We start from the raw sequence: 144,179 nt of genomic DNA, 5'->3' as shown, positions 1-144,179 counted from the left end.
TAGGGGCCAAAGGCAGTAGTGAAAAGGTGAGCTTTCAACATAGATTTAAAAACAGGTAGAGACAGAGCTAGACGTAGGGTTCAGGAAGACGGTTCCAGGCATAAGGTGCTGCAAGATAAAAGGAACAAATTTTCCCACCTATTTGTAGGCTCAATGTGGCTTACATAGTGCTGGAGAGCAGTTTGCAGACTCCAGAGTTAATACAAGGTGATGTTGTGGTAGGATAGGTTCATGTGGTAGGACCACATAACGGAATCATACAACGGAGAGTTGTGTAATGACCTTTACGAACTTTAGTGTTGCTGTGTCGCAGAGATCAGGCATTTATGTTGGGTCGGTAGGGTATGCCTTTTTAAACAGGTGGGTTTTAAGTGTTTTTCTGAAGTGTAAGTGGTCATATGTAGTTTTCAAGTCTTTTGGTAATGCATTCCACAGTTGTGCGCTGATTTCTAATGTTTTCAGTAAAGTATGGATAATAGTTTCTTGTAGGTTTTTGGTCCAAGGTGGCAAGTGATTGAGGCTATGCAGTAGGCTCAAGGGTTTGGAATAGCTGAGTGCTATAGGAGACCTAGAGGCATATTTTCAAAGCACTTTGGGAGGCTAAGTTCCATAGGTTTCTATGGAACTTTGGGAGGCTAAGTGCTTTGAAAATGAGCCTCCTAATAACCTAGCCACTGATACAAATCTGATGCCCCTGGTTCCTTTTCTCCTCTTTTTTTCTTTCTTTTCTCTCTTTCCCAAAGATCTTTTGTTCCTTGTCTTCTTATGAGACTAAAAATTCCAGCAATAACTTAAAAAGAATCAAGAGAGACCTCCACTACACTTTTTATCAATGTGCAAATATATGTCATACAAGTCCCAATTCTGTATGAGTCTCTCTTCTCAACCACACATACACTGAGGGTGAGAAAGAAAAACAAATCAAAAGATTATCTCACACAGGTACAGTACCTTAGGACAGTCACTTTCTCTTCATGTAATGTAAACATTTAAAATATATCTTCCAGCTTCCCAGCTGACAGTGTATTATGCAAATTAGTTCCACTTTCCTCTCTGGCTGGAGCCAGTGAACATGCAGATCAATTACAGCTTCACAAGTACAGTTCACCCCAGCCATCACTTCTCTCAGGCAGCTGAGTTCAATTATCTTTTTTACCCCTCTCTCTCTCACACACACACACACTAAAAGAGGGATAAAGGCAACATGGGAGTTTAACTATTTTACAGTCCTTAAGACACAAGGCTGGCTCTTTCTTCAACAGCTACCATACCCTGGATAGGATCACACACTCTTCAGCATTTAACAGCTCTGGTTCCTACCCTCCTTCCCCAGCTGTTAGAACAAAAATCAATCACTAAAATCAAAACTACCAGGGAACCCCCTCCTGGTCTCAGTTCCTGCTCTGCAGCAGCAGTAGCACAAGTCAATTAGAACAGATCCAAGGTTCTTTGAAATGGCTCTCTGAAACCTATCAAGCATTGTCCATCTACCACTCTAAGATCTTTTCTCAGAATAACAGATTTCTTTACTAAAAGGGCTAATTATACCATCCAGCTGCATTCCTTGTCTCTACTGGCATTTTTCTGTAGTTCATGCCTGCCTGCTTTTGCTGCATTCTCTTTCAGGTACTACATGCAAACAAATCTCTAGTACCTTATGAAGTTCCAGATCTTCCAATTATCAGTAACAACTTCTGATATCTCTCAGACTTCCTCTCTGTATTCTGTATGGTAGAACGTTTCTCCTAGGACTTCTCAAAGTGTCCTTCTCCATCCAGGCTCTGGGTTGGACTTCCTTTCAACCCTCCCCCTCTTTCCTTTCTTCTCCTAACACCAAGGGAGTTTATATGCCCCACAGGTAAATTAGCATCTCTCCTACCCCCTCCCTGGGATTGGACCATTTTTTTCATGGAGCTAAGAAGTATCTTTAATAAAAATCTGGTAGCCTACCTCAAGAGCTCTCATCCCTTTCTCCCATCCCTCTTCCTTTAAAGGGACCTATCTAGGTGGAGTAGGGATTTCTTCTATCAGGTCCAAATGCTATTCCCCAATCACCTTGGTCCACTTAACATACAGAGGGCAATTTAAACATCAGCACAGCTTCTTCACCCTCTTATTAAAACCGTCTAACCTTATGGCTCTGTTCCCTGTTGTAAAAGCCCCAGCCACAATATAACTAGTGTATTATAGTGTTATTATTAACATTTGTATAGCGCTACCAGACGCACGCAGCGCTGAACACCTGACATAGACAGTCCCTGCTCAATAGAGCTTACAATCTAAAAATAATACAGACAGACAAGACAATTAAGGGCGAGGGAAGTACTGGGTGATAAGGAACAAGGGGAGGCAATTGAGTAGTAGCTAGGAGCCCAAAGCAGTAGTGAAAAGGTGGGTTTTCAGCATAGATTTGAAAACAGGTAGAGATGGAGCTAGACGTACAGGCTCAGGAACCTGATTATACCATACCTGTGGCATATCCTATTCAGCTCACAGAATATAGGGTACTTTATGCTGAAATGAAGAAAGGCACATTTGGGCAAGAATCTTTCTGAATAAAAAAAACACCTATGACCCTGTTGGAACCAACTATATGGCAACCCTGCTGATGTAAGCAAAAAGGAATGTGGACAGTCATGATAAGGACCTTTGGTCATATCAATCCAGCCTGCCTTGAGTCAAGAATTTGGGGGAAAAAACTCCAATGTAATGCTATAAGACTTTCCTGTGTGGGGGAGGGAAGGGTTTTGTCATAACAATAGGGCACAGGCCAATCACCTCCTGCAATGTTATCAAATCATCAAAGACATTGCTGATATCAAAATGATATAAAAGGGTGCTTGCTGTGGCAAAAAAATAACATACCTTCCATTGATACCCAGCCTACCTTTTGACCTCATCTGGTCATCATCAGAACACTTAGAGCATCAGATCTCCAGCAACAACTGAAGGTCAAGAGCAAGCACCACCTAGAAAAGGCAAACACCTGCTGTTCCAGTTGTTCTCGAGAAGGAAGAGACTTTTGTCGAGATCTGTAATAACTATCCTATCAGGGGACAAAAGGAGCAGTTGTCATAGGTGTTTGATTCCAATTGATACATAGTAACATAGTAGATGACGGCAGAAAAAGACCTGCACGGTCCATCCAGTCTGCCCAAGAAGATAAATTCATATGTGCTACTTTTTTTTATTTGTACTGTCCTCTTCAGTGCACAGACCGTATAAGTCTGGCCAGCCCTATCCCCGCCTCCTAACCACCAACCCCGCCTCCCAACCACCGGCTCTGGCACAGACCGTATAAGTCTGCCCAGCACTATCCCCGCCGCCCAACCACCAGCCCCGGCACAGACCGTATTAGTCTGCCCAGCACTAGTCCCGCCTCCCAACCACCAGCCCCAGCAAAGACCGTATATGTCTGCCCACACTAGCCCCGCCTCCCAACCACCAGCTCTGCCACCCATTCTAGGCTAAGCTCCTGAGGATCCCTTTCTTCTGCACAGGATTCCTTTATGTTTATCCCACGCATTGATGCCTGACTAGTGCTCATTCTAGCATTTAAAAACGTTTATTTTAATCTTTTGTTCTATTACATTCTTGTCTATATTCTAATCATTGTAAATAAATTCTTTAGTTATCGCTTATAAGTTACATATGTCCTCGTAGTTTTATCATTGTATATCCAGAGGGAGAGAGGACCCAGGTTAGCTAAATAAGAGTCATGCTTGTCTTTCCAGAGTGCTTACAACATTTTTATTTGCACATCCTTGTCCTATGCTAACCAGCAGGGGTCTGTGTTATTACTGGTATCTCCCCCACACTGAGATATTTGAGTTAATTAATAGGCTTCTAGCCAATAGTTTAGAAACCAGTGTCCTTGGCTGATAAGAAACAAAAACTGCTTTCTTTCTCTTCTGGTAGTTCTGTACACAGTCAAACTATAAAAGCAAAATGTTACTGGCTGAACATCTTTACCCATGTTATTTTTGATCATTTTATGTTTCTATATCATTGTCACCCCACATGACATTTCTGAAAATATCAGTAATGATTGAAGCACTACAGAATGCCAATGTAGCCACATTATTATCCTGTAATATTGCCATGCTGAGCTGCTTGGAGTCCTAGTTAGAAAGAGACCTGACTGTACCAGGGGAGATAGAGAGATCCACTTTAAGCAATCAAAATTTCAAACAGTGGGTCAAATATATTTCTAAACCACAAGCCCAACACTCAAAAAATAGATAAGGGGACAAATTCTCAATGCAACTCCACATACAAATTGAAAAAAATGGAGATTCAATATAATTATTCATACGGAACTGTTATTTTCATAGTTTAAATCCAGCTTGCTTAAAACATAAATCACTCTTGTATAGGACACATCACCAAAATGGTCCATATTTCAGAAATCTGCATCAGGGCATAGGTCCTCACTGTGTCTCAGCTTTACTCGTTAGTGAAATGCAGGGCATAGTTATGAGAGGTAATGGTATTGAATCCAGTGGGAAACTATGATCATATTGTGATCACGTTTGAGCTAATATCTGGAGTGTAGCCACAAAGGAAATCTACTGTAGCAGCATTTAATTTTTGTAAAGGCAACTATGATAAAATGAGGGAAATGTTAAGAAAGAAACTAAAAAGATCAGCTGCAAAGGTTAGGACTTTAAATCAGGCATGGATGTTGTTTAATATTACCATCTTGGAAGCCCAGACCAGATACATTCCATGTATTTACAAAGGTGGAAAGAAGAGAAAATTACAGCCAGCATGGTTAAAAGGTGACGTGAAAGAGGCTATTAGAGCCAAAAGAACACCCTTCAAAGAATGGAAAAAGAATCTGAATGAAGAAGGTAAGAAGCAACATAAGCACTGGCAAGCTAGATGGCAAGCATTGATAAAGAAAGCTAAAAGAGAATGTGAAGAGAAACTTGCTACAGAATCAAAAACTCATAGTAACAACTTTTTCAGCTACACCAGAAGCAGAAAGTCTGCGAGGAAATCTATGAGAAAGGGGCACTCAAGGAGGACAAGGCCATAGCAGAGATACTGAACGAATTCCTTGCTTCAGTCTTTATGGAAGAAGATGTAAGAGATCTACCTATACCAGAAATGGTTTTCAAGGGTGATGATGCGGAGGAACTGAACAAAATATAGGTGAATCTGGATGACGTACTGAGCCAAATCAACAAATTGAGTAGTAAATCACCTCGACCGGATGGCATGCATCCAAGGGTACTGAAAAAAACTCAAATATGAAATTGCTGATCTGCTGTTAGTATTCTGTAACCTGTCATTAAAATTGTTTATAGTACCTGAAGATTGGAGGGTGGCCAATGCAACACTGATTTTGAAAAGGGTTGTTACTATCTTCTTCAGTCACTGATTTCTGTATTCACTCATCCCACCCTGTTATCTTAGAGGACTTCAACCTTCACTTGGACACACCTGGTGCTCCTTTCTCTCAAGAGCTCCTAGACCTATTTTCAGACTTACAGCTTACTCAATTTGTCAATGGTCCATCACATTTCCAAGATTCTGCCTCTACTATGGTCTGACCACTCTAATCCTTTTTAGCTGTCAAGTTCAATCTAAAATTTCTATAACTTCAGCTAAGGGTATGCCCTACCGTGATCTGCAAACTTTCAAGTCAACCTCACTACTGTCAAATTCTAACTTAAATTACAAATCTTTTACTGGCCTCTCCTTGGCTGATCAAATTCAGATATGTAATAATGAGCTATGTACGGCACTTGACACTGTTGCTCTACTGCAACTCTGTACGATTCCAACATAAACAACAACTTTGCAGGCAGAGAGGAAATGGCATCATTATCCCTCATCTACCACTCTATTTATAGGAGTGAAGCACACTCCTATAAACTTGATATTTTAACGACAAAAAGGAATTATTGTTCCAATTTGATTCAAAAGGCACCAAACATCTCAGTTCTTTATAAGACATTGAAATCACTGACTACTTTCAAATCTACAGAGGCGAAGCAAACACAAATTCCCTTAGCGTAGACTTTGGCAACTCATTTTCTAAATAAAGTCTGAACTTTGCAAGTCAGTCTCCCTTCTGTTCTCTCTTTGAAACTTCTGTTCCTGGCTCCAGATGATGCAGTTGTCTAGGTTAATAGTCATAAGTCATTTTAATTTGCCCTCTAAAGTTGAATGTAACCATCTTATTGCTACTATGAAAACAACTACAGCACCTATAGATCCAATTCTATCTACTCTGCTGAAGCGTTCATTAGATTATTTGATCATGTTTATCCATACTATGACCATTAGAAGTCTGTCCTTAGGGCTAGTACCAGGTTTTTGGAAACATCCTACTATTCGACCAAAGATTAATGCCTCTAGTGCAACCCATGACCTCAATAATTAACAGCCGATTGCCAATCTCCCATTAACATCAAAAATTATAGAAGCAGTAGTTCATACACAATTTCTTGCTTTTGTTTCTAAAACCTCAGATCTTCATCATAATCAAACCACATTTAGGTAACATCATAGTACTGAAACTTCTTTGCTGGGCATTACCACTTTTCTTTACTGTGCACTTGATCAACGCAAATCAGTTCTCCTGTCATTGGACCTTTGAGCAGCCTTTGATCTAGATAACCATTCAATTCTACTTCATCACCTTCATCCATAGGTATTATTGACATCATTTTAGACTGGTTTATTTCTTTTCTCACAGATCAAACATATGCTGTGATTTTTAACGGGTCTACATCCACACCTTTCAAACCTGGAGTAGGTGTTCCACAAGGCTCCCTTCTCTCACCAACACTATTTAACATTTTCCTAGCCCCACTCCTCACATTGGCTCAAACTCTTGGATCGACGATGTATGTTTATGCAGACGATATCCAGATACTCTATCCTTTAGACACTTGTACTTCCGCCAATCTTTCTAAATTGAACCACAAGTTTACTGCAATTACAGATTGGTTGCATGATCATAATCTTGTAATAAATCTTTCAAAATCCAAAGTTGTCCTTTTTTCAAGAGAAGCAAATACATCTTTACCTATACCTATTCTTCTCTCTGGGATACTAGTACCTCAAGTAGATACAGTTCATATTCTTTGAGTCTTACTAGACTCTGAACTTTCCTTCCATCCTTAGATCTCTCAAGTTGTCCAAAACTGTTTCTATAAACTTTGTTTAATTCATTCTATACAATCTTTAAATTGCCTCCAGCACTCAACATTCTAGTTCATTCAGTGATCATAACGCAATTAGATTACTATAATTCCCTGTATCAAGGACTTAGGGTCAAAGAAATATGATGCCTCCAGATCATCCAAAATACTGCAGTCGGATTGATAGTTAAGATCAGGGAGTTAGATCACATTACATTTTATCTCAAAGATGAGCATTGGCTACCTATAACTCATCATATTACTTAAAAAATTGTTACTTTTATTCAAAACTCTATCTTCCAATGCACTATCATACCTTTCCCGGTTCCTAATTCCTTACTGTCCAGCCAGGATGTTAAGTTCCACTCTCCAGAATCAATTATTCCCAGTTACCATACTAGTCCATAAACACATTAGGGATTCTATCTTTTCAGTACAAGGAATGCTGTCCCTCCTTCTTTGAGATTTCAGTCCACCGTATCAAACTTTAAAACTGAACTTAAAAAATGTACCTATTTGAAAATGCCTGCCAATAATACCATTATTTTAAAGTGACAGAACAGAGTCAGCTTGACTGTTGCGGAGCTATCCCACTTTTTACCCCATCCCCTTTACTATGACGATTGTAGTTCTACCCCTACTATCCTCATTGTGACATGTCCATTGTTTATATGTTTTGTCTTTTTATTTTCTTCTTTTTTCTCACACTATATTAGATTGTAAACCACTCTGATGGCTCCCATAGAGTGGGGTAGTAAATATTAAATAAACTTGGATCCAGGAAATTACAGACCGGTAAGCCTAAAATCAGTGCCAGGTAATATAGTGGAAACTATTTTGAAGAATAAAATTATGTAACACATAGCTAAACGTGGTTTAATGGGAAAGAGTCAGCAGGGATTCAACCAAGGGAAGTTTTGCCTTCCCAAATAGCTTAATTTCTTTGAAGGCATGAATAAACATGTCATTAAAGGTGAGCATGTTGATGCAGTCTATCTAGATTTTCAGAAAGCTTTTGACAAAGTTCCTCATGACAGACTCCTTGGGATATGAGGCAGTATTCTGTTGTGGATTAGGAACTGTAGGTTATTGATAGGCAGAATTTAAAAAAAGAAAAGAAAAAGCAAACTTTATCAACTAGTCTCTATACCCTTTTCCCCCTAGTTTTAAAACTTTAACTTTGTACCACAGCATTAACAGATAGCCTCTAGCAGGCACAACAAGACTTAGTTCAGTCTTCAATTATAGCTATTCTAATTAGGATAAGAAGACGAGTATTTTCATTAGAGTTTTAATTACATTTTCATTAGTTTTAATTACATGTAATTAGTTTCTGGGAAGCAAAAATTAAATAAATTGCACATTATACCATATAATCTTAAGGCTCTTTATATTCATCTAATATCACTAGTATCTGAAGAAGTTTTAAACAAACAATTCTATTTCTCCCCTCAGCCGTTTCTTCTCCAAACTGAAGAGCCCTAGCCACTTCAGCCTTTCCTCATAAGGAAGTCATCCTATCCCCTTTATCATTTTTGTTGCCCTTCTCTGTACCTTTTCTAATTCCACTATATCTTTTTTGAGATGCGGTGACCAGAATTGAACACAATATTTGAGGTGTGGTTGCACCATGGAGCGATACAAAGGCATTATAGAGTCCTCATTTTTGTTTTCCATTCCTTTCCTAATAGTAACTAACATTCTATTTACTTTCTTAGCCTCTGCAGACACTGAGTAGAGAATTTCAACATATCATCAACGACGCCAAGATCCCTTTCTTGGTTGGTGACTCCTAACGTGGAACCTTGCATTACGTAGCTATAGTTAAGGTTCCTCTTTCCCACATGCATCACTTTGCACTTGCTCACATTAAACGTCATCTGCCATTTAGACACCCAGTCTCGTAAGGTCCTCTTGTAATTTTTCACAATTCTCCAGTGATTTAACGACTTTGAATAACTTTGTGTCATCAGCAAATTTAATTACCTCACTAGTTACTCCCATCTCTAGGTCATTTATAAATATGATAAAAAGCAGCGGTCCCAGCACAGACCCCTGGGGAACCCCACTATCTACCCTTCTCCATTGAGAATACTGACCATTTAACTTTATTCTCTGTTTTCTTTTTAACCAGTTTTTAATCCACAATAGAACACTACCTCCTATCCCATGACTCTCCAATTTCTTCTGGAGTCTTTCATGAGGTATTTTGTCAAACGCATTCTGAAAATCCAGATACACAATATCAACCGGCTCCCCTTTATCCACATGTTTGTTCACCCCTTCAAAGAAATGTATTAAATTGGTGAGGCAAGATTTCCCTTCACTAAATCCATGCTGACTTTAGAGGCATATTTTCAAAGCACTTTGGGAGGCTAAGTTCCATAGGTTTCTATGGAACTTTGGGAGGCTAAGTGCTTTGAAAATGAGCTTGTTTGTCTCATTAATCCATGCTTTTGAATATGCTCTGTAATTTTGTTCTTAATAATAGTCTCTACCATTTTGCCCGGCACCGACGTCAGACTCACCGGTCTATAATTTCCCAGATCTCCTCTGGAACCTTTTTAAAAAATCGGCGTTACATTGGCCACCCTCCAATCTTCCGGTACCATGCTCGATTTTAAGGATAAATTACATATTTTTTAATAATAGCTCCGCAAGCTCATTTTTCAGTTCTATCAGTACTCTGGGATGAATACCAGTGCCGGGAAAAATAGTGGAAACAATTATAAAGAATAAAATTACAGAACACATAGACAAACATGATTTAATGGGACAGATTCTGCATGGATTCAGCCTCACCAATTTGCTTCATTTATTTTTTTTTTTAATTTATTTATTGAAAATTTTCATAACTTTACAAGCATTATACTTGCTACAAGAAATACAGATACAAGTGATACATACCATTCAAGTGGAAACATAATTAACTAAAGAAAAGCATTATTATTTCACCATATCTTCCTTTGGCCACAATTAAAGGAGGAAGGAGTCCAAATAGTTCAGGGGAACATAAAAAAAAGAAAAACATAAGGAAAGGCCTAGCCCTAAATACCACCATTCACAGTACTTTATGTTGGTTTTATCATTTGACAAGCTTTTTCATATTTATAAATTCTCTCAATTGTGTTGGTACAAAAAACACATACTTTATATTTAGATATTTTATAACGCACTTGCAAGGATAAGCAAGTAAGAAAGTTGCCACTAAAGACCTGGTTTCCTCTCTCATTTCCAGAAACTGTTTTCTTCTTTCTTGAGTGATTTTAGTCACGTCGGGAAATATCCACAATTTCTGTCCACAAAATTGTTGCTGTGTATTTTTAAAATAAAGTTTTAATATAGCGTCAAAATCTTGCTCAAATATGAAGGATACAAGGAGGGTAGCTCTAGTTGTCACCTCGGACAAAGAGTCCTCCAATATCTGTGAAATATTCAATTCCTCAGCTTCCTCCAAAACACCTTCTCGATCTTTCTTTGTAGGTAAAAAATAAATCTTATTTAATCGGCGGAATATTTTGAGCTGAAAATTTTAAATTCTCCACAAGAAACTTTTTGAACAAATCATATGGTAACATTCCTATTGGTTTGGGGAAATTAAGAATTCGCATGTTCAATCGCCTATTATAGTTTTCTATTTGTTCAATCCTTTGACGCATAGACATATTATCTTTCATCACTGCAGTGAATTTTTCATTAATTTTCACAGCTTCTTCCTGAGAGTGTTTTTCCTGATCTTTTAAGTCATGCTTCAGCTTATCCATAGATTGAGATAGCTGACCTACAGTATTTGCAAATTTTTTGGTCTCTTGAGTAGAATTTATTATTAAGTCTTGCTTCAGCTTATCCATAGATTGAGATAGCTGGCCTACAGTATTTGCAAGTTTTTTGGTCTCTTGAGTAGAATTTATTATTAAGTCTTGCATTTTTTGCATTGACTGCCAAAGCATGTCAAGCGTTACCACTCTTGGCGGGGTCTCCCGCGTCGATTTACCTTCAACAGCCGACTCCAACTCCAGGAGGGGGCCCTCTCCGCTGGCTACACTGCCTCCGACTTCCGGAGCTTGTAGTTCAGCAACCCCTTCCCGAATCGCGGCTGGGCAGAGTGGAGTACCAACAGTTGGGGGAGACGAAGAGATCTCATCTTCCAGCGACGTCTGAGCCCCTGCAGTGGCATCAAGCGGGTTTCCTCCTCCTGAAACACCTGGTGGACGCCGAATTTCAAATCCTTCCAGAGTTCGCTGCATCGGAGAGGACGTAAGAGCCTGAGAAGGTAAGGCTCTCACCGTTCCTTTTCGCTTATGGGGCATTTTTTTTTTGAGGAAAATCAAGTTTAGCCGCGAATTTACTCTGAGCAAGTTTGCAGCATTCAGCGTGTCGGCGCCATCTTGACTCCTGCCTTAAATGATATTTTCTTCATTTATTTGAAGGCATGAATAAACGTGGATAAAGGTGAGCCAGTTGATGTAGTGTATCTAGATTTTCAGAAAGCTTTTGACAAAGTTCTTCATGAGAGACTCCTGAGAAAATTAAAAAGTCATGGGATAGGAGGCAATATCCTTCTGTGGATTAAGAATTGGTTATTAGACAGAAAACAGAGGGTAGGGTTAAATGGCTATTTTTCTCAATGGAGGAGGGTGAATAGTGGAGTACCACAGGGATCTGTACTGGGGCCGAAGCTATTTAATATATTTATAAATGATATGGAAATCGGAATGACGAGCGAGGTGATTAAATTTGCGGATGACACAAAACTATTGAAAGTTGTCAAAATGCATGCAGATTGTGAAGAATTGCAGGAAGACCTTAGAAAACTGGAAGACTGGGCATCCAAATGGAAGATGGAATTTAATGTAGACAAATGCAAGGTGATGCATATTGGGAAGAAAAATCAGAATCATAATTATCTAATTCTAGGGTCCAATTTAGGAGCCAGCACTCAAGAAAAAGACCTACTTGTCATTGTAGACAATACGCAGAAATCTACTGCTCAGTGTGCGACAATGACCAAAAAAGCAAACATGATGCTAGGAATTATTAGGAGAGGGATGCAAAAATACTACAATGCCTTTGTATCTCTACATAGTGCAACCTCACCTCGAGTATTGTGTTCAATTCTGGTCACCTTATCTCAAAAAAGATATAGCGGAATTAGAAAAGGCTCAAAGAAGAGAGACCAGAATTATAGAGCAGTGGCGTAGCCAAGGGTGGGCCTGGATGGGCCCAGGCCCACCCAGTAGCAGCACACCTATGATGTGGCTGTCAGGGATCCCTAAGCCTCACCAGCCAAAAACTCCCAACAACTGTCCCTCCTGCATACCTTGTAAATAGCAGATCTTCGCCTGCAGCAAGCAGCGGCTGATACATACTATTCGCACCAGCCCCACAGCCTTCCCTCTGATGTATTCCCGCCTATGCGGAAACAGGAAGTTGCATCAGAGGGAAGGCTATGGAGCCAACATGAGCAGTGTGTATTAGTTGCTGCATGCGAGGGAGGGAGGGAGGATGTTTGAGAGACCAAATGGCATGCAGGCGAGAGAGGGAGAGACCAAATCACTTGTGGGCCAGGGCAAAGTTATTCTGCCCACCCATCCTGGGCCCAGGCCCACCCAAAATTGGGTGTCTGGCTACGCCCCTGTTATAGAGAGGATAGAATTGCTCCCATATGAGGAAAGGCTAAAGAGGTTAGGGCTCTTCAGCTTAGAAAAAAAGATGGCTGAAGGGGGATATGATTGAGATCTAAAAAAAAAATCCAAAGTGGAGTGGAATAGGTGGAGGTGAATTGGTTTTTCTCTAATTCAAAAATTACAAAGACCAGGGGACACTCAATGGAATTGCATGGGAATACTTTTAAAACAAATAGGAAAAAATATTTTTTTCACTCAAAAAATAATTAAGCTCTGGAACTCGTTGCTAGAGGATGTGGTAATTGCAGTTAGTGTATTCCTGGAGGAAAAGTCCATAGCCTGTTGTTGAGATGGACATGGGGAAGCCACTGCTTGCCCTGGGATTGGTAGCGTGGAATGGTGCTACTAACTGTGTTTCTGCCAGGTACTTTTGACCTGGATTGGCCACTGCTAGAAGTAGGATACTGGACTGGATGGACCATTGGTCTGACCCAGTTTGGCTGGGCTGTTCATATGTTCTTATGTAAACCCACAAGATAAATATAGCACAGACCACATTTTAGCGCTGCTTAGTAAAAGGGCCCCTTTATGTTTGCTTCCCTAATGTAGGTTATCAGAAGATATGTCATGGTCATGGGGGGAGGGGAGGGGATGTTTGATATAATAATATCCTATCAACCTCTAATCCTAACCTGAGAATTGGTTGTGTGATGATGTTTATTACTAACATACTGATATCTTAATGTGTGGTTAAAAGACAATTCTAATCATAAACATGTTAACCATTCTGCAATACTACCTATGCCATTTTTTTTGTGCATATGTGCACATGATCTTCCCTATAGGGATTTAGACTTCTGACTTTTTATTCTAGACAGAACCCCATGAGGTATTTTCCCCTCTGCTTTTCTTTTGTTTTGGATTTTTAATTTGATACCATATGCAAGTGATTGCTGGTTATTTGATATATGCTAAAGTAGACAAATAAAACTATAGTTCAAAATCCAAATTTGAATTCAATTGACTCAATAAAAATTGAGATTTGTGGAAACAAGATGCTATGTGAAAGATTTTAGCCATTACTGTTATATGTGTGAACTTACGTACTTGCCTACCCATAGATGATATGGTACAGGATATAAAAACTTTCCTTTCTGCAAATATTTATTATGCATACTTAACTCAGATACAGGTACAGCTCATATACACATACCTATCTAGCATACCTGTTTTTCTTGGGCATCTCAAAACAAGCTCTCTTTATTTACACATATATATGTCTTTACCTATATCTCACTTTACCTTTCTATCTGAGAACTTCTCTTCACCGTTAGGTCACAAATATGTTCATCACCACCTGTATCTCAGAAAGTGTAACTTTGATTTTACACCACACATACACCTGATAATGTACTTCCTATATTGGTACCAATCCTTAGCGCTATCTTTACACTGTGATTGTTATTTCTTCTGACACTAGTATAACCTGAAAATGTCGTACACATTCTATTACATATCTTATGCTAGGCTTATGCTGAACATACAGTGCATGTGATCCCTGAGGTAGGCGGTTTTCCGCCGAAATATGGCCCCATGTTCGGTCCTTTACGTGTGAGGTGCTCTTATCAATAAATATGTTTACATCTGTTATCGGCTGTTGGAGGTCTTTTTGGTTCACCCCTACTCCTTTACATTATGCTCTTGTTTGCATATCTGATGTATTTACATGTCATTTGATCACATATAACATTGGGGCCCTTTTATAAAGGCACGGGAGGATTAATGCATGGGTAACGTGCGCCCAATCGGCACTACCACCAGGATAGCGTGTGTGCCTGGCAGTAATTCCGATTTTGGCATGCGCCAAATCCTGCGGTAGAAAATTGTTTTCTATTTTCTACTGCAGGGGGCGTTCCCAGTGGTAACCAGCAATGAGCCCAAGTTGACACGCGCTGCATGGTTACTGCATGGGTAATGCGTGAGCCCTACCACTAGGTCAAAGGGTGGCATTAAGAGCTCAGGTTGTAAATAGGCACGTGCTAGTTTTAATATTAGCACAGGCCCATTTTCCGGCACATTAAAAAATTGGCTTTTTCCCTGCCATGGTAAAATATTACCCAGTGCGCCTAAAAGATGCGCCCACACTACCGCAGGCCACTTTTTACTGTGGTTTTGTAAAAGGACCCCATAGTAACATAGTAAGTGACGACAGATAGAGACCTGAATGGTTCATCCAGTCTGCCCAACAGTCACACTCTATGTCAATTCATGATTAAATCAACAATGAACGTGATATTATATACTTGATCACGTGTTCATCTTTGGTATTTTTGGGACATAGAGCTAGATGGAGTTCTACAGTTTGTCCTTATGTTCCACCTAGGTCATGATGCTGAGAAGAGTTGTCTCTGTACTGTGGTGCTTTCAGAAACTGTTCTGATTGGGGTGGATGGCGTGGGTTTTATCAAGAAAGTCTGTCAGTTGAGTTTGGACTTCCGATCCAGCAATTTTAGCTAAGAAAGGAAGATTTGCGATCAGGCAGAATTTATTATGGTCAATGAGTGGTTGGGCTAGATCTTTAACTTAAACAGCCGTATATATGCAGACTGGCTGCATGTATAAATGGTAAGTTTTGAAAGAAACATATGCTAGGGTAAAGGATCACGGATTTGATATACTGCCTTCCTATGATACAACCGAAGCAGTTTACATATATGCTGCTACTTTTTCTGGCCCTAGTAGGCTCACATTTTAAGTCTTGTACCTGGGGGAAATGGAAGTCTAAATGACTTACTTAGGGTAGCAAGGAGCTGCAGTGGGAATCAAATCCAGTTTCTCAAGTTCTTAACCCATTGCACTATTAGGCTACTCCTCCACCCCAGGATCCAGAATGCAGAGATTTCAAGGGGGTTATGTTTTGAGCAAGGCTAGGTTAGACTGAAAATTTGTACCTATATTCTCTCATGCATATTTCACACAAATTATTCATCATCTTTTACATAGTAACATAGTAGATGATGGCAGAGAAAGACCTGTACGGTCCATCCAGTCTGCCCAACAAGATAAACTCATATGTGCTACTTTATATGATTACTTGACCTTGATTTGTCCCTGCCATTTTCAGGGCACAGGCCATAGAAGTCTGCCTAGCACTAGCCACGTCTATGCAGCGGCTATTTATTAACGCTTTCTCACATACATGTAACCACATACATGCAACCACAGATTAATCTTGTGATATCAACTACTTTTCATCAATTGAAGGTATTGAGTAGATTGAAGGGAATGGTTCCTGCAAGTAATTTCCATACAATTTTGCAGAGTCTGGTGCTATCTTGATTAGATTATTGTAATTCTCTTTATTTGGGCTTAAATGTAGCCAAGGTGCAGGCTCTGCAAGTTATTCAGAATGCGGTAGCTCATTTGATTATAGGACTGTAGCATATTTCTCCTACATTGAAATGTTTACATTGGTTGCCTGTAAAGTTTCATGTGTTGTATAAATTTTAACTTTGGTGCATCAATGTGTATATAGTGAGATTCCACAATATTTCTTGAATTGTATGTACATGTATGAGCCACTGCATGATTTTCGGTCCATGTCAATGAAACATCTGAATTAATATGTTGCTTTGCAGAAACAAGGAACCGTGCTTTTTCAATAGCTGGGGGAATATGTGGAACACCTTGCCAGGTTAATTAAGGCTTTGTGCCGATTACAAACAATTTAAGAAATTGCTGAAAACTTTATTTTGTTCAAGCTTTTATGGATTAAGCTTATCTGTGACAGATTTTCTGTGTTTTGCTTTGTATTGTTTTATATTGAGTACAATGATTTTATGTGATTGTTTTGTTTGTTATAATTTTATTATGAATATTTTGTATTGTAACTCGCTTTGAATTTAAAATGGGATATAAATTTTTGAAAATAAATAAATAAATGTAAGGTACACAGAGCTCTCTGTCAAGATCACTTTTTCCTCTAACTCAATTCTAGGACCATTATGAGTGCCACACTTTGCCACTTGCCTGTATGTTACTTCTAGTTAGGTTTCTAAGTGCAGGATTAAGGCATAGGCCAACTAAGGCGCGTGCCAAGGGCCAGATGTTTAGGAGGGACCCTTCCAGATTGTTTGTTTGAGTACCAAAAAGTGGTTTACAGGCAACTTGAGAGAGGATATAAATAAAAACATCCACAAGAATCAAATGTGTTAATTCAGTGGCTGGATGGTGGATTTTACCCATCCCCAATTTTGGTTTCACACTGTTCTTCTCATACTTGCCCACTTCACTGAGACAAACATTTTCTAGCAATCTTCAAGTTCATGATCTGACAAAATTCTGTTTAAACATAGAAAAAGATGGCAAACAAGAACTATTTGATCCACACATTAGCTAAAGTTTTCATACTGCCCATGTTTCTCAGAAGAAAAACATGTTCTGTGATCCTAGTTTGGTTAATATCAGCCTTCTAAAAATAATAACAATAGAGATAACTGAGTCTGAATAATAAATAGCATTGTCAGAAAGGGGTGGATGAGGTGGCAGTAGCAGGCTGTGGAAGACAACAGAGTACCATGCTGTGGCTGTCACCATAGGGATGGACTGGATTTCCTGCACAGCCATGGAAATAGTTACATCAAGGGAGAACAATCTTCATAAGGCCTGATCTCTGGCTGCAGCATCAAAACCCCCACCTCACCCCCTCACTGACCTCATTCAGAGCTATTTAACTCTATGACATATACATATGCACACACACACACATATACTTGTATGTTTTGCAGGGAAAAAAAAGCACAGTGTCATGACTGGCTCACTTTAATAGTAAATACTCATAGTATATCTCAGCTCTTCCACCCATAAACCCATCTGGTATGCTCCTAAGGTCTGATAGCAAGTTGGATGCTCATACACAACTGAAACCAGGTGCTCTTTAACCACCTGTTAAACTTTGTGGGTGGTTTCCTGCCCCATCATTCTGGTTTAGCAGTGCAACTTCCTCAGCCCAACTTCTTGCTGGAAAAAAAATACAGCATAAAACTGTCTAGGCCGCGCTGCTAATGGTTGTTCTGGTTCTGCCTCTCAGAAACAGAAAGGATATGTTAGAAGGGGCAGGACTAGCCGAACCACCAGCAGTACAGCTAGACAGCAGGTCCACACCCAGTCAAATATGATGCACATCATCCATGCATATCACCTTTAAAGCCCAACAAAAACGCTGAAGTAAAATTATGTGAATCTACCATATCAAAAGCTGAAATATCCAATGAAACAAAATAATAACAAATCCTGCTATGCTAACTGCTTTTACTGCATTCCCTGGCAACAAATTCCAGAGCCTGACTATATGCTGGGTGAAGAAATATTTTCTCCAGTTTGTTATAAAATTTTCCTCTTAATCTGTTTGTATGCAGCAGATATTTATCAATGCCTTCTCATATACAGGTAAGGTATAAGGTGCTCACCATTTCAACTTGTTTTTTCCTCTAACTCAGTTCTAAGGCCATTATGAGTGTCACACATGGAGGCTCATTTTCAAAATACATATACTTACATAACCTTGTATGTCTATATGCTTTGAAAATGAGCACATTTGTCACTTAAGCCTGTTAGTTACTTAAGTTCCAGTTAGAACTCTTAGGGCAGTATTAAGGCATAGGCCTACTGAGAAAACACAACAAACGGGGCTGCTACAGATCTTTACACAGAAACTATATGCTAGCAGAATAGCACCTTGGTCACATGCAGAAAACACAGAGAGACGCTCAGCAAATATGAAACAATGGACCACAAATCTGTAATAAAGATATGAAGGCACAAAACTGAACTGGAAACCTCAGAATATACAGCAATACTAGAGAAATAGAAACTCAAATGCACCATATCAGAGATATGCATTTCGAAAAGCTGACACATTCCAACTTATAAATTTTTTAAACACAAAACCTTTTTCTACCTTTGTTGTCTGAGTATTTTATTTGTCCACTTGCCTTGGTCCTAGTGTCCTTTCTCTTTTCTGTTTTTTCCTGTCTTTGCAAGGATTAGCTCTCATTTGACATTTCTTCTCTCTCCATGTCCACCATCCATCTTCCCTCTGTATCCCTATCCATCCTGTCCAGCATCTCCCCTCAGGTTTCCCTATCCTCACCCTATGTTTAGCATCTGTCCTTTGTTTTCCTAGCCTCTCCCTATATTCAGCATCCCCACCTCTATCCCTATTTTGTCCTATCCAGCATATCTCCTTTGTGTTCCTATCCCCTATGTCCAGTATCACCCCTCTTTTTTTTTTGCTCTACTCTTGTCTTCATTTTTTCTCTACATTCATCTTTGACATTGATCTTTCATGCTCAGCGTTCTTCCATCAATTTTCCTGTCTTTCCGTTCACTCAAATTTCATCACTCTCTCACCATCCAATCTTCACGCTCCCTCTTTTTACTGCTTCTATTTATAGCTTTCCATCTCCATATCCTTGTCAACCACTAAGCAGCTTATAGATACAAAAAAAAAAAAACAACACATTTTTAAATGTCTGTATACAAATGCTAGAAGCTTAGCAAATAAGATGGGAGAGTTAGAGTACATAACACTAAGAGGGAAAGTTATCAATGTGGTCGACTGTTAAGACAGGTTATTTTACCGTTATCCTGAGTTATTAGTAACTAGGTCTCATTGCATAAAATTGGATCTGTGTTAAAGTAACACAAATTGTGGTTAAGTAACCCATCTTAATGGTAGCCCACATTAATAAACTTTCCCTCTCAATGAAGAGGTAGATATAATATACATTTTAGGGTCCTGGTGGAAAGAAGATAACTAATGGGACACTGTGTTACCAGGGTACAAATTATAGCAATGAGAAGGTGGATTAAATTATAGTTTATTTAAAAAGTTCTAGACCGCTCTAGCTGCCAGGACAGAACAGAGCAGTGTACAAACTAAAAATACACTTAGGAAAATGAAAAGAACTCCAAACTGAATGTCAGGAAAGATAGCTAATCACAAAGTAAAGCATACAGGGAAAGAGACTTAAAACAAAAAAGAATAAAAATAATGATACTCCCAATACTCCGTCTCTGATCAGCCTGCCTCCCCCAAAATCTGTCTAAATAGCCAGGCCTTAGATTAGCTTTAAAGAGATATGAGATTATTCCAGATGTAGGGGGCAAGGAAAAAAAATGCAATGTCTAGTCGATGCTAAGTGTGCAAGCTTAGGGCTCAGCAACACCAAGTGATGGTCATTTAATGAACGGAGGACCATTAAAGATAAATAGGGGATAGTAAGACGAGAGAGATTATCTGGGGGGGGGGGGGGCAGTGGCACTATATGTTAACGAGCAGGAAACAGATAGCAAGGTGGAATCCTTATGGATACATTTTGCATGTGTGAAGGAAGAATCCTTATACATATATATTGCATGTGTGAAAGGAAAGGGAATACTGGTACTGGTAGGGCTATATTACCATCCACCAGACCAGATAGAACAGTCAGAAATTAGGGAAGGTTGTAAATTTGGCAGCACTATAATAATAGGTGATTTCAGTTAAAATTACCTAATAAGAGAAGGAACAGAAAAATTAACCAAAATCTCTATAATAAACACTGTTCAAGTCATATATCAGTGAACACACACACACACATACATATATATAATGAAGAAAAAAGACCTCAGTCAAAAACATCACCATATCCTCTGACTCAAGCAGTACCAGGCCGGTGTCCAGTAAGCCTGACATCATTGTTCGACAAAACAGTAGGAACTATTATAAAGAGCAAAAGTACTGAACACAAAGGCAAACATGGTTTAATGGGACAGAGTCAACATAGATTCAGCTAAGGGAAGTCTTGTTTTTACAATTTGTTACATTTTTTGAAAGCATGAATAAGCATGTGGATAAAGGTGAGCCAGTTAATGTAGTGTATCTACATGCTTTTGACAAAGTTCATCATGAGAGACTCCTGAGAAAATTAAAAAGTCATGGGATAGGAGGCAATGTTCTGTTGTGAACTGGTAAATAGCCAAATAGTAGGGTTAAATAGCCAATTCTCTCACTAGAGGAAGGTGAATAGTAGAGTGCCTCAAGAATCTTACTGGGTCTGGTGCATAAGTACATAAGTATTGCCACACTGGGACAGACCAAAGGTCCATCAAGCCCAGCATCCTGTTTCCAACAGTGACCAATCCAAGTCACAAATACCTGGCAAGATCCCAAAAAAGTTCAATACATTTTATGCTGCTTATCCCGAAAAATAAGCAGTGGATTTTCCCCAAGTTCATTTAATAATGGTCTATGGACTTTTCCTTTAGGAAGCCGTCCAAACCTTTTTTAAACCCCGCTAAGCTAACTGCCTTTACCACATTCTGTGGCAACAAATTCCAGAGTTAAGAAAAATTTTCTCTGATTCATTTTAAATTAAATACTTTGTAGCTTAATTGCATTCCCCCTAGTTGTAGTGTTTTTGGAAAGAGTAAACAAACGATACACATCTACCCATTCCACTCCACTCATTATATCCTCTATCATATCTCCCCTCAGCCGTCTTTTTTCCAAGCTGAAGAGCCCTAGCTGCTTCAACCTTTCCTCATAGGGAAGTCATCCCAATCCCTTTATCATTTTCGTAGCCCTTCTCTGTACCTTTTCTAATTCCACTATATTTTTTTCTGCAATGCGGCAACCAGAATTGAACACAGTATTCGAGGTGCAGTCGCACCATGGACCGATACAAATGCATTAAAACATCCTCATTTTTGTTTTCCATTCCTTTCCTAATAATACCTAACATTCTATTTGCTTTCTTAGCTGCCGTAGCACACTGAGCAGAGGATTTCAAAGTATCATCAACGATGACGCCTAGATCCCATTCTTGGTCAGTGACTCCTAATGTGGAACCTTGCATTGCGTAGCTATAATTCGGGTTCCTCTTTCCCACGTGCATCACTTTGCACTTGCTCACATTAAACGTTATCTGCAATTTAGAAACCCAATCTCGTAAGGTCCTCTTGTAATTTTTCACAATTCTCTCGCGATTTAACAACTTTGAATAACTTTGTGTCATCAGCAAATTAAATTACCTCTAGTTACTCCCATCTCTTGGTCATTTATAAATATGTTAAAAAGCAGCGGTCCAAGCACAGAACCAGGGGGAACCCCACTATCTACCCTTCTCCATTTAGAATACTGACCATTTAACCCTACCCTCTGTTTTCTATCTTTTAACCAGTTTTTAATCCACAACAGGACACCACCTCCTATCCCATGACTCTCCAATTTCCTCTGGAGTCTTTCATGAGGTACTTTGTCAAATGCCTTTTGAAAATCCAGATACACAATATCGACTGGCTCATCTTTATCCACGTTTGTTCACCCCTTCAAAGAAATGAAATAGATTGGTGAGGCAAGGTTTTCCTTCACTAAATCTATGTTGGCTTTGTCTCATTAATCCATGCTTTTGAATATGCTCTGTAATTTTGTTCTGTATAATAGTCTCTACTATTTTTCCTGGCACCAACGTCAGGCTCACGGGTCTATAATTCCCCGGATCTCCTCTGGAAACATTTTTAAAAATCGGCGTTACGTTGGCCACCCTCCAATCTTCCAGTACCATGCTCGATTTTAAAGATAAATACATATTACTAACAATAGTTCTGCAAGTTCATTTTTTCAATTCTATTAGTACTCTGGGATGAATACCATCCGATCCAGGAGGTTTGCTAATCTTCAATTTGTCAAATTGTCCCATTACATCATCCAGGTTTATAGAGATTTCATTCAGTTTCTCCGACTCGTCAGCTCTGAATACCATTTCTGGCACCGGTATCGCTCCCAAATCTTCCTAAGTGAAGACCGAAGCAAAAAATTCATTTAAATCTATCCGCTATGGCTTTGTCTTCCCTGATTGCCCCTTTTACCCCTCGGTCATCTAGCGGTCCAACAGATTCTTTTGCCGGCTTCTTGCTTTTAATAAACCTAAAAATCAATTTGCTATGTGTTTTTGCCTCCAACACAATCTTTTCTTCAAAGTCCCTCTTTGCCTTCCTTATCAGCGCTTTGCAGTTGACTTGACAATCCTTATGCTGTTTCTTATTATTTTCAGTCGGTTCCATCTTCCATTTTCTGAAGGATTTTCTTTTAGCTCTAATAGCTTCCTTCACCTAACTTTTTAACCATGCCGGCTGTCGTTTGGTCTTCCTTCCTCCTTTTTTAATACACAGAATATATTTGGCCTGGGCTTTCAGGATGGTATTTTTGAACAGCATCCATGCCTGATGTAAATGATTGACCTTCGCAGCTGCTCCTCTAAGTTTTTTTTCACCGTTCTTCTCATTTTATGATAGTCTCCTTTTTGAAAGTTAAATGTTAACATATTGGATTTCCTGTGTGTACTTTCTCCAAAGTCATTATCAAATCTGATCATATTATGATCACTGTTATCAAGCAGCCCCAGCACCATTACCTCCTGTACCAGATCATGAGCTCCACTAAGGAATAGGTCTAGAATTTTTCCTTCTCTCATCGGCTCCTGTACCAGCTGCTCCATAAAACAGTCCTTGATTTCGTCAAGGAATTTTACCTCCCTAGTGTGCCATGATGTTACATTTACCCAGTCAATATTGGGGTAATTGAAATCATACTATATATATCTGGAATAGGTAGAACCAATAATCAACAAACTCCAAAAAATTCTACCTTATATACAACTTGTTTTGGGGGGAAAATATAGCAGGCCGATCATGAAAAAAAAGTGGAGAAAAAAAAGACTTCAGAAAATTTGGATACTCCTCGTTCTTAAAGGACACACCTTTGGTATAATGAGGGAGCCGTAGCAATCGTATGTCTTCACAAAAAAAACTCCACTATATAAACCCTTCATAAAAGCACTGTCATATGCCACCACAAATACTTGTAATGGAGACTCAAAATTCACATTTATCAAAACTTGGAAAGAGTACTTAACTCAAAAGCTGATGTCTTCAATATCATAGTCCGGTCCAGCCTCATGTATCGTACTCTTACAATTCATCAAATCCCGACAGGGAAGCCCTGTTTCGCTAATATATAGCTGCTTCAGGGGAATTCATACTTTTAATCCAAGCATATATCATCACCCTCTGTCTCCGAATCTCCCTGGGACTAAAATGGCGGACGGGTTCTTTCTTCAAGCAAAACGAATATATACTCAGCATCTGACGTCACTTCCTGATCATTCAATCAATCCAAATAGAGGTAAAAGAAAAGCTTTCCGTTCAGTCGCTACATTTAAACCTCTAGGTATGACAGTCCTTAACTCAAATATGCAGCGTTGCTCTCTTTGTCTCAAAATCCGTCTAATGCCTCCTCTTCGTTCTGTTACTCTCATTTGCTCCAACACAATACATTTTAATTCTGAAAACTGATGTTGATTCTGTATACAATGTGCCACCATAGGCTCATAGGTTTTCCCCGCCTGGATACAATGTCTGTGTTCTATCAAATGTGTTTTCAAACTTTTAGATGTCTGTCCCACGTAGCATAACGCACATGGGCACATTATAATATATATTATATTCATTCATTGTGGTGGACTGGGTGTGAGCTGGCAGCAGAAGAAGAGAGATCCCTCTGGAAGATACTGGCTAACCTTATGGACTTGTGGTGGACTGGGTGTCCAAAGGAGACAAAGGAGAGCAGGATAGTAGGAGGCAACCCCAATAGCAATGCCCTTTGTATGGTCTTAAATGAAGGCTCAGTGCAGATATGCAAGGGGACAGAATTCCATAAGGATGGTGTGAAGAAATAGTGTTTTGGGTCTGTAAAATGTATTTCGTGCCTTGATTATGGCCTGAAGTGTATTTTTCCTATTTGGCCAGCAGCTGGTGTTTCTTTGCTGTAAAGCTGTTACAGGGAACTGAATGTTATTTTCTTTAACACAAGCAGGAAGCAAGCAGCAGTATACTTTTAAATCTTGTTGACTGGGCTCTGATTGGCCCAGGAACTCATTTCCTTTAGAGTGTACTGATTTTGCCTCCAGTCTTAGGCATGGAGAAAAGAGAGCAGGATCTCTTTGCTGAGGCTCAGTAAACAGTTATATATCCTGATCTTCCCAGGTACTTTTCAGAAAGTAAGCACATGTTTAGTTAGTGTTATTATTGATCCATATTTCAGCTACCTATTATTGTTTGCTGATTGCACTTCTTTTGGTTCATTGTTCAATTTTTAAAGACAATAAAAATTCCTCTTCAGTTTATTGCCTCTGCCTGTCTGGACTGATAAAGAATCCTGGTGGTTTGTGTGTTGGGTCTGTGAGTGCTTTCTGGGAACTGTGGGACCACTGGGAGTATGGCTCCAGTAACCTAGAAATCACTGGGGATAATTTGAGAGCGGGAGACTCACCCAGAGGCAGTTGTGACCCAGTCAGTGGGAGGAGGTTGCTAGTGTAGAGCACAAGCAGCAGGTGCAGGTGGACCTGAGCTGTGCTGGTGATAGACCCTTTAAGTGGCCGTGGGGTAACCCCAGGCGGGTAGCTAGGCGTTTCGTGACAGATGGTGTGGCAAAAAAGGTATGGTGTCTGGTTGATTCTAGTTGTGCCGATTATGGTCCAGATAGAACCAAATAGTGGTCATTTATAGAACGAAGGTGGACTGATGAGTAGGGAAGTGAGGGAAAATAAATATTGGGGAAGACCAATCCTATGAGCCTTAAATGTTAATGTGAATCATTTAAAAACTATCCGTTAATCAATGGGAAGCAAAATGATATTTCTGCAGTAAGGGGGAGACATGATCCTATCATTGACCATGTCATAATAGCACCATTCTGAAAAGATTGAAGTTTCTTAATGCTGGAGCAGGAACAAACCAGGTAGATTATATTACAGTAATCCAGCCTCATAATAATGAAAGGATCAGAGACTGGAATATTTCCTGGTTGAAATATCGCCAGATTAAGCAAAGTTGTCTGACAATAAAAAAAAGTTTTATATATATATTTGATTTTTGCAGTATGTGAGGTGTGAATCAAGAATAACTCCCACATACTGGAATGAGACTACAGATTGATGTGCCAAAAAAGGGTCAAGGGAATACTTGGGACAGAGAGACCACCTGTAAACCAAAAGGTTATGGTTTTGTCCTTGTTAAAGTATGAATCTGTGTTTGAAAAGCCAACCAGAGAAGAGTTTTAAATAAGGCTGCATGTTAATCATGATTAATAAATACCGTGTTAATCGTGATTAAAAATATTAATTGTGGCTAATAAAATTAATCTATATCACAAAAAACGTTCTTCCTTTAAAATATTTAATTTCTTTTATTACAATACATATATCACATAAAACCACTTATACTGTGTAAGTTCCGGAACTTGCCCAGTCACACCCTTCACTTCGCCACCCATTCACATAAACCTTGTGTGGGCACATTTCTATATATCCACAATCTGTGTACATGCTCCCCAATTGTTGTTTCCTCAATTTCAAATCTTCCACTTGTGTCTTAGATATTGTCCTTAAAGGTTCAAATTATAGTCCTTATAAATCTTAAAAATCTTCTAAATCACATCAAGCAGGAGCACAATGTTCACAACAAAGTCTCTCCAGCACTCTTCTTGGAGTAGTGTTAGTTCAGCAGAGTGAATCAGTGCAGGAACAATGTTTTGAAATTGTATTTCCGATACATGGTTGATAGTTTTTTGGGTTCAAAGATGCATATATTTCCTAACACATCAAGGGAATCACAGACTGGGAGGTGTGAAGTCTTGGCTTTTAAGCCAGGAATCATTGCCCTAGATGGGACCTTCCTAGCACGATTCCCTTGTAAGTGTTTTATTTCTTTATTACTTATTTGTTTGAACCTAAGAAATTATAAGAGTTTGTGGAAACAGATGAAGAATGCTCTGCAGCAACTTCCTTCAGTTACCACTGTACCGGCTGCAATAACCGATTAACCTTCCTCCCTCAGAAAATGTGAAGTGTAAGATTAACCATTTTGAGTTTTTCTTATTTTCTTTAAGATTGTTTTCCTGATCTTGGATCTTCCAGTTGTGGACAATTATGTAAATATGTATTGTTGAGAGAAAATATTTTCCTTTTTATATTAATTTCTGTATTTCCTTACATTTATGTGATAAATGTGAATGTAATTAAGTAAAATGATAAAAAAAAATAAATAAAAATAAAGGTTCAAATTATAGTCCTTATAAATCATAAAAATCTTCTAAATCACATCAAGCAGGAGCACAATGTTCACAACAAAGTCTCTCCAGCACTCTTCTTGGAGTAGTGTTAGTTCAGCAGAGTGAATCAGTGCAGTGTGTCAAGGGCTTCCTGGAATTTACATAGTTTCCAGACTTTGAGCACCTTCTAACTCTTCACACCTTCTCTCTTTTGTTCCTTCAGTGCCTTACCTTTCATTCCTCACGCAGCCGCAATTAGCTTCTTCTTCCCTTCATCTCATTTCAGTTTTCCTTTGATTGGATATTTGCCTGATGAGCCAATAAGGAACACCACTATTGGGGAGCGTGCTGAATAACAGCACGTGCTCCCGAGGAAAACCCTTTGCTTGCTGCTGCTAATGCCTGCCTGCCCACCACCGGTAAGTACTGTAGGCCTGGTCTGGCAATCCCTAAGATCCCCCCCCCCCCCGAGGTCCACCATCCACTCCAGCCCCCTCCCACTTCAGTCTGGCATTTTCCCCCTGTCATGACTCTTGGAGCTTGGTAAATAGAAGCCCCAATATCATGGAGCATAACCCTGGCGCAGCAATCACCTGAAGTCTCTATTATTTTATAAAGTCTCTTTTATTGAATAAATCACAGATAATTTACTCAGAGATAGATGTTCAGGATACAGAGACTTCTTAATCTGGAGGCTGTGGGAGGTGGAGATCTGAAGAGAGGTAGTTGTATTGCAGAGGGAGGAGAAGATAGTTGAACAGGTAGAAATAGTCCAAAGCTGGGTGACTGCAATGTGCAATATCTCATTTGGAAGAAGATATTTACAGGGTAAAAAATCCAGGTTCGTTACAGGGAGTTTGATCAGGACAGAGCTGTCTGGAGCATGATGGTGTTGGCTCCATGTCCCTGGCTGTAATGGAGGAAGAAGCCCCTCGTGGCTGAAAGGACAAAGAAGTGTTGGGGCTTCACACAGGGAGGAGCAGATAGAGACCAATGGGGACAGAGCCTGCTATCGGATAGCAAGGGGTAGTCCTAGAGATAGGAGGGAAAGGTCATACCTGGCTGACCTCTGTGGACAGAATAGTAAGACTGAGCAGGAAGACAAAAGAGCCAAGCTTGGCAGAGGGAGAGAGAGAAGGTCTGAGCAGCCTCACAACCAGTGATAGCAGTTCTTACACAGCCAAACAAGTGTGGTTGCACTGCCTGTGAACTACATTACCCACAGTGCATTGCTCATGTATTTTTCCAGTGGGGAAACTGCAGCAATGATAGTCCTTGGGACTGAGAATAACAGTAAGGCATTACACACATTTAGGATCACGTTATAAACTAGTGCGAGGCTGTCGGAGGACAGAACACTCCCCGCCTGGTATCGGTAGATACCACTATCCTTATTATCACACTTTATCAAATTAATCGCATGCAAGGTCCATTATTGACATTCAGGCTGTCCATCGGCTGTCACGATCCCAGACTTCAAACAAACAGTCGCGAACTCTGGAACAACGTGAGTTCTTGACCTATTGTCGTCGAACGGCAGCAGGAGGCAAACCTCCCGAGCAGGACTGGACTAACAAGCTTGGTTTGGCTGGAACCAGTTGCTAGGACGGGCTTCGCTTTGCAGGAACAGGATTCAAGATGCTGGAACCAGGTTCAGGATGCTCGAACAAGCTGGACGGGAAAAGGATTCAGGATGCTGGAACAAACTTGGCAGGAACGGGAGCTGAAAGCAAACAAAGCAGAGACGAGCAGGCAGGGGACTAGAGCTGAAGACAACCAGGATAGACACAAGCAGGATACAAAGCTAGCCCTCACAGACAAACAACAGGACTAAGGCTGAAGCTAAGGCAGAGAGGGACTAGAACAAACAAGGCTAACTAGGCAGGACACAAATCTGACCTACACAGACAAACAACAGAACTATGGCTGAAGGTTGAACCCAGCACACAAACAGACTGAGAAGAGCAGAGGCAGAAGTGCCCATAGGCACACAGACTATGAACGAGGTAGAAGTGCTACGCTTCCTTATAAACAGGACAGAGGCAGGAAATACACAGAACCCAAAGTGAGGCTTGACACACACAGGAGAGAAACACGCAGACAGTAGCCAGCACAGCAGCTGACCCTCAGGACAAGGTGTGGACCAGAGGGGGATCACGACCACAGTTGTGGTACTGGCTGTAGGGTCATCTTCTTCATCACACAGGAGCTGAAACGAGAGACAGACAACAACAACACTAGACAACACAAAAGAGAGAGAGAGTCTGAGTCCTTGGTCTTCATGGGAGGATGGCGACTCTCTGTGCTTGTGCTTCTTCGGGTGGTCCAGGAAGCGAAATCTTGGCGGTGGGTCATACGGGCCATTCACTGTAGACAGGATGCTCGTTGGGTGCGCTGGTGCAGCTGGGTGGAGACCCAAAGGGTGAATTCCCAGTTTAGGCCAAGGCGGCGTTGAAACGAGGGTGTGTCCTCACCCAAGTCTAGATCTTTCAGGTCTCTGGCATGGTCTACTGAAGGGAATGACTCATCTTTACTGAACTCTTTGTTCATCATGCTCAGGAACTCTTTATCTTTTATGGAGAAGGCTGGTTCGTCTCCATCTTTGGTGTTCTGGAACACTGAGCTTCCCAGGTGTTCTCCTAGATCTGCTGGAGAGACTGTTTTGTAGAGCGTTGGGACAATGTTCTGTTCCTTCTGGGCGGGAGCTTCTTTGGTGGTTAAGTGGTTGGTACATGGCTCGAACAAGGAAGAGCACCCGCTGTCTAGGACATTGATGTGAAGTACCTTGACATTTGACTTTCTTGTTCGCTTGAGGCAGGCATCGCCTGCCGTTGTCCCACCCAAGTTGAGTGGGTGTGCATAGGGAGCACTGCATGGGCTCTTGCCTGATTCATGGATACCCAGGGGTTCTGGTGCATCTCTGTCTGGCAAAGGCGAGATCTCAGCGTCTGGCTTCAAGTATGCAAGCTGGTCGGTGGTGGGCCTCAGGTAAGGGTGATTCCGGGCAGCCTGTAGCGTGGGACTCTCACCCTTGTCATTTGGTATCTGGTCACGTTCAAACTTTGTGAGTGACTGTGGCATGGTGTCGCCATTCGTAGCCTCTATCGCGTAACCGCTTGCTGCTTGCCTTGCTGTCTGTACGGCCTTTGCACAAGTTTTGATGCTGTCTTGGGCGTAGTTTTGGTGGATGTCGAACAGGTCATGGTGCTCTGATCTTGCAAGAGGCCTGTTGCTCTGCTCATTTATGACAACGTATGTTTTGGCTGCTTCGTCACGTCGTCCTTTAAGGTGCACTTCGGTCAAGCATGTCTTGGTGCGGCATCTACCTTCGCAGTTTCCTTCACACACCTTCGTGCATCTCGGAGTGGCTTGGAATGTTGGTGCCTTCTCCTCCTCCGTCTCCCCACCATGATTCGATGCGGGGTTAGAACTCGTTCGGCATCATCTGGGTGTACGGCATAGACGCTCTGGTCGTTGCCATGTTCTGTACCCTTGATAGGTACTCTGCCATTTTTGGCAGGATGATCTGAATTCAATTCTTCTAAACATGTGGCTGTTTCCTTTCTCAGCCCGTGCAGCATCGTGTGCTTCTCTTGCTTAGGAGTAAGCTTCATACTTGCTATGGCATCCTCGGAATCGGATTTCTCCGTCCTGTGCCGCTCAGGGCGGTCATTGGACTGGGTAAGCTCTGCGCTCCCCAGATCTTTGCTGGTCAGACACTCTGCTGGCTCATCTCTTGCTGTGGCTTTAAGTCGAGCAGCTGACGTCACTGCCAGTTGGTTGGCTTGCGCCTTTCCGACACTTGATGCGGAGTGTGGCTGTCCAACTCCCTCTAGTTTAGACCAAGGGAGTTCAGCCGATATTCTGCTTGAGAGCGACTGCTCCGGTCTCTCTTGCTTCTGGCCCTGTGCGAGGGCTTAGACTTTGCGATGAGCGTTCTAGCTCATTTCCCTTTCGCTTCAGCCCTATGTGAGGGCTCAGACTCTGCGGTGAGCGTTCTTGCTCGTGTCTCTCCTGCCCCCAGTCTGCGTGAAGGCTCGGACTCTGCGGTGAGCGTTCCTGCTCATGTCCCCTTTGCTTCTGCCCTGTGCGAGGACTCAGACTCTGCGGTGAGCGTTCTTGCTCGTTTCCCTTTTGCTTCCACCCTGTACGAGGGCTCAGACTCTGCGGTGAGCGTTCTTGCTCATGTCTCTTCTGCCCCCAGTCTGCGTGAAGGCTCGGACTCTGCGGTGAGCGTTCCTGCTCGTGTCCCCTTTGCTTCTGCCCTCTGCGAGGGCTCAGACTCTGCGGTGAGCGTTCTTGCTCGTGTCTCTCCTGCCCCCAGTCTGCGTGAAGGCTCGGACTCTGTGGTGAGCGTTCTTGCTCATTCCCCCTTTGCTTCTGCCCTGTGTGAGGGCTCAGACTCTGCGGTGAGTGTTCTTGCTCGTTCCTCCTTTGCTTCCGCCCTGCGCGAGGGCTCAGATTCTGTGATGAGCGTTCTAGCTTGTTTCCCTTTTTCTTCCAATCTGTACGAGGTCTCAGACTCTGCGGTGAGCGTTCTTGCTCATGTCTCTTCTGCCCCCAGTCTGCGTGAAGGCTCGACTCTGCGGTGAGCGTTCCTTCGCGTGTCCCCTTTGCTTCTGCCCTGCGCGAGGGCTCAGACTTTGCGGTGAGCGTTCTTGCTCGGTTCCCTTTTGCTTCCATCCTATGTGAGGGCTCAGACTCTGCGGTGAGCATTCTTGCTCGTGTCTCTCCTGCCTCCAGTCTGTGTGAAGGCTCAGACTCTGTTGCTGAGATGGAGCGTCTCTGTTAGCGCATCTTTCTGGAGCGAGTGCTAGTGGTAGTGCATCCGTGTGTATGCTTGCGTGTGAGTCAGTGTCGTACAAGCTTGCCTCTGTAGTGTGCTCTGCTTAGGCTCATTCATCTTGGGTGCGTTAAACTCTGACGAAAGTAGATCAGGTTCCTCGTATATGAGGGTTCTTCTGACTCAAATTGCTTTAATGCGCTAGTAGGTGATGGGGTGTGTGCCATCGCATGAGCTTTGGTTCTTAGCGCAGGATCGTCAGAGACAAGGCGGTTAAGTCGTTTTCTGTCATTCTGATCTGCAGCAGCTTCGAGAGCCTTGGCCTCTAGTGAAGCTAGTTTTTTTCTCTGGCTGGAGCACTTCTGTGATAATGTCTCGCCCAGCTTTTTCAACGCACAGTCTCAGCCTCCATCTCCGCCCTTATGCGCGCTTCTCCAACCTCCATCTTGGCCTTTCTGCGGGCTTCCTCAGCATCCAGCGCAACCAGTTTTAGCCTCAGGGCGGCTTCTTGTGCAATGTAAGGATACTGAGCCTTGGCCACCCGTGCCATAACCCGCGCCTGAAGGGCCGCCGACCTGGCTGTCGATTGGCTGGAACGGCTTAGTTTCTCGCTGTCCTTTTCTTGCTTTGCTTGATAAAGTTCCAGAAGTTTCTGGGTTACCTGGCAAGTTCTTCTGCTCTTGAACAATGCGATGCCCTCTGGCCATTTCTGTGCGCCTGGTGCAGGGGACACTTCATCTGGTCTTGTCTGTAAGGCGTTAAGTTCTGCCATCCTGCCCTGATTTGCTTATCTGTCTTTATTAAGTGAAAAGTCAACTCTTGTGTGCAGGGGTGCTGGGGATGTAAGGATTACCCAGCACAAAGCAGTTTGTCTTTCAAGCTGTTGGATTCAACTGGATCAGGTTTCACTGTTATGTTACTGGGCAAAGGAGGAGGGAGGGGGGACTGGAGAGAGTAGCTCTGAGTCAGGGCTGTGGCTTCAAGCAGCAACAGATTGCCTCCCGCCCTTCTTGCCCAAAGACCTTCAGGGCTCAGATTTCTGAGGCTGGAGGGAGAGGGGAGGGGGACCTTCCAAGTGTCCTCAGTAATCACATAGGTGTGATATTCAAACAAAGAGCTAGCTGCACATTCTTTTCAAAGCTTTGGTTTTGAAAACTCTGCAAATCTTTTCTGCCTTTTCACAACTTAGCCTTTCTGATAGATGGGACAGACCGACACTGCTTCTTCACAACTAAGCTCTTCTGATACATGCTTTTAAACTTTAAACAGTCCAATGTTGCTTTCTTTAGCTGCAAGTTCACTTAAATGCATTTCAATTAACATAGGCAGTGCTAGCAGAGTCACTGATTTCTTTAAACACAGTGCAGATGGCTGTTTTAATTCTGGTTTTTTACTTTGCTTACTGGTGAGCCAGATGAGAAGGGGTCCCTTCTGTGCAGGAGAGGGTATTTAAATTAATCACTATCAAGAATGCAGGCAGACACTTGAATTCAGTTTAAACCTCCACAATTTTCTGCTTCTTTCACAAGCTCCACTTATCTAGTAAATGCATTTTAACTTTAACAGATCATCCAACATTGCTTTCCTTATGGCTTCACTAGAATGCAGATCAATTAACATCCAGACAATGCGGTTACTGATTTTCCTTTTCTTTTCCACACACTTGACCCTTCTGTTCTCTTAAAGGCACAGTTGTCCTGCTCCAAACTTTCCTCACAGCTATTCAGTTATAATTCTGGATTTTTTACTGTCATGACTCTTGGAGCTTGGTAAATAGAAGCCCCAATATCATGGAGCATAACCCTGGCGCAGCAATCACCTGAAGTCTCTATTATTTTATAAAGTCTCTTTTATTGAATAAATCACAGATAATTTACTCACAGATAGATGTTCAGGATACAGAGACTTCTTAATCTGGAGGCTGTGGGAGGTGGAGATCTGAAGAGAGGTAGTTGTATTGCAGGGGGAGGAGAAGATAGTTGAACAGGTAGAAATAGTCCAAAGCTGGGTGACTGCAATGTGCAATATCTCATTTGGAAGAAGATATTTACAGGGTAAAAAATCCAGGTTCGTTACAGGGAGTTTGATCAGGACAGAGCTGTCTGGAGCGTGATGGTGTTGGCTCCATGTCCCTGGCTGTAATGGAGGAAGAAGCCCCTCGTGGCTGAAAGGACAAAGAAGTGTTGGGGCTTCACACAGGGAGGAGCAGATAGAGACCAATGGGGACAGAGCCTGCTATCGGATAGGAAGGGGTAGTCCTGGAGATAGGAGGGAAAGGTCACACCTGGCTGACCTCTGTGGACAGAATAGTAAGACTGAGCAGGAAGACAAAAGAGCCAGCTTGGCAGAGGGAGAGAGAGAAGGTCTGAGCAGCCTCACAACCAGTGATAGCAGTTCTTACACAGCCAAACAAGTGTGGTTGCACTGCCTGTGAACTACATTACCCACAGTGCATTGCTCATGTATTTTTCCAGTGGGAAAACTGCAGCAATGATAGTCCTTGGGACTGAGAATAACAGTAAAGGCATTACACACATTTTAGGATCACGTTATAAACTAGTGCGAGGCTGTCGGAGGACAGAACACCCCCTCCACAAGGTGTGGCATCTTCCTGGGTCTCTTCTATCTCCACAGACTGCTTCCAGCCTGCATGCTTGATCTGTGACTCACAGATCTGGCATGCATTCAGGTAGTCTGGGGGGAGGGTGGGGAGGACAGGAGGGAAGAGAGAAGTAGTCAAGGAGGTTTAATGACAGGAGACAACATGATCCTATCTGGCCCATTATCTGGGCTGAAGCCAGTGGGCGGAGCTTGCCACCATATTGTTTTGTCCAAAACAATAGCTAACGCTACTGAAATCAATAGCAAACTTGTGAGGTTTAAATTTTTATTAAACCTCCTTGGTTTTGCATGCTTCTGTTAGGAGGGATCGAGGAGGGTTTGGGGAGTTTTAGAGGTCTGTGAAGGGGGTGGAGGATTATGTTCAAAATGTTTTTGTTGGTGTTTCAGAGTTTGCTTTGTTATTTACAGTGCTGTATTGTGGATCTCAGTGCTGCGCTATATGCCTTTATTTTTGATAATGATGACAAAAATATTTCCACATAAAAACAACGGCAAATGCTTATGGCTGCACAAGTCAGCTGAGATTTAAAAAAAAAAAAAAAAAGAGAATTCTTGGCAGCAGCACTACTCCCCCTCGCTGGATATAAAATGTCTGTCCCACTTGCCAGGTTTGGGTTACCGCCATTGTCCCTTCTCCGAGGACAAGCAGGCTGCTTGTTCTCACTGATGGGTGACGTCCACGGCAGCCCCTCCAATCGGAAACTTCACTAGCAAAGTCCTTTGCTAGCCCTCGCGCGGCCGTCTTCCCGCCCGAAACCGGCTCGAGCCGGCCAGTCTTCTTTTGTCCGCACTCGGTACGGTCGTGTTTTCGCCGTGTCGAGCCCCGGAAAGTCGACCTCGCGCGTCCAATTTATTTTGAGCGTGTTTTTTTCCTTCGGGAAAGTTTTCTCTTAGTCGGGAAGTGCTCCGGAAACCCCCCGCCGGGTTTCGTGTAAATCCTCCCCGTACTTCCAGCTTTTTGCCCCGGTAAGTTTTCTTTCGTCGTCGGGGTAGGCCTCTTTTTGGCCTCGGTCGAGATTTTTCTCCCTCTAAATTTTGGTGCTTCAAATTTCGCCATTTCGGCTTTTGATTTCGCCGGCGTGATTTTTCCGCCCATGACATCGAAGCCTTCCAGCGGCTTCAAGAAGTGCACCCAGTGCGCCCGGGTTATCTCGCTCACTGATCGACACTCGTCGTGTCTTCAGTGTCTGGGGGCCGAGCACCGCCCTCAGAACTGCAGTCTGTGTTCCCTGCTTCAAAGGCGGACTCAGGTAGCGAGACTAGCCCAGTGGAACGTGTTGTTCTCGGGCTCTTCGTCGGCATCGGCACCGGGATCTTCGAGTGCATCGACGTCGTCAGCGTCCAGACCATCTTCCTCGGCCGCCCCTGCATCGAGTGCATCGAGGCATCGGGCCTCTGCATCGGCGCCGAGACATCGGATAGCTGCATCGACGTCGGTGGTACCAGGACCTCGTCTGCTGATGTCGTCGGACGGTGGTGCATCGGGTGGAGTGCAGGTGAGGGCTGTCCATTCCCCTGCTGTGGCGTGAGCCCTCGGGTGGGTCTCCGCCTACCCTGAGGGCTCCTGCGGTACAGCCCCCCCGAGATCGACCTTCTTCAGTCTCGGCCCCGAGGAAGCGACGATGGATTCGACGTCCTCCTCGTCGGTGCCGGGGAGCTCCGGTGACATGCTTCGGAAGAAATCGAAGAAGCATCGACACCGGTCTCCTCCCCGTGTCGGCACCGAGAGCTCTGGGTCGCCGAGGGATTCGGCACCCAGCAGGCATCGGCACCGAGAGGACCGCTCACCCTCTGTTCAAGAGGTGTCGATGCGCTCCGCTCTGGACAGCCGGAACAGCCTCCACGCCCGGAACAGGGTACTGACGTCGACGCCTGCATCGACCTCTCAGCCTTTCTCTGCAGCCACTCTAAACGAGAGCCTCCGGGCCGGTCTCCCAGAGATTCTGGGAGAGCTGTTGCGCCCTACCCCTCCGGTACCGGCGGTGCTTGCGCCTCCGGTACCGTCGAGCGTGGCGCCGGCTGGCCCATCGCCCAGGTTGAGGTCCCCGACGTCGGTACCATCCGCGTGCGGTGCCGACCGCGGCCACCTCCCAGGAAGGCTCCCCGACCACGTCGGCGGAGGGAGCTTCGCCGATGCGGGCCAGGGAGTCTACCTCTCGACGCCCCCATCGTGGACGGGGTTCCACGGAGTCGAGCAGGGCGAGGTTGCAGACACAGGTCCGGGAAACTCGTGTCTGACACCGAGGGTGAGGCCTCGTGGGAGGAAGAGGAAGATCCCAGATATTCTCTGACGAGGAGTCTGAGGGTCTTCCGTCTGATCCCACTCCCTCTCCTGAGAGACAGCTTTCTCCTCCCGAGAGTCTGTCTTTCGCTTCCTTTGTCCGGGAGATGTCTACGGCCATCCCCTTCCCGGTGGTTGTGGAGGACGAGCCCAGGGCTGAAATGTTTGAGCTCCTGGACTATCCTTCTCCACCTAAGGAGGCGTCCACTGTTCCCTTGCACCATGTCCTGAAGAAGACATTGCTTGCGAACTGGACCAAGCCAGTAACTAATCCCCACATTCCCAAGAAGATCGAGTCCCAGTACCGGATCCATGGGGACCCAGAGCTGATGCGCACTCAGTTGCCTCATGACTCTGGAGTTGTGGATTTGGCCCTAAAGAAGGCTAAGAGTTCTAGGGAACATGCTTCGGCGCCCCCGGGCAAGGACGCTAGAACCTTAGACTCCTTTGGGAGGAAGGCCTACCATTCCTCTATGCTCGTGTCCAAGATCCAGTCCTACCAGCTCTACACGAGCATACACATGCGGAACAATGTGCGGCAGTTGGCGGGCTTGGTTGATGCTCTTCCCCCTGAGCAAGCCAAGCCTTTTCAGGAGGTGGTCAGCAGCTGAAGGCGTGCAGAAAATTCCTGGGCCAGAGGAGTTTATGACACTTTTTGATGTTGCGTCCAGGGCCGCTGCTCAAGGTGTGGTGATGCGCAGGCTCTCATGGCTGCGTGCCGCCGACCTGGAGAATAGAATCCAGCAGCGGATTGCGGACATCGCCTTGCCGTGCGGATAACATTTTTGGCGAAAAAGTCGAACAGGTGGTAGAGTCTCTCCACCAGCGGGACACCGCATTCGACAAGTTCGCACCGCCGGCAGCCTTCAGCTTCTACCTCTACAGGTAGACGATTTTTCGGGGGAAGGAAGACTGTTCCCTATACTTCTGGCAAGCGTAGGTACAATCCTCCTTCCCGACAGCCTGCGGCCCAGGCTAAGCCCCAGCGCGCTCGCTCTCGTCAGCAGCGTGCGACTCAGCAAGGCCCCCGCGGCTCCCCAGCAAAAGCAAGGGGCGAGCTTTTGACTGGCTCCAGCAGAGCATAGCCGACATCCAAGTGTCAGTGCCGGGCGACCTGCCTGTCGGAGGGAGGTTGAAAGCTTTTCACCAAAGGTGGCCTCTCATAACCTCCGATCAGTGTGTTCTCCAAATAGTCCGGCAAGGATACACCCTCAATTTGGCCTCAAAACCTCCAAATTGTCCTCCGGAGCTCAGTCCTACAGCTTCCAGCACAAGCAGGTACTTGCAGAGGAACTCTCCGCCCTTCTCAGCGCCAATGCGGTCGAGCCCGTGCCATCCGGGCAAGAAGGGCTGGGATTCTATTCCAGGTACTTCCTTGTGGAAAAGAAAACAGGGGGGATGCGTCCCATCCTAGACCTAAGGGCCCTGAACAAATATCTCGTAAAAGAAAAGTTCAGGATGCTTTCCCTGGGCACCCTTCTCCCCATGATTCAGAAAAACGATTGCTATGCTCTCTGGACTTGAAGGATGCCTACACACACATCCCGATACTGCCAGCTCAACAGACAGTGATCATCCGATTTCAGCTGGGCACACTGCCACTTCCAGGACTGTGTGCTAACCTTGGGCTCGCCTCCAGCGCCGAAGGGTGTTCACAAAGTGCCTAGCGTTGGTAGCAAGCGGCGCTTCGCAGGCTGGGGGTGCACGTGTTCCCATATCTCGACGATTGGCTGGTGAAGAACACATCCGAGGCAGGAGCCCTGCAGTCCATGCAGATGACTATTCGCCTCCTGGAGCTACTGGGGTTTGTGATAAATTACCCAAAGTCCCATCTTCTCCCAGTGCAGAAACTCGAATTCATCGGAGCCCTGCTGGATTCTCGGACGGCTCGCGCCTATCTCCCAGAGGCGAGGGCCAACAACTTGTTGTCCCTCGTCTCGCGGGTGCGAGCGTCCCAGCAGATCACAGCTCGGCAGATGTTGAGATTGTTGGGCCACATGGCCTCCACAGTTCATGTGACTCCCATGGCCCGCCTTCACATGAGATCTGCTCAATGGACCCTAGCCTCCCAGTGGTATCAGGCCGCTGGGGGACTAGAGGACGTGATCCACCTGTCCACGAGTTTTCTCGAATCCCTGTATTGGTGGACGATTTGCTCCAATTTGACTCTGGGACGTCCCTTCCAAATTCCTCAGCCACAAAAAGTGCTGACCACGGATGCGTCTCTCCTGGGATGGGGAGCTCATGTCGATGGGCTTCACACCCAAGGAAGGTGGTCCCTCCAAGAAAGCGATCTACAGATCAATCTTCTGGAGTTGCGAGCGATCTGGAACGCTCTGAAGGCTTTCAGAGATCGGCTGTTCCACCAAATTATCCAAATTCAGACAGACAATCAGGTTGCCATGTACTATGTCAACAAGCAGGGGGGCACCGGATCTCTCCCCCTGTGTCAGGAAGCCGTCAGCATGTGGCTCTGGGCTCGCCGTCAAGGCATGGTGCTCCAAGCCACATATCTGGCAGGCGTAAACAACAGTCTGGCCGACAGGTTGAGCAGGATTATGCAACCTCACGAGTGGTCGCTCAATTCCAGTGTGGTGCGACAGATCTTCCAGGCGTGGGGCACCCCCCTGGTGGATCTCTTCGCATCTCAAGTAAACCACAAGGTCCCTCAGTTCTGTTCCAGACTTCAGGCCCACGGCAGACTGGCGTCGGATGCCTTCCTCCTGGATTGGGGGGAGGGACTGCTGTATGCTTATCCTCCCATCCCTCTGGTGGGGAAGACTTTGTTGAAACTCAAGCAAGACCGAGGCACCATGATTCTGATCGCTCCTTTTTGGCCGCGTCAGATCTGGTTCCCTCTTCTTCTGGAGTTATCCTCCGAAGAACCGTGGAGATTGGAGTGTTTTCCGACCCTCATCACGCAGGACGAAGGGGCCCTTCTGCATCCCAACCTCCAGTCTCTGGCTCTCACGGCCTGGATGTTGAGGGCGTAGATTTTGCCTCTTTGGGTCTGCCAGAGGGTGTCTCCCGTATCTTGCTTGCTTCCAGAAAAGACTCCACCAAGAGAAGTTACTTCTTTCATTGGAGGAGGTTTGCCGTCTGGTGTGACAGCAAGGCCCTAGATCCTCGCTCTTGTCCTACACAGACCCTGCTTGAATACCTTCTGCACTTGTCTGAGTCTGGTCTTAAGACTAACTCCGTAAGGGTTCACCTTAGTGCAATCAGTGCATACCATTACCAAGTGGAAGGTAAGCCGATCTCAGGACAGCCTTTAGTTGTTCGCTTCATGAGAGGTTTGCTTTGTCAAAGCCCCCTGTCAAGCCTCCTACAGTGTCATGGGATCTCAATGTCGTTCTCACCCAGCTGATGAAACCTCCTTTCGAGCCACTGAATTCCTGCCATCCGAAATACTTGACCTGGAAGGTCATTTTCTTGGTGGCAGTTACTTCGGCTCGTAGGGTCAGTGAGCTTCAGGCCCTGGTAGCCCAGGCCCCTTACACCAAATTTCATCACAACAGAGTAGTCCTCCGCACTCACCCTAAGTTTCTGCCAAAGGTCGTGTCGGAGTTCCATCTGAACCAGTCAATTGTCTTGCCAACATTTTTTCCCCGTCCTCATTCCTGCCCTGCTGAACGTCAGCTGCACACTTTGGACTGCAAGAGAGCATTGGCCTTCTACCTGGAGCGGACACAGCCCCACAGACAGTCCGCCCAATTGTTTGTTTCTTTTGATCCCAATAGGAGGGGAGTGGCTGTAGGGAAACGCACCATATCCAATTGGCTAGCAGATTGCATTTCCTTCACAACGCCCAGGCGGGGCTGGCTCTTGAGGGTCATGTCACGGCTCATAATGTTAGAGCCATGGCTGCGTCGGTAGCCCACTTGAAGTCAGCCTCCATTGAAGAAATTTGCAAAGCTGCGACGTGGTCATCTGTCCACCATTCACATCTCATTACTGCCTGCAGCAGGATACCCGACGTGACAGTCGGTTCGGGCAGTCAGTTCTTCAGAACCTGTTTGGGCTTTAGGATCCAACTCCACCCCCCGAGGGCCCTGTTTGTTCTGTTCCAGGCTACACTCTCAGTTAGTTGTAAATTTTTTAGGTCAATCTCAGTTAGTCCTCGCCGTTGCGAGGCCCAATTGACCAATGTTGTTGTTTTGAGTGAGCCTGGGGGCTAGGGATACCCCATCAGTGAGAACAAGCAGCCTGCTTGTCCTCGGAGAAAGCGAATGCTACATACCTGTAGAAGTATGCTCCGAGGACAGCAGGCTGATTGTTCTCACCAACCCGCCCGCCTCCCCTTTGGAGTTGTGTCTTCCCTTGAAGGTATTGTCTTGCTACATACTGGACTGGCCGGCTCAAGCCGGTTTCGGGCGGGAAGACGGCCGCGCATGCGCGGTGCGCGCGGGCGCGCGAGGGCTAGCAAAGGACTTGCTAGTGAAGTTTCCGATTGGAGGGGCTGCCGTGGACGTCACCCATCAGTGAGAACAATCAGCCTGCTGTCCCTCGGAGAATACCTTCTACAGGTATGTAGCATTCGCTTTTGAGCTCTGCTGTTCTCCAAGTTGTAGAATTACGAGCACAGTTATGCACTATGGAATGGGTTAAAAGGCCAGAGATTGATAAACCTGTGTGACTTTCGAGTCTATCAAGAGATTGATGAGCCTGCATGATCTCTGGTATTTATGATACTCTTATGGGCAAGGCAGGCTTGGAAAAGAAACTAGTATAAACAGAAGAATGCTGTCTAGCATCTTAAGGGAACCAGATAATAATCTGTGAGAAGGATGATTTGCAGAAAAAGCCATGTAATCCATTGTCTGAAACAAACGATATAAGCTGCTGAATCAGAACAATATTTCAGAGATGTAGACAATGAACATCTTTTTATGTAACTGTACTGATCTCTCATGAGAAACTATAATTGTATCTGTACTTGGTAAGTAATAAAATTGACTCTCTCATATGCACGTAGCCTTAGTTCTTTTATACTCCCAATTGTGGATGGCTGGTATATGCTAATCTAGGAAGGGTACAAGGGGCCTAAAAACATTTGTGACTGACGTCGATAGAGGGGATAGGGTCCTGGTTCAGTCCAGAGATTTCCAGGCACCTTAAGGAGAAGAAACAGTATCCTGGTTTAGTCCGAAGATTTCGGGTAGATTCATGAAAGAAACAAGGGTGTTGGTTCAGCTGCAGGATTCCCGACACCACAGACGGTCCTGGTAAGGATGAAGATTGGTAAGTGACATCTTTAAATTTTTTAAATTATGTTAGGTCCTATGTCACTATTGTCTGACTAGGTGTTTTAAATAGCAGAAACCTCTGGTAGGTCCTAGGGTCTGATCAGCCTTTGGTCTGAGTAAAATACCGAGTTTAGAAAACACGTCCTAGTAGGTCCTCAGTCTCGATTGTTAGAATAGGTGTTACTAGGTTTTTAAATAATGGCTACGCCCTTGAACAGGTAATTAAATATTTCTTTTAGAGAAAAAAGAACTTACTAAAGTAATAAAAAATGGCATAAGTGGGACCATCAGCAATCTAATTTTTGCTGGCTACTAAATGGCTCATTTGAGGGTTCCCCATTGCAAAAATTAATTGCTTACAATGAGAAACAGAATAAGGGAAAATACCGACTGAAACATTTACAAACTATTAATAAATGAATTTTGGTGGGTGAAAAACAATTAGCATCCCAAAATTTACCAGACGACACTAAATTTCCACCACTGCCCACAAATCCATTATACCCTCCTCCATATGAGCAGGACTTACAGCATACTGTGTCCAGGGAATCGTCCCAAACTAAATTACATCCTTGTGGCACGGTTGTCGGATATCAGAAGCTCTATCCTGATTTAATTGATACGATGGAGGATACCAAGAAAATTCCCATAAATCAATGAAAATGTTACCAAAATGGGTTTTCATGGGCTCCTTGAAAGTGCTGCTCTGCTGTTGCTGTCGCTATGCCTGCCCCCAACTGTTCTGATCTGCTGGTAAAGTACAAGCCACCTTGGACTGAGTCATGTCCCTGCCGATCTCCCTGTGTAGCGTCCGTTGCAAGTTCTACATGCCAGAGCCCCTTCCAAAGCCACTCTTCTGTTTTCCTCCTTCCTGTCACTATTTTCATTTCTCTTTTCCTTTTTTTTAATCAAATTACTTTTGTAGGAGGCATCAAAGTTGCAAGGGGGGGGGAACTATTGCTGCCTGTTACCCCCCCCCCCCCCCCCAACGTTACTTTGTGATATAACTTGCTTTACTTTCGACAGCTTTCCTATGTTTTACTACCTTTACTTTTGATCACTTTAGTTTTGCCTTATAAAGTTAATTTTTTTATGTTACTGGGAGTGATAAATGTGTTTTGTTTTGGACAAACCAAGATGGCAGATGCTGTGGGAACCGGCTTCAACCTTTTGGCATCATGCCGTCTCCTTTCATTAAACCTCCTTGGATGCAGCCTGTGTGACTGTATCTCTCTTCCCTCCTGTCCTCCACCTCCCTCCCCAGACTGTGTGCTGCCTGCCTGCCTGATCTGTCATAGATCAGGCAGCACACAGTCTGGGGAGGGAGGTGGAGGACAGGAGGGAAGAGAGATGAAGTCACAGAGGCTGTGAGTGACTACATCTGTCTCCCCCCCCCCCCCCCCCCCCCTGTGTACTGCCTGCTTGCATGCCTGATCTGCAGTCACAGATCAGATATGCAGGCACCACACAGTCAGGGAAGGGTGGAGGACAGGAGGAAACAGAGATCCCCTCAAGGGAAGGGGGAAGAGGGCAGGAGCGGACAGAGATGTCACACAGGTTGAATGGGGGGGAGGGGGAAGCGCAGGAGAAAACAGAGATCCCTCAAGGGAAGGGGGAGGAGGGCACAGAGATGTAGTCACACAAGTTGAATGCATGAATGTGGCTTTTTTTTGGCTGTTTTGTTCTTTATGTTTATTTTATTAATAAATACAATAGTGTTAGCTGAAGTTTTCCCTGCATGCTTTATTTTTTTAATCACTGATCAAACATTTTATTTGAAATGCAAGCCCTAGCTTTAAGCAATCTTGAAGAGGGTCAATGGAAGGATTAAAGGGATCAGTAGGAAAAATCAGAAGCCTATCATCAGCACAGAAATGGAACAAGACACCAGTAGACTGGATCAAAGTTGCACAGGGACTAATGAACAGGTTAAAAGGAGAGGTGATAGCACACTTGTTAGCCTGTGTACAGCTTTACCAGATCTCCTGGGTTTGCTTAGTGTATGTTTCTAGTGTATGACTGGTTAGCTGGGCCTAGCTTTCTTGTTAGCTGGTGTTCAGTTTCCTAGTCTTCTTGTGTTTAGCCTGCTGGGTTTTCCCATGTGTGTTTTCTTTTGCTTCTGGAGCTTCAGCCCTTGTTCAGTCTGTTGCCAGTACTCCTTGATACTGAAGCTCCAGCCATAGTCTTGCTCCTTGACCTGACCATTGCTTTGAACCTGCCTTCTGCCGGAACCCGACATTCCCTGCCTGTCCGCCTTGCTTTCGCCTAGGTGCCTGGGGGGCACTTCTGTATCCTGATCCCTGCTGTTCCTGCATGCAAGTTCCAGTTCCGGTTTTTCCTGTAAGTCCTGCCGGCTGCCCGAACCTGAGGGCTCAACCCTCGGGGAAGGTGGCTAAGCGTAGGTGAAGCCTAGGTCCAGTGTGTACCTGTCCAGCGGGTTCGGTCCCGTGGGTTCCAGTCCAGTGGGTTCCGCTCCAGTGTGTTCCAGTCTAACGGGCTTCACTCCTGTATGTTCCAGTCCAGTGGGTCCACTCCAGTGTGTTCCAGTCCAGCGGGCTCCACTCCAGTGCGCACCAGTCCGGTGCGTTGCAGTTCCGGGTATTCCTGTGTAGAACTCCAGTTCGGGGTTCCGGTCCAGTCTTGTCTCGTCTCTACCTTGAAGGTGATCTTGCCTGCCACTGCCGCTCCACGGTATTGGCCCAAGGACTCATGAACCCAGTGCTCCCGAGGAAGAAGCCTGACAGTATGCCAAGGTCCTCGAGAACGCGACAGACATAAAACAAATGTAACAACCATCATAAATGAGTTACAAATACATAGTTATACAGTGTTACTACACACAAATAAACCTTGCTTTTCTCAGGATGTGGTAACAGCAGTTAGCGTATATGGGTTTAAAAAGATTGGATAAATTCCTGGAGGAAAAGTCCATAGTCTGCTATTGAGAGAGACATGGGAAGCAACTGCTTGCCCTGGGATTTGTAGTATGAAATGTTTCCGCGATTTGAGTTTCTGCCAGGTATTTGTGACCTGGCTTGACCACTGTTTGGAAAGCAGGATACTGAGCTAGATGGACCATTGGTTTGACCCAGTATGGCTACTTTTTATGTAACTTCAACATCTGCCGGGCTCTGATCTGTCGAGCTGCTCAGACTCAAGTGGCGAGGGCAACAAGTGTGTCTGCCTGCACCACAGCAAGAAAAAACCGAGCTGGTTGAGTGTGTAGCAGGCTCCAATGAACTCCAATCGCTGGACAGAGATGCAGAGGAGAGGATGAACATGCCCTCTTCTCATCGTGGAAAAAAGAAAAAGAGAACTGCTGGTCCAGCGGGCGGGCATTCGCACATGAATGGTGGAGTGCGTCTTGCACTCAAAAGACCTTTTTTTAAGCATGTTACAAGCTCTGGACTGGCAATGCGGGCCCATGGTACCCATATGTGAGAATTATAGGCCTGCTTGTCCTCGGAGAATGTTCTTTTTACTATATTGTGTAATACTACAAGCAATTGTTGCACATTTTGATTTTTTCAAAACATAGTTTTGAGATTTTTGGTGCATAATTCCGAAGGGCATAAAACATTGCTGGATCAATTGTGGGAAGTCTGTGTTAGCAAAAGGGTAGCAAGTAGAAATGTGTGTTCATTAGCACTCATTTGGGGCTTCTTTTACAAAGCGGTGCTAAAATTTAGAGTGCACTAAATGTGAAGAAGCCCATGAGAATTAAATGAGTTTCTTCGTGCGCTGCTGATCGGTAGTGCCACTTTGTAAAAGGAGCCCTTAGTTTGTTAGTGCACTTTAAAAACCATAATGTGCACATAATTGATTCAATGTACATTAGCCCACAAATTATTTTCATGCAGTAAAATGTTCAAATGTGCAATAAAATACATTAACATAAAACTGATATGAAGCAAAAAATGTAAAAAAAAAATTGGGACAAATTCCAAAACTGATTGTCCTATGCATATCACTAGTAGAAAGATTGATTAAACTTGGTGATACATTGAGCAATCGACTAGACATTTGGCACCAGCAGTGCAGAACTCCCCAAAACCTAAATTGATGCCAAGAGATTCATAGTGGCTTGGTTCTGTCCAGCAATGCCACAGGGTTATAAGTGGTTGGATCTCTCAGCAGCAGCTTCGCTGGCTGTGGTGGCTGAATGGAGTGTTGCTGGGTATGGGGCCGAGATGATGGGAGGTGTAGTGCACCGATTGGTGCTGGATGGGCTATGGAAAATTATTAAATAATATGTAATGGATAAACATAACCCTATCAGGCCATATAAAATCACAAACATTAAAATCTGCACAGTACTTTGTAAACGGGCCTGCTGCTCCAGTATGGGGGAGGAAGCTGCCTCCCCTGAATAGCCAGAACTTCACAAAACTGCCACCAGGAAATACTTCAAAAACATTCCTTCATTTTCCAGATTCATAAACAAAACTTCACTCCAGAGTAGAGACTTGCTTCTCAGGCAGGGCTGTTCTGCCTAGTACATCAACCAATTACACAAAGACTTTGCCCCCTTCCCGGAGGGAAATGCAATAGTCCTTTGGAAATCCCTGCTTTTTTGGTCCCAGTCAGTAGCAAACAAATAGTACTTGTCCCACAAGCAGGATTTCCCCTCAAGACAGTGTTAATCACCAAACAGCCTTTACTTTCAGGAGGTTCAATACTTTTGGGACTTCCTTCCACCCAAGGTATTTCAGCCTGCTTCAGTTCTTTAGGGACCTGTCTTGCCCAAGGATTTTCAGCCTGCACTGCTCCTCTCCTCCTGAACTGAACCCCTCTTCCCACCAGGCAGCCCTCCTTCATAAACAAGCCTTCCAACTTCAGAGGTTCTCATAATAATCAGGTTTCAAAACAGGTTAGTAATTCCCCCACCACTCAGGGTTTCCCAAAAGAAAACCAGGCTTCTCTACTTAAGCAGGGTTTAAACCAAATAAATTCCCAAAACATGTAGGTTTCCAAACCTTCAGGGGCTGCCGTCCTCAGCCCTCAAGCTCCCATTCCGTTCTGCTTTCTTCCCCTGCTCAGGCTGATTAATTCCCATCTTCCATCCAATCCTCCTCCTGCTTCTCAGCCCACCTCTCCCTATTACAGGTGGGGCAGCATGATATACAGATTGCTGGTCCCGGGAACTGGCGCCTTCATTCACCCTCCCTCTTGTGGTCAGAGACGGTATATGGCCCGCTTGCCTATCCCCTGGGATCTCACTGCTAGGACTGGAAATGCATTCTGGGATATGTAGTTCATGGTTCTGCTGCTTCACTCTAATACATTGGGGATGTAGCCTTGTCACAACTTACAAACAATGAGCCCCGTTTACAAAGACACACTAGCATTTTAGCGCACGCTATGTGTATTTATTATTTATTATTTATTTATTGCATTTGTATCCCACATTTTCCCACCTTTTGCGGGTTCAGTGTGGCTTACAATACATTATGAATGATAGAAATACGATTTGTTACAATTCGGTTATGGATTACATTGTGAAGAGTTATACGAGACAAAATCAAAGTATCGTTAAGGAATATATCAATGGAAAAGAACATTGAAACATTGGAAGGAAACAACGGGAAATTAAAGGGCAATATATAATAACAAAAAACCATATGGTATACATTTTTCTGTGAGTAAAGGTATGAGTGTGGTGAGATTTCGGGGGTTGAGAATTCATAAGTGGATGTATTGATGTATTACTGAACAGTGAGTGTGGACTTTATGTGTTTTGGTTCTTTCCGTAAATTTTATCAAAAAGATGTGTCTTCAATAATTTGCGGAAGTTGGCTTGTTTGTAGATCGTTTTCAGGTTCCGCGGCAGTGTGTTCCAGAACTGCGTGCTCATGTAAGAAAAGGTTGACGCATGCAGCGCCTTGTATTTCAGGCCCTTGCAGTTAGGGAAGTGGAGGTTGAGGAAAGTTCGGGATGATCGTTTAGCGTTTCTGAGTGGTAAGTTGATTAACTCAGACATGTAGGCTGGGGCTTCGCCGTGAATGATTTTGTGGACTAATGTGCATACTTTAAAAGTGATGCGTTCTTTGAGTGGGAGCCAGTGTAGCTTCTCTCGTAAGGGTTTGCACTTTCAAATTTTGGTTTTCCGAAGATGAGTCTGGCTGCTGTATTCTGGGCTGTTTGACGTTTCCTCAGGATTTGCTCTTTGCAGCCTGCGTACAGTGAGTTGCAGTAATCCAGATGGCTGAGTACGAGAGATTGTACTAGGCTGCGAAAGACGGATCTTGGGAGAAGGTCTTATTCTTTTCAGTTTCCACATGCAGTAGAACATCTTTTTGGTTGTGTTGTTTGCATGGGTTTCGAGTGTTAGGTGGCGGTCGATAGTAACTCCAAGGATTTTTAATGTCTCTGAGATTGGAAGGTTTAGTTTTGGTGTATTTATAGCGGTAAATTCATTTGTGTTGTATTGGGAGGTAAGTATCAGGTACTGAGTTTTTTTTCTGCATTTAGTTTCAAACGAATGCATCTGCCCAGGTGTTCATGATATGTAGACTTTGGTTGATTTCATTGAAGATTTCTTTGATGTCTTGTTGGAAAGGGATGTATATTGTTACATCATCGGCGTATATATATGGGTTGAGGTTATGGTTGATAAGAGTTTTGCCAAGGGGATCATCATTAGGTTGAAGATGGTTGGTGAGAGAGGTGATCCTTGTGGTACTCCACATTCAGGTGTCCATGCGGCAGACGTTGGCTGAATTTGATGTAACTTGGTATGAGCGCTGGGTTAGGAACCCCTTGAACCAGTTTAGGACATTCCTCCAATGCCAAAATATTCAATTATGTGTAATAGGATTCCGTGGTCAACCATGTCAAGGCGCTTGACATATCAAATTGTAGGAGGAGTATATTGTTGCCGGTAGTAATCATTGTTTAAATTAGTCATGAGGGTAATTAATACTGTTTCTGTGCTGTGATTCGATCGGAATCCTGATGGGCATCATGCAGTATTGAGTATTTGTTTAGATAGTTGTGAGTTGTTTAGTTACCATTCCTTCGGTTATTTTGGTTGTTAGTGGTATGGATGCTACTGGTCTATAATTGGTTATTTCCCTTGCGCTTTTCTTTGTGTCTTTGGGTATTGGGGTGAGTAAAAGTTTTCCTTTTTCTTTTGGGCAGAGTCCGTTTTGTAGCATGAAGTTTACATGGTTCGTTAGGTCTATTATGAATTGTTGAGGAGCTGATTTCATGAGGTTATTTGGGCATATGTCTAGTTGGATTTGGCATATCTTTTAAGTGTTTCAGAGATGAGGTCTTCTGAAAGTAGTTCGAATTCGGTCCAGGTTCTGTCTGCTTGGGTATATTCCGTCTTCTGGGTCTAGACAATCTAGGAGTGTGGCGTATTCAATAGGGCTGGCAGGTATTTTGAGCGTAGTTGTATAATTTTCTCCTTGAAGTAGTTCGCAAGGTTGTCAACGTCTGGAATATCTTTGCTGTTGTTTGTAACTGGTGTGGTGTCTAACAGTTGTTCACAAGGTAGAAAGAGTTTATGTGTGTCTTTGTAGTTTGGTCTATTATTGTCTTGTAGTGTAGTCTTTAGTCTGTTTTATGGTATATTTGTATTTCCTCCAAAGTAGTTTCCAGGCAGTTAGTGTTTGTTCATCTCTTTTTTTTGTTCATGCACGTTCTAGGTTCCTGACTTGTGTTTTAAGCTTTTTCAGCTCTTCGGTTGAACCATGGGTTTGATTTTTTCCTGTGTGATGTTCTGGTTTGGATTGGGTGCAATTTTGTCTAATGTTGTTGTACATAAATCATCCCATTCTTGAAGGAATTGGATGGTGTCAGCATTGGTTGACCATTCGTTCTGGTAGATCTGTTGCCAAAATGTTGTGGGGTCTATTTTTCCTCTCGTGTGTGTATGTGGTTCGCTCATGTTTATTGATTGAGTTTATGTGTGTTTTTGCCAGTAGAGAGAGACATTTGCTTTATGGTGGTCTGACCATAATGTAGGTGTCCATCTTGTGTTAGTAAGTGTGATAGCTGAGTCCGGGTCAAATTTGTGTGTTATGATGTCCAGTGTGTGTCCTTTTTTGTGTGTTGGTTGCATGTTGGTGCGTGTAGTTCCCAGAGTTTTAGGAATTCTTTGCATTCTCGTGTGCCTGTTGAGGTGTCATCTTCAAGGTGTAGGTTGATGTCTCCTATTATAAGGATGTTTGTGGCAGATACACATGTGTTCGAGATGAAGTCCATGAGTTGTGTTTGGGAGTCTTGCCATTTTCCTGGTGGTCTGTAAAATAGGATTGCATTAAGGTGTCCTATTAGGTTTGGGTGACTAATTCTTGTCGATGCAATTTCAAGTTATGGTGAGGTAGATTCACCCGTGGTTGTGATGGTGAATTCGGGTTTGTAAATTATAGCTATTCCACCCCCTCTTTTTCCACTACCTTGTCCATGATATTCCTATGGGCATCTACACGGTTATCGAACGCTAAACGCTAGCACGCCTTTGTAAACAGGCCCAATGTTTCCTTATGTTTTGCAAATAATGATAAATGTTACATGTAGTAGTATTCACAGATGTGAAATTGCTGCTGGATTCATGGAAATTTATTGGCACAAAGTGCAGTGGCGTAGCAAGGGCGGGGCGGTGGGGCGTCCACCCCGGGTGTCAGCGGGTGTGGGGTGCTCCGCTCCCGCTGCTCCCACCCTGTCCTGCCTAAAAAAAATTTTTTCCGAAGCCCCGGAGTGGCAGGCAGCGCCTCGCGTCTGCCCTGCTAGTAAAAATCTCCTCGACGTCGGGTCTTCCACATTGAGTCCCACCCTCCTCTGAGGTAATTTCCTATTACCGAGCGGGCGGTACTCAATGTGGGAAGGCCCGACGATGACGACGTCGAGGAGATTTTACTGGCAGGGCAGATGCGAGGCGCTGCCTGCCAATCTGGCGCTTCGAAAAATTTTTTTAAAGGCAGGACAGGGTGGGAGCAGGAGAACAGAGCTGGTAGGTGTGTCAGGTTGGGTCGGTGGGAGGGGGGAGGGAGCTCAGAGGGGTGCTCAAAGGGAGAAGGGGATTGGGGAGGGTGGGGGAGCCAGAGGGGAGAAGGGAATTGGGGAGGGTGGGACAGACCCTGGATGGAAGGGGGGGAGCGTGAGGGGAGGGCAGACCCTAGATGGATGGGAGAGGGAGGGCAGACGGATTGAAGCGTCAGAGAGAAAGGGCAGATGGTGGGTGGAAGGGGGAGAGAGAAAGAGGGCAGACTGGGGCAAATGGTGGATGAAGGGGCAGAGATAGAGGGCAATGTGGTTGGAAGGGAGGGAGAGAGAGAGGCAGATGTGGATGGATGGAAGGGAGGGCAGAGAGAGAGAGAGGGCAGATGTGGATGGAAGGGAGAGAGAGAGGGCAGATGTATGATGGAGAGGGGAGAGAGAGAGAAATGGCAGACTGGGGCAGATGGTGGATGGAAGTGGCAGAAATAGAGGGCAGATGGGGATGGAAGGGAGAGAGAGGGCAGACAGTGGATGGAAGGGGCAGAGAGAGAGGGCAGACAGTGGGTGGAAGGGACATTAGAGAGGGCAGACACGGATGGCAGAGAGAGAGAGTGAAGACAGATGCTGGATGGAAGGAAGAACAGTGAAAGAAGATGAGGAAGAAGCAGAAACCAGAGACAACTGTAAATATATATTTTTATTATTTGCTTTAGGATATAGTATTGTAGCTGTGTTAACAAATGTTTATAAATAGAACATGTAAATAAGGTAATCTTTTACTGGACTAATTTTAATACATTTTGACTTAACTTTCAGAGAACAAAACCCCCTTCCTCAGGTCAGGATAGGATACTGTAACAGCACTATACTGTTTTGACCTGAGGAAGGAGATTTTGGCCTCTGGAAGCTAAATGTATTAGTCCAATAAAATTGTATTATTTTATTTTCTGTATTTGTTTTATTTCTATTTGTTAATTTGTAAAGTGGTGATTGGTATTTGTTAGTTTTTTCAAATTTACATCTGCTGTCTTTATATTTTGCACAGTACTAGGGGACATTTTCTGTTTCTGTGGTGTTGCATTGTATGCAGAGTCTGGCACCGGGGGGTTCAGTTAAATTTTTGTCTAAATATAAAGTTTATGATTACTTATTCTATAGTGGATTAGGGTGTATCTGTGTTTGTGAAAAAGACATGGCTTTCAATTGGCATTGACTGTGCAGGATTGACGATCTGTACTATTCTGTCTGTTTTGTTTTACAATAGGTGAATTGATTGTTCTAGTGCTCACTGTAGTGTTTAAGATGCTTTCCTTTTCCTTGTGTGACTCGTAGAAATGACTGCTTATGGTATGGTAGAATTGCTCTATGGGTCCCGAGTGTTTTGTATTCTCAGTATGCCTAGTACTGGATTTGGGGGGGGGGGGGGGGTGTTAAAAAATGACCGGCCCCGGGTGTCAACTACCCTAGCTATGCCACTGACAAGATATACACGTGTTGCCAAAGCAATACAAAAGACTTAAAATGAAATGGAAAAAATGAAATGAATGGAAAAAATATATATATTCTATATATAAAGAATTGATAACAGAAAGACAAAAACTAGAGGTAGAGAGAAGATAATAAGAACAATCTCCTGGTTCTGCTGCTAGTCCACAATACCTCTGTCAGTTCCAGGCACTGGCAGCTTCATTGTTGGGTTAATAGCAGTGATGGTAGTCCCTCTTTAGAACTGGGCTGTGGAGTGGTTTCTTCCATTATCAATTTACTTTTAGTTTAATGATGTGAATGCACATTAAATTAATTATAGAAATATCATAAATTCTTCTTCCATAGCTTATAAGAAACAGTAGCAATGACTGAATACCTATTTTATAAAATGTTTCTTGCAGCACACATCCACTACTATAGTAAACACTACACAAGATTTGAGAAACTAACCTCAATTACACTAACCAAATGTTTGTTAAAAAAAAAGGTGTGTTAAGGGGAAAGCACTATATTTGTGTGTGTGTTTATGAAAATTTTGTTTGCAGTCACTAAATTATTCTAAAATATCATGGTGGCACTGTAATTATGCCCTCTTAAACTTGCACCATGAGTCATCACACAGTGGAATAAGCTCATCCTTCATCATGATTCATCCTGTAATATAATCACACTTTCCATACCCATGGCAACTAATATGAAGGTTTTGCATAAATTAGTTTATTCAACGTATTATCCACTGAGACATTATTTTAAAAATTAGATTCACTTCTGATAAAATCTCAAGGCAAAATACAATCATAAATTAATCATAGTGCAGAGCAAACAATCTAAATCCAATAGGCAAAATGCAAATAAAATGGGCCCATTTTCTAAAGAGTGCTAAGCCTTTAATGAGGGTTGTGTAAAAAGAACACACTAAGGGGTCCACTAAAAAGTAGCTGGCGCTGGTGTCCGTGCGTGGGTTTTCCACATGCTGCACCATTTTTGGCATGTTGGTAAAATGACCACTGTGTTATAGTTTATTGTAATGGTAATGCAGTAATTTCCACATTAGTGCATGGCCATTACCACCACCTATTTAAGAGGCAGTAAGGGCTTCCGCAGTAATCTGTTAGTGCGTAGTAATGTGCCCACGCTACTTGATTAGCACAGGCATGCCTACTCTCTAGCCATAAAGGGGATGGAACTCTTCCATATGAGGAAAGGCTAAAGAGGTTAGGCTTTTCAGATTGGAAAAAAGAGCTGGTTGGTGGGGGATATGATTGAGGTCTCTAAAATCCTGAGTGGTGTAGAACAGGTAGCAGTGAATCGATTTCTTTCACTCTGTCAAAAAGAGTACAAAGACCAGGGGACACTCAATGAAATTACATGGAAATACTTTTAAAACAAATAGGGGGAAAAACTTTTTTCACTCAAAGAATAGTTAAGCTCTGGAACTCGCTGCCAGAGGATGTGGTAACAGTAATTAGTATATCTGGGTTTAAAAAAGGTTTGGACATGTTCCTGGAGGAAAATTCAATAGTCTGTTATTGAGATGGACATGGGGGAAGCCACTGCTTGCCCCGGGATTGGTAGCATGGAATGTTGCTACTCATTGGGTTTCTGCTAGTTTCTTGTGAACAGGAGTGGCCACTGTTGGAGTCCAGGATACTGGGCTAGATGGACCATTGGTCTTACCCAGTATGGCTATTCTTATGTTCTTAGGATGATGAATGCCTGCAATGCCCTCCCAGTGGAGATGGTGGAGACAAACATAGTAACATATAGTAACATAGTAGATGACAGCAGAAAAAGACCTGCACGGTCCATCCAGTCTGCCCAAGAAATGTACCACTTTTTTGTGTATACCTTACCTTGATTTGTACCTGTCTTTTTCAGGGCACAGACCATACAAGTCTGCCCAGCACTATGATGAAAGCAAAAATTAATGGGATATACACAAGGATCCCTAAACAGAACAGGATAGGGTGACTGACTATACACCCATTCTGCACCTGGACTAGCTTGTTTCACACACACTGTAACTTATATAAAGAACTGGTCTGTCTATTAACTGTACAAACAATTTGCTTTTAGTTTAACCACCCATTTTATTTATCCCGACTCTGTACCACACATCTTGACCCCATCTATATATCCGAGCTTGGCCCCTCAGCTATATGGTAAGCTGTATTGTAGTATCATAGAAATGTTATTTGAATGTTCTAATTGTGTGCTTATTAGATATTTATTTATTCGTTCTTGTACCCCATGATTATCCAAAAACAAATTTTGGTTACTATTTCATTAGTAATATGCTTATATCGTATTATATCTCTATTTGAATTTCACTGCTTTTACATATGTATATTTTTGATCCTGTTTCATGGTAGTCCTGTTATTAGGTTACAATTTACTGTAATTGTTTACATTTTACTATTATGCTAACAAAATTGTAAGTTTGATATTAAACTGTACCTACTGTATACCACCTTGGGTGAATCTCTTCATAAAGACAGTGAATAAATCCAAATAAAGCAAAATTTAACACATCAACAGCTATGCAATTAATTATGAGGGGGAGAACTGGTGCTCAGTTGGCAACTTTAGGAGTTGGGAAATAGTGCCAGTGCCGGGCAGACTTTTACAGTCTGAGCCCCGAAAATGGCAAAGACAGATCAGGATCAAGTATGTGTATTTATACCACATTCATATCACATGTTACGAGTGTGGGTGCTGCGTATCTAAGTGGGAAAAAAGAGAAGGCCTTTTAAAGTGGAAATTAGTACGTACAATGTTATTTTCCTTGATCTTTTACTAGGGTAAGGTGGTATAGCAAGTGACAAACATAGTAATAGTATTGGACTGTTGGTTCAATCATGAATTTATATGAAATGTTACTGTTGGGCAGACTGGATAGACCACGCAAGTCTGTCATGTACTATAACTATGTTAGATTAACTCTCTCTCACCATAGGCATAATAAAACAAATACAAAAATTCACCTCTCTTCATCTAAAACTCAGATCCCTACTATTGCTCCAGGAAAAAAAAAGAGAAAAAGGCTTTTAATCTCTACGAAACCAAACAGTTCTCTATTGATAACTCGTGTGGGAGTGGATTCTCATGAACTAGGCCCCTGGAATTGAAAAACTGAGGGGACCTTTTACTAAAGCTTAGTGCATATTAATGCTGCACATCCTATTTTTTACCAATGGCCATGTGATACTTAGTGTAAATTAACACCCATTAGAGTGCACTAAGCTTTAGTAAAAGGGCTCCTGAGTTTTTTTTGCCCTTGATATGTGTACATCTGAGAGAGAAAGTACCTAAAACAGGCCACTATGCTGATCTTAAAGGGGTGGTGGGGCCTAATGGAAATTGACATGCCTGGCTGAGTCAGCCATACCCCTATAACCAACTACAACTCTCCCCACACTCCAACCTTAATCTGACTGTCTTCTATATAACTGCTGATTATATCGTCTTGTTATCCTTAATATCTTTGTAACACCAAATGTATCCTTTGTACCCTGAAATGGCAACGCCATAACAGGTCTTTGTAAGCCACATTGAGCCTGCAAATAGGTGGGAAAATGTGGGATACAAGTGCAATAAATAATAATCTATATATATAAAAGGCACTTTGAAGCCTCAAGCCGGAAACTTGAGGCGCCCGAGATATCCGGTTTGGCCTGCAGGCACCAGTCACTGTAGCTCCGCCCTCGCGTCAAAACGCGATGATGTCGAGGGCAGGGCGGCCCTCGCGTCAAACGCGATGACGTTGAGGGCGGGGCGGCCCTCGCAACCACGTTACTGACGGACGAAGGGACGAAGAGGGAGAGGTGTGCAACTCGGAACGGAGGCACGGAGGGGGTGTCTGCAACTCGGGAGGGAGGACGGGGGGGGGGGGATTACCCTGCTAGCGCCCGTTTCATTTTTGCCAGAAACGGGCATTTCTTACTAGTAATAATAATAAATGGAGCCTATCACCATTGCCTGAACCAAGAGCACCAGGTTTTCAGAAGTCTTAACTATGGCAAATAATAGGCGAATTAGGCACAATAACTTGTTTTCACCACAGCCTCAATCTGTAAACACAAAGAAAGAAAATCAAACCTTATTCCCAAACTACTCATACTATCCACCAATCTTAGGCTCTCCTCCATTTACTGTAGGCAATATTCTCAAAGAGGCTCCCCTTTTGGACAACCACATTGCAGACTTCTGGAGGGTTCAACTATCCTGCACCACTGACTCAAAACTCGTTCAATGTAGCATCACAACTATTTCATATTCTGCTACATTTACCAATAACTGAATATCATCTGCATAAATATAGCTTTCTACCCAGTGGTGTGCTGGAGCCGGCTCGCTCCAGCTCTGCAAAGCCGGTTGTTAATTATTGACCAATTTAGCGAGCCGGTTGTTTAGCTGTCTCTGCAGGGAGTGGACGGGATCAAAGTTTTTTTTTCTACAGCGGGAGGCTGCATTGGGCTGGTTCCAGTGAGGGCGGGACCGCCCCGTCTGGAACCCGGGTGAAAACGCAACCATATTGGGGGGGGGGGGGGGGGTGCCCTTCTAACTTGTGCTCTGTCCATGCTGCACCTACCTACGTCTGCGGCTCCTCCCAGCGGTTCCTGTCGCTTCTCGATGTCACGAATGCCGCTTCCTCCCTCTGCAGCTCCTTTCGCTCTCTCTCCCCGCCTCTCGGGTCTCCAAGTCCCGCTCATGGCTCACGTCACGACGCCTTCCTCCCCCTGTGGCACCCTGCGCGCCCTTCTTGCTTGAGGTAACGGATCCTCCTGAGTCCTGCTGCAGGTGTTTGGCGCCTTCTGCTTTTTTCACTCCGTGTCCGTCGTCTGACTCTACTCTCCTCACACCACTGCCGGCCACGGGCCACCAGTCTACTCGTCCTCCCTCCTCGTCGGCAGAAGAATCTTGGACATCTTCTTTCTTCACTTCCATTCCAGCTAGGTAGGCCCCGCGGTGATCTATTTATTTCAATTGACTAAAAACATTTTCATTGTATTTTCTGCTGCTAGTGCTAGTTTGACACAGCAGCAAGCTGCAGCTAGGGGGCCAGGGCCCGGGGGAGGGGAAATCGGGGATCATAAAATGTGAAAAGGAAGGGGGGGCCGGGGGGCAAGGACAATGGCAATGGGCATGGCATGTGGCCAAATTTCAGTGAGGATATCCTGTTTCCTGCTGGGTTCGTCTTACTGTTAACTGTTGTTGTTGTAAATAATCTATAAACTTGATGGAATATATATTGAAATTTAAATGGAAGTAGAATTAAACTCTCCTTTCATTGGGGCACACATGGAATCAGATCATCTGTTTTGTAGAAAGTTACCTTTTAGATACACATGGATTAATCTGTTTCTGAACATGTATTAGTCAAAATAAATATTTTGTTCATGCAGATTTCTTTTGTTTATACATAAATGGGCTATATAAGCCCCTAATGCAGCCCATATTGGTTTTCTTATATTTTGTTCTTGTGATAACTTAGTACAAAACTGAAAACTCTTATATCTGTCTGGTCGGTAATAAAAGGAGCTCATTGTGAACACTATCTACCCTAAAAGGTTGTTTTGTGGCTTAGTATGGTCGTATTTTCAATATGGTAATACTACGGCCCAGCTAAGGACCAAACTTGCTTTTCTGTGCCACCATCACTATCCAGCAGGTAGGCAGTGTCTTAAAAGATGGAGGATAAAGGATTTTTTAAAAAAACATTTATCGCACATTCCAAGCAAAGTACACTGAGACAGAATAATAGAATTCAGTTATATAATGGGAACAAATAGATGGATATGTCTGAAACATTTGAGATTAGCATATATATGATATATTTACCCAACTGAGCATTTAAAAATTTGGCCTTTAATGATACCATATGTTCAGAAATCCATAGCCATTTAGTATAGGTAGTTATTCAAAGATTATCACATTCATACACCAGAACAGGCATCCATCCATCACATCACAAAAGAAAACAACTTCTACACAGTACGTCCAAAATTTAATTTTTATATCCTTATTTCTTTCTTCCAAAATTCCAGACAGCACATGTACAGATCAGTAGGAGGACCCAAACAAGTAAAGTCAGAAACAACACAGTTTATTGTTCAACCACCCTTAGGATTTACCGTGGGTTTAAAAAGCAAAACCATGTGTATATCTGTTGTACCAATAATGTATAATAAAATTACACGTTGTTACTCTCCCTGGGAATAGCCAGCTCTGCAATTTGTGTGTGTGTGGGGGGGGGGGGGGGGCAGAGGGGGATGGGGGGGAGAGCCTGTTGTTAAAAATTTACCAGCACACCACTGTTTCTACCCCAAAATGATCAGCAATGTAAACCAATGAGACACACACAAAAAAAATCAAGAACAGTGGTGAGCCTCCAAGCATTCCCTAGCACTACCCCTGAAACTTTGAATGAGTTACTCCTCCAAACCACACTGCTTAAGTTGCAGCCTCCCTTCTGGTACTGTAGCCTAATGGTTAGAACAGCAACATCAGACGCTACCAACTGGGGTTCAAGTCCTGCTGTAGCAGCTGGTTGAACTTTGCTGGCTAGAATAAGATTGTGAGCTCATTAAGGACAGAAAGGGCTGGGGGGGAAGCAACTGCTTGCCCTGGGATTGGTAGTATGGAATGTTGTTGCTTCTGCCAGGTACTTGTGACCAGATTTGGAAAACAGAATACCAGGCTAGATAGACCATTGGTCTGACCCAGTATGGCTACTCTTATGACTTCCCTGTCAGTTAAAAGGAAAGCTACGTTAAAATCCCCACCCAAATTCGTCAACGTAACAGTCTACGTTAGTAACTAACTGTTAGTATCAAAAACCTAAACTGGATCTACTACCCGCACTCTGACAGCCACATGTTGACCCTACGAATAGACAGGATTAGACGAAAGGGATAAATTAAAAAAAAAATATATATATATATTACTATAATCCTACAGGTGAAATAAAGAGATACACAAACATATTTCCCTCCACCAAATATCTACAGCTCCAGAATAGAACGCAGAGAAATACGAAAGCAACTCGCGCACTACTCATTTCTTCCAAGAACGTTACACTGACGAATCCGCCTCCTTGTCCTTGTTCAGCTGAGCTCACGCTAAGAAGGATAAGGACTTAAGGAGGTAGCAAGCAAGCAAATCCCTGCTCAGTAGCGTCACTTCCGACTGCACGTAGGGCTAGGGAGGGGCGGGGGCTGGAGGCTGAGAGAGAGCTGGAGCAGAGTTGACTATATATGGTTACAGCCGAGGCAGCGCCCCGGGATTGCCGCTCGCTTCCGGGTTTGCAGTGACTAGCGCCGGGTGGTGGCTGCAAGGAACGGGCGGTGTGTGGGCCGTTAGCGGGAACAGCAGAAGCAGTGGTGAGAGGAGCAGTAGCAGTAAAACGCAGGTCTACGAGCGCCTGATAGAGAGATGTCTTACGAGATCAGTGAGTAGCCTCTCTGTTGTGGGACAGTGCAAAGAGGGACTGTAGATCCTTGCACGGCATCACCACTTCCTCCCTACCTGAGCCGTGGAATGCGGGGGCTGGAAGCAGTTTTGGTGCGGATCTGCTGGGATTTAACGAAGTGATCTGCATGCACGGGAGTATAACGTGTTTGGGATCATATTGCAGGGGATCGCTTCCACTTTACCACTTTCTCTAATTTTCCCACCTGTAAATCTAATATGTATCGCTGTTGTGGTTCAGATAGCCATACGTGTATAACCGAGCTAGGTTTGTTACAATTAACTTTATTTCATAAAATGCCTTTGCTAGAGTGTCTTCAGCCTTCCGTTTTAGAGCTGACACCTGTGTTACTAAAGCATGTACAGACTCGTGTCAAGTACTTTTACTTTTTTTTTTTTTTTTGTGTAAATGGTGTATTGTAATGGTGATTTTGCGACTGCGAAAATCATTTCAAGGGAGTGTTTGTTTCTCTTCAAAGCAGCTGTATGTTGGGTGAAAACTTAACTGCAGATTTATGCCCTACAGAAAATGTGTTTGCTAGCCTCCCACAGACCTGAAAGGGGAGTATCCAAAGTTATTGGAGGTGATCCTAAGGTAATAACTTTCTCTACACCAACGGTAAATGCGTGATCATCAGAAACATTGAGGGTAACACATTTATACTGTTGCATTTGTTTTCTTTATTCATAGTCAGTTACTGCTTCAGGATATAATGTTCTTAACAGTAGTTCTAGCCATCAGTACTACCTGAAAGATGCTGTCTGGTTTGAGGGCAAGGCCCAAGATCCTTTCCAGCCCAACACAAAAACTTCTTGAATACCTTCTATATCTCTCTGAATCTGGGTCAAAATCAACACTATTAGGGTTCACCTCAGAGTAAGTGGCATTTCTCCAAGGGCTCTTCAACCTGGAGAAAAGGCAGCTGAGGGGAGATATGATAGAGGTCTATTAAATAAGGAGTGGATTGGTAACGGGTAGATGTGAATCGTCTGTTTATGCTTCCAAAAATAGTAGGACTAGGGGGCATGCGATGAAGCTACCAGAAATGTGGTAAAGGTGTTAGCTTAGGCGGAGTTTAAAAAGGTTTGGACGGCTTCCTAAAGAAAAAGTCCATAGACCATTATTAAATGGACTGGGGGAAAATCCACTATTTATGGGATAAGCAGTATAGAATGTTTTGTACTTTTTGGGATCTTGCCAGGTATTTGTGACCTGGATTGGCCACTGTTAGAAACAGGATGCTGGGCTTGATGGACCTTTGGTCTTTCCCAGTATGGCAACTTACGTACTTATGTAGCTAGGATGATTGTTACTGATGTTGTGTGTGTGTTTTTGTTTGTTTTAGTCTTATTATAGGCCCCCCCTTTTTTTTCTTACTCTAGGTTTTCGAGCTACGTTTTATTTTAACCTCACGTGTTATTCATTCTTGAATATGATGATCAATGAGGCCTGTGTAATCAGCCTAATGTTGCTTATCATATATCCTGCCCAACAGAGTATACTGGAATGAAAATTAAATGCCAAGTGAATTATGGTTATCTTAAAGCTGGGAGGCTGTAATGAATGACACTTATTTTGGGGGGTAATTAACTATCTTTATGAAGAGATTCACCCAAGGCAGTGTACAGTGGCTACAGGATAACATGAAACTTACTTAGTTAACTGCATAGCAATAGTAAAATGACCAAGTATAAACAAATACAATAAATGAGGTAAACTTGAAAACAGCAAATTGAAGCCTAATAGAAGTTATCCTGTGAAACAGGATCAAAAATAACACATTTATTTATTTATTACATTTGTATCCCAATTTTCCCGCATAGCAGTAGGCTCAATGTGCTTGCAGGTTCCGGAGAGGAGAGTACCAACTCCGGGAATATATACAGAGTGGAAAATAGAGTAACAGTAAGTGCAAGGAAAAGAGGTTCCGGAAAAGAGAATACAACTCTGGGACGAATATATAGTAGCATATAGAGAGAAGTAATCCCAATGAGGCTGATAATCTCCGGGGATGGGACTACAGCTTCTAGTGAGCAATACCAGAGTAGGATAAGGGTAGAAGTACATTTAACTATAACTGGAGTGGTAAAATTCCTACAGTTTGAACTAATAGGATTATGTGGAAGGGGTATTGTCATTTCTTAATTTGATAGATGTGATGCATTGTTTCATGACTTAGTTCGGGTCTGCTGGGTAGGCTTTCCGGAAGAGGTGAGTCTTGTGCTCTTTTCGGAATTTAGATGGGTGTTCACAGTTCTAAATGTTTCTAGTAATGCATTCCAGAGCTGGGTGCAAATGTATGAAAAGCTGGATGCATATGTTGATTTGTATTTTAGTCCTTTACAGTTTGGGTAATGCAGGTTTAGAAACCACTCATGATGATTCGATGATGTTTCTAGTTGGTAAGTCCGGTCATGTAGGTTGGGGCCAGACCATGGAATTATTTTGAAGGCTATTCGTTCCTTGATTGGTAGCCAGTGCACTATTTCGCGTAGGGGTTTAGCACTTTCAAATCTTGTCTTTCCAAAAATGAGTCTAGCTGTCGTGTTCTGTGTGGTCTGGAGTTTCCGAAAGACCTGTTCTTTGCATCCTGCATATACGGTGTTACAGTAGTCAACATGTGATAGTGCCATTGTTTGAATTATGTTACGGAAAGTTTTCCTTGGGAAGAATTGTTTGATCAGTTTGAGTTTCCACATTGCAGGGAACATTTCTTCGTGGTGGCAGGGGCTTGGCTCTTCAGGGTTAGGTTGGTGTCAATAGTAATTCCAAGGATCTTCAGTTTGTCCGATATTGGGAGAGTATGTTCCGGGGTTTCTAATGATGAAGGGAGGTTTGTTTTGTGGTGAGAAGAGAGGATAAGGCACTGAGTTTTTTCCTTGTTCAGTTTGAATGCCAGTCCATTAAGCTTAAAATAGTCTATTGCAACAGTGATTTCTGTTGCATTAGAGTTGAACAGTATGTAAATGGTAACGTCATCCGCATACAGGAAAGGATTATGATTATGCTTGTATAAGGCATGAGCAAGGGGGATCATCATCAAATTAAATAATATGGGTGAGAGAGGTGAACCCTGGGGTACTCCGCAATCGGTACTCCATGATGGTGATATGTTTGCTTTTACGTGATAAGATCTCGTGGTTAGGAAACCCTTGATCCATTTAAGTATATTCCTATCTTGTCGAATATTCTTAATAGTATATAGTGGTCAACCATATTGAATGCACTTGACAAGTCGAATTGCAAGAGGGGTATGTTTTTACCTAAGGCTGTAGAGATCTTATTGGTTGCTAGTGCTAATGTTTATTGTGTGATCTGGGCGAAACTTGTCCAAGTTCGATCGGCTGGGTATTCTTCTGAGCGTGGGTCTAGCTCATTAAAGAAGGTATCAAGGTTGATGTAGTCCTATGACATATTTTTGCGTACATCGGCAATTTTGCCTTTGAAGTAGTTAGCAAGATCGTCTGCTGTTGGGATTCCTGATTTTGTTGAGGACACTGGTTTTGTGTCTAGTAATTTATCCAGTAGCTTGTACAACTTTTTCATGTCTTTGTAGTCCGAACCTAGTTCATTATAGTAGTTCCATTTGGATTTGTTGATTTCATATTTGTATTTTCTATGTGATTCTTTCCAAGCATTTAGATTTTGATTGTTTTTGTTTTTTTTTCTCCAGGCTTGTTCGAGTTGTCTGGTTCTAGATTTTAATTGTTTCACATTTTCGTTGAACCATGGGGTCCTGTTTGGTTTGTGAATGGTTTTTGTTTGTAAAGGAGCTAATTCATTTAGAACGGTGATACATCTCGATTCCCAATCTGAAAGATAGTTGATGGAATCCGATGGAATAGACCAATTGTTATCATAAATTGATGCCAAAACGCAGTTGTGTCCACTTTACCTCTGGTTTGATAAGAATTTTTTTCATCAGCTTTAAGATGCCCATTCTTCAGCCAATGTAGGGCCAGATTTAATTTGAAGTGATCTGGCCATGGAATTGCCATTCATTTGTGGTTGATGACTTTAATGATTTGGTCTGATGCAAATTTATGGGTTAGCAGGTCAAGTGTGTGGCCTTTTTTGTGGGTGGCATTTGGATGTGGCCATTCGAAATCCCATAGTTGGAAGAGTTCCTTACAATCTTGGACACCAGTTGAGTTTGGGTCTTCTAAATGAAGGTTTATGTCCCCATTGACTAGTATGTTTGAGTTAGATGTACAAGTGGCCGATCTAAAATCTATTAGGGTTATATATGCTTGGCTCCAAGTGCCTGGCGGTCTGTAGAATAGGACGCAGTTTAGATTGCCGGCTACACTTTTATGTTGCAATCTGATTGAGGCAATTTCTAGTTGAGGTGTGATTGATTCAGCAGTGGTTTCTAAAGTGAGATGGGATCTGTAGATTATGGCAATGCCTCCACCTCTTTAACCTATTCTGGTCCAGTGTGTAATGTTTTATCCCGGAGCGCAGAGGTCCAGTATTATGGGATCTTTTTGGTCATGGATCCAGGTTTCGCTGATGAAGAGTAAATCTAAGGTTTCCGATGTGATCCAATCTTTTATAATTTCTGTTTTGTTTACTGTTGATCTGGCATTGATGTAACCTATTTGAATTGTAAGGTATGGATCTTCCCTAATGGTGAAAGTGGGAACCTTTATTAGTTGTCGTTTGTATGTTGATTTGGATTTATTAGAGCTTTTTTGTGTTGGTTGTGCAGTTTGTGGGATAATGTTTTGCTATTGTAAGTTCTGTTGCCGGTTTGGTGGAGGTTGGTGTGTCTGGTAATCCTGAATTGGCTGTGTAGTGTTGGTATAGTGTTATGATCATCGAGAGGTGTGGCTAACAGTATTTGGACCAATGTGAAGGAGTAGATTCCTAGGAGTAATTTCAATACGTTCATTCTGGCTCCTTTGTGTAATAGCGAGTGCTTTTGGTTTTGCGCTTTCTCAGGGGATCCTTTGTGATCTGTTGCATGTTAAATGACTTCTAATAATGAACTCATGGGGGAGAGTGGAGTGTTGTTAGGGGTAATGTTTTTTATGAAGTGAGGTTTATCTGGACTAAGTTCGTGAAGTAAAGGAGGAGTGTGTGTGTAAAAGTGTGAGAATGATGAAGGAAGAGGGCATATGAATTCGTAGGTGTTTATGATATGATACCCAGTTATGCTCTGCTTTTTTTTTCTCAAGGATGTGTCAGTCGACTCGTAATTGTGCTGTTTAGTGTGTGAATGTATGAAGGGGAGTGTATGTTGGAGTGTTGATGTGGTTCGAGGACATTCAGTTGTGGACTTTGCTTGTGGGTCCAAGGTCATAGGTTCCAATTGCAACTTAGACTATCCTGCAAGTGTCAGACCTTCTATTTTCAGGTCTTCCCTTCTGTTTCCTCTATGACCTTGGTAGCGACCTGTCCCGTAAGGAGTAAGGATCCTATCCTCTGATTTGGCACTTTTTCCACCCTTTTTAGTATAGCGGTTTGTTTGTCTGGCCTGCTTTCCGATTCGGTTGGGGAGATGTGCTACATTTGATTAGCGGCAAGGTTCTTGTATCTTTTTCTGCACCAATTCTAAGGCCTGTCCCACTATGATTTCACTTTGCTACCTTTGCTATATGAAATGCAGACTCAACTTTATTGGAACACTGTAATACTACAGGAGTCTTCAAATATATTCAAGATATTTTCACATCTGTTGGCTTCATATATACATTGCTTTCTTAACTGGGAGCAGTCAGTTGTCCATAAAGCAGATATATGCCCCAGCACTGTCAGATATATAGTATCTGCTTTACAGAGGCCGCTTTCTCCCTGCTCCGAGCGCTGGAAACTGCTCTCCCAATGCATAAAGGAGCAGAGGACCTGAAGCAGGTGAAGAGCCCAGAAGGCAGCACACACCCAAACAACAACACAGTCAGTGATGTCACCCACCAGTAATGGTAATTTAACAGCACTGAAATTCAAATAACATGGTTGTCAGTATTATGCGGATATTTTATTATATCTAATAAGCACACATTAGAATCTTTAAATAACAACATAGTTATGATAATAATGCTTTTCTACAGTACAGCTTACCATATAGCTGAGGGACCAAGTACACTTATATAGAGGGGGACAAGAGGTGTGTAGTAAGACATCCCGACAGAAAGTCAAAAATATTGAACTTTCGGAAATTCCTTGCCTTTTTTTTGGTCTCTTTTGAAACATCAAATAAGATACCTGTATAATGTAATCTAGTATTCTCAGGAATTCTGAGATTGCTGTCATGTCACACTGCTGCATATCATCACTATAACTGACAAGATGCATTTAAGTGTCTTTTTCTCTGGGTACCTCGTGATTACTACTTCAATAGTTGTCACAGAAGGCAAGATGACTGCATCAGTAAGAGCTAAATGTGGCTCATACAATCTGTTGACAGTCTGCATCAAGCCTGTGCTGAGCCTCCTGTGTAGACGGTACATGCGGATAGATGGGGTGGGGTGTTTTCATTTTCAGTATAGTAAAACTGAGGTTCTGCTCTTATTTCTGGCATTGGATTGTGAAGGTTCAAAAGACCAGGTGGTACATTTTGTATAAAAGATACAAGGCAGTGGTCCAGAACAGTTGCTGTACTGGTGCTGCAGGCTTGATAAAATTTTGAAACTAAAACGTCACACTTTGTGCTTTGGTTTTTGTAATTTGTAGAATCCGGCAATAGCTGATGTCTACACCGAACATGCTCAACAAGTGGCTGTTGCTAAGTATGCTCCCAGTGGATTTTACATAGCATCTGGAGGTATTGTATCAACTTTGCTTCAGCGTCTTTTATGCTTTCCCTGTGCATATGTTGGTCCCTGTGGTAATTCTATGTCTTAACTACCAGAATGGTCAAGCAGCCACTGCTATGCCCTACTAAATAGAAAAACAATAAAATGCAACCCTGGATTACGGTTACAAATGCCATGCCAGGGCTTTCCAAATCTTTCCAGAGGGTGGCTACAAAATTAGTAAGCGGTCTTGAACACAAAAAATATAGGGACAGGCTTAGGAACCTCAACATGTATACGCTGGAAGAGAGGAGATATGATAGAGACGTTTAAATATCTCAAGGGCATTAATGTACAGGGAGTGAGCCTTTTTCAACTGAAGGAAAACTCTGGAACGAGGGGACATACGGTGAAGTTAAGAAGGAACAGGCTTAGGAGTAATCTAAGAAAGTATTATTTCACAGAAAGGGTGGCGGAAGTGTGGAATGGCCTCCCGGTGGAGGTTGTGAAGTCTAGGACTGTGTCAGAATTTAAGAAGGTATGGGATAAGCATGTGGGATCGCTTAGGAAAAGGAAGAGTTAGGGGTTTCAGAGGATGGGCAGACTGGATGGGTCATTTGGCCTTTATCTGCCATCATGTTTCTATGTTTCCTGAGGATCCTCTGCTAACCAGACGTTTGAGCATACCCATAATAAGTTTTGCATGGTTTGGAGATCTCATATATGCAGATTGTTCTCATATATTCATTATGGACATGCTGAAAATCCTGCTAGTGGGGTCTCCAGGACAGGTGTAGGAAACCTGTTCTATTTAATTATCCTGATATTGGTAGAGAGAAATTGTGGCAAAATTATGAAGAGGAATATGTAGAGAACTAGAGCTGAAATATAATTTATATTTGTTTAAGGAATGTTAGGAGGTTTACAATAACTTTTGCTACTACATATATAGCTCATCTTCCTGCTCCAGCTGTGTACTGATAAGCAGCGTGTACACATTATTTCTCTGAGGACAAACAGGCATATTATTCTCGCATATGGGTGACAATCATCCACAGAACCCGGTGCAGACACTGCCAAGTGCACTGTCGCTTTCAGTCTTTGAGGCAGTGCTCCACTGCACACACAGGTTCCTTTCTGACAAGATGCTTGAGCGCGGGACCAGCAGTCTATCGTTTTTCGCAAAGCAGAAAGATTTTTAAATCCTCAGCATGTCGGATTTCTGTCTTTCTGGTGCCTTCCCTTTTTTGAGAGATTTTTTCTTCATATTCATTTTTTTCCCCTTTTCAATATTAATTTTGTTAAATTTTTAGGGTTTTTTTTCCCCCTTCAATTTTTGGCCTTTGGGGCCCCTGAGCACACTTTTTTGCCCAGAAAACACTGACCGTTCTTGGGTATGTGGCTACTTGAGATCTCTGATCCATAGAGCCTTTTGACCTTGCGTCAGCCATTTTTTCCTCCATGTCAGACAAGGGTGCTGAGCGGCTTTAAGAAGTGGAAGTGTACTTGATGCAATAGGACTATTTTAGGTGCAGACCCCCCATAACTGGTGTGTTTGGTACTTGGGTCCAGAGCACTGGGATGTACAGTGTAGCCTCTGCCTGGGCATGCAAGTGAGGATGCGTAAAACCTGCAGAAGTCCAGTATAAAAAACTTTTATGTTTCTATGTCGATATCCGCATCTGCATTGAGCACTGCAGGGGATTTGGCACTCGACACGGAACCTGTATTTGCGTCCACATTGGGTGCACCGACGCAACATCAAGAGGGTCTGATGTTGGACTCGGTACCGTGACATTGTAGGGACTTCATTGGTGCTGTATGCACTGCAGCATAAAAAATCTAAGAGGCATTGCCATCAGTCTCCCTTTAGGCTCTCTGCCAATAACTCTCCTGCACTGACGTCCTCTATACGACATGGATGCTTCCCATGCAGTGACTGCTCTCCTTCTCTCCAACTTATTTCTCAGAGAGCCCTAGAGTTCTTCGAGGTCTCCTTCTACTCCTGCACAGGCTATATTACTCGGGCTGTATCCACACCGCTTTCCCAGCCAGTACTGGCACCTACTCTATATGCAGAGATCCAGGCTATGCTCAAGGAGGAGCTTTCAGAGCTATTGCATTCAGTCTTTAGACTTAGAGTGCTTGCGCCAGCCTCAGCCCAGCCCGTCTACATCGGAGAAACAGTCACGGGAGAGGTCCTGCATGCCAGCTCTGCGTCAACTGTCTGGGGCAGCACGAACCCGACCAACACATGTGCCAGCATGGTAGAAGAACTTTCTCCATCTTCAGAGACTCATCTGCCTTGAAACAGCCGATGCTCTAGTTGACGCTCTGTGGAATCTTCTTTAAAACGCACAGTGCAAGATCTCGTGCTTCTGCTCTTCCAGGAAGAGAAGCTAGAACGGTGATGGCGAACCTATGGCACGCGTGCCAGAGAGGGCACGCAGAGCCCTGTCCCTTGGCACGCGCGCCGGTCGCTGGTCCGTTCCGTCCACTCTCACTCCCTCCCTCCGAGTACAGGCCTCCCTCCCTCCCACCAAGCACCATGCCGCTTGCCCTCGCTCCCTTCCTCTTCCAAACAAGCATCAGCTGGGCGGGACCACAGCTTGAGAGACAGAAGGGAAGCGTGCCGAGTGAAGACTACGCTTTTCGTTGCCGCTGCCACAACCCGGTATGCGTTTTCAATTTCAGAGGAGGAGGGGGGCCCTGGTGCTGGGAGGGAGGACGGGCGTTCTGATGCTTGTTTGGAAGAGGGAGGGAGCGAGGGCAAGCGGCTTGGTGGGAGGGAGGCCGGCCTGGTGCTGGGTGGGAGGGAGGGAGGCCTGATGCTGGGTGCTGCTGCGTGGGAGGGAGGCCTGACGCTGGGTGCTGCTGGGTGGATGGGAGGCCTAATGCTTAGTGCTGGGAGGGAGGGAGGCCTGGTGTTGGGTGCCGCTGGGTGGGAGGGAGGGAGGCTTGATGCTGGGTGCTGCTGGGTGGGTGGGTAGTTGGGAGGGAGGGAGGCCTGATGCTGGGTGCTGAGTCGGTGGGTGGGAGGGAGGGAGGCCGGCCTGATGCTGGGTGGGAGAGAGACCTAGTGCTGGGTGGGAGGGAGGGAGGCCTGATGCTGGGTTCTGGGTGGGAGGGCTGGCAGCCTGATTCTGGGTGCTGGGAGGGCTGATGCTGGGTGGGAGGGCTGGCGGTCTGATGCTGGGTGCTGGGAAGAAGGGCGGGAGGGCAGGGGGGAGAGGAGGGTGGCTGGACATGGGTGGCTGGAGAGGAAGGTGGCTGGAGGGGAGAGGAGGGTGGCTGGACATTTGTGGCTGGAGGGGAGAAGAGGGTTGCTGGACATGGATGGAGGGCAAGAAATGAAGAAGAAAGGAGGAAAATAAAGAAACAAAAAATGGAGGCAAGAAATGAAGAAGAAAGGAGGAAAGTAAAGAAATAAATGGAAAGGAAGCCCTGGAAACGGAGTTAAGAGAACAGATAGAGAGCAGCAGAATCAGCGACTAGGACCAATATGGATAGAAAAACAAAATCACCAGACAACAAAGGTAGAAAAAATCATTTTATTTTCATTTTAGTGTTTGGAATATGTCCAATTTGAGAATTTATATCTGCTGTCATATTTTGCACTGGGTATACTGGAGCTGTAACAACTTACAGAAATGATTTATAATGAAAGAAAATCATGTTATTTTTTTCTCCTACACTAGTATAATATTTTCAATGATGTCTGTTTATATGCGCCATGGCTGGTTTAAGGGGGTGTGGCTATCATAGGGGTGGAGTCATATGTGGTGACCCCGCCCATAATGAGTACCGGCACTTCGCGATAAATAATTAGATTTTGGGTTGCTGTTTGGGCACTCGGTCTCTGAAAGGTTCGCCATCACTGAGCTAGAACATTGGACTCTTTTGGCAGAAAAACTTTTCAAGCTTCAACGCTAATCAATCGCATATTGGATTATCAACTTTTATTCCACAATTTACTTAAAATGTCTAATACAGAGTACTCCATCCTTCGCAGAATTCCATAAGCTTCACAGGAAACTTCACGACTGTCATAAATATCTAGCAAAGAGCAAAACAAAAAAGTACCAGGAACCTTCAAAAAAAGGGGACTAAAACCTTTAATCATGTATTTTGAGGAACAAATCTTTGAATGGACCCGACACGGTCCGTGTTTCAGCGCTGAGCGTCTGCGTCGGGTCTGTATTAACATAAACATTTTTTTAGAATAATATACATATGTATATATACACACAAATACACATATATTCAACTTTAAAACAATAAGACAATAGGAACCGTAAATATTGTAACATAAACACTACATGTGTTTAACATATAAAGCCAAGGCTCTTTGTTATATAATAAAAAAGATAATTCTTAAAAAAGATTTTTCATATCAACCCTTACAAAAATAATAAAAAAATAAAAATAATGGTCTATATATATAAAATCATACAATCGATGTTTAAATGCATTGATATGAAAATAACCAGAAAATGGTGTGTTTTACATACAGTCAATACTTAAATGCATATATATTAAATTTATATTAAAACAACCAGAACATGGTGTGTTTTACTTTTTCTCATAGAACTATCAAGCATCATAAAATATATAAACAGTTATTACATAATTAAATCTATGATAATGAAATAAGTACTGCCTCACAAGATTTTACCTCTGTACCAAATTAATTTTATATTTTAATATAACACTCTTACAAATATAAACGATATTTAGAAATGGAGATAAAAATTAAATAAAAAATAAAACCATAATAAGAGTATCAAAACTTACTGTATGATATATCTTTGGAGAATATATTTAAAAAATAATTGAAAAATGAATAAATAGCAGGAATATCTTTTGGCCAGTTTAAACGTCATTGGGTAGCACTGAATATTGACTTGGTCAGTTTTTAAACCGGCCAAAAGACACCTGGATGTTCATTGCTGGCCACCAGAAACGACCTGGGATTGAATGTCCGGGCTGACCGCTGACTGTGGGAGCTAACCTGGTTTCCTTCTGCAGTCTGAATGTCAGGCCCAGTATATCTACTTGGCTGACTGTCTCCTACATATATACTCAGGCTGGATTGACCCTTCATGGCTGGGTCAGTGCTCACAATGTAAGAGCCATGGCAGCTTCAGTAGCCCATTTCCGCTCTGCCTCCTTTGAAGAAATTTGTAAGATGGCTATGTGGTCTTCTATCTGCACCTTCGCTGCTCACTACTGTCTGGAGCAGCATTCTAGAAGTGATAGCTGTTTTGGACAAGCACTCCTGCAAAGGTTTTACTGCTTAAAAGTCAATTCCGCCCTCTGACCCCTTTTTCCACCAGGTTCACTATCAACTAGCAGAATTCATTTATGTTGTGAGCCTGGTAGCTAGTGTGTCCCATATGTGAGAATATTATGCTTGCTTGTCCTTGGAGAAACGTAAGTTACTTACCTGTAGCAGGTGTTCTCAAGAGTACAGCAGACATATATTCTCGCATCCCTCCCACCTCCCCTTGGTGTAGTCATCCTAGCTTTAGTACTATACTGCTGGTCCCGTTTGAATGTCGGGCTCATGTGTACAGTGCACTTGGCAGTGTCTGCACCAGGCTCCATGGATGACGGCCATATGTGAGAACATATGCCTGCTATCCTCAAACTGCTACAGTTAAGTAACTTAGCTTTGAGGTGTTGCACTATATTAGCCTGAATTATTTACTTCCTGTGCTGATAGTACAGTTGGAGTCTTGAAAACTGCTTGTAGCAATAGTGAACAGGAGTGTTTTTAGGACACTGGTCCTCAGTTATAGGAAGAAGGTGAAGCTATAATATTCAGTAAAAAGTAGGTCACATACTTTTGGTACAGATGGAAAAGAATATTGGACTTGCAAAAACTTTTACTTAATCAAGATTTAGTACCCTGGTTCAGGGCTGCAACCTTTTCAGCTTCTTATGCTGAGGTCCTTGACAGCTACTTCTGCAGAAAGGATGTTTGACTCAGGTGGTTGGGGGGGGGGGTGAAAAATCTGCCATTATTTGCAGATAATCATAGATGCCAAGCTTTCCATTGAAATTTAAGTGTGTATTGGTGGTGCTCCCTTCCCCAACCAAAAAAAAAAAATCTTTTCCAACTAGAAGTGTAATATCACTTGCAACAAAAATTGTCATGACTGAGAGTTGGGTTTTAGGCCAGTGATTGGACATTCTGGGTAGCATTTCAAATTGATTAGTGCTAGATGCACATTTGTTTCTTGATAAGAGGCTGCAGCACAAGTCAAGTGCTTTTTTTATTATAACCTTTTTGTTCTATTCTTTTCATATTAACTTGAATGTTGGGCTTTCCTACTTGAAAGATCTAGAATTCTTTAATGTTAGGATATTGTGCATTCCAACTGGCAATTATAACTATTCTTTGTTTTTTTTAATCTGTGTAGGTGGTTATCTATGGAGATTATTTAGTATGTGTAAAGCTTGTGTTGCATAGAGCTGAGGTCTTGTATAGACAGATGAGCCACATGATTGGCAGTTCTTGCTTGAGTGGTATGTTCATCTTTGTTATGGTAGATGTCTCTGGGAAACTGAGGATCTGGGATACCACACAGAAGGAACACTTGCTAAAGTATGAGTATCAGCCTTTTGCTGGAAAAATTAAGGACATCGCTTGGACCGAGGACAGCAAGAGGATCGCTGTTGTCGGTGAAGGCAGGGAGAAGTAAGTAATGTCTAAGGGCACTTTTTTTTTTTTTTTTTTTTTTTTTTGCAAAGCTGGGGAAGAAAAAGAGGGTGTTTGCTGCTTTGGATAGTTTGATTGCAAAAATATAGAAGCACAAAAACCAAGTGTAAGTGTTGAAACATCTTCATTTTTAAAGGCATTTGTGAAAAGTGCCAGCAAGTACAAAACCTGTGTGGTAATAGTAGATGTTCTAATGTCTTCTATTTGTATCAGTGGCACCGTGTTACTGTGCACTAACTACAATACATAGCTCCCACCACATTCCAAAATAATTGCTGTTGGAATTAGCATGTATACTTCTTGTTCCTGGGATCAGTAGCATGAATCTTGCTACTATTTGGGATTATGTCCGGTACTTGTGACCTGAATTGGCCACTGTTGGAAGCAGAATACTGGGCTAGATGGACCATTGGTCTGACTTGAGGGGGGGGGGGGGTGATACACAAAGCTTACCTTGCTAGGAACGCCCAATTTTGACTGGTCCTATCTAGTTTGGCGTGCATGTTAATTAGTGAGTAATGTACAAAGGGGTTCTGCATCCATCTTACCGGTTGCAGTAGCAGGCAATGATAATCCTATGCAAATGTATTACAGCGAGCTGATTAGTATTAAAATGAACATTCCAAGTGATACACAGAAAGGAGCACCTAACGTTTTTTAAAGTGTAAAATTTTCCGTGAGGTCTGGAACTGTCGTGCGAGGGCGACTTCTGGGAAAAGCACTTTTGCTTGCATTTTTTTAACAGCAAAACTTATCTGAGAGCAGAAAACAGCTTAGAGAGAAAGGGAAATGGGACTTGATATACCGCCTTTCTGAGGTTTTTACAACTACATTCAAAGCGGGTTACATATATTCAGGTACTTATTTTGTACCAGGGGCAATGGCGGATTAAGTGACTTGCCCAGAGTCACAAGGAGCTGCAGTGGGAATCTAACTCGGTTCCCCAGGATCAAAGTCCACTGCACTAACCACTAGGCTACTCCTCTGCTACAGGGGCAGAGAAACAAGCATAGGGGGCAGGGGGCCTTTGTAAGATTGGTTACTTAGTAGGTGTGTTAATTTATTTACGCACTTTGACACATACAGGCCTCAATGTTGGGGAACAGAACCTCGCCAATAAAACACATCACTTTAAACGTAAAAGTGCATATAAAGGGGGAAAAAAAGGTGATTGTCTCTCCATTGGTCCCCAGTAAGGAGGATCTATCAGGAAATGGCTTATACTAAACAAATCAAAGTAAAGAAGCCATAACAAAACAAAAAAGTTAACAGCTAAATGACATCCAAATAACTACCTAGATCTACCACTTAATGAATCTATTGCATACCCCCTGCACCTGATTAGAGATTCCATGTCTTTGCAAGAAATGTCTTCAGCTGATTAGGGTAAAAGATAAGATTATTTCCAAACTGAACCAAAAGATTTATAAAAGGAAACATTACAAAATTCTAAGACAACATGGCACATAGTTAGAAATTGCCTTCAGTTAGTCATGCTACCCATCTTCTCTCCCCAAAACAGCATTTGTCAGTGATTTGCTAAAATTGCTGTTGTAAGTTTTACTATTGCTATAAGAGCATATTGTTGGAATCACTAAAAAAAATGCTTGTACTGGGAGTAAAGGAAATCTTTTCACTGAGGGTTCCTTATGAGCCAACCTTTTTCCGTTGTTAAGGAACTTTTTTTTTCTAATGGCATTTAGTTTGTATAAAATTAACAATAGAATTGTGCATTCCTTTGAAGGAAACATGGGAAATGTCAATGACATGACTGAATTTATTATTAAAAGTGGAGGTGGAGTAAGACTGGCACTTGAGAGGGTGTTTTCTAGCAAAATATATCTCTGTTTACGGTCAAGCTTAATAGTAGCATTCACTGTTAATTTTCCCTAGATCCTCTGATTTAAAAATCTTGGGATCCAAAAGTAGTTGTTGTTGGTTTTTTTTTTTACATTGTACTGATCTTTTTCGTACATCCTTTGGATTGATTACTTTTTATACAAGTTGTTAGTTTGAATGTATATTTTTAATTTGCATAAATTAAAATAGCACTACATCCTGCTACCACTTTTGCAGGTAAGTGTTCACTTGCTTTCATAAGTGTTAATGTTTTATAAATTTACATGTGCAAAAGGTGTGTAAATGTGAGCTTCTGATTATAAAATTGCAAAATGTACTCACATGAAGGGCTTAGGGTGCTTTTGTGGATATTAAGTGCAGGGGCTTTTATGTGCTTAGTATTTGGGCTTGTATATTGTTTTTTTTCTTTTTTTGGAGGGGGAGAGTATATTTAAGGTACTCCTAGTTTGTGTGTTTTAACAAAACCTGCTGCCTTTAGATGTTTATATGGAGGCATATTTTCAAAACACTTAGGGCCCTGTTTACTAAGCTGCGCTGTAGGCACGCAAACGTTTTAGCACGCACTAATGATAGAGACACTGGGTGTCTAAAGCTTTGCACGGCTACAGTGCGGCTTAGTAAATAGGGCCTTAGACTTGCAAAGTTACATAGTAACCTATGGAACTTAAGTGCTTTGAAAATGAGCCCCAAAGTTTATTTTTTGGCTTTCTCCTGGGTTGGCATGATTGGGGAAAGTACAGGTGTTAGGTGCAGTTTGGGGGGGGGGGGGGGGGGGGGGGGGCATTTACTTTATTTTTTAGTTGAGGACAGCTGGAAAGGTGTGTGGGCAGTGTTTAAAGACATTTTTGACAGTTGGGTGATATAGGGAACATAGTGTGTAATAGAGAGGAGTGATTATATAAAGTGTAGTTTCCATAGGGAGTGACAGTCTGTTTTAGTGGTTATATTTGATTATAGTGTTGGGGCATGTGGAATATAAGGATGGATAGTGAGGGTTAATTTGTTTTCTCCGAGGACAAGCAGGCTGGGCTATTCTCACATCTGGGCGATATCATCCGACAGAGCCCCGATGTAGACACTGAACCGCTAACACTGTAGAAAGTTCTACCAATGTCCCACCGAGCATGCGCTGATGCCTTCCTACCTGATGCTCGAGCATGGATCTCCATCTGCATCTTCTTCCACAAGAAGATTTTCGACTGGTCAGAGGTGCAGGTCCTACTACTGTCAAAGGCATAGATACCAGCACTCAGCCCAGTTCACTCAGGTGACTCAGGCTAGTGTCCCAGGCCTCGCCAGTCCCATCCCCAGAAGTCCTAGCAGGTTTCATAGTCAAAGCAGGGCACAGGCTTTTGACTGGCTCCAGCAGAGCATAGCCACCCAAGAGTATCTGTTCCATACGACCTACCGGTTGGAGGGACGCTCACTTTACCATCACAGATGGCCCCTTATAACCTCCAACCAGTGGGTTCTTCAAATAGTCTATTTTGGGTACACCTCCAAATTGTCCCCTGCAAGCATCTTACATCAGCTCTATGCACAAGCAAGCACTTATAGAGGAAATTTCCGCCCTTCTGCAGACCCGAGCTGTCAAGCCCGTGCCACCAGGGGAGGAAGGGTGGAGGTTCTATTCCAGGTATTGTTTGTTTCATGAGAGGTTTGTTGACAAGCCCCGTACCAAACCTCCAGTTGTATCATGGGATCTCAACATAGGCCTCACCCAGCTATGAAAGCTCTGTTTGAGCCTCTCGACATGTGCCATTTGAAGTTTCTGACCTGGAAAGTTCTATTTCTGGTGGTGGTGGTCACTTCAGCTCATAGAGTCGGTGAGCTCCAAGCCCTAGTAACTCATCCACCATATGTTAAACTTCATCACAACAAAGTAGCCCTCCACACGCACACACCTCAAGTTCCTTCCTAAGGTAGTATTAGAGTTCCATCTTAACCAGTCAATTGTCTTTCCAACATTTTTCCACAGATCTCGTTCCCATCCTGGCGAAAGTGTACTACATACTTTAGACTGCAAGCGAGTGTTAGCCTTCTATCTGGAGTGAACTAAAGCCCATAGACAGTCCATACAACTTTTCTTTTGACCTGAACAGGGATAGCAGACTGCATCTTTTTTGCTTATGCCCTGGTTGGGCTGACTCTTGAGAAACAAGTCATGGCTGTATCAGTTGCCCACTTGAGATCAGCCTCCATAGAGGAGATTTGCAAGTCCACACATTCACATCCACTACTGTTTGGATCAGAACACCTGATGCGACAGTCGTTTCAGACAGGCAGTTCTGCAGAATCTATTCAGTACCTAGAATCCAACTCTACCCTTCTAGGCCCTGTTTTATTCTGTTCCAGGCTGCACCTACACAGCGATTATATATATGGGATCAGGTTGATTGGAGATTGTCTCAATGATTTGAGACTCCATTATCCTAGCTTTCTTGCATTCAGTGAACCTGGTAGCTAGGAATTTCCACATGTGGGAATAGCATGGCCTGCTTGTCCTCAGAGAAGGCAAAGACACCTGTAGCTGGTATTCTCCAAGGGCAGCAGGCCGTTTATTCTCACATGCCCTCCCACTTCCTCTAGCAGGAGTTTTTTGATGTACTCTTATTTATTTTATTTTTATTTTAAAACTTTTATACCACACAATCCAAAGGTTCTCAGCGGTTTACAAAATATACATAAATCAAAATACAACTCCTCACACCAACATATTACTGAACTAACTAAACTAAAATATCAAAAAAACAATCAACATAAAAATCTTTTAAAACTTCACTCTCATCACTCAATGCTTTTCACCTGATGGAGAGACCAGCACTCAAGCGTCTGGCGGGAAGGCACCAGTGCATGCACATTGGAATGCTGTTAGAAATTTCTGTAGTGCTAGCGATTCAGTGTCCGCATTGGGGCACCATCGGATGATGTCACCCACATGTGGCAATAAGTGGCCTGCTGTCGTCTGAGAACACCAGCTACAGGTAAATATCTTTGCTTTTTCTTCTAGTTTGCACACAGTTAAGGATGGGAGATTTTTGGTATTTTGGAATATTGTGATAACGTTATATTCATGTGCTTATTGTACTGACATTTGTATTTTATTTATAAGCTTTTGTTTTGTTGTGACGATTAATGTACATACTCTACTAGAAGGGGTGTACTGGCTGTGTGGTGTGTATAGAAGCTTAAAAAAAGGGGTGGAGGGTCCCAGTGTATTTCAAGAAGTTATCGATTTCTAGTTTCCACTTTCAGCTCTTATAAAAGGAAAATTCCCCCTTCTCATATTCTGTTTGTATTTATACATTTTGTTGTATGCATTCTAGAAAATGATCATTAGGGATATGCATTCAGTTGTGGATGATACCATAATCTACCACAGGGTAGATGGCTGTGGAAGAGTTAGATAGCACAAGGAGGAATCTAGCAAAGCTTGAAGAATGGCTTAGAATTTGGCAGATAAGGTTTTTTATGTTAAAATTCAGGGTCATACATTTGTGCTGCAAGAACTTAAAAGCAGTAGAATATAATGAGCGAAGTACTTCAGTTCATTAAAAAAAAAAAAAAAAGAGCAGGAGCTGGGAATTATCTGATTTTAAGTAGAAAAGTTGAGGACAAGGCAGAAGGATGCTTGGGTGCATAGGAAGAGGAATGGCCCACAAGAAAAAGGTGATAATGCCTCTGTGTAACTATCTACTGTGGGCAGTTCTGGGGACCACACCTTTAATATAAACAGAATGGAGTTAGTTCAGAAGTTGGTGTTGAAGGTCATTGTTCGTTTGCTTTATGATTATACTTTGGAAGAAGGGCAGGAGACTGGACAAATATCTACATAAGTACATAAGTAGTGCCATACTGGGAAAGACCAAAGGTCCATCTAGCCCAGCATCCTGTCACCGACAGTGGCCAATCCAGGTCAAGGGCACCTGGCACGCTCCCCAAACGTAAAAACATTCCAGACAAGTTATACCTAAAAATGCGGAATTTTTCCAAGTCCATTTAATAGCGGTCTATGGACTTGTCCTTTAGGAATCTATCTAACCCCTTTTTAAACTCCGTCAAGCTAACCGCCCGTACCACGTTCTCCGGCAACGAATTCCAGAGTCTAATTACACGTTGGGTGAAGAAACATTTTCTCCGATTCGTTTTAAATTTACCACACTGTAGCTTCAACTCATGCCCTCTAGTCCTAGTATTTTTGGATAGCGTGAACAGTCGCTTCACATCCACCCGATCCATTCCACTCATTATTTTATACACTTCTATCATATCTCCCCTCAGCCGTCTCTTCTCCAAGCTGAAAAGCCCTAGCCTTCTCAGCCTCTCGTCATAGGAAAGTCGTCCCATCCCCACTATCATTTTCGTCGCCCTTCGCTGTACCTTTTCCAATTCTACTATATCTTTTTTGAGATACGGAGACCAGTACTGAACACAATACTCCAGGTGCGGTCGCACCATGGAGCGATACAACGGCATTATAACATCCGCACACCTGGACTCCATACCCTTCCTAATAACACCCAACATTCTATTCGCTTTCCTAGCCGCAGCAGCACACTGAGCAGAAGGTTTCAGCGTATCATCGACGACGACACCCAGATCCCTTTCTTGATCCGTAACTCCTAACGCGGAACCTTGCAAGACGTAGCTATAATTCGGGTTCCTCTTACCCACATGCATCACTTTGCACTTGTCAACATTGAACTTCATCTGCCACTTGCACGCCCATTCTCCCAGTCTCGCAAGGTCCTCCTGTAATCGTTCACATTCCTCCTGCGACTTGACGACCCTGAATAATTTTGTGTCATCGGCGAATTTAATTACCTCACTAGTTATTCCCATCTCTAGGTCATTTATAAATACATTAAAAAGCAACGGACCCAGCACAGACCCCTGCGGGACCCCACTAACTACCCTCCTCCACTGAGAATACTGACCACGCAATCCTACTCTCTGCTTCCTATCTTTCAACCAGTTCTTAATCCATAATAATACCCTACCTCCGATTCCATGGCTCTACAATTTCTTCAGGAGTCTTTCGTGCGGCACTTTGTCAAACGCCTTCTGAAAATCCAGATATACAATATCAACCGGCTCCCCATTGTCCACATGTTTGCTTACCCCCTCAAAAAAATGCATTAGATTGGTGAGGCAAGACTTCCCTTCACTAAATCCGTGCTGACTTTGTCTCATCAGTCCATGTTTTTGTATATGCTCTGCAATTTTATTCTTAATAATAGCCTCCACCATCTTGCCCGGCACCGACGTCAGACTCACCGGTCTATAATTTCCCGGATCTCCTCTGGAACCCTTCTTAAAAATCGGAGTAACATTGGCTACCCTCCAGTCTTCCGGTACTACACTCGATTTTAGGGACAGATTGCATATTTCTAACAGTAGCTCCGCAAGTTCATTTTTTAGTTCTATTAATACTCTGTGATATAAATACTGAGGAGGTGGGCCTCTTTTGGTTGAAAGAAGCTCTGAAATCAGGTATCATAGGTCCAGGGGTTCTTACTTTCATCCTATCACCTAAGGAAATTTCTTTAATCAAAGGATGGTGAATGCATGGAACAGCCTCCCAGCACAGGTGATGAGAGGAGAGCTTTGTCTGAAGTTAAAGCATGGGACAAGCAGAAAGGATCTCTAAAGGCAGGACTTTTCAACAATCTCCCGTGGACACACCTAACCAGTCAGGTTTTCAGAATTACTGTAGTATGAGAAATTTTGCATATAACAGGCACTCATATATATGCTAATCTGACTTATGCAACCTGAATTCTAAAAGCCTGACTTGCAAGGTGTAACCTCAGAAGGTTGAGAAACATTGGCCTAAGGGAGAGAAAGGGATTGTACAGCTTAATATTGATGGGCAGCCTGGATATACAATGTGCACAACATTGGCCGTGCTTGAAGTTCATTTACATGCGTTAACATTATAAACACATGTTACAATTAAAATTGAAAGAATTTGAGGGTGTGGGGAGTGGAGTCCAACCAAACTTGATTTTTATTTCTCTGTGCACATAACTTTTAGCCTCCCAGTTTTTTTATGTAGTTTGATATTGACTGTAATGTTTTCCATATTGTGTAAGAACATTTTTTGCACATTTTGAATTGCTGTACTGCATCTAACTTTTTTTTTTTTTTTTCATTGTACACTTCCTTGTTGGGTCTTTTTTTTTTTTTTAAATTTATTGGTGTGTTTTGCTTTATTTGCCAAAAGATATGCTAGTTCTTATGACAAACATTGCTCTGCAATTATGCAGCTCCCCTCCAGAAAGGACACGAGGTGGTTTGCAAATCAAGTATTCTTTGGAGCATTACTATAGTGGAATATCGTAAAGTTAATGCTTCCCCATTGCTAAGTGGTAATATGGAGCGGATGCACTTTTAATATCTTGGGTTTGGAATCCTGACATAATAGCTTGTGGTCTATGTACTTAAGGAACAAGTACTTTAGTAAAACAGTGGTTACACATGCACGGTTTTATCAAGCTCATTCTCTAAAACATGTTTTGTTTTGTTTTTCTTACCAAGTAAAGTTGTAAAATGCTTTCACAAATTCATGGGGCTGTGGTCCAAAATTACTTATGCTTGTGCCTTTTTCAAGCAGGCTTCTAGGAAGAGCTAATGGTTCTATTGTAGGCCTCACCTGTTAAGATAACCCAGTCTAAGTTGGCCTGTCTGAGCAGAGGAATGCTGTGCTTTCTGTGACCCCTACTTAGTAACAGCTGTTTCGAGCCTTGTGTAATCCAGATTCAAGACAATCCAACAAACACTACTCATTTAGTTAATTTAACTGTTTTTGTATGATTGTCTGCTGCTGTCTTTATAAGAATTGTGATCTCATAACTTAAAATGATAAGAATAGATAATCAAATCCTACGTTGGGATCTCAGATATTTACATCACAGTATTTTTTTTAATGGTGCTCCTTTTAAGGTGGTATTAACAAAACTGACTTTTGTCAATGAACAGACGTATATCATTGTAATAGGGTCCTGCATTAGATCAGACACAATATAAATGTATAATGTTCTAATATTTAGATTTTCAATTCCATGTTGTATGCAGCAACTGTGATCTCAGTATATGCTTCTTAACTTATATTCAACTTTTAAAAATCCCTTGTTCATTCGGTGTCCTGCTCTTAGGATGTTAATTCCGGAGACTCCATGCTGAATAGGAGCATTAAATACCCAACACAGTCATCAGTCTCGCTGTTTTCAGCTTTTGAAACACCTGCTTCTGGGGCAAAATTAATTGCAGCCTCCAAATCCAAACTGAAACTGAGAACTTAATAGATATCCTAGAATATAAATAATGAGGAAAAATTAAATGTAAATATTGATAATAATCCATCCATCTCTTAAGATGCATTCGTTTCAGTATGGATTAAAGGTCTGTTTTAATGCTGGCTCCTGAGAGACCTACCAGTAAACCCTAGCCAGAGGGACATTTTTGAGGAGAAAAATTAATTGCTGTAGTGTTAAATGATACAATGTCATGAAAATCATTGTTAATCTGTACAAGGAGAGCTGACTCTACAGAAATAGCATAGACTGCAGCAGTTAGCTTTCCGCCTTTTATCATAAATTCACAGGGACTGAGGGGGGTGGGGGGGGGGGGGGGAGGACCAGTGTGGATGCTGATGCCACAGTTGGCTGCTTGGCAGTCAGAGCGGTCACAGCTGCCCAGGCTGGAGGTGACTTACAGCCATAGGAGTATTTGCAGCTCTGGAGAGACTTCTATCAGATTAGACCTGTCCTCTGTCCATTTCTGTGCTCATGCAGTGAAAAGCAAAACTCTGCCCTTGGAATAGTTTTACCAAATAAGGCATGTTCTGTCTGTGAAATGCTAAACAAAACATACCAGAAGAGACCAACTCATAATAGGGCCCTCTTAGCCATAAGTAAAGTGTTCTCTGTATCCACAGTGGCAGGATGAGCTTTTCATCACTGATCAGGGTAAGGACCACCTCTTAGGGCTTCCAAAATGGATTCAGGAATCCTAGTCTTCAAACAGCACTTAAGAGCCCTTTTATTAAAGCTTAGCACATGCTAAATGCTGCAAGTCCTATGTCACGTGGTGTTTTATTGCATACTAACGCTAGTTAGCATGATCTAAGCTTTAGAAAAAGGGCCCCTCTGATTCCTTCTAGTTTTTGTTCTTTTTCCCATCTGCGCAATGAACGGTATAAATGTTAATTCCTCAATGTGCCCCTCTGTACAAATGCATGCATTTTCTTTTTATTTTTAAGGTTTGGTGCTGTCTTTCTGTGGGATACTGGCTCCTCTGTAGGAGAGATTGCTGGCCACAACAAAGTCGTCAACAGTGTGGACATAAAGCAGACCCGCCCCTATCGGCTGGTGACCGGTAGTGATGACAACTGCTCTGCCTTTTTTGAGGGGCCCCCATTTAAATTCAAGTTTACAATGAGTGTGAGTTCACCATTTAACAACGTTTGCACTTTGGGATGTTTATTAAAAGCACAGCTTGGATATTTTTGTGTGGGTGGGGGTGTGGATAAAGCGTTTAAAAAAATGCATCTGAAGGTTCTATCCTTACTGCGCTATATCAAACAAGATAAATGTTAATACTTACAGGCATGATTTGATGCAAAATATTAAATTGTCTGTACCTGTAATAGATTCCAGTTGGATTCAAACTGGAAACTAGCTTTTCAGATAGTGCTTTAGTTTCAATGTTTAAGATTTGAGGTTTCCCAACGTTTTCAGGTAAAGGGTTACACAGGACATGGGTGAAATCACCAAGAGGGCCAGACAAGGGGTGGGTCCTGTTTTAGTGTGGGAGGGGCAGGTATCCAGGAACATAGCAGGTAACCTTGTGTTCTGCGTCCTGCTTTTCCCAAGTATTTACTTATGGGGAAATGGGAGGTAGGTGGATAAAATGGGGAAGTATGAGCCTTAGTCTCCCTTTCTCCTTTTGTAAACCAATCCCCTTGTTTCTTTCTCTCCTCTCTCCTTATTTCTTCTCACTGCCCCCCTCCCTCCATTCTTGTTGTATGCCATTCCACTAGCATATCTGCAATCCCAGAGTAGGGCAGATCTGCACATACATATTCCCCAGCAACATAAGCATATGCCCCAGTTTCTGCATCAATGGTGAACACAACCGCCTTGGATCAGGGAGACACCTCGAGCAACAGCAGTGTTTAGCCTGTGGCAGCTGAACCACACTACACCATTGAGCAGGCATGGTTCAGTAGTCCAAGCTTTGGAGGCAGTGGCTTTTCTGGCCCTATTGCACTCTTGCTTTAATCCTGGGACTGTTGCCATTTAGTCCTAGATGTTTCCAGTTCATTACTTCATTTTCCTGAAGAGTCTTATGAGAGACTTAAATATGCCTTCTGAAAATCCAAATACACTATATTTAACTGGCTTACTTTTTATCCAAATGTGTTCAACACCTTCAAAAACATTTAAGTGTATTAAGGCAAGATCCGCCTTTGCTAAACCTATGCTGACTCATTCCCTTTAAACTGTGCCTGTCTCTGTGTTTGGTTTTAATTATTCTTTTTTTGTTTGTTTTTTTTAGAAAGCTTCTGTTTTGCCCAGAACCAAATATCATTAGGCCCAACATTCTCTAGTTCGCAAGACTATGAACCCGGGTGTTAGTGGGGCAGGAGCAACTTAAGGATTGCCCTTGTCTCCCCCCCCCCCCTACATTGGGTAAACCCCTGGTAATTGCCAGGGAAAATCCTCTGAAGAGGGGGAGGGTTCTTGGATAGCAGACATGACTTCTATAGGTAAAGCCAGGAAGGTGTGATAATTTCAGCTATAGCAATGCAAAATTTCTGCACAAGGTTTTGTGTTTTTTGTTTTTTTTACTTGAGGGACTGAATTACTGTACAAGTTCTAATCTGAAGCAAATTTTGCTGTATTAAGATGGCTTTGTTTTATCACAGCTTAATAACTGCAGCCTTAATTCTTAATGCATGTTACATTTTTTATTAATGTATGTAAAAGGAGCCAAAAATAAAAATCCAGAATGACTCATGATGAGAAATTTGTTCCATGCATATGCCTAGTTGTTCTTGAGTGCTCCTCTTTCATCTAAGGAGGTCCACCTTTTTCCCTCAGGGGCTTTTTGCTTTAAAAATACTTGAGACATTTTTTTAGCATCTGCAGCAAACTTCATATTTGATTTTTCATCTGCCTTATTGCTGGTCTGTCTTGTCAGTACGAATGCTCTGTTTTTCTCAACTGGGTCTGCTTTTGATTTTATTAACTTTTAAAGCTTTCCTTTTTAAAACACACTGGCAATCATTTTGGTTTTCCTTCGTCCATTTTTTTCAGTACAAGAATACATTTTTTTATCTGTTTTTTTTTCTGAAAAGATAGACTTTAAATTTAGAGACTGACTGACTGAATTTCGACTTTGGTACCAAAACTAGCCCAACATCCAGGTTCGGCCATGCTTGGCATTTTCAGCTGAAACTGAAACTCTAACCCCGTACCCCACCCCCACAACCACTAGCATGGCCTACCTTTAGAAGCCCTGGTGGTTTCTTCAGGGCAGGAGCTCCTGCCTATGCTGGCTTCTAAGTCAAAATGGATGCTGCCTCATGGCAGCCATTTTAAAATTGGAGCCATCATGAGCAGGAGCTACTGGGGATTGCTTCTGCCTATGCTGATTCCAAGCGCAAATTGGTTGTCATAGGAAGTTATAGCAGCCATTTTGACTGTGGAGTCAGCCTTGGCAGAGCAACTTGGGGTTACTCCTGCCCTGAAGAGGCTACTGTACCCCCAGGGCTTGTAAAGATAGTACTGGGGAGGGCCTACGGGTGATGAGAGGGCAGAGCTTGTGGTTGGGAGGAGGGGGAGGCTGGTGGGTTGCTTGCATTTCAGCTGCAGATTGGGTTTCAGCTGAAATGGTGAACCACGGTTTCGTTCACCCACAAACTTAGAAGTCCATGCCTCCATGCAAACTTTTGACCCTGGTAACCACTCTTGTGTTTGTATGTGTGTTTTAGTGTATTTAAGGGTGGGGGGTAAGGTATCAATGTGTGCTTCTTAAGATGTGTCACTTTAATACTTGTACTACTCTAGTACAAGTATTTATGCAATGAGACCTAGTTGCTGATGACTGTGGTTAGCAGTAAAATAACCTATTTTAACGGTAGTCCACATAGCTTGATTACAAAGTAAATATACTAGAACAATTTTATGTCAGATTTAATTGAATTGTGATCAATTACCAAACAGATATACCACCTTTACCCCTTATACCATGTCCTGCATTCCATGGAGAACTAGATCCCAAGTTGTTTACATAGAAACAGAGAAAATGAAGGCAGATAAAGACCATATAGCTTATCCAATCAGCCCATCCATGCCATCTAATATCTCTTAATCTTCCTCGGAGATCCTATTTAATTGTCCCAAGCTTTTCTCAATTCATCATCTCCAGTAGCTGTTTCCATGAATTTGTCACCATTTCTGTGAAGTACTGCTATAGGTTGCTCCTGAATCTTTACCTGTTCACCTTCAATTTATACCCCTTTATTCCAGAGTTTCCTTTTAATTGAAAGATTTGCCTTCTGTACACTTATGCCACGGAGGTATTTAAATGTTTATCATGTCTTTCCTCTCTTGCCTTTCTTCCAAATGGATACATACTGAGATCTTTTTCCATCCCCATAGGCAGTATGATGACCATTGATCGTTTTAGTAGCTTCCTTTTTGACGGTTCCACCAACTGCAGTATGCAATAATCTTTGACATTTAGGAATCTAACCTCCATAGCATGCTTGTGATGTTCTTATATAGCTGATACTGGGCTAATTGAGATCTTATTGTGTTGAAAATTCTGTTAACCTTTCTAATGTCCATTGGCATTCTGCAGTCATTTCCTCATCCTTGTCAAGCAGGCAGTGGTGTATGCTTAAGGCATTCTGCAGTCATTTCCTCATCCTTGTCAAGCAGGCAGTGGTGTATGCTTAAGTGTTTTCTTTCTATACCCTTGAACTCTCAATTAGAGAGTTACATGGGGACAGAAGTCTTACTCATCCCCACCTAATCCCGCAAGAATTAATGGTACATAAAAAAAATTCTGGTTGGCTCTCTGTCCCTCTCTGAGTTCGAGCCGTAGCACTGCAGGCAAGAAAGGAACAGAAGTTGGAACTTGGAACACTTTGATGCGCACATGTAAGGCTCTTCTGATTCACTGGCACTGTATGCTGAGAGGTCGCCACATGCACGTTCCAGTAGGTCAGGTGACATGTGATGCTTGTGCCTGTGTGAGAACTGAGGTTTGCACATCAGCCCGGGAGCAGAGAGGATTAATAGTAACATACTAAGTAACAGCAGATAAAAACCTGAACGGACCAGTCTGCCCAATATTCACTCTCATTAGCAATTCATAATTAAATCAACCATGAATGTGATGATATATACTCGGCTTCATCTGCTTGATGATAAGGAATCATTACCTATGGGTTGTGTCCATCAACCAGCAGGGGGAGATAGAGAGCACTCAATTTTTCACAGTGCCTCATGGCCAGCTAGCTCCACTGCCTCTTCAGTATTCTCTTATCTCCCCAAGCAGGGTGGCTGCAGCTTCTTCGAGCTCCATCAAAAATCTGCCTGGGGGTGGCTCCTGGCTTGCCAGTTGTTAGCCGGGGTGTTAGAGGCTATAGCAGCTTCACTTTGAAGGCACATAGGTCAGCCCTTTCCCTGCCTTACCCATGCCCCCGTGGATGTGGACATATTAGCTTGCTTTTCCCTGTCCTTTCCCACATTCCCTCTGAGTGAGGCTAATAATAGTGCTGATAGCCCTGGGCAGGATCCGGGCTGTCAGGGAGCGGTTTTCTCCCCTGATTTTGTTTTAATACTGCATAGGGCGTACATGCTTAAAAGAGCTCTTCCACAGGGTTCTTCGGACCCTCTGCCTCCCCCCCCCCCCCCCCCCCCCCCCCGGGTGGATCCTGGCCTTTTGGAGTTGGCTTTGCCTGTTTCTTATCCTCCTGATAAACGCAGAAGGGCTAATTCCCCTTCTGAGTGTGGCGCACCCACCTTTTCCCCCCTGTGGTCGGGCTATGAGGATTCTGAGGGGTCTGGCAGAACTTCTTGGGCTGAGGAGCCAGAGTCGGGTGCAGAATTGCCACAGGAGCTTGATGATCCGTCTGCGGTGAGGATTTTCCACCGCGAGGAGCTGCCAGCGCTTATTTCAGATGCCTTACAAGCCCTCTCGATTGAAGATCCTGGGAGTGGCACAGCCTCCTCTGTTAATCCAAGAATGGCTAGTACCAGAAAGCCTGCGCGAGCCTTTCCTTTGCATGACTCCATCCAAGAGCTTATTTCGGCTCAATGGGCTGACCCCGAGGGACCTTTGAAGGTTGCCAGGGCTATGGGGCAATTATACCCCCTGAGTGAGGAACATTTGACTCGCTTTGCAATGCCTAAAGTGGATGCCCTGGTCACGGCTGTGACAAAGAGCAGCTCTGAAGCGGTCCTTTGATTTGGCAGGTCTCACTGTTCGGGCGTCTGCATGCAGTTGTTATGCTGCTAGAGCCTGTCTGGCTTGGTTACAGCAGGCAGTGGAACAGCCCGGTGATGGAGCGGAGACCTTATCTGAAGTGGCTCCGCGGATGGAGTCGGCCTTGTCCTTTTTGGCTGACGCCCTTTATGATATGGTCAGAGCTTTGGCTAAACATATGGCTGTAGCAGTGGCGGCTCGCCGCACTCTTTGGCTACAACATTGGGCGGTGGACATGGCCTCTAAGCAAGGTTGTTGAAGTTGCCCTTTCAAGGCCTTCTCCTGTTTGGTGAGGAGCTGGAAAACATTGTTAAAGATCTGGGAGATTCCAAACCTCAGCGCTTGCCCGAAGATAGGCCGAAGCCTTCCTCTAAGGGTCAGGTGGTCTGCTCCTCTTACAGACCTCGCTTCCGTGAAGCTAGAAGGTACCACCCGGGGCATGCTGCTGGGTTCACTTCGCGTGCCCGCTTTCAGCAGAGAAACTCCTTTCGCTCGGACAAACGTTCCGCAGCTGCCGGTTCAAGGCCTGGAGTTCAGGGGCGACTCTCTCAATGATGGTGCGCCGGCCCCCTCCTCGTTTCCTGTCATCGGAGGAAGACTTTCCCTCTTTTTTCGAGGAGTGGGCCAAAATCTCCGCAGATCAGTGGGTCTTGGACCTGATCAGAGACTGATAACGAATAGAATTCGAAGCCCCGGTGAGAGATGTGTTTGTGGAGTCCCGATGCGGTTCTGCCACCAAACGGGCGGCGGTAGAGGAGACTTTGCACGGTCTGTGCCAGATAGGGGCTGTGACCCCCGGTGCCTCCCGCCGAACAAGTGCTAGGCCGCTACTCCATTTACTTTGTGGTGCCACGAAAAGGCGGGTCTTTTCCCCCGATCCTGGACTTAAAAGAGCTAAAGAAGTCCTTAAGAGTGCGGCATTTTCACATGGAAACCCTGCGCTCCGTCATTGTGGCAGTACAGCCAGGAGAGTTTCTCACGTCTCCGGACCTGAAAGAAGCTTACTTGCACATACCAATTTGGCCCCCGCACCAGAAGTTTCTGCGGTTTGTGGTGTTGGGAAAACATTTCCAGTTTCGGGCCTTGCCTTTTGGCCTCGCCACAGCTCCCCGAACCTTCTCCAAGGTAATGGTGGTAGTAGCTGCCTTTCTCAGGCGAGAGGTTATCCGGGTTCACCCGTACCTAGACGACTGGCTCATCAGAGCAGACTCAGAGAAAAAGGGTCATCTAGCTACAGCCAGAGTGGTTTCAGTCCTTCAATCTCTGGGCTGGGTCGTCAATATGGCCAAAAGTTACCTGACCCCCTCGCAATCTCTAGAATATTTGGGGGCCAGGTTCGACACAGCCTCGGGCTATGTGTTTCTTCCCGAGCAAAGGCGGTGCAAGCTTCAGAATCAGGTCCGTCTGCTCCTGAGGATGCCCCGCCCGCGAGCTTGGGACATTGTCCAGCTGTTGGGATCGATGACGGCCACCTTGGAAGTGGTGCCATGGGCGAGAGCGCACCTGAGACCTCTACAGTATTCTCTACTTCAATGATGGTCTCCAGTATCTCAGGATTATCAGTGCAGACTTTCTTGGCTCCCTGCGGCCCGCCTCAGTATGGAGTGGTGGCTCTCGGACAGCATGTTGCGGCGGGAATGCCACTGGCGCTCCCCGATTGGTGCCTAGTGGTGACAGATGCCAGCCTGAAGGGCTGGGGCGCACATTGCCAGGGGAAGCATGCCCAGGGTCTGTGGACGTCTGACGAGTCGGAGTGGTCTATCAACCGCCTGGAGTTGAAAGCGGTGTTTCTGGCTCTTCTGGCCTTTCAAGTGACCCTGGAAGGATTGGCTGTCCGAGTGATGTCGGACAACACGACAGCAGTGGCCTACATAAATTGACAAGGCGGCACTCAGTGCAGAGCTCTAGCCGCGCAGGCCGAACAAATTTGCCAAGCTGCATCTCTGTCCCTGTCAGCAGCTCACATTGCAGGTCGGAGCAACGTGCAAGCCGACTATCTAAGCAGGCATCAGATCGATCCAGCGGAGTGGGAACTAGCAGATGATGTATTCCTGCAGATATGTGCCAAATGGGGCAAGCCAGTGATGGATCTTATGGCGACCAGTTCCAATGCCAAAGTCCCGTGCTTCTTCAGCAGACGGGAGGGATCCTCGCTCTGCCGGGTTGGTTGCCTTGGCTCAACCCTGGCCCCTGGGCTTGCTGTATGTCTTCCTTCCGTGGCCCTTGATAGGGCGAGTGCTCCTGCGGATTCGGCTGCATCCAGGAAAAGTGGTGCTCATCGCCCCGGATTGGCCCAGAAGGCCTTGGTATGCGGACCTCCGACAGATGCTGTTGGAGGCTCCCTTTCCGTTACCTCTGGTTCCGCACCTGTTGTCACAGGGCCCGGTGGCCATGGAGGATGCCTGCCGCTTTGGTCTTATGGCATGGCGATTGAGAGGGCGCAATTGAGAGATAAAGGCTACTCAAAGGTAATTTCTACTCTCCTGCAGGCCCGTAAGTGCTCCACTTCCGTGGCTTATGCCAGGATTTGGCGCCAGTTTGAAGTTTGTGTTTCAAGAGCGCTTTCTCCGTTGCGGGCTCCTGTCTCGCCGATTCTGGACTTTTTGCAGGATGGTGTACACAAAGGCTTGGCCTATAATTCCCTGCAGGTGCAAGTGGCAGCAATGGCCTCCCTGCATGGCAAGGTTGAAGGCGTGTCCTTAGCTGCTCATCCAGATGTGGCACGGTTTCTTAGAGGGGTGCTTCGGCTCCGTCCTCCCATGTGGGCACCTTGTCCAGCTTGGACCCTGGGGTTAGTATTGAAGGCCCTTCAGGGGGCTCCATTTGAACCGCTTCGGCGTGCTTCAGAGAAAGATTTGACACTGAAAGCCGTCTTTTTAGTGGCCATTACCTCGGCAAGACGGGTGTCAGAGCTCTAGGCGCTGTCCTGTAGAGACCCTTTTCTGCAATTCTCAGAGTCATGGGTCACGGTTCGGACCGTGCCTTCCTTCATGCCTAAGGTGGTATCAGCGTTTCACCTAAACCAGCCTGTTTTTCTTCCCTCCTTTGTTGAGGAGGAGTTTCAAAATTCATTTGGGCAGTTGCACCTTTTGGTTGTGCGCAGGACTCTGTTGCAGTATCTGCGAATTACAAATTCTTTCAGGACCTCTGATCATCTTTTTGTGCTGTTTGCAGGTCCTCGTGGAGGGTCTTCAGCGTCTAAAGCCACTATTGCCCATTGGCCCAAAGAAGCTATCTTTTCAGCATATCTGCTGTCTGGCCGGGCTCCGCCTGAAGCCTTTAAGGCATATTCCACAAGAGCGATTTCCTCTTCCTGGGCGGAAACTGGAGCACTATCTCTTCATGAGATTTGCAGTGCTGCAACATGGGCTTCTAAGCTCTCTTTCGCCCGACATTACAGGCTGGATGTGGCTGCCAGGAGGGATGCGCGTTTTGGAGCACAGGTGCTAGCGCGTGGTGTGGCTTGTTCCCACCCTATTTAGGGATTGCTTTGTTAACATCCCATACGAAATGGCTTCATCTGCTTGATGACAAGGAAGGGAAAATTAGGTTCTTACCATGATAATTTTCTTTCCTTTAGTCATAGCAGAAGAAGCCATGAGCCCTCCCTATATGATTGTCTGTATTGCAGTGATTCTGATTTTAGGTGCTGTTCTTGTTTCCTGAAGTTATATTCCTTCCTTGGGGAGTCGGAAAGCAGTCTTCAGGATTCTTGTTACAGTTATAGGAGGATGAGTTCATCCAGTTCATGTTTTGGGAGGATGAGTTTATTCCCTCCAGGAGGATGCAAGTATTCCCTCCGTTTATACAAAGTGGAGGACGAGTTTATTCCCTCCAGGAGGATGAGTTCATTCCCTCCTTTGTTGAGTTTATGCCCTTGTTAAGGGGCCATCGTTCGCTGTGAGAAAAGTTCATGTTATTCCCATTGCGGTTTGCCATACTGCTTTGGAAGCTTCAAATACTGAAGAGGCAGTGGAGCTAGCTGGCCATGAGGCACTGTGAAAAGTTGAGTGCTCTCTATCTCCCCCTGTTGGTTGATGGACACAACCCATACGTAATGGCTTCATCTGCTATGACTAAAGGAAAGAAAATTATCATGGTAAGAACCTAATTTTCCCACAGGATGGAATCAGGTCCAGAGGGAAGCTAATAAAATGGTCAGTTGTCTCTGTCATAAGAAAGCATATGGGGGCGGTCTTAAATATCTCAGTATGTGTATGTAGAAGAGAGGCAGGGGTTCTCAACCCAGTCTTTCCAGGATACCCACAGTGAATATGCATAAGATCTGTATACAGTGGAGGAAGTGCATGCAAATTTATTTCATGATATTTATTGTCAGGTTTTCAGGATACTGATTGGCTGGATGTGTCCTGAGGACTGGGTTGAGAACCACTGTGCTAAAGACTTAAAATACCTCCATTGCATAAATATATAGGAGGTGGGCCTCTTTAGTTGAGAGGGAGCTCTGGAATGAGGAACTGTAGGATGAATAATCTGAGGACATTTCTTCACAGAAAGGATTGTGGATGCATGGAACAGCCTCTCAGTGGAGGTGGTGGAGACTGAATTCAAGAGAACATGAGACAAGCCTAGAGGGATCTCTTAAGGGAGAATAAGAGATTGGTAGATATTATAGATGGGTAGACTGGATAGGCTATGTCTTATCTGCCTTTCTCTTCAGAATGAATGCTATTTACCTCTACTGTTACCTACTCAGTCACTTCAGAGACCATACCAAGAGCCCTTAGTCTTGTCACTTATGTAGAACCATGTCAGATGCTTTGCTGAAATCTAAATACAGCACATCTGTGCTTTCTCTCTCCTTTAAGTGCCATATTCTAAAAGGTGGGGGGAGGCGGGGCTAGTGCTGGGCAGACTTCTACGGTCTGTGCCCAAAGTAGCACATATGAGTTTATCTTGTTGGGCAGACTGGATGGACCATACAGGTCTTTCTCTGCTGTCATCTACTATGTTACTATGACAAAGATGTATGTTGCTGGCAGTGGCGTTCCTAGGGTCGCTGACACCCGGGGCGGATCGCTGATGTGCCCCCCATCCCGGGTACAGCGTGACACCCCCCCCCCCCCCCCGGTGAAACGATGGACCCCCCCCCCCCCCCCCGGGGTGCATCTTTACCAGCTGGAGGGGTGCCGCGCGTCTGTCGGCAACACTCGTTCCCTGCTCTCTCTGCCCCGGAATGGGTTACTTCCTGTTCCGGGGCAGAGGGAGCAGGGAACAAGCGTTGCCGACAGACGCGCGACCCCCCCCCCCCCCCCCCCCCAGGTGCATCTTTACCTGCTGGGGGGGGGGGGGCTGCGCACCTGTCGCCTTAACTCGTTCCCTGCTCCCTGTGCCCCGGAACAGGAAGTAACCCGTTCCGGGGTAGAGGAAGCAGGGAACGAGTGAAGTCGACAGACGTGCGGCACCCCCCCCCCCCCCCCCCCAGCGGCGTGCACCTTGGGTGGACCGCCTCTACCGCCCCCCCCCCCTTGGTATGTCACTGGTTGCTGGGTTCCTTCAAGCCATTGTATTCCAGAAAATGCACCATCCTTTAAGCTGTATTTCCTTTAAGTTAATGGCTGCAGTTTTCAGGCCTGTAGTTCTCAACCTCCTTACTGCTGGTTTTGTAGAGAGGGACCACATCTCCCCTTTCAGCCTTCTTGGATCACTCATGGCTAAAAAAAAAAAAATGAGTCAGCAGAGCTAACAAAACGTTTCTAAGTTCTTCAGTACCCTCATATATCCATGTGGTCCCCACACTGTCTACATTGTTTAGCTAGCTACTTATGAACAGGTTTTTTTTCCCTGAAAATCATTTTGTCTACCTCATTTCATTCCTATCTGCATTATTTCTAACATTTTGTAACCAGCAGTTCATCTGTAAGCAAAGAATAGATAGATATATTTAAGCAAGTCCTTAGTCCTCCTCATTAGCTTATACATATTATACTCCTGCACCCTTGAGTCTGACAATGAGGCTTTTATAGAAAGTGCAAAGGTAAACATATCTAAAGTGCTCCTTCCCCATTTTTTTTTTTTTTACTGTGTTGACTTTTTCTTCTATTTGCATTTTTGCTTCCCTTAGATGACTAACTGGAAAAGTGTCTTCCTCTTTCTGTGATCTCTGGTTTTATGAAAGTTAACGGGTTTTTTTTCTTGCTTTTTTTCGTTTACTGCTTTTAAGAATCTGTGCCTTCCATTTTCCTTTTCTTTTTATTATTGTCCTAATAAGTTTTACTGCCCTTTGTAATATCCCCTTTCAGTTTTGCCAACAGCTTTTCTGCTTCTCCTAGATGTATTCCCCCCTCTGGCATAAATCAAATACTCTATTCCATAGTAAGAACATCATATTAACAGTCAAAATGATGTTAGTAGTGTGACGGTGTGGGGATGCTGTGTCTCAGGACTTGGAAAACTTGCTGTCATTGAAGAAACCCATGAAGTCTGCACTATACCAGAGGAATGTATGCTCATCTGTCTGTAAGATGAAGTGTAACTGAGTTATGCATCAAGACAATGATCCAAAGGGCTGGGGAGAAACAATTTTTGGGGGATTGGCCTAGTCAAGTCCTTTCTTGAACCCAATAGAGATACTGTGGCAGAACCTCAAATGAGTAGTTCATCCAAGAAAACCTATGAATGTGTCTGAGGTAAAGAAGTTCTGCAAAGGAGAATGGGCTAACTTCCTCAACAGCAACATGAAAGACTGATATCAATTGTAAGAAATTTGGGGTTTCAATTATTGCTTCTAGATGTGGTACAGCCAGTCAGGTTTAGGAGGCAGTTATTACTTCATTTATATGTTTATTCATGTTCACCTTGTCTAATATGGTATTATATGTTGTTAGAGATCAGAAACCATTCAGTACGACACATGCAATAATTGGGAAATGAGGGAGGAACAATTTTCACGTCACTGTAGCTGTTCTTTTCCCTTTTTCCAGATTAACCCACAATACCTTCTCTTTACTTTATTTGTAACACAGCACCGCTCTTTCACTCAGGAAGGATGGGAAAGGGAGAATGTAGCCAGTGCAACTAAATCTGTGAGCCACATCTCCTTGATCATGACTGAATTCAAGTTGACTTCTTTATTACAGCCATTAGATTCAGAACCTTGTTCCCTATCAGTGGGCATTAATGTACATGTCTTTCCAAATATTGCTATATTCCATTTCTGTACAGGTATTGTTTTATTTATGAGAATATTCTTACTTTTTTGTTGTTCGTCCTCTAATCCCAGTTTAAAACCCTCATCAGTAGGTTAGCTAGTCTTCTGTAGAAAACACATCAACCATGTTTTGATGGTGGATCATCCAAAAAAAACCAGTGGTGGTGGTCCAGGAAATGAAGAGAAAACCAAGGGTTCATTTCAGCTTTTATTGAAGGATGATCTTACTCAGCCAAGTTTCGGCAACAGCCTTTATTGGAGGTCACCACAATTTTCAATGTGAACTCAAAAGAAAAATAAGTCCATATACAATCTCCTTTAAAAGCTGAAACAGTGCATCTGGATTGGTGGGGGAGGGGGAGAATCATCTGGATGAGCTCCTGATCGCATTTGACAGTCTGACTGAGCTGATAGGAGTAGCCCATCACTGGAGGAGGAAGATAGAGAAGTTGAAAGTCTGTTGGGGGGGGGGGGGGGTAGTATGATCCTAAAAGAAAGTTGTTCCAAAGGTGCTGTGAGTGGCAATGAAGTGTGCTGAATGACCAGAGAGGACTAGTAGATTATAGCTATAGCAACCCCTCCCTTCCTGTCCTGCCTATTTGAGTAAAGGTAGAAATGTATGAAAGATCTCCATCCTGGAGCCATGTTTGAACAAGACAGAGTATACTAACTGAATGTTGTTTAATCAAATCTTGGATTAAAAAAATGCTTACCCCTAATAGACCTAGCATTGAAGAGCTATGTTAATGCTAGCCAGGGGAACAACAGTATTAACTGCTGGTTGGGACTCCTGCAGCAGAGCACGAAGCAGTCTTACCTCAGGTTTGAGTAGGTGGTTGTACAAATGACAGCAACCCCAATGAACTGAGATATGCACAGCTGACAGCATGTAGACAGAATCAAAAAGGAAAGTCAGAGACAACAGATACTAACCAGCAGAAAACCATACGATCATTTGTGGACTCATTCATGCATGAAGGAGTGCTCTGTGCACCCGCAGCGTTGTGTCACAGTACTAGATTGCTTAAGTCCCAAATGGTTACTAATGTCACTTCCAGTGTGTTGCAGTTCATAGCCTGATCTGGGTGAGGGAGAACAGTAACAACGCTTGGGTCTGCAACAGATAAACAAAAGCACAGTAAGCAGCAAAGGTAAAATCAAGAGCAGAGCAAAGAAAGAAAGATGTGTACCTCAGTACTAGATTACTCAAATCCAGACGCATCATTGGTGCATTGGAGGGACAGAGCCTAGAGCCAGTCTGGATGAGGGAGAGCATTGAACCTGCTATGTGTGGGAAAGCGCGGGGTACAAATGTAATTAATAATAATAATAATAATGCTCAGGTGTCTCTTCTGGTGCATCGGATATAGCAGAATTAGAAAAGGTTCAAAGAAGGGCAACCAAAATGATTAAGGGGATGGAACTCCTCTCATATGAGGAAAGGCTTAAGAAGTTATTCAGCTTGGAAAAGAGATGGCTGAGGGGGGATATGACAGAAGTCTACAAAATACTGAGTGGGATTGAATGGGTAAATGTAAATCTTTTATTACTCTTTCAGAAAGTGCAAAGACTAGAGGATACTACTTAGTTAACGTTAAAAATGAACATGAAAAAATATTTTTTCACTCGATGAATAGTTAAGCTCTGGAACTCATTGCCAGAGGAAGTGATATCAGCAGTATATCTGGGTTTTAAAAGGTTTGGACAAGGAGGAAAAGTCCATAGTCTGCTATTAAGATAGATATAGGGAAAGCTACTGCTTCTCCCTGAGATCAGTAGCATGAATCGTACAACTATTTGGGATTGTCAGAAACTTGTGACCTGAACTGGCCACTGTTGAAAGCAGAATACTGGGCTAGATGGAGCATGGTCTGACCCAGTATGGCTATTCTTATGTTCAGCACAAAATGTCAACTTTCTTGTCAGTGCCTGTGGAATGATTTGGCTTAGGCACTGACAGGACAGGTTTGGGGAATTAATGCAGAGAATGTGCTGTTCTGTTCTGACCATAGTCTCTGCTGCTTTCTCTATTCCTTTAGAGATGTTGCTGATGTCAGCAAAGTGACTTTCCACAATCCAAAAAGGATGATGAGACTTGTGCTTCTACTTCTATAATGATGTGTTTTGTACTAGAGCGGCAAGGGCAGGCTTAAATCACACTATGTAGAGGGTTTATTCAGAGTTGCGTAGGTGTCTATGGCTTCCAAACACACGGAAAAACACTAGTACGTTAAAAGAATCTGTGCTGAACATAAAGATGAATACTTATTACACTTGAAAAACTAAAAAAGATTGAGTTTAACGTGCAGGATTAAATGAAGGACTGAAAAAAATAGATAAGATAAATGAAATTGACCTTCAAAAAGAATGTTGTGATACCGCTGACTTTATGGCAAGAAACAACCTTGCTTGAGTAAAGGAAGCACCAGTGCGATATTGAATTACCTTTAAAAATCATTTTTTGTCCACCCAAAGACATTCTTTCCTTAAGGATAAATTGTGTTTCTCTGGTTGCAGTAAGATGGTAGTGGACTGAAAACAAAAGTGTAAATAAAAGTAAAAATGGAATGCTGAAAAAAAAAAAGAATAGTAAGACAACAACAATATAGAGCTACCCATTTCGATCAGTATAAGGAATGCTGCTGACTTATGATTGATTTAAAAAAAAAAAAAAAAAAAACCTTGAGTGAAGGTAGCACCTAAGTTACTGTAGAATGCCCTTGAAATGAAACGTAATGTTTTCACATAAAACATGCTTGTACAACTAAAGGATGAATAGTGCTTTTATAGTTGCAGAGAAATAGCATTGTGAAAAACAAGCAATGTAAACGAGACCCACAGAAGAATATAAACACAAAATCAGACTTGATGGGCTTATACGTAAGAAAAACATGCCAGCAAATAGGTAGAATATTGTAGGTAAAGTACTAGTCTGTATGTTCGCTGGTTTCGTTTGGCCTCTACCATGATTCATTGTGGCTATCCTGAGGCAATTATTAATAAGATCATATTTTGACCAATCTGCTTATGCCTTATTGGTTCAGATGATGGTTTCCAAATTACTGGAATTACTGCAATGTTCTTTATCTGGGCTTATCAGCCAAGTTGCTAAGAAAATTACATCTTATTCAAAATATATCTGTTAGGTTGATTTTTGGCCTTAGGAAGTTTGAATTCGCTTCTTGTAGACTAACTTTACGTTGTTTCCCAGTGCAGCAGAGAATCTTGTTTAAATCAGTCTGTTTAACATTTCAGGCTATTTACTGCCTTTCATAATCCCTAGTAACCGATTTAGTTTGTTTTCCCTTAGGTAGGTTCTGTACTTGGTTGCATAATTTGCTGATCTTTACGTTTGTAATTTGGAAAGGAGCTTGTGTTTTTTTTTTTTTGTTTTTTTTTTTTTAATAGTTAAGACTGTTCCTTTTCTTGAAGCCTCTCTTTTCTGTGCCTTCTCTCTGCTTTAGCCCTTCCCATACAGGCTAACTAAGCTATCCCCTGCAGTTTCAGCCTCAGTAAGGGAGTGTCCTTGAGGAAACCTGCCTTGTACCACCCACTCCTTCACAGACCCAAAGCGACCCTGATTAAAAAATTAGCAAAGATCGCTAACTTATTAACTTCTTGTTTATGAACTGGGTATCCTAAAGATGAGAGAATTTGAGCTTGTTCTATCAGACCTCCAACCGGTTGACAGCCCGGAGCAGAGAGCTGCACCCATCTGTTGGCCGGCTTTTCCTCCTGTCCTAATGCCATCGCCAATCTGGCATAGGGTTTTGAGCGGCAGAGTACCATTCAGCGCCCCATTGTTCAGCGCTCTCTACTTTTTAATCATGAGGGTACAGGAACAAAAGAGCGCACAAGTGTACATTAGCACAGATTAGCATGCTACTTGCGTTGATCTGCTGCACTCTCATTTGTTCCAGTGCTCCGGGCGGCTGATCATAAAGTGCAGGTAAATGTGGGCGCTAATGGCCTCTAGTACCCGCATTTACCTCTGATTATCTGCCCCCTCAGTGTATTACTGTAGATTGATTAAAGCATTTGTGTTTTGGTAGCAGGCTTTCTGCATTTGTTAATCTGGACATACAAATGTGTGTGTGTGTCTAGTTATTTAATTTGTAAGATAGGGCTGTGTTGTGGGGAGCCCACTACTGGGTTTTAGGAGACTTGGGATTTTTTTTTTAATGTATGAAATTTAATCCAAGTTAATTGCCCTCTTTTGTAGGATCACTCCAGATTCGTCAACTGTGTGAGGTTCTCACCTGATGGCAACAGGATTGCTTCAGCTAGTGCAGATGGCCAGGTAATTAAACACTTTTTTTTAAAAAATATACTGGCAGAAGGAGATATGTGTGGCTCATGGGAATTTTCTGGAATTCTTTCTCCTCCATTTTATCCATTATCTATAAATAGGAATGTATATTCCACTACATAACTTCCCACTATTCCATCAACCAGCATGTGGAGATAGAGAGCTCAAAACTAAGCTATCTCTTGGCATCCAGTCCAGCTTATTTTCTATCTCCAGCAGTTGCATGGACACACTTTTCAGCCTCTGGTTCTGAGTGATTTGCTCCTGATCCAGTTGGTCAACTGTTCCCCAGTTGAGCTTTGTAGGTGTCTTGATTCTGCAGAGTCATATCTGGAGATCTTCAGATCCCTATCTGTGATGCACCATAAATTTACTACTTCCTTCCCTTCACTTCTCCTGTTTCCTGTGGAGCTCTCCTTTTCCAACACAACAACCTTTTTTTTTTTTTTTTAAGGTTTACTGGAGAGCGTGGGACAGAATATCATTTCTGATCTTTCTCATCTGGGGTGAGACTTGTGGAGACTGTGAGCTTGGGGGGAGCAGCTGGCAGTGGTAATTCTAACTAAAGTTTGACTCTGAACCGCTTGAATGGGTCTCACTGGATATGTGCCTGAGAGTGGGCTCTGGAGGAGAAGATAAAATTGTAGGTTCCTAGGGTGGACTCCCTTGTTATAGTGGTGGCTAAGAAAACTGCCTTGCCTTAGAAGACCTACAGGATAGGATGCTAGAAAGATCGCTGAAACAAGCCTTTAAAGTGGCCTGGTTGGGTCTTCAAGCGACAGTGTGCATCACCTTTAGGACAAGACCATGCCTGAAGTGACATTAGTAGTCTACAAGACAAGTGCCATAACGACCAGCTGGAAGGTGGGGTTGATCTAGTTGGAGGATACTATTTTATGACGTTATGGCCCACAGTATGTCTTTTGGCAGTCACGGCATGTCGGCAACTCTGGTTGCAAAGTCTCAGCCTTAATAGGTGGGGGCAATGACACAGTCTTCAATATAAACCCAACACCAGCTATTTTGTAATGCAAAAGGCAGAACATATGTATGTCTGACCTCAGCAGTGACTTTTCACACTGAGGGACAGCCCAGCAATTCACTGATATAGTCATAGGTCATTTAGAAACTTTTTATATTCCAACGTAATACAAGTTACGCCAATCTAACAAGTCTTTAATTTTTTAAATTAGAATAAAAGCTACTTATCTTATATCGCCAAGGACTTGTTACCAACATGGCCTGTGTTTAAAGAGACTTGTGTTAGGGTATTGGTCCTAGAAAAAAACAATATCAGTTAACTTACAAAACTTTATTCCTAAACAATATCCCCACTTAAAATATCTTACCTCGCTAAGCCTAAGCTTTACTCCTATTGAACCTTTTCAAAATGTCACCCGAAGGCTAAATGCTGAATTTAAATAAGAACATGTCATACATAATGACATCACTTAAGACCAATCACATTTTTAATTATGTCAACAACCACTAATCCACTTCTAAGTTTAGTCCACCAGCATATTTAGCGTTTAATAAATAAATCCAATGCTGTTCTTTATATTTAACAATAAAAGTGAATTGGTGGTCATTGATATGATTAAAGCTCTGAGTGGGGATATTTGATAATTGTTTAGGATTAAAGTTTAAGGTAATAATAATGTTTTTTTCTAGGACCAATACCCTAACACAGGTTTCTCAAAACATGGGCCATGTTGGTAACAGGTGCTTGGTGATATAAGCTAAGTAGCTTTATTCTAATTATAAAATTTAAATACAAAATTTGGAGTAAATCGTATTAGGTCATTTAGAAACTTTATATGCCAACTTATGACAGTATCGGTGAATCACTGGGCTGTATCCCAGTGTGAAAAGACTCACTGCTGAGGTCAGACATACATATGTTCCCCCTATTGTATTACAAAATTGCTGGTGTTGGAGTGGCCTAGTGGTTAAGGTGGTGGACTTTGGTCCTGGGGAACTGAGAAACTGAGTTCAATTCCCACTTCAGGCACAGGCAGCTCCTTGTGACTCTGGGCAAGTCAGTTAACCCTCCATTGCCCCATGTAAGCCGCATTGAGCCTGCCATGAGTGGGAAAGCGCGGGGTACAAATGTAACAAAAAAATTTTTTACATTGAAGGCTGGACAATTCTAGTTGAGGCATTAGGCAGAGGATCTAGTGTCAGTCACGTCTAGTTAAACTAACCTTTCGGGACAAGTGGCTATTTGGAGAATGTAACTTTGGGGGAAACTAAGCCACAGTAGTTTTGCCAGAGGATAAGCCAATGGCCTCTGCTCCTCTGTCTTCTGGGGGCTCTCGATCTTGATTTCAAGACAGTAGACGGTACTGGCCTGGCCATCAACAATATGGTCTGAAGTCCCACTTTCATACATGCCATGCAGATAGGAAATCCTCAGTCAGAGTGTCCGATGCCTCCAGAGCTTCACAATGTTATGAGGCTGGTCCACTCTTCTCTTCCTCCAGTGGGAGCATATCTTCAGGAATCATGGGAGGAGTGGGCCAAAATCACATCAGATCAGTGGGTTCTGGATGTTCTTGCAGAAGTTTACAAGTTGAATTCTTCTGCCTGGTCACTCCTCTTCTTGCAGTCTCCTTCTCAAAAGGGAACCAAGGCAGTCTAGGTTCAGGCCATCATAGATTCCTTGCTGGTGTTGTGGACCATTGTTAGTTCCCCAGGCTAAACAGGGACAAGGCAGATGCTCATCTTCATTGTCCTGAAGAAGGAAGGCACATTTTGTCCAGTCTTAGATCTCAAAGGTCTAAGTCATTGCCTCCGAGTGCCCTACTTTTGCATGGAAACACTTTTTAAGAGCAGTCATAGCCTCAGTTCAAGTGGGAGAATTTCTTGTCAATTAAAAGGGTTCAGTTGAGTCAAGAAGGTTATTCTGATTGTCATTGCTACCTTGCTTCAGGCTTGGAAACTCTCTAAATCCCTGGTGTATGTGAGGGTGTGGAGGGCATTCTATGGATGATGTTTTAAGCGTAATTTATGTTCAGATTGCACACATCCTAGCATTTCTCCACGCAGGCCTTCAGAACGGATTGGTGGTGGTCTCTAAAAGTTCAGGTTGTGGCTTTGGCCTGTTTTAGAGGCAGTCTACAGAAGAAATCTCTTGCAGCTCACCTGAATGTTGTTTGATTCTTGCGGGGAGCAGGCCGCTTGCTGCCTCTGTTTCGTACACTGTCGTGGAACCTTAATTTAGTCCTGCGGGCTCTTCAGAAGCCTCCTTATGATCCACTCCTGAAGGCCTCCTTGAATGATCTTATGCTAATGGCAGTGTGTTTTGTGCCTCTTGTGTTGGCATGTAGGGTTTCAGAGCTTCCCTGCGCATGGTTCCTTCTTTCTTCCAAAAGTGGTATCAGCATTTTATCTCGACCTATCTGTGGAGCTTCCGTCCTTTCACTGAGAGGACAAAGAGCTTCAGTATTCTTCCTTGAAGCTTCTCAATGTTTATAGAGTCCTCATAATATATCTAGAAATCACGAATGAGTTTCGCAAATCAGACTTTGTGCTTTTTGGTAAACAAGCTTGGCCTCATGGCTTCAAAACTCACAATTGCTAGACATGGTTGAAGGAGACTATCACATCTTGTGGGCTCATTCTATGAGGTGTAGACACATCCTGGACGGAGACTACATTACTGTCTCCAGCAGATATTTGCAAGATGGTGCCATGGTGACTGCTGCATACATTTATCGAGCACTACAGGGTGGACGTTGCAGTGCACTCTGAAGCCAGTTTTGGGGCTTCATCCCTCAGGGCAGTGGTGGTGCCAAGATCCCACCCACTCTTTTGAATATCCCACAAGTTCTGGAATAGTAGGAAGCTATGTAATGGAAGGAAAAATTAGGTCTTACCTAATAATTTTCTTTCCGTTGGTCTTTCTACTATTCCAGAGGCCTGCTCGAGGTTTCTGAGAGGTTTAGTCAGTTCAGAGTAATGGGTCAAATAAGTATCTCCTTGCATGGTGCTTCCTGCATACCTCTTGTCCTCCACAAGTTGTCTAGAGATGAAAGGACCACACGTGTTTGCTCGTCTGGTTAGTGTTGTTAGCGAGTTGTTTAAGGTTGTGTTTATTCTTAGTTTCTCCTTACTGCTTGTGTATGTAAAAATTGAGGCGCTAGACTGGATGCCAAGGGATGTCTCTTCTCAGTTCTTTATCCACTTGCTGGTTGATGGAGACAACTATCCCACAGGTTCTGGAGTAGTGAGAAGCACTAATGGAAAGAAAATTATCAGGTAAGACCTAATGTCTCCTTACAGCTGATTGAACCCCTGTTTGTTACTGAAACAGTCATTTAACACTGAAGAACTGTGCTCCAGTTTGGGTTTCTCCATAACAACTTGGTAATATGGATACTCTTGTACCTCTTGTCATATATGTGGTGACTTGTCAACATTTGTGTTTATCTTTTAAGATTTTCCTGTATGATGGGAAGACTGGTGAAAAGATTTGTGCTCTTGGAGGAACTAAAGCCCATGATGGTGGAATTTATGCAGTAAGTAACTTTTCTGTTTAATAGTTTTTTATTCACCACTGATGCTGCAGTAGCCTGTGAGTTAAGGTACTTAAGCACAGTCTGTTGGGCTATTAGCACAAGGGTCTGGTTGCTGCCGTGTAGCCAAGAATTTATTCTAGGAACTGTTTGAAAATATGGATTTGTATCCTACTGGGAGGTGAATGCTTCATTGGCTAATAATACAGTTTGAATAGTTAGGCTCGCTTGGCTCCCCAGGTCTGTTCTCTGAGACTGGTTCTGTGTTTTTTGAGTGACAAATGATGACTTGCAGGTGTGCTTTTTGGCAGTTCCATCTGGGGAGTGGGAAGAGGTTACAGGCACCTGAAGTAGAGGATTGGCCTAGTGGTTAGGGTGGTGGACTTTGGTCCTGAGGAACTGAGTTTGATTCCCACTTCAGGCACAGGCAGCTCCTTGTGACTCTGGGCAAGTCACTTAACCCTCCATTGCCCCATGTAAGCCACATTGAGCCTGCCATGAGTGGGAAAGCGCGTTGTACAAATGTAACAAAAATAAAATAAAAAGGGTTGTGACAAGGAAATGTAAGGGTAATGCATTTGATATACCACCTCTCTGTGGTACAACCAAAGCATTTTAAATATTGTAGGTACTAACTTTTGTGCCCAGAGCAAAGGAAGGTTAACTGACTTGCTAGCGTAACAAGGAGCTGCAGTTGAGAATTGAATCCAGTTCCCCAACCTCTAACCATTGGGCTGCTCCTCCTCATGTTCTGCTGAGGTAATTATATAATGTAGTGGTTTTCAATCTATTCCTTGAATTTACCATGGATAGCCTGAAAGTATGCATGGAATAGACTTGAATGCATGCATTCAAGTTCCCTGGGAACTGGGTTGGCCACTGTCATTTAAGACTAATGATTAAATTGTATCCTAGTGTTCAGCTTTGACAATCCCTTTGAAAGTACATGGAACGGTTTACAGCTTCATAAAGAGGAGCATCTTCAAACACATTAATACTAGAGACTGACTTAACTTTGGATTTGGTTACAGTGCCAAAACCAGCCCCAAATCGTTTTCTGCCCAGTTTCAGTTTTGGCTGAAGGGTTAGCTCTTTAATTTTCAGCCATGTTTTGGTTTTTGCTGAAAATTAACCATGTGTTTTGGTGGAAGTCAAAAATTTTATGTTGTCTCATTTGTGTCCCTCCTCTCCTCCCAGACCACCCTCTGAGTGTCTCTTCCCCCGCCCACCCCCAAACCTGTAGGCTCCCTGGGCCTATATTATATTGCATGGTGGTCTATGGGTGTAGTTGGGGCAGGAGCAATCCCTGGTTTCTAGTGCTGTCCTCTTCATTATTCGAATCAATTCATAGGTTCGTTTTGGATGAATCGATTCGTTTTTGAAAAAAATCGGGACTCCTGATTCAGGATTGCCCCACCTCCCTCCCTCTCACCCGCTGTTGGTAAAGCAAAGACCAGCCTGAAAAATCCCATTTTACCAGTGCTTCTTGGATTATTTGAATAGTAAAATAAAGCCAGCCCAAGCCCGCCCATCATCCACTCAGTGGTATGCACCAATCCGAAGAGAGCATTCAGCAACCAATCACTAGCCACGTCTAACCCATGCCCCAGGAAGTCTCTGCTGCTGTCAAGGAGGTCTTATTAAACAAGGATACCTCGTTGATTAAACTTCCTTGGCGGTCATGGTTGCTGTGGTGACATTCTCAATCCCTGCCTCTTCCCATTCTCAATTTGTGGCACCGTATAGGAAGTGAGTCGGTGTGTTGGTCTGCAGAAATGGGACACCCCAGTCTCGGCTGCCACCTCAGCTCAGCTCATTATAAAGGGTAAGGTAGGGGCGCTGGGAGGAAGAGGGGTAGCTCACTCATTTGACTGGAACATTAACTTGTGTAGGATTTGTGTTACTAGTTTAAGATTGTACTGAACGTATCCCCCAATTCTGTAGTGACATATGACTATCCTCAGGATGAGTATTCAGATTCAAGGGTCTGTAAAACAGTAGCTGAATCATTTCTTACAACATAGGATCCATCCAGCCCTTCAGAGAGTGAGCCACATATGTTGCATGTGCCTATGGACACGTCATAAGAACATAAGCATTGCCATGCTGGGACAGACCAAAGGCCCATCAAGCCAGCATCCTGTTTCTAACAGTGGCCAATCCATGTTACATGTACCTGCCCATATACCAAAAGAGTAAAATAGTTGGTATGCTGCTTATCCTAGAAAAAATAGCGGATTTTCCCAAGTCCAGCTTTATAATGGCTTATGGGCTTTTCTTTAAGGAAATTATCCAAATTTTTATTAAACCCTTCTAAACTAACTGCTTTTACAATATTATCTGCCACTGTTGAACTGGCTTGCACAGAAATTTGTGTACGCCAGCCACCTCTGTACCCTTAGAAAGAATTTTTTCTGCTGCTGGACAAATTATAGCTTCAAGACGCAGGTGTCTGAAGCCAGCCAAAGTGGACAAAATGATTTTTCTTAATAAAAACTGGAAGATGTAGGACCTGACCAAACTTCACTTTTCACATGATGTAACACGGCATGGCTTGCTCCAAGGGTGTAGCCAGACCGCACGGTGGGAGGGGGCCAGATCCTGAGGTTGGGGGGGGGGGGGCACATTTTAGTCTGCTGCTCCGCTTCCTCGTCTCCCCTGCTGCACCCCACAGCAGCAAATACCTTTGCTGGATTGGGTCCCTAACCCCTGTCAGCCAAAGCCTTCTTCAGCGCCGGTCTCCAGCGCCACCATGTTCGCTGCCCTGCTCTTTCTTCCTCCTGACCTCCTATGCACACTCCTTTAAGTGCACACACTTAAAGGAACGTGCAGGAAGTCAGGAGAAAGAGCACAGGGCAGGGAATGCAGCGCCCCGGAGACCGGGGCTGAAGAAGGCTTCGGCTGGCAGGGGTTGGGGACCCCCGTCAGCAAAACCAGGAGCCCAGGCCCCCGTGGCCCCACCTAGCTACGCCACTGGCTTGCCCACATTAAAGTTTGCCTTTGTTCAATTGCTGCTGCCTGTTTTTTTTTTTTTTTCCACCCTTTGTGTTATATTATATTTGCATGTGGGCCTCACTATTATCTAGTTAAATCAAATCTAATTGAATCGAAAAACCAATTTTTTTTTTTTTTTTTTTTTTTAAATAATCATACCGAATTGAACATTTTTTTTTAGCTGAATCGGACAGTACTACTGGTACTCTTGCCCATTCTAGCTGTGCTCTCAAAATGGCTGGTGTGACTGAGGCATTGTTCCTACCCTAACTGCACCACTAGACCACAGGGTTATACAGTAGTGGTGGTAGGGGGAGGGGGTTCCTTTCTTTTCTTTTTTTTTTTTTTTGGTGTGTGTGTGTACTTCGATTGCAAGTAATGAAGTTATGATCTTGAACAGTAGTTTATATCATAAATACAGCAGTAAAATGCCTTTTGATTTTATATATATATATATATATATATATATATATATATATATATGGAATTTATTTTGGGGTAAGCTGTTAAGAATTAGCTGAGTTATAACGTCGGCTGTCACTCCAAGTGTGGTGCAAAGTCAGCCACAGTAAAAGGACTGTGGCTTTTAATTTCAGTTTTCATTTGCTGCTGTCCATGTGTGGAGGCTATTTTGCTTGGTGTTAAAATTGTCCGTCATTATTTATTTAAATTATATTCTGGTTTAGATGCTGTGGGTTTAGCTGAGAGATGCAGACTGCAGGCTCTGACAATCCCCAGCGGTCCTCACTGGTTCACATTCACACAACCGTACTTGAGGGAATTTTTTTTTTTTTTTTTTTTTGTCTCTGGTTCAGCCGAAACTGAAAAAAAAACAATTTCTATCAGTCTCTAATACTGACATGAAGAGCAATTCTATAACTGGGTGCCCCCACCCCTTTCACATGCCCCTTGTGTGTAAATGACAGAATATTAGATCTTTGTGAGCATTAAGCGCTTGAGTGCTAGCAGAATGCCTAAGTACTGTCTCTTAGGGCACACATAAATGGCATAGTGCATAAATGCAAGGGGGCATTCACATGACTGAGCAGTGGCCGTTTCGCAACTGCAGTTACCGACCTGCATGGCTGGTATAACAGCAGGTATAAATGTAAGGCATGCTAGATACCGAGTTATGCTAGCATTCTTTAATAGAATCTGGGTGCTTGTGCTCAGATGCTGTTATGCCATGTCTTTTCTTACAGTCCAGGGCAGATTCCGCTGATAAGAAACTGGACCAACGTGATAAGGAATCACAGCTAAAGACTGACATCAATCTAAAATATATCGCCAAACTATATACCCTAGAAATTTACAGCAAAAAAAACACTATAATCAATTAATCAAAATCTGAATTTGGGAATCCAGATTTTTGTTTAAAAAAATCTGGCATTGTATAGATAAAAATATTTAAATGGTTTTAATATAATCACTGCCCGAAAGTGCAGTAAAAAGGTACCATATCTTGAATTAACACCTCTTCAAAAGTGTTGGATTATTTGTAGTAAATAATTAGCAGATTTTAGTACACACAGCTTCAGCTTTAGAAATGTTAATTTCTTTCTTCATCTCTCTCTCATTCACCCCTGAATAATTCACTGCTGAGTCACTTTAAAGTTGAAATAACAAAACATCTGTTTACTCACAGTTTGTAGTTAGATTATAATCAGACAGGCTTATATTTACATATTACTATACATTTGTCTTATCAGCTCCTTCCATGTGCTTAGATGGTAATGGATGCTCACACCACCATAGATCCTCTCAGGTTAGGAGAGATCATGAGCTCCATGTGCTCCATGTGCTGCATGTGCTGCATCTGCTGTGTCTGACCCCCACAGGAAGTTGCATAGCTGTGTGACCTCTCTAAGTAATTCACATCAGAGGTCACAGAGTAATCACAGAGAAATAATAGGTGACAGGCAATGCATGTAAAATACAATTACATTCCAACAAACCCCTTCTCATGCATAACTGTCATGCAATTATTTATTCATACAAAGTCCAAGCTTTATACGCAGATTCACAAAATGTTCTCTGGGTAACGGTTTGGTCATGATGTCAGCTGTCATCTCACTGGTGTGACAATAGTGTAGACTGATGACCCCTTCTTTCGCCAACTCTCGCACGTTGTGGTATTTCGTTGCGATGTGCTTGGTGCGTGACTGAACCTTGTCATTCTGTGACAGTCGGATGCAGCTCTGATTATCTTCCATTATCTGGATTGGTCTCTTTTCAGCTATTCCGAAATCCAGCAAAAGTTTTTCAATCCACATCAGTTCTCTGCACGCTTCCGATACGGCCACATATTCAGCTTCTGTAGAAGACAAACTCACAATACTTTGTTTATGACTGGCCCATGAAATTTGTACATTTCCATACATAAACACATATCCACTTGTGGATTTATAGTCAGAATGATCCCCTGCCCAATCTGAATCACAGTAACATATTAGTTTTGGATTACTATTGGCTGAAATCTTTAATTTACAATCAATGGTACCCTTTAAATACCTTACCATCCTTTTAACTGCAGTCCAATCTGATTTGGTAGGTGAGCTGACCCTTCTGCTCAAAATTCCTACTGCATTTGCTATATCAGCCCTGTATGTGGTAGCTAGATATAAAAGCTTACCTATGGCTGATCTATATTGGATGTTATCTGGTAAAGGTTCTCTTACTGTTTCATCCTTCAGAAAATCAGTGATCATGGGAGTGCTTACAACTTGGGCATCTTGCATACCTAAACTTTCAATAAGCTCATTTATTTTCTGCTTCTGGCTTAGAAGATAAGAACCATCATTTTGTTTCTCAATTTCTATACCAAGATAGTATGACACATTACCAAGTTCTTTTATCTCAACATTGAGGTTTAAACACTTTACAATGTCCTTGTACTCTTGCTCACTTTTGCTTGCAATGAGCAGATCATCAACAAAAGCTAAAATGTATGCATATTGTCCATTTGTGCACCTAGTGTACAAGCATTTATCTGCTTCACCTTGCTTAAATTCTAAATTTGTCAATATTTCATGCAATTTATCATTCCAACATTTTGCACTTTGCTTTAATCCATAAAGACCTTTGTTTAATTTACACACTAGCTGTCTTTGTTTTGTATTTATGAAACCTGTTGGCTGTTCCATGTACAAGTCTTCAGTTATATCTCCGTGAAGAAATGCTGTTTTCACATCAATGTGTTTGACTTGCATGCCTTTTGAGACTGCAATGCTCAGAAGTGTTCTGATTGTCGTGTGTTTCACTACAGGTGCAAACACTTCATCAAAATCTTCTCCATATTTTTGAAGATATCCCTTTGCCACTAATCTGGCTTTATACCTTTCCACTTTTCCTTGTGCATTCCTTTTTAACTTGAATACCCATTTGCATCCTATAGCTTTCTTGCCAGGAGGTAATTTTGTAAGAATCCAAGTATTATTTTTATCCAATGCATCAATTTCTTCTTGTGCAGCTTTATGCCATTCAGCAACTTCTTCTGCTGGCATTTTCTCAATCTCATCCCATGTTAAGGGCTCTTGAGCTTCTGCTGACTTTGTTAGGTAAGACAGTCTTGGGGGTGGAACACCTTTGTTTTCCCTGGATGAGCGTCTGACAACAGGTTGGTCTGACCTTTCCGCATCCTCAAAATCTGAGAGTCCTTCTCCAATTGATTCCCCTTCTCCAACTGTACTGTCTTCTTCAATGATCCTTTCTGTGTCTGCTTCCTCTGCCTGTTCCTCGTTAGATACAGGTGAGTTGCTTTCAGACATCTGCCTTGGTATGGCATTTATATACACTGGCATGTCTATTATGGTTCTAGTTTCATATTCTGGATGATAAGGCTCATCTGGGATAATCCAGCCTTTATCAACCCTTTTGTTTTCATCAAAATATGTAACATGTCTTATGCCAACAATGCCAGTTTTCAGATTCAAAATTCTATATCCTTTGTGTCCTGGAGTATAGCCAACTAAAATGCCCCTTTCTGTTGTGGAATCCAGCTTATGCCTTCTTTGCTTTGGTACATGAGCATATGCTGTACTTCCAAATGTTCTTATGTGTGACAGGTTTGGCTTCCTACCATGCCATGTCTCATGTGGTGTGCGCTGAGCGCCTTTAGTTGGCATTCTGTTTTGTAGGTACACTGCTGTGAGAATGGCTTCCCCCCATAGTCTTTTAGGGAGATTGCTATCTGACAGCATACATCTGGTCATTTCCACAAGTGACCTAAATTTTCTCTCTGCAACAGAATTTTGCTCTGGTGTATAAGCTACTGTTGTGATATGTTGAATGCCTTCTTGTTCTAGAAATGTGCGCATGCTTTGTGAAGTGAACTCACCACCATTGTCGGTCTGAAGAACCTTTGGTTTTCTTTCAAATTTGTTGCTCACCATGGCTACGTATTTCTTCAGCATGTCTGTGACTTGACTTTTTTCTTTCAGCAAATAGGCCACACAATATCTAGAGAAATCATCCAAGAATATTAGCACAAATCTGTTATTTCCCAATGATGGGATATTAAACGGTCCACATAAGTCACTGTGTATTAAGTCCAGCACTTTATTACTCCTATTTCCTGTGTATGCAGGAAATGAGGGTCTCACACCTTTTTGAGTAACACAGTCTATGCATTTCTCCATTTTACCAGCATTTGCACTTATCTGAATGCCGGTGGCCAGTTGCTTACTGTAAAGATCCTGGATCACCTTAAAATCACGATGTCCCAGGCGGCGGTGCCAGATTTCCAGACTACATTTACCATCATTCTTCCTTACTTGCGCCATATGTGAGGCTTCACCTGAAATGCTCAGCTTATAAACATCATTATGCATAAAAGCTTCAGCATACACTTCATCATTTTTAGAGATTGTGCACTTACTGTTTTCAAAATGAATCACAAATCCCTTCTTATCTAATGTAGATACACTAAGCATATTGCAAACTGCTTGGGGAATATACAAGACATCACTTACAGGAATTTCTTTAACTTCATTAGACACTTTGCATTTTAAGAATCCAATACCTTTTGCTTGGATCTTAGCAGTCCCTGCGTTTGCAGTTTTAAGGATACCTTCCTCTGGACACATTTCCTGAAAGAAATCTTTACAATTGGTTAAATGGCATGTGCTCCCCGAATCCAAAATCCAAGTACTTTCATTTGAATTATTATTTACCATAGTCAAAGATTTTTCTGCCATTAGAAAGCCCTTGTGTTTATCTTTGTCCTTCATACATTTCCTGGTTTGAAAATTCTTTAGTTCCATTGGCTTAGGTGAGCTAGAGGGAGTGTTTTGTGTTTCCTTACACCATTTAGATACATGTCCCTCCTTTCCACATGAGTAGCAAATCAGCTTGCCCTTGGGTGGAGTTTTCCCATAGCTCCGCCTTCCTCTGTTCTTTGCCAAGAAATTTGTTTCATTTCTCTCTGACTTGCTTTGAGAACACATCTCCTCAGAATCATTTATTATGCATTCCTGCCTTAGTTTTGATGTTGTCTGTTCAAAAGATTGCCCTTCAATGGCCTCATTTACAGACCTAAAAACATCAAACTTCTCTGATAGTGAGGTAAAAAGAAATGCTCTTTTCAATGCATCACACATGGGAATTCCTGAAAGTTCTAACTTTTGAAATGAAGACATAAGATGCATAATGTGATCATTACATTTACTTTTATCCCTTAATTTGGTTTCATTCAACTCTGCCAGCCAAATTGGTTGCTGCTTTGCATATGTAGTTGCATACATAGTTCTCAGTTTATATAAAATGTCCTTTGGTGTATCTTTTCCCTCCACTAATATGGCTTGTTTCTCTGAGAGAGCTTCCAAAAGCATGCACTTCACATAATAGTTTGCATTGTCCCATTCAGCCATATTTTCAGCTGTTCTGTCTTGATCTAAGCATATATATAATCCTTTTGCTCGAAGGAGACATATGAATCTTAGTTCCCACTGCTGATAATTAAACTCAGTTAATTTAGGCACCTTGAGAGAATAGAAAAATGGTGAATTTCTTCCCTCAGCCATTTTCTTAGCCTTCTGTCTGCTGTGTGGGGGGAGAGAGAGACAGACTGAATCTTTCCTTTAAAACTTAAGAGAAAAATGTGGCCTTTTTTTTTTCTGCCTGGTAATATTTCTCTTCTTTTTCAATTCCTGGACCCTGGGCCCATAACCCTTTTGTTGGATTATTTGTAGTAAATAATTAGCAGATTTTAGTACACACAGCTTCAGCTTTAGAAATGTTAATTTCTTTCTTCATCTCTCTCTCATTCACCCCTGAATAATTCACTGCTGAGTCACTTTAAAGTTGAAATAACAAAACATCTGTTTACTCACAGTTTGTAGTTAGATTATAATCAGACAGGCTTATATTTACATATTACTATACATTTGTCTTATCAGCTCCTTCCATGTGCTTAGATGGTAATGGATGCTCACACCACCATAGATCCTCTCAGGTTAGGAGAGATCATGAGCTCCATGTGCTCCATGTGCTGCATGTGCTGCATCTGCTGTGTCTGACCCCCACAGGAAGTTGCATAGCTGTGTGACCTCTCTAAGTAATTCACATCAGAGGTCACAGAGTAATCACAGAGAAATAATAGGTGACAGGCAATGCATGTAAAATACAATTACATTCCAACAAAAAGGCCTACCCCAACGACCCCATGTAACCCTCTTCACCTACCAACACAGCATGACTATGATCGCACAGGACAACATGCAATCTTCATCCATTTTGACCCTCCACTTATACCTCATACGATCACTATACAACTTTGTATTTGTTATCCACCGACTGGGCAAACGCCTTTGACGGTACTATGTAAGCCACATTGAGCCTGCAAATAGCTGGGAAAATGTGGGGTACAAATGCAATAAATAAATAAAATAGTAATGTTATTAAATGCATCCTATATAAAGGAGCCTCCCCAACCAAAATTTGAAACACCATGGTACATAGCTTAAATTGCATCCTTACCTTAATAGGCAACCAATGCAGCCTTGACTGCAAATTTTTGAACGATTCACATTTATGTAAACCAAAAATCAACCTAATTGCTGTATTTTGAATGATCTATAGCCAGTTTAAGGGCTAGGTTTATTAAACGGCTCTACAGGCATGTTAGCGTTTTTAATGCGTGTAAATGGTATACGTGCGTTAAACGCTAACATGTCCATAGAAATGTTTAGGCACGTTAGCGTTTAACTTGCCTTAAATTTACAGGCGCTTTAAAAATGCTAACGCACCTTAGTAAACATACCCCTAAGTCTTTAGAACAGCCTACCAAGATAAGATTGCAATAATCAAACCGTGACAGCAAAAACAACCAAATAAAAACCCTGAATGTATAATCAGAAAAATGTGGGGATTTTTTGAATGCTTTTATGGTGCGTTATCGGTTGCACCCAGTTAGACAATTGCCCCTTTAATGACCTGTTAGGAAAAGCCCTAAATGCTATGTATTGGTGGTGTATATTTTAATGCTGAATGGTACCTCGCCTTGCTGAATTGTACCTTGGTCAGAGAGGACAGTCTACAAATTAAATAAACTAAACTACTTCTAGTCTAGAGAAAAGAGGTCAAAACTAGCGTCCTGGAGTACTTAAAACATGTAAAGGGTGTTGAATGGATTGTTAGCTCTGATTTCTCTGCTGTGGGCAAGAGTAATAGTGACGTTATTATAGCAAAATAGACTTGAGTGAGTTCTTGCAAAGTTGTTCTATCTGTAAGTTGAACTGAGGCCAATACTGGATACACTTCTATGGTTTGTGTCCCATATATGGCAAGATAGATCAGAATGGGTTGGATTGGGTTTTGACGGCTGCTCTAGTAGTTAGGAAGTAGGGCCAGTGCAGGGTAAATTTGCTTTTTTGTTTAAATGATTTGAGCCCTGAAAATGGAAAGGACAGATCAGGATAAGTATGTGTACCTGTTGTTTTTTTTTTGTTTTTTTTTGTTTTGTTTTTTTTGTTTTTTTTTAAATACTGCATTCATATTGTATGCTATGAGGTGTGGGATCTCAGTGGAGGGGAAGTTATTGTAAAGTGGAACTTAGCAAATAAAAATCTTTAATTATGAGTTGCATTTCCCCTAATTTTTAATTGCATGATTAATCACAGGGGTGTAGCCAGCAACCTGGGGGGGGGGGGGAGGGGCACAGGTAGCCCGGTGGGCCACACACTGCTTCCACCCCGTACCATGTTAGGAATCTTACCTTTGCTGGGAGAGATGCTGAAGTCCCACTAGTCTAAGAAATCTTCTGCCTAAGCTGTCACCTTTCTCCTCATACTGCCTCAGAAGTGAGGACGTCAACAGGTGTCTCCAGCTGCCGATGCTGGCACATCTTGAGCATGATCAGTTCATGTGTCCTCTAGGAAGGTGGTATAATTTGTCAGTGTCAGTTAAGACCATAGTACAACCCCCCCCCCCCCCCCCCCCCCCCCACACACACATAACTAACTGTCCAGCAATTTAGGAACAGTGAATCCAGTCAGGAGCATGGTTGTGGGCTTTGATCAGTTCCAGCCCGAGCTCTCTTTGATCCTGTGTCTTCTTTTCAGGTGAGCTGGAGTCCTGATAGTACTCAATTACTTTCTGCATCTGGAGACAAAACTGCCAAAATTTGGGATGTTGCTGCTAACTCAGTAGTCACTACATTTAAGATGGGAACAGACGTAATGGACCAGCAGCTTGGTTGCCTGTGGCAGAAAGATTACTTGCTAAGCTTTTCTCTTTCTGGTTATATCAACTATTTGGACAAGAACAATCCAAATCGGCCTTCACGCATCATCAAGGTATTGTGAAGAAACCATAGTAAACCCTGTTCCTGGCACCTTTTTAATCCAGGAGTAGTTTTCTAAATAGATTTGGTTGGTCATGCCATATGTCAGTTTCACTTGTAAAGCCAGTGTGCCTTGGGATTATCTCAATCTCTGCTCTTACTGGTGCTCTTAGTACTTACATTGTGCCACAGCTTACTTTTGGAGCTCATAGGATGAGTACAGGCTTGAAAGTTCTTAGGCCCAGATGCACAAAGGCCCCCGTTAAAAATCCCTCTGTATTTTCAAATCTGTAAAAATTACTGATTTGGAAATACAGAGAAATTCCCAAAGAGAATCACATTCAAATGAGCTGCTGATTGCTTTGTTATTTGCATGTGATATGGCTGTCGGCCAGCAGAGCATGTGCAGAGCAGCCCATCATTAAGCGTGGCTGCTGTGCACATGCCACAGATGGCTGTCATAAACGCAGACAAGTTGCATGTATGAAAGCAGAGGTAGCCTTTTTTTTTTTGGGGGGGGGGGGGGGAGGGCGGGGAGAGATTGCATAACTTCGGCAGCTCCTGGCACCAGATGAGTAGCAAGTGGGTTCTGAGCTGGTGGGTGTGTCTGGGGAAGGATGAAGGGTCCTGTCTGGCGATCGGAGGAAAGGAGGCAGCAGACCCAAGATCAATCCAAACCTGAAAAATATAGAGAAATATTTTAAAAAGAGCAGGTAAAGTGCCTAATTTAAAATCTCCAGGAACCCAGTGCAAAAGATAGCGATCCACTTAAAGTAGCTGCCTGACTCCCGGCCAGCAGAGTGCAACTGCTGTAAAATTCTTCCAGTACCTGCAGTTCCCTCCGGTGTGCGGTGCCGACCCAGTATTCCCCTCCCTCCCCCAAGCTACAGTTTAAACAGGAAGCAGAGAAAAGTTTGATTGGGGAGGTGGTATGGAAGAAACCTCTTTTCAACTGTGCTGTCAGAATGGAGAAGGGAGCAGCCAGCCAGCCTTTGCTGAATGAGCTCCATCCAGGCATTACCGATAGCTCCAGACCACCCGTTAAAATTTCAGCACTAAAGGTAGGGGCTGCTTCTATGCATCGGGTCAGAAAACAGCTGGGCATCTCTTTGCATGCACATTTGTATAGTAATTAGCTTATTATAATAGCTTTACATTCCGTTTTCGTTAGCTGCTACCGCGACAGGAAAATAGCTCGGAGAACATTTTTGAGCATGTCTCATTTTACTACTTGCTTGCTAAACCGGCTAGAACTGCTGTGAAACCCACGTTGCTGGCTTGTTAGGTTTAGTGCATCTGGGCCCGAGTCTGCTAAATATTTTAAAGCTTTTTAAGATGGACAACTGATTTTCTCCCTAGAAAGAGTGGATTAAAGTGATAATGCCCTATATGGAAATGTGTGTGCATACCTAACAATGTGTGTCTTTTACTCTTAGGGTCACAGTAAGTCAATTCAGTGTATGACTGTACATAAAAATGATGGAAGATCCTATATCTACACTGGCAGCCATGATGGCCATATAAATATCCTTTAGATTTGAGAGTTTTGAACAATTTCATTCCCGTTTGTAATACCTGTAATTGTTCTGGTTTGCACCTATGTATGGTTTAGCCAATTTCTTTGTATTTGATCAGAGACTGTACACGCCATAAGATTGCTGATAAAACAAGGAGTGTAGTGAAATCTGATAACCCCTACTCGTGGGAGAATTCTGCACAAAATCTTTGAAAATAATTCATGCTGCATTTTGTTCTATAAAATTCTGCATTGTTTATTTGTAGTGTGTGTTTTGCACAGAATTTCCCCTTTGTAAGGCCTGAAATTGCCTCCTTCCCTTTTATTTATTTATTAGGATTTATTTACTACCTTTTTGAAATAATTCAGTCAAGGCGGTGTACAGTTTTCCCTCCTCAGATCCAACTGCAGTTCTTTCTCTAACTCCCAGTGAAATTCTGCTCCTAAAGTTGTCTTCTGCGTGCAGTACCTCACTTCTCATTCTCACTCCCCCAGGCACGCTACTTCTTATTCTCCCCCCCCCCCCCCCCCAGCGTACACCCTCACTTCTCATTCCTTCTCCTTTCCATTGCTGCTAGTCTCTCCTTTCCTCCCCCTGCAGAGATCAGGAGGAGGAGGTGAACTGCTGCACATCGGCTCACTCTTCCTCTTCCTCCTCCACAATCTCTGCAGGGGAGGGAGAGAGCAGCTGATGCTGGCAGTTTCACAGAATTCTGCACAAGTGTAGAATTCTGTGGGGTGGGAAATTCTGCACTTGCAGTTGCTCAGAATTCCGCCAGGAGTAAAGGTATGATACAGGGATCAAGTAGTTTCTTTTCCATATACTGTTCAATAGTTGCTGTTTGACATTTTTTTTTCTTCATAAGATTTGATATTATTGGCTAGAGGAGCACCAGCCTATTCGTAACAGCACCTAGTTTAAAATTTCATGCCAGGTTTTGCAGTTATTTGAGCAGTGTGCTTACATAAGTTGTACTGTAGTACAAATGATTAGCCTTTTTCAGACATATGCCTACATTTCTGTTTTACCACTCTTTATTTTTTTCTAATGTTATCTTTGTGCTGTGTGTTTAATTCTTGGCAACTTTTTATTTGCCTGTAAATGTGTGATTGCAAAGCAGATTTCCTTTACAGTCTAGGTAGTATTTTAAACAGCCACATCTTGTGCTAAAATACTACATGCTGCTATTTCAAATACTCCATTCTGCAGGTTTCCTAAGTGGATGGGGCTGCTGAATACTTAGCAAACAGATATTGGCATCCGCTTATCTTTTTGTGTGGTAGCTAGGCATCTTAAGAACATAAGAATAGCTATACTACTGGATCAGACCAATGATCCATCTAGCCCAGTATCCTGCTTCCAGTAGTGTCCAATCCAGGTCACAAGTATCTGGCAGAAGAAACCCAGTTAGTAGCAACATTCCATGCTACCAATACCAGGGTAAGCAGTGGCTTCCCTCATGTCCATTTCAATAACAGACTATATACAGTCTTAATATTGCATATGGTCTCCCCAGGTTCATGTTCTTTTCACGGCTGTCAAACATCCAGGAGCCAAAAATTAGGCACCTGTTGAGTTAGGTCAGAAGGGCCATTGCTGGCTATAGAACAGAGGAAGTGAAAGGAGACTGCAGGGAGGAAGAGCCTGTGAGAGGGCATCCATTACAGCATGCCCATCTCTGAGACCATGAGAGCACCAGCGCCCAGGGAAAAGACTACAGACGATCACCATCTTGTCCCCAATATCATCTGGGCTTTCAGGACAGCGTGTTATCCACCAATCAGCTGTTCCTGCTCCACAGCATAAGTGGTTGTTTGCATCTGGGCTGGGCGTTCATTACATCGCACCCACCTCTGAGGTGTTGTATCGAAGGGGTGTGCCAAAGGGGCATGTCCCTTTGTGCATCCCTTCATGTGGTGCTTGGACAGTGCTTGAAGGCCCTTAAGATGATGTAATTTTGTTTGCTGGTAATCTATTCCTATTTTAAACTTTCTCTAATGTCTATGCTTATTAAAGGATTTGTATTTAGTACCGGTATATTAGTTCTAAATCTTCTGCCATTTCCATATTGTTGTAGCAATTCCCTTCAGACATACCTTTAATAACGCCACTAATTTCCCTCAGATCTCCAACTCTATAGCAATAACACCAATTACTACCCTAACATTTCGCCATAGAACTAATCAAGAAGCTTGTTATGCTTGTTATCATTTTTATTTATATTCCCATGGCTTATACATCACTATACCAATGCTTACAAAGTTTTATATCCCTGTGATATATACCCCAAGACAACACCTATACAGGACACTTAATAGATTCCAATATAATTCATTCTTATCAGGAATAAATTGCTTGTTCTATAATGGCCAAACAAACTTATTTAACCAACCACTTTAACAAAAAAGGTTTGAAGGCTTCCCATCATAGGAAACAATTAACTAAAATCATACCTTCCAACCTTAATAACCACTCATATTTACCTTTACCAATATGGTATGTTAATGCCCATTCAGTTGTTAATAAAGCTGAAATTATAGACAGGACCCAATACAATGATTGCAGAAGCCTGGTTACAAGCAAAAGAGGATCCAACTATTCTAGGCATTTGCCCTCCAAGATATACTATTCTGTATCTCCCAAGAGTCGAGAAAAGAGGGGGAGTGTTTCAATAATTTATAAATCATTCTTTGACGTAAAATTGCTCTCAGAGCTACTACATACCTCTCAATTAGAAATAGTTGCTTGCTCAATAAAAGATGTTTCCTTATCCAAACCAATTAGTTTATTGCTACTGTATTGTCCTCCAGGAAACTGGAACGAAGCAGAGCTTACTGTATTCATTGCTGCAGCTTGCGTTAATAATATTATACTAGTTGGCAATGTTAATTTACATCTTGAAAACCCCAATGATTACAATACTAAGAACTTTCTTGACTTCCTCAACTTGTGGCAATTCTCACTTTTTACTAGACTGTCCTCCCATGTCAAAAGTTACCAATTAGACATATTAGCAAGTAAATTTGGGAACCTAACAAACTTCTATATATCAGAGCCACTATGGTCCCCCCCCCCCCCCCCTTCCGTGTTTGGACCACAGTAGACTTACATTTTATACTTAACTGGAAAGAAGTTAATAATCCACTCGCCTTTTAAAACTAGGGGTAAAATTGATCCCATAGATTTCTGGTCTAATGAAAAATTTGACTACCTACTTTTCTCTTCCCCATTTCTAAACTTTATTCAACAATGGGATGAAACGTATAAGAGAGTTCTTGATGAGATGGTGCCAGAAAAAGTCAAATCTAGACCTAGTAAGAAATCACCCTGGTTCAGTGCTGATCTTTTAAAGATGAAATGTCAATGTAGATGATAGGAAAGAATGTGGTTAAAATCAAAAACTACTGAAAGTTGGTCTAATTGGAAGAAACTTCTGAAAGAATACAAGAACATGATCAGACATGCAACATCTACTTACTACTCTAAATTCATAGGTGAAACAACTAATCCAGGAAAACTATTTACACTAGTTAATCTACTGAACACCCTGCTGACCAACTGGCAAATTATTTTGAGCTGAAAATAATCAAAATAAGACAGGAATTGGAATGCTCTTTAAAATAGAGCATTTCCTCAGTCTATATGGTCAATTATCTTCATGTTCAATAGCTGACAGAATCTGGTCAACATTCTGTCCACTCGTGGCAGATTCAGTCAAACACTTCCTATAAAAATACACTTCGTCACAATGTTTACTTGACACATGCCCTAGTTACCTCCTAAAATCAACCCCTAATTCATATGTCATTTACATTGAAATCGCACTTTTATGCTATCTCAGGGGTCATTCTCTTCTCAAAACGGTAGCATTATTCTTACTTCTATCCTGAAGAATCCTCAGATAATTAGAAGTGTTGTATCCAACTGTAGACCAGTGGCCTGAATTCCTCTGTTAATAAAAGTATTAGAGGGTTTGGTTGCCCACCAACTAATGGAATATCTTCAGAATCGCTCCATTTTACAAAGTTCTTAGTCAGGTTTTAGACCTTCATACAGCACTGAAACATTTTTCAGCACTTCACACCAACTTCAGACTGGAATTATGTATAGGTAATAAAACTATAATCCTCCAATTCGATATGTCTAGTGCCTTCGATACTGATCATAAGATTCTACTAAATCTGGACCATTACGGAATATGTGAATCTGTTCTAAAATGATTTTCTGGTTTGGTAAAATATATTTATTTATTTATTTAAAAGATATTCCACTTACAACTAGGCAGAGCACAAGTCAACATACACAATAAAATAATAAAAACAAAAACATCAGCACAAATTGGTACAATACTCAAAGAAAACATATACATCAGACATAATCTCTCCATGGTCCTCTTGTTGTGGAGTGTCACAGAACTCTCCTCTATCACCTATCTTATTCAATGTTATGATGGCTCCCCTAGGCAACCTACTTAGAAGCACATGGCTTTTTCACATGTATGTAAGCCAATGATATCACATTATACATTCCATTTGTAAGGGAATTAAATGAAATTACAACCAAATCAGACTAGGCGTAACTTTAATGGAATCTTGGGCAACCAACTTCAATTAAAACTTGGCATCCTATGCCTATCAAAAAGTTTTATGATTTGACATAACCTGTCCTTTAAAATCTACTATTAAAATTCTGGGGATAACATTCTATGTTTCGAAGCACAGATCTCTAAAGTAGTTTCAAGTGTCTTCAAATATGTTCTGGAAAGTAAAAAGACTAAGACCATTCTTCACAAGATCAGTATTTCGTACCTTAGTCCATTCGTTAGTCTTAACAAAATTTGATTACTGCAATTCCATATATACAGGTGCAAAAGTTGCTTCCTTAAAAAGCTACAAACTTCTCAAAACATGGCAGCTCATCTTATCATCACGTTATACAAAAGAATCACCTCTTCTTTTTAGTTTACTTTGGCTCCTAATAAAAAAGAGAATATCATTTAAACTAAGTGTATATCAGATTCTATATGGTATTTCTCTATCTTACATGAATAATTACTACTACTACTACTATTTAGCATTTCTATAGTGCTACAAGGCGTACGCAGCGCTGCACAAACATAGAAGAAAGACAGTCCCTGCTCAAAGAGCTTACAATCTAATAGACAAAAAAATAAAGTAAGCAAATCAAATCAATTAATGTGTACAGGAAGGAGGAGAAGAGGGTAGGTGGAGGCGAGTGGTTACAAGTGGTTACGAGTCAAAAGCAATGTTAAAGAGGTGGGCTTTCAGTCTAGATTTAAAGGTGGCCAAGGATGGGGCAAGACGTAGGGGCTCAGGAAGTTTATTCCAGGCGTAGGGTGCAGCGAGACAGAAGGCGAGAAGTCTGGAGTTGGCAGTAGTGGAGAAGGGAACAGATAAGAAGGATTTATCCATGGAGCGGAGTGCACGGGAAGGGGTGTAGGGAAGGACGAGTGTGGAGAGATACTGGGGAGCAGCAGAGTGAGTACATTTATAGGTTAGTAGAAGAAGTTTGAACAGGATGCGAAAACGGATAGGGAGCCAGTGAAGCGACTTGAGGAGAGGGGTAGTATGAGTAAAGCGACCCTGGCGAAAGACGAGACGGGCAGCAGAGTTTTGAACCGATTGGAGAGGGGAGAGGTGACTAAGTGGAAGGCCAGCAAGAAGCAGATTGCAGTAGTCTAAACGAGAGGTGACAAGGGTGTGGATGAGGGTTTTGATAGAGTGCTCGGAAAGAAAGGGGTGGATTTTACGGATGTTGTAAAGAAAGAAACGACAGGTCTTGGCGATCTGCTGGATATGAGCAGAGAAGGAGAGAGAAGAATCAAAGATGACCCCAAGGTTTCGAGCTGAGGAGACAGGGAGAATGAGAGAGCCATCAACAGAAATAGAAAACGGGGGGAGTGGGGAGGTGGGTTTAGGGGGGAAAAATGAGAAGCTCGGTTTTGGTCATGTTTAATTTCAGGTGGCATTGAGACATCCAGACAGCAATGTCAGACAAGCACGCTGAAACTCTGGTTTGGATGCAAGGTGAGATATCAGGGGTAGAAAAGTAGATTTGGGAGTCATCAGCATAGAGATGGTAGGAAAAGCCATGGGATGAGATTAATGAACCAAGGGAAGAAGTGTAGATAGAAAAGAGGAGGGGACCAAGAACAGAACCCTGAGGTACGCCGACAGGCAGAGGGATAGAAGTAGAAGAGGATCCACCAGAGTGAACACTAAAGGTGCGGAGGGAGAGGTAGGAAGAGAACCAGGAAAGGACAGAGCCCTGGAATCCAAGTGAGGACAGGGTATCGAGAAGTATGCTGTGATCAACAGTGTCAAAAGCAGCGGAAAGATCAAGAAGAATGAGGATGGAATATTGACCTCTGGATTTAGCCAGTAATAGGTCATTGGAGACTTTAGTAAGCGCAGTTTCGGTTGAGTGGAGAAGGCGAAAACCAGATTGTAGTGGGTCAAGAATAGCATGTGAGGAGAGAAAATCAAGGCAGCGGTGGTGAACAGCACGTTCAAGTAATTTGGAGAGAAAAGGGAGGAGGGAGATGGGTCGGTAATTAGAGGGACAAGTAGGGTCGAGTGAAGGCTTCTTAAGGAGAGGTGTGATCACAGCATGTTTAAAGGTAGTAGGGACAGTTGGAGTGGAAAGTGAGAGGTTGAGAATGTGACAGATAAAAGGAATAAGAGCAGGTGAGATGGCATTAAGAAGGTGGGTGGGAATGGGATCAGAGGAACAGGTGGTACATTTTGAGGAAGAAAGGAGAAGTGTAGTTTTCTCTATAGTAACTTCAGGAAAGGAAGAAAAGGAATGAGGGGAAGGAGAGAGAGGGGAACGGACTAGTGGAGGGAGAGGTGGCGAGATAGAGAATTCAAGGTTTATCTTTTGAACCTTGTGAAAGAATTCAGCAAGGTCTGAGGAGATAATGAAGGGGGAGTTGGGGGAGAGGAAACCTTGAGGAGAGAGTTCAATGTGGTGAAGAGAAGTCGAGGGTTAGAGCCAAGAGAGTTGGTCAGTTGGATATAATAATCCTGTTTGCGTAAAAGAGCAGATTGGAAGGAGGTCAGCATGAACTTAAAGTGTAAGAAATCAGCAAGGGCCCGAGATTTCCGCCAAAGGCGTTCGGTGGAGCGGGTACAGGAACGTAGGTAGCGGATATTAGAAGTCAGCCAAGGTTGGGGTTTTGTACGCCTTATAGGGCGGGTCATCAAAGGTGCAAGTGTGTCTAAGGCAGAGGTTAGAGTATTGTAAGAAGAAACAGCCTCGTTGACAGACGTGGATGGTGCCACAGTAGAGAAGGAGGTTTGAAACATGGGAGGATAGAGATGAAGGGTCAATATCGTAAAGATTCCTAGATAAATTAGATAAGATAGGACAGGACTGGGAGGGAGGAGATTTAAGTGTGAAAGTTATAAGATGGTGATCAGAGAGGGGAAGATCAGAGGCAAGGAAACTAGAGGGTGAACAGTTGGAGGAGAAGATGAGATCAAGACAGTGATCATTTTGATGAGTGGAAGAGGTGGAGCATAGTTGGAGATTAAAGGAGGATGTTAAAGCGAGTAACTTGAAAATATAAGAATTGGAAGGATCATTAGCAGGAATATTAAAGTCACGCAATGCTTCATCATAGTTACAATATAATCTAATCCTGCATTTCCCAAGTTGTAAGAATTTGATCTACAAAAACATTCATTCTGCTAACTTTTCATATCAAAGTTCCAAAAGCTGGAATTCTCAACCCAAACGGCTCAGACACATAAATGACTACATCTTGTTTCGTAGCGTACTGAAAACTCATCTATTCAACGCAATAAAGAAAATAATTTAATTTTAAATGAATAATCCTTTTTAACACACTCTTACTTTTAATTACGTACTCCGATTTCTCAGCTACTGTGTCCTTAATTTGATTGTATTCAAACCAGCTGTTCACATTTATACACTACACAACTCTGTTTTAAATACTGACTATTTTGTGTTCCTTATTTACATAAACTTTCATTATTAAGTGTATACATCAGGGTTTTCAACTAGTTTAGTATTTCTCAATTTATTTGTTATGTAAGCCACATTGAATTTGAGATTCTTGAGATAATGTGGGATAAAAATGTGAAAATATAATATTTTTGGCAGTTCACCTCCCTTTTTTCTAAGGAAGCAAGGGGGGAGCTTGTTCCGTCACCCCCCCCCCCCCCCCCCCTTAATTTTCACTGTTTTTTCTGCTATATTAGTGCTGTTTTACTCCTTGATTCTGTGTGTGCACATTATTGGAATGCTCAGACGGGGGAGAATGACACCTTCACTGGGAAGGGCCACACAAACCAGGTTTCCAGCTTGGCTGTGGATGAGTTAAATGAGCTGGTCAGCTGCAGCATGGATGACACCCTGCGTTACACCAGCATCAACAAGAAAGAGTACAGGTCAGTGACTATTGCAGAGATAATTTACATCTAAACTACTTGCTCTTGCTTTTATATGTGATGTTGGCTTACTTGTGCCTAATGAAGTGGTTTATAAATGGGGGAAGGAGGCAAACGAATACATGCAGAAACAGGATTGCTTCCCCTGCTCTAGCCACTACATTCCTATGGCTTGCACTCTTGAATAAACTTCTTTAAAATAATCAGTTAAGCTCTTGGCTGGCATGACCACAGTTTCTTCTTTCTTTCTTGTGTTTTTTTTTTTTTTTTTTTAGTTACTTCTCCTGCAGTGCAACATGAACAGTGTTGGTGTGAGGCTCCATACTTGAAAACTTAAATAACTTTATTTTTAGGTACATTTCATAATGAGAGTACTTGTTTTTCCTATCATACGTTTAAAAAAAATAACTTTATTATAGGAAGGGTAATAAATACATCATGATCAAACTCAGCATCTCCTTCAAAGGAATGCAAATCAACAATGCATATCCCCTTCTAGATCTCTTCTCCTGCCCTCCACCCCCCCCCCCCCCCCCTTTAAGAGAACTTTATAAAACAGTTCCACATTTGCTGGTAAGCAGATCATTGGTTGTGGAGTATTGCAGTAACTCAGTATCTGTCACACACAATTCAGTCTTTCACTCGTGTATATTCAGGATGTCATGTGTCTTCACAGAGCAGCAATCACCATCCACACCGCCACAAAAAACAAAAGCATTGGTTTATGTTTAGGTCCTTCAGTTCCTGGTACCTGCCTGCCCAGAAATGCAATTCCCATGTGAAATGAGTCTCATGTAGCATAGTTTGTAAGTAGCCAAAGTCTTCTCTCCAAAACCCCTAGAGTTATATACAACACTGTTGGATGAATGGATGGATATATATATACCCCCTCTCCAACAGTGTTATATCCTTCCAATGTATTTTGTACCTGTACCCTATCTGGTGTGTAGTATCAGCGTTTTCTACTATTTGTGGGGCATAGGAAATCTTATGGGCTTTTAAATAGCAGTCTTTCCCATCTTCAGCACTAAGGTCTCCATTGATTTCTTTCTCACAGGTCGCCATATATTTCAGCTTTCCGCTCTTATTTTCATTAAGCATTTTTGTGTAATATGGAGGTCATCCCCTTTTGTACTCCCTTTTCTACCACTTCCTCAAATACTCTGTTCAGCACCTATGTGAGCCATCAAATTTCCTTGTTGTAGATAATTTTTTTAGCCTCTAAATAAGGGAATATATCCCTTGATTGAAGGCGATACTGCTCTTGTAAATCCTCAAAGCTGGTAAAACTCGCTGTATCAGGAAGAATACACAACTTCTGTAGAACTTTCAGATGGCTGTGGGACTCAAAAAGATTCCAATCGTTTGGTTGACAGTCTTCTGGCCAGAAGATTGTCATCTGAGTCCTGCAGCCTTTCACAGTACAGGCTGAAAGTTCTACAGAAGATGTGTATTCTTCCTGATGCAGCGAGTTTTACTAGCGAAACAAGGCACTCTTGTTGAAGTACAGAGTCTTGTTGGGCAGGCAGTGCACTGTAGGATACAGAACGAGTGACAGAGCCCTACATGTGATGCTGGCAAGAATGCAGCGGTCTTGATCTTGGACAATGTGGGCATTTTTGAGATAAGTGTGAGCTGGATAATTGAACATGGCTTGATAATTGTGTTTCGGTACATCTGATTTCCGTGTTATTCTTAGCAAGCAGGTTAACTTTTTCTATTATATTTATGTAGGAATGTAGAACCCCTGATTGCTGTGTAGATGAGAGAGGGATTTTTTTTGTACCAGTTGCTTTTTCTCATTAAGAAGGAATTTTTTCATACAGGTTCTTTTTTTTCTTTTCCTCTTAAGGAACCAATGATCTGAATGGACTCCCAAGAGTGATAGTGGGTATTAAATTAGTTGCAGTTGTTGCAGTTTCCCCTATCAGGAGATTTGAGGTTCCAGTTACATTTTTATAACAGCAAGAGTGGTGAAGTTTGTAGCTTTATTTGATTATTATCAAGCTATTTCAAGTGAATTTAAGTTGTCATTTGCTGTCAGGGCACTAGTTTATATCTATGTAGTTGAATTTCTTTTGTTTTCCCTATGGCAGTACTAAGGACAAAAACCACTATTTGGTTTGTGGGGTACAGTGGTCAGCTTCAGTGGGAACCTGCACTGATGGAAGGAAAAAGTAGTGCCATCCTTTCTGCCCAAACTAGTGGTGCCATTTCTACTACTGCTTACTACTACTACTACTTATCATTTCTATAGCGCTACTAGACTTACGCAGCGCTGTACACTTGAACATGAAGAGAGAGTCCCTGCTCGACAGAGCTTACAATCTAATTAGGACAGACAAACAGGACAAACAAGAGATAAGGGAATGTTAAAGTGAGGATGATAAAATAAGGGTTCTAAGCAAGTGAATAAGGGTTAGGAGTTAAAAGCAGCATCAAAAAGATGGGCTTTTAGCTTAGATTTGAAGATGGCCAGAGATGGAGCTTAACGTACCGGCTCAGGAAGTCTATTCCAGGCATATGGTGCAGCAAGATAAAAGGAACGGAGTCTGGAGTTAGCAATGGAGGAGAAGGGTGCAGATAAGAGAGATTTACCCAGTGAACGGAGTTCCCGGGGAGAAATTTAGGGAGAGATGAGTGGAGAGATACTGAGGAGCTGCAGATTTCATCTGAATCTTACTTTACCAGTTTTCCAGTATGATAATCATGGCAATTCCATTGTCTTGCACAAATTTGATGTTGGTCATATCTTGTAGTGTATATCTCAGAAGTACTCTGAGAAATAAGAAAATCTGTAAGGATGTTTGTTCTTTTTGAGATGAGCCCATAAAGGGGAAGTGGCGTTCAAAGCCACAGTAAATAGGTGGGTTCAAGAAGCTATTACTTCTGCATATTTTCTTCATGGTCATTCACCAGAAGTTTTGAAAGCCCGTTCTACAAGGGTCTGCTTCTTCGGCAGAGCATTTGTTAGTTCTACCTCATGGGACTTGCACAGCAGCAACCTGGGCGCCTTGCATTGTTTTAGTTGTCATTGTACATTAGCCCCAAGGGCCATTTCGCTCAAAGCTTGAACATCCAAATTTTTAAAGGCCGAGTCCCATCCTAACTAATTACTGCTTTGGTATGTCCCAAGCATCTGGAGTGGTTTGGTGGAATGATAAGGGAGGGGACAATTTAGTTCTTACCTGCTTGTTTTATTTGGCTGTTTGGGTGCATGAGTGATAAATTCTTCCCCCTCCTTTTTCCCCAAACTGTAGCAGGTGTCATACTTGGCAAATACTGCTGTTTGGTTCTCTGATGTATAGTAAGCACAATGTATATCTTTTTTGTATATTTAGTAAAAAGTTCAGTGACAAATCCCAGCTCTGGTTCCAGTTGTCATTTGTACTAAGTGTGAAACGTGACCAGATAATGTCTTTTATCCTAAAGCTAACAATGTAATTTCTATTTAATATAAACTAAACTTTTTGTTTAGTCCTCAGGATGCTATAAAAATGGATATTCAGCCAAAATGTATAGCAGTAGGTTCTGGAGGATATACCGTGGCTATCTGCATTGGACAGGTAAATGTCTGGAATGTCATCTAGTTCTTTGTCTAGTTATACTGCTGTTAAGCATGCATGTCAGTTTCCATGAATTAGACATCTGAAAATTTCTTTTGTCAACTGTGGGGCTAAATTCTGTATATCACGCCTAAAAAATAAAAAAATAATTTAAAAAAATACACCTGTAAACCACGCCTAAATGTAGACATGGTTTATAGAATACTTTATAAAATACTCCTAGTACCCATTTTCTACAACTATATTTAGTCGCAACCATTTATGCCAATCAAAACCTGGTGTGAATGCTGACGCCTAAATTACGCGTAGAACAGGATATTCTATAACTGCATAAATTCTAGGAACACCCATGACCACACCTCCCTATTCAGTTCCATGTCTTAAAATTTACGTGCATCACTCTGTTGAATACACTTAGACATTTGTGCACTTAAATTCTAATTAATTCCAATTAGTGTCAGTAATTGCTTGTTCAACTATTGGCCCTGATTGGCTTGTTCAGCTAATTGAGTTGTGTGCACAAATCCAGAATACAATCGGCTTTGCGCGCACAACTCATGTCGTACTATATAGAATCCGGGGGATAGTGTTGATGGGAGTATAATGCCTAGTACATTTGTTCCAGTTATTGGGTGTTTGAAGCAGACTATGTTCTTTAGTTGAAAAAATATATTTTAATCAGAAAAGTGAATTAATTAGGAAGCAGAGTAGGGGATTTTCATGAAGGAGTGACTAAACATAATCTTTAGCATTAAATTGAGTCCTTTTTGTAGCTCATTGAGAAGCAAACATAAAATAGCATAAAGTCCCTTACGTTATTTGGGATATTTTTAGTTCAAAGATCTCTTCTTCCTAGTAAATTTTCACTAAACTTGCCAATAGCAAGGTGCATGCAGGGGGAGAGAGCTATGCTGTCCACTGTGTGCTGCATGTATGACAAGAGGTTGTATGTATACTCTGTGCAAAGAACTTCTGGCTCTCAAAGAATAAGGCCAACAATATCTGACAGCTAGAGTAACAGATCTAGAGGAGATGAGGTAGACAGGTATATAGAAGAGACCATAGTTGAGCAGTCCCACCTTCAGTCTTGGTAGCCTCTGTGCTTTCTTGGAAAAGGGTCACCAGAAAAGCCAGTATCACCTTGGTGTGGCAAGACCTGAAGCCACGATCTGCCCTCCAAGTGATGTAATATCATCTAACACAGAGGATGTCTGTATAGAGATCTGTGACCAGGAGGGGAAGGCTAGGACAGCTGTTGCTCATTCAGTCCTTAGGAATGCAAATAACTGGGTGGCTGGTTGCCAGCATGAACATAGGTGGCAGACTTCACCTGCGACCTAGATAGGATTTTAGATGGTGATAGGAAGGAGCCAACTGTTTTTGTACATGTGGTACCAGCGACCAAGTACAGAAGTGAATTTCTAGAAGACCAATTTTAGGATTTCTGATGCAAAGTTGAAATTGAGAATCTCCAGGGTAGCTTTCTTAAAAATGCTTCCAGTTCCATCACTGGACCCAAGAAGCAGGCAGAACTAGATGGATGGAACAGTGGTGCAGGGGGGAGGGATTTGTATTTGTTGGCAAAGAGGATCCTGTTTGAAATGATGATCTCCACCTTTAACCAGGGTGGAACTAAGTTGCTGGCACTAAATTCTCTAAAGAAGAGTGCAACTGTTGGTTTGGAGTAAGGTTTCTTCAAGAGATGGTAGTAAAATATTATCGTTACCTCTCTGAGGATATTCTAACAGCAGAAGTACGATCCTAGATTATCAGTGTAAAAAAAAAAAAAGTCTGTATAATCCGTGCGTCTATTGAGTAGAGCTTAACAAAATTACAAAATTGACCTCAAAAGTTCCACAAACTCCCAATCACTGCTAAACACATAGTTAAATTATACTTCTAAGAGATTTATCATCATAGGCCAATGTCATCTATAAAAAAAGAATGGGAGAAAAACTCTTCAGGAAAGAAAAAAATGCCATTCTAAAAAAAAAAAACCAGACAACTAGACAAAAGCTCAAAACACTCGCATTGTAGCAAGGAATATCCAGTTCTTCCAGCAAAGAAACAAAAACAAGTGTGCACAACCAAACACTCTCCCTAAATATAACTTTGACTTCAGACGCTGGAGTGTCCGTTATCTTTTTAGCACGAGCGTTTTTTGGTTGCGCACACATGTTTTTGTTGCTAGAAGAACTGGATATTCCTTGCAACGATATGACTTTTGAGCTTTTGCCTAGCTGGTTTTTTGAAATGGGGTTTTCTCCCATTTTTTTTTTTTTATAGGCAATGCTGGCCTATGATGGTAAATTATACTCCTAAGTAATTTAACTTTGTGTTTAGCCGTGATTGGGAGTTTGTGAAGCTTTGTGTCCAATTTTATAATTTTGTTAAGCTCTACTCAATAGTCGCACAGATTACACAGAATATATATATTTTTTTTTTACTGATGATCATGGATTGTCTATTCCCTTTTTTGTTCTGATCCTAGATTATACCATGAACAATTGTGTAGGTTATAAATACAAACATACTTGAAGTTGTTTTCATGCAAATGTCAGAAATTTAATGAAGAGTTAGACATCTGAGTCCTGGGGTAAGGATCGACAACCCATGGGACTGATGAAAGAAGGAGTGTAGTTGTGGGTTATTCTACATCCACCTATACAGGATGAAGAGAGACATGCTATCAGGAATTAAGGCAGACTTTGTGGTCCTTTCACCCAATGGGAAAGTATAGTTTGCCCTCGCATGTTCATTACTAGTATCTCAAAATGTTGATAATTTCAGCAAGAGGTGACCAGTCAAATACTGCCCAATGTATGCATCAAAGTTCTAACTCGCTTTTGAAGTTTTTTTTTTTTTTTTTTTTTTACTGCAATCTGATTCTGACCGTTTTTGGCAAAGAAACTTTCAGAAGGATCTCCAGCTTAGTTTAGAACCTGAGAACGGGGCAGGTCTGTGGAGTGCTGTACACACAATTTCAATCTGCTAGCTAAAGGGAGCAGATGCTTCATATTGTGCATCATACAGACACCCAACTTTGTACTCTAAATTTAGTAGCTCTAACCCTTCGTGCACATATGGCAGTGGGGTTTGTACAAGACATTTTGATATATTGTTGAACAAAAACTGATAGTGCCAAGACAATTCCCTTGGTGTACTTGTTGGTCTGCTGGAGGAACATTTACAGAACTTCCAGTGGCTAAAAGATTGATTTCCCAACTTCTGCATGCTGCTGGCCTGGATTGCCTATTTCTAGAAGACTAAGCCTCAAATTGGTTTCTGGTGGAGGCAGAAGTCTTAGGGAAAATAACAGCAGACGTAAAAGGGCAAGCATACAAACAGAAGGTCTGGGACTGTTAATTTGACACGGAGAGCTTCTGAGGTATAACTGACATAGGCCACCTCACCGGAGCTGCTTTTTTTTGTATTTTTCCTGATTGGGACTGCCATGTTGTGAAAATGTCTTCTGCATCCTGACATTATGTATGTCCATTTAGATACTTGTTTTTTTTCCCCCCCAATTAAATTAATTAGGAAGGCTAGCATTTTTAGTAACACAATAATGGGAGATTAACCCCAGTACTGTTTGGACTAATCTCTCTTTGGGACACGTTAGGAGATGACGCTTCTAGATTCTGTATATGACTACTCCATAGAGTAGTTGGTCCTGAAACAGGATGAGAAGTGAAACTATTTTAAATTTAGTTTATACTGGTATACAGGCACTTATGCAAGGGATAATGGCTATCAAATTTTGTCATCACTGGAAGAAGGGCACAGCAGCTGCTTGTACATGCAGGTGCACATCTCCTGCCCTGCAGATGCTCCACAATCATTGATAATCCATCAGTAGGGAAGGAGACTGGCAGTGTGTTGGACCATATTATTTTTGACCTCATCCTATACCACAGAGCTCCACCATTCATATTTGAGCCATGTGTTACCTAAACTTGACTGTTCTCTTGAGGCCGAGAGCAGTGTGGGAGATGAGCTGTTCAGTGCCCAAACTTGCTGAAAGTCATATGGTGATAGCAGTGTCGTCTCTGGAACAGTTCTCTTTTCTCTAAAAAGCCTGTGGAGCAAATGCAGAAGGATTAAAGAAAAACTGAGGGAAAGGTAGCTTGAAGGAGCTGGAAATATGATGAATACTAACTGGTGGGGATGGGATTGGGCCTAGCTGGGATAGAGTTGGACAGAGAGCTGGGGAACAGGGAGACTTTTGTTGGGGAAGGGGAGATGGGATTAGAGAAAATGTGTGTGTGTGGGGGGGGGGGGGAACGACTTTATTTTAGCTAGATAAACTACTCAGAATGCACCTGAGCAGCCAGGCCATTCATATCAAAAGGGGAACACCTCAGGATAGTTGTGCCATAGGGGAAGGATCCCTCTTCCTCACCTTCACCTCTTCCAGCTGCTTGATTTTATAAGAGCTCTTCACAGGGTAAACCATGCTTTATACACAGAAAATGCTGTATTTAAAATTGGCTCCATGCTGAAAAAACCTGAGTGAGCTGTTTGTCTTCCTAGATTGTCTTGCTGAAGAATAAGAAAAAATGCTTTTCTATTGAAGACCCTGGTTATGAGCCTGCAACTGTGGCAGTTCATCCTACAGGCTCTACAGTTGCTGTGGGAGGAGAGGTAAAAATGCTTTGTATCATCTTACATAAACTTCAAGTTTGAAGTTTATCTCCATGGGTTTAGATTTTAAAACTGACACCTGTTTGAGGTCAAGATTTTTTTTTTTTTTTTTGTCATTTACTATGTTAATGACTAAATGTTTTTTTTTTTTTTTTTGTAAAGTTTTTAATTTGCAGACGAAAATGTATTAACAAAAGGCCTCAATTTCAACAGCATACTGTTACCAAGCAGATGTTTTAGGGAATACACTGAACATTTTAGAAACAGTTAATGACAAACTGTCTGCAAGTAAAACAAAACTGGAGAGTATCTCGTGTGTTCAGCTTTGCATGAAAACATTTGAAACATAATTATTGTGGTGTCTACAAAAGGGGGGTACAGACATATTTTCAATGACATTAAAAAGGCAGTTATTTACATTCATTACCAGTGTTTAGATAGCTAATTGTAGTTTGTTCCCTTGCAGGATGGAAAAGTTCATTTATATTCGATTCAGGGGAACACCTTAAAGAATGATGGCAAGGCTTTGGAAGTTAAAGGCCTTGTGACTGGCTTAGCATATTCCCACGATGGTGCCTTTCTTGCAGTCTGTGATGCGCAGAAGGTTGTTACTGTTTTTAGTGTGGCAAATGGGTATGAGGTAAGAAACTGTAATTTCTTTGAAGCTGAGTCTACCAGGTTATCTAACAAAATGTAAAATTTTGTTATCTATTTTGGACAGTTGAATGGAAGAAAAGGCTAACTATTTTCAGCAATGGACAGAATTGGGGAAAGTCAGAGCAATTTTTTCTTTTTTTTGTGTTGAGTATAGTATTGCTTGTTTCATGCACTCCCCCCCCCCCCCCCCCCCCCCAAGATTCTCTATATGGTGCCCAAATTTGGCTCTCCATATTGGACGTGAATCCACAATGTAAATGCAAACAAATTGGTTTAACAAGCTGTTAACATCAATTGACTTTTTCCAAATTATTGAAGTTAAATAGCACTGGTTTGGATTTGCATGTGCATCTGCCTGTGTGCTGTTCTATAACGCAGGCGCCTAAATCCCATAGGATGCAACTCAAAAGGGTGCAGGGGCGTGCCAGAAAGCTGTGTGCAGTGTTATAGCCCAATTTACTTGCCCAAATGCCATGAGTTGGGTACTTCCAATAGACTGGACCACAGCTGTTTATGCAGGGATACTCAAAATATCACACAGTTACTTTTTCCCAGCAAACAATCATAGAGTATAAATTGCCTGTTCATCAAACTTGTAATTATATAACACTTTTTTTTTTTTTTTTTTTTTGAAAAAGGGATCCTCAGATGTCACAATACAATTACTGCCAAAAATCAGCTTCTTAGTGCCGCACTGCATACTCATTGGTCCCACATTAACTTTCTAAGCTAAGTGGCTTTTGAACTTTTGATATGAAAATATTCAATAAAAAAACTGTGGGACCAATGAGGAGTATGCAATGTTCCATTAAGAAGCTGATTTTTGGCAGCAATTGCATGGCTGGGTATCGCATTTACACCAGGTTTAAGCTAGTGCCCACATCATGTGAAGACATTCAACAATTCAAGGTGCTGCTAAAAACACATCTGTTTGTGAAAGCCTTTTTGGCTCCATGAAGACTTATCTGATTGACCCTTCTTTCTCTGTGGTGGTTTTTGTTGTTTTTTTCTTGGTTAGACCCAGTCTAATGATCATGTTTTAGCTTAACATGCTTAGCAATGGTTACGTGTTCGTGTATGTGAATATTGTTACGTTCCTTGGATAAAGGCAGGATATAAATGTAGTAAGTAAACAAAAACTTTGGGCGCAAGAATCAGCGCTATTCTATAAAGGATGCTTAGCCTGAAGCACTCTTTATAAAATAGCAGTTAGTGCAGATTTCCTGGTACAGATTTTGAGATCTAGTAGACAGTCCACAAGTCATTGTGTGTTCAGAGGATGTCTTTTTAAAATGAGCAGTTTTTAGAGTTGCAGCTCTGTGTTTGACATTAAGAGCCCTGTTTACTAAGCTGCGTTATAGGCGCATTGACCTTGTTTAACGCACGTTAACCATGTTCGCATGTTAAGTGTACTTGCCTACAATATCCTTATAAGCGCCTACACAGCACGCGCGCTAATTGTAGGTGCGTTAAAAACTCTAACGTGCCTTAGTAAACAGGGCCCTAACTTTTTATGTTGTACTGTCATAATTCTGCAAACACATTTGCCCACTGGTGTACAGAACTATATTCTGTTATCTTTTAACTTGTTTTTGTAGTTGATTTTGTCTTTTGGGCTTTGTTTCCAGAATGTAATGTGTGTTCGTTTTTATTTCTTAAACCCATGTTCTCAGTTTGGGGTTTGTTTGGTTTTTTTGGATATCACATTGGGTGTGACAGTGTGTTTTGGGTTTTGTAATATTGGGAAGGCAATTTAGAAATGTGTTAAATCATATATTGTACACAAGGCAAGTTAGAAATACTAATTATTAGCTGCAGATGCTTTATTAGAAAATAAAACTGCACAAGGCCAATGGTCTTATGTCAAGAGCCATAAACTGTGGAAACTAGTGCAGAGAGACAAATTCTCTGAGGTTGTTCACACTGGAGCATCTCGTTCATATAATGTGGCCTAGTGCTTGGAGAGGCATCCTGACCCTTTGTTGAATAGATCTGTTGAGCAAGTTGACCCTTATTTGCTTTCAAGCTTAGGACCAATTCTGCTTATGACCTTGGGAGGAGAGACTTGCAAAGAAGAATTCTTTAGTCCTTTCCACCTTGTTTCCCCCCTCCCCAGATTCCAGTATGTTGCTTTTAGGAATCTTAATCATTTTTATTTTTTTCTTTTGCCTTTTAAATAGGAACAAAACGCCTTCTATGGACACCATGCAAAAGTTGTTTGTGTTGCCTGGTCACCAGACAATGAGCACTTTGCTAGTGGAGGCATGGACACGATGGTTTATATCTGGACTTTAAGTGATCCTGATCTTAGAATTAAGATCCCAGGTAATGACTGCTAAAATAGGTGGAAATATATATATATGCTGTGTTATTTGTAGATAAGAACATTTGTCTCAGAGACTACTGCAAGCTCGATGCTATAATTTTGTATGGTTAAAATTAACATGACTTAAATATCACACCACCAAGCTACCCGATGTCCACACAGATACTTGAGGCAGGCCCCCGTGCAGATAAGTTGGACGTCTACCATCTTTAAATTCTTTGCACGTACACAAGCCTTTTCCACATCGACAACTTTGTCATTACATTAATTGGAACACTGCCTAGACCAGAAATTCCCAAACTGGGGGTTGGGACCCTAAATAGGGTCACTAAATCTAAGTTAGGGGTCACAACCTAGGTGGGTACTCCATAGGTGTATCTATTATTGTGCACTTCCAAGAGGGTCGCACAGTTTTACTTGGCTGAAAACATGGGATTACAGCCACAAAAAGATTAGGAAGCACTGGCTTAGACAATAGCTGCTTTTGGTTTTTCAACTAGAAAGCAGAAATCAGAATAGAAATTAAGTTTGCCTGTTTAAACTTTTCATTTGACTAGGTGGTTTTTGTAAGGATGCTTGACACTGAACTGTGTGAAGAAAAGTCAAACTACTATAATTGTTGAGAGATTTTTTTTTTTTTTTTAAAGGAAGGCTTATAGCACTTTTGAAGCTTAAGGAATGTCAACATAGGTGGTCAGTGACTGAACTATATAGGGAGGCAAAGTTGGGGGTGAGGCAAATTTAAAATAATTAGGCCCTCAAGCTCAGAAGCGAACGCGGGCACTAGAGGTCATTAACGCCAGACTAGCGCCTGTGTTTGCGGTCGCACAGTGCTCTCTACTGTGGCAAATGATGAGCTCGCCCCAGATCAGAGCTAATAGCATTTAAATTAGATTAAAATGAGGCCATTTTCTATTCACTGCGATGCTCGGAGAACAGCAGCCTGAAGAAGGGCGCTCACTGCAGTAAACCTAATGGCGTTAGCGTTTTAAGAGAAAATCCGTGGTTTGCAAAGGAGAGCAGCAAGGGCAGGGGTCATCCCATTTGGTTCTTGAGTCAGCTGGAACACTGGAAGTGCCAAGAGCCAGGGAACTGCACTACATGGAGCGGCAACTGGAAGTCAGTGCAAACACAAGTCTGAGAGGCAGCTGTGTCACAAGAGGACTGTCCGGATTCACTCTGGAGCCCTGTAGGTGGGGTACAGAACATGCCTCAAAACAAAACATGCTTTGCTCGGAGTTCTCTGCCTGCTGTAGTCACTTTCTGCAGTGTGGGCTGGAAGCTTAGTAAGCAGAAGGACTCCCTTCTTTCACCTTCACCCCTCATCTGGCTTTTTAGGCATCTTCTGGTACTCCACTGTACAAAGTAGGGGGGGTCTGGGTAAGAAAAAGTTAAGCAAGAAATCTTGTGCACATGTGCTGGGCACGTCCCGCCCCTCCTTACTTCCCAATGCTCAGTGCTAACGGTGTGCATAACATTTGCATGCCATTAATGAGCATTGAGAAGTTCTTTTTTGGCACTTGAAGGGTGGTATTTTTGCGCCGGAGTTTTGATCATCGGGCCCTTAGGGTTGGAGGCAACACCTATGTCAACAGTAAAGAGATAGTAGGGACACTTTTGAATATAACAGGGAAGGACTACTTCACGGTGTCTCTGGTGCAGGTACCTGCTACCTATCCCTAGAACCTGTGCTATTAATGATTTATACACAATGAATACATTCCAGAAAATTATGTAGCAAAAAAAAAAAAGGCAGCAAATTAATGTGCACCAAAATACAACATATTAGACTAGTGTATGCAAGTACTTTAACACTTGGCTCCCAGTCAACCCTAGCTCTCCAATCCAGCATCTTTCTGTTGGCCATGTAAATAGTGATGATCACAGCGCTCTAATAGAAATCCTGTGGTTACTGACAACCATAAAATGATTTGCCTAGATTGCCAAATGGCCACAAGGCTAAATCTAGAATTCATTACCAGGCCTATTGTGAAGTAATACAAAAACCGCCAGATGTCACTCGGGACCTTGAGAGCAATTCTACCGTACTATAATGGCACTTAATTTAGGAGTCACAAGGGCATTCCTAGGAAAAAGCAGCTCCATAAACATTGCAGTAGGCACTAGAACAATACATTTATTGGAAAAACTGAACAAGCTAGATTAGTACAAATTGATTGTACACAGAATACCCAGTCTCTTTCACATATGCAGAACACAGGCCCTGACCAAGTGTAGAATAAGTAACCACAAACTAAAAATAGAAAAATGTAGGCAAAAACATAACTGAACCCCCAAGAAGCGAGACTTTGCATAGAATGCAACACCAGTGAAGGAGAATTTGTGATACATGTCCCATTATACAGTATAAAATAAAGATGTAAATTTCAAAAACCTACGTATTCTAATCTTTACATTACAAATAAAAATGAAAATAGGGTGATTCCTTTTTATACGACTAACTTTGTTATTTTTTCAGAGGCCACAACCACCTTTCTCAGGTCAGGACAGTATACTGCTGTAATGGTACATTGTCCTGACCTAAGGAAAGAGGTTTAGGCCTTTGAAACCTAGTCAAATTTAAAAGAACAAAAAAAAAAGGAAAATAAGCAATAATCTCATTTTTTAACATTTAAGGGTATGTTTACTAAGGTGCATTAGCGTTTCTAACATGCCTATACGTTTCTATGGGCGCATTAGCGTTTAATGCGCGTTAAAAACGCTAACGTGCCTATAGCACACCTTAGTAAACATAGGCGTTAGAGTGAACTAACACAGCAATCGTATTACTTTTATCACAATGTTTTTCTAGACCTTTTGTTGTCCTGCCATTTTATTTTTTCTAATCGTGTTGGTCCCTGGTTTCTGCTTTCCTCTCTTCTTAACTTTCTGCCTGGGTTTCCTGTCCATTTTGTCTTTTTATTTTTTATTTTTTTTTATTCTGTCTTCATTTCCTTCACTACATCCATCGCCAAGCATTTGCAGTAGTCTGTATGTTCTTTATTGCTATTGTTACTTGTTTGATTATTCGTGACTTCTTTTTCTCTTCTGTCATGCTTGTATATAAAATTTAATTAAAACTTACTTGAAAAAAAATACTAATAACAAACCAACAAAACTATGGTGGTCTTTTACTAAATCTTAGCTTGAGTTATTTGCAGCAGGGCCCATTTTATTCCTATGGGCCCTGCTGCAGATAGCTCAAGCTAAACTTTAGTAAAAGACCCCCTATATAAAATGAATGCCCAATTTAAGGTGTAAAGACTTACTCATTTTTATGCACCTGATTCTGATTAGCTAATTGTGCTGAGAAAACTGACTTTCTATTTCACACACTTCTGAATTTTTCTTGTTCTAGTTTGTTTCAAACAGAATTGTTTTATTGCATACAAAGAGACCGTTTCAATTAAACAAGGGGGTATGGTAATAAAAGTTTGGTTCTCAGCACTGTTTGGTAAAAATTGTAGTGTTACTGTTAGTACAAGCTCAGATTTTCTTCTACTAACACCGCCTCAACCATTTCAGATGCCCACAGGTTACATCATGTCTGCAGTTTGGCTTGGTTGGATGAACACACACTGGTGACGGTTTCCCATGATGGATGTGTCAAAGAGTGGACGATCTCCTTTTAAGCAAACACTCAGCTCGCCACACCTTCTTTTATCAGGAGGAACAGATCAGGGATTAGAGCTACTGTGGTGGAACATAAAATTTCTCTAATTATATTTCTGTAACAACTCCTGGGCCTTGTATCACATCCTGCCGGTCCTTACAGGGTGTTTGTTTCTGTAACATACTTCTTCAAAGCTTTAGCTAGTAACAGTTTTGCACATGAAAAGCACTTAACATGTCTGGAGCTCAGTAAACTTCTGCGTGCAACATTCCAGAGGCAGCTGCCTGGTAGAGTTCCCATGACTCTTCAGACCTATCCCTTCTCATTTTCTAATGAAATACATTTGTGATTGTACAGCATGAGATGACATTCTCATTTTCTAATTACAGAACATTTCTGTACTAATGGTCATAAGAATATTATCCAAAAAAAAGGCAAAATGAAATTGTGCCGGTATTGTATTTTGTTGCCTTGCTTTGTTTGTACTGTACAAAACTGTTGCCTCAGTTATTTTTATCTGCAGATGACAGTGGGGTATGCCAGAAATTATCTTATTCCACGTTTGTCTGGTTTTATGGTTCATTTCCAGGATCAATGTGTTTGAGATTTTTGATGTAATAATTTGACTATTTGGTATTATGCAGAATACTTATTCTAACCTTCCCCTTGAATGTTTTGTTGCTTTATGAGCAGCTAAACCTGTGACTTGGCCATCTGTGAGCATCATGATTAAAATAAATCTGCATGAAGAGAGAACAATGTAAAACTGATGTACAATCATGCAACTTTTAAATAAAGGCAGATAATTAAGTGTTGTCTTTGAAAACATTTTTAGTGATACATAACACCACCTCCCAAAAAAGGTGATGTTTTACTGGCTTAGATAGATAGATGTATGTGTGCGTGTATCTATATCTCTATATATCTCTCTCTATTTTTTTCTTTAGTTTGTGATACAGTTCTGTTTCCTATTTCAACTAATGTCAGTTTTACTAAGTCATTCTCTGATCCCTGAATCATGTTGGCGTAAGGTGCATACTGTACTCATACTGACCAGAAATGAACTTTAAGGAAATATAATTTTATACTTTTTTTTTTTTTTTTTTAATTCTTAGAAGGCGGCTTTAAGTGAAAATGAAACAGTGAATGGAAATTTAATTCTGATACAGGTGATGAAGATGAGTAAAACCTCATGCACCACAGCAACATTTTGTTGGGCTCCTAGAACTTAGGCCCCAGTGTAATTTTGCATCACTCCATTTTAACTCCTTTAACACCCAGCGCAGTAAGCTAATGATATACTGTACTCATGCATCTGTTGTTTAAACTAGAGCTGTACAGAATATTTGTATTTGATTTGGCCCCAAATATGTTATTCATATTTGGCAGAATAGTGATTTAAATTTAAGAACATAAGACTAGCCATACTGTGTTAGACCAATGGTCCATCTAGCCCAGTATGCTTCCAGGAGTGGCCAATCCAGGTCACAAGTACCTGGCAAAAACTCAAATAGAAGCAACATTCCATGCTACCGAACCCAGGGCAATCAGTGGCTTCTCCCATTAATATGAATAATTGGGGCCTCTACTATGCTAACTCCTATTGAAATAAAAGCTTTATTTCTAATTTCACATTGCTTTTTTATTATTTGTGATGTTAAAGCTTAATGCCCATTATTCGTATTTGACCAAATAGTAAAATGCTATTCGGTACAGCTCTAGTTTAAACACATGTAAGCCAAATCAAGTATGTGCCAAGATTAGTACACATGTTGTACATCATATACAATAAGAAATGTAACTACTGGTCTTTTAAAAGGAACATTCAAGGCACTTTGACTGACCTATCTGAGCTTCTAACCCTGCCCCCCTCCAGTGTGGTCCTTCATGGTTACTTGAGGAAGGTGAAAGCCACTGCCTCTTATACTTCTCTCATACAGTGAGATCATTTGGCCACCATACTACTACTATTTATCATTTCTAAAGCGCTACTAGACGTACGCAGCGCTGTACACTTGAACATGAAGAGACAGTCCCTGCTCGACAGAGCTTACAATCTAATTAGGACAGACAGAACAAACAAGAGATAAGGGAATATTAAAGTGAGGATGATAAAATAAGGGTTCTGAACAAAGTGAATAAGGGTTAGGAGTTAAAAGCAGCATCAAAAAGGTGGGCTTTTATCTTAGATTTGAAGATGGCCAGAGATGGAGCTTGACGTTCCGGCTCAGGAAGTCTATTCCAGGCATATGGTGCAGCAAGATAAAAGGAACGGAGTCTGGAGTTAGCAGTGGAGGAGAAGGGTGCAGATAAGAGAGATTTACCCAGTGAACGGAGTTCCCGGGGAGGAATATAGGGAGAGATGAGAGTGGAGAGGTACTGAGAGCTGCAGAGTGAAGGCACTTATAGGTCAATAAGAGGAGTTTGAACTGTATGCGGAAACGGATAGGAAGCCAGTGAAGTGACTTGAGGAGAGGGCTAATATGAGCATAACAACCCTGGCGGAATATTAGTCGTGCAGCAGAATTTTGAACAGATTGAAGAGGAGAGAGATGGCTAAGTGGGGAGACCTGTAAGAAGCAAGGGAGATAAGCTTTCAACTTCAGCAGGTCAGTTTTGAAGGGACCATTGTGGTTGCCAGAAGGGTAGGTAGGTGGGTGGATGTGGATAGGGATGTGCAGGCCCAAAGCATTTTCATTTTGTTGTGTTACATGGGTTATAGGATGGTTTTGTGCGTTTAAAATCTTTGTTTTGAGGGCAGTATTAGCAATAGTGCACCTTAGTGCTGGGAATGTTTATCCATTTGGAACAGCATGAGATATATCGAACATCTCCCATGTTTCATGGTTGTTAACCTGAAAAGGACTGGGAATAAACCCCAAATTTTAAGTGTTTTTCTATCATCGATAGAATGTCCTATAACCGATAGAGCCTAATAAGTTTGAACTAAAAAAGTTTAGTGCACTTGCTGCATTGGAAATGTCCGTATGCAGGACTGTTCATGCATTTGCATAGAAAATGTGCTAATCATAAAGCACTCTGTTAGCATGCATT

The 144,179-nt window shown here is 42.4% G+C and overlaps 1 protein-coding gene across 1 annotated transcript; it reads left to right on the top strand.

The window, feature by feature from the left end:
• Nucleotides 1-59,540: 59,540 nt before the first annotated feature.
• On the top strand, nucleotides 59,541-141,940 carry WDR1 (WD repeat domain 1). Its single transcript, XM_030191187.1, is given in 17 exon segments — nucleotides 59,541-59,752; nucleotides 60,299-60,327; nucleotides 60,329-60,362; nucleotides 60,365-60,418; nucleotides 66,447-66,539; nucleotides 73,066-73,213; nucleotides 83,358-83,538; nucleotides 99,991-100,068; nucleotides 104,517-104,597; nucleotides 116,147-116,380; nucleotides 117,804-117,891; nucleotides 126,163-126,319; nucleotides 129,798-129,885; nucleotides 134,419-134,529; nucleotides 134,996-135,169; nucleotides 137,367-137,511; nucleotides 141,038-141,940. Coding segments are annotated over 17 exon segments (1,818 nt in total). The 5' UTR covers nucleotides 59,541-59,736; the 3' UTR covers nucleotides 141,145-141,940.
• Nucleotides 141,941-144,179: the final 2,239 nt, after the last annotated feature.

This window comes from Microcaecilia unicolor, chromosome 2, assembly GCF_901765095.1.
Source record: "Microcaecilia unicolor chromosome 2, aMicUni1.1, whole genome shotgun sequence".
Classification (NCBI taxonomy): Eukaryota; Metazoa; Chordata; class Amphibia; order Gymnophiona; family Siphonopidae; genus Microcaecilia; species Microcaecilia unicolor.
This window is presented reverse-complemented; position numbering and strand designations above follow the sequence as displayed.